General features: G+C 43.6%; 1 protein-coding gene across 1 annotated transcript; it reads right to left on the bottom strand.

Moving 5' to 3' along the window:
• Positions 1-31,436: 31,436 nt before the first annotated feature.
• On the bottom strand, positions 31,437-111,550 carry Aldh1a2 (aldehyde dehydrogenase 1 family member A2). The gene is made up of 14 exons (XM_032909495.1): positions 111,417-111,550; positions 74,463-74,567; positions 74,110-74,250; positions 71,791-71,920; positions 65,689-65,750; positions 63,589-63,717; positions 63,358-63,471; positions 45,459-45,561; positions 43,626-43,810; positions 42,107-42,271; positions 41,841-41,998; positions 41,122-41,196; positions 33,569-33,657; positions 31,437-32,068 (listed from the first exon to the last, which is right to left on the bottom strand). The coding sequence occupies exons 1-13, from the start codon at positions 111,531-111,533 to the stop codon at positions 33,585-33,587; spliced, it is 1,557 nt and encodes a 518-aa protein (XP_032765386.1). The 5' UTR covers positions 111,534-111,550; the 3' UTR covers positions 31,437-32,068; positions 33,569-33,584.
• Positions 111,551-144,179: the final 32,629 nt, after the last annotated feature.

Genomic DNA, 144,179 nt, shown 5'->3' with positions numbered 1-144,179 from the left:
TGTGTGTGTGCATGTGCTTGTGTGTATGTGTGTGTGTGCTTGTGCTTGTGTGTGTGTGTGCATGTATGTGTAAATGGACAAGTTATTTTCATTTTTAATGGAAAGACAAAATAACTAGAATCATCAAAAAATTAAAAAAAAACAATATTGAAATAAAGACTTCCCATAAAGTTACAACAATCAAGAAGATCCGGTCTCAATGAAAGAACAGCTCTATAGACCCAGGGAACTGAACAGAGCTGCCAGAAACAGACCTACACACTCTTGTCCATTGACTTCTATTGAAAGCCTAAGATGATTAAATATTTCAACCAAATGAACATGTATCAGATGTATGGAAAAATAAAACTAAAATTTTCTAAAATGTGCAAAAATTAATTCAAATTTAATAATACAACTGTAACACCTCAAACAAAGCTTTCAGAAAAAAGTAGGAGAAAAACCTTTGACAACTTGACTTTCTTACATAAAACACCAAAAAGCACAACCAAGGTTTAAAAAAATCTGATAAATCAGAAGTGCTAGAATTAAATGCTGCATTTTTTAAATGTACTGCTAGCAGGATGAAAATATACATTAGGAATTGAGGGAAACTATTTGCCAAGCACATAGCTGATACACACAGAAAGAACTGTCAAACTCTCATAACAGAGCCATGAGATCGGCTCAGTAGGAACAAGTGTTGGCTGCCAAGTCCAATGGCCTAAGTTTGATTCCCTGGAGCTACAAGCTGAAAATGAAGAGTTGACTTCCAAATGTTGTGCTCTGGCCTCCAAAAATAAATCAACTTAATAAAAATTTAAGAGCAAACAATAAGAAAATAAACCTAAAAATATTAGAAAGAAGGTTTGAAAAGACACTTGGCCAACGAGGCTTGCTGGGAACAATAATTCATGAAACGGTGCTCAGCGTTGTTGAGCGTTTGAGGGTCCCCATTAAAGAGACCGACAGCAGCAAAGGCCTGCAAAACTGGATTCTGGCAAAGACGCTGAGCCACTGAAATTCTCACACACTCACAGGAGTGCAAACCGGTCTGGCCACCCTGCAGAAGAATCTGGTGATTTCTTAAAATGTTAAACATACATATGCTGCCTGCCAACCTCTTTCCTAAATCTTTACCCATGTGAGATGATAGCTGATGGTCACACAAAAAATGTCTATGGAAGATTTACACAAAACTGGCAAATATTAGAATGGAACGAGTAAGCAGACTGGGCTGTAGTAAGCCCAAATTAAATCATATGTATATATATGCATATATCATATATGCATATTTATGTATGATTCAACATATGACATTATTATAATGCAGATTATAAAAACAGGAAACAGACCACGAGCCAAAGTTGGGCAGGAGTCAACCACAGTAGGCATTAGGAAGAATCTTTGGAGTGCTACAAGTGTTGTATCCAAATTAGGCTGCTAGTTACTAAACAGCATGTGTTTGGTAGGATTTACAGGACTGTGCATCAATGAGGACCGATTTATGTGTGTATGTTATAACTCATTTGTGTGTGTATGCATATATATGTGTGTGCACATGTGTGAAGGCCAGGGATGAACCTGAGGTGTTCTTTTTTGGGAACTGTATACCTTAGGTTTTTGTGAGACTCTGGCTGGTCAAGCCACTGACCTGTGGGGCTGTTTGTCATTACGGCGCAACATATCTTACATGAATAATATTACCACTATCCTGCATTCTTTAGGGGGTTATTTTTCCAAAGATCTGTAGAAGAGTTTTAGATTATAACCTCAGAACATAAGAGAAAGAAAAAGTCGTCGCCATCCTTGAATCCCAGACCTGAAAATAGAGTCTGCATTGAGTCGATGGTTGCTCTTCCCCATAGCTAGAAGCCGGGGAGTGAGTCTTACACACCTATGGAAGAGCGATGGCCCAGTTGCAGGGCTATGCTGACTATGGCTTGACCTCTGTGTCTCTGCCCAGGAGCCATTTTCCTTGGTACTGAGAAGTTACTTTCCTCCCTGGCAGCCTCTCTGCAGGCTGAGCCCCTTGGGCAGCAAGAGCATCCAGAGTCTTCCTGTTTGGGATTCTGTGCCCTGGCTGGCTCCTGCACTTACAAGCTCCATTTTCCTGTTCAGGTTGCAATGTTCTGTGGAAAATGTGAAGCAGAAATTGTTGTGATAAGCCCGGAGCTGAGGGGCCTCTGGGGAACAGCCCTGGTGAGCTGGGTCACCTCATTTCATGAGGGCCAGCCCTGAGGGAGGCTCCATAGGCTTAATTAAAGCCAGCAGGAAGCATGGGAAGAAAAAAAAAAAAGCAGGGAAGCAAAGAACAGCAAAACCAAACCCACCTCCTTCGGCTAGAAAGCAACGTGGGGATCCTACACATTTGAATCCATTCACAGTCCAGTCAGTGTCTGAGCATCACGGACTAGGGAAGCGCAGCACAGTGGCATTGTGGGTAATAGAGGGTGGAACCGGAGGAAGTGAAAGAATGTAGGCCGAAAGGCAAGGAGGCTGACTCAAGGGAATCTCAGCACTCCTTCTGGAAACTGTAGGGTAGAGCTGGCCACACTGTCAGGGAAAGGAGCTGGGACTTCCTAGCCTGCCAGCCTATCCTAATTGGTCATTGAGAGCCTCTGCCTCAAAAATCAAGGCATATAGCTTCTGAGGCATGACACTGAAGGTCGTCTTCTGGCTTCTTGGCACACATACACGCAGATGCGCATGTGTGCACATGTACACCTGCACACATTGTACCTGCCCCGCAAACTGACATGGAAATACACACACAAAAGAGGCCGCACTTGCCTTTTCTCTAAAGGCATTGGTCCACCACGGGACTGGATCCTTCATGGCTCAGTGACCAACTGAAGGTTCCACCTCCCAACATTGCCAGGATGGCAGTCAGATTTCAACATCAAGTTTGGAGAGCATAGTCAGACTAAAGCAAGATTTGCTGAGGCTGGGGAAGACTCATGAGTCTCTACTTCTTCAACCAGGGACGTCTTGTGTTTTCTGCCTTAATTGGGACCTTGGTAAAAATTTAACATTGCCTTTCAAAAATGGTTAAAACAGTGACAGAAAGTTTGAAGATCGGTACTTAGTTTTGTAGATAAGAATGAATCTACAGACGTGAAATGATTTGCCCACATTCGTGCTAAGTTCAGACCATTGTAGGCTCGACACTCACATCTCCTACTTCCAGGCAGTCTCCTTGTTATCCAAAACTTGCTCCTGAGCCAGAATCAGCCGGTATGTTCTCATTCCCGCCTGAGCTCAGGCACCGCTGTCCATTCAGTCCAGATTCTGAGCAGAACCATAAGTTAGGGTAGAGAGGAGTAGAGTTCCGTGTTTCACTAGAGAGGACATGTCCAGGTAGAGGCGGCTCTTCCACATCATATGGTTAGGGACAGACATAAAATGAACCAATATCCTCCATCTCCAACCTTCCCCTCCACTGTGAACCTGTCCTCCCCCAGCCTCTTGAACTGTCTCCCCCAGGTCATCCCCAAGAACCAGCCCTGGCCTCCTATGTCAGATGCCGACTCCCTTCCTCAGTCTATCAACTCAGGACACATCGCCTCAGAGCCAGGTAGGGACCCTTTCCGTTTCTGCACCTGGCTCTTGACAGCTGTGGTTTTCCCTCTCCTGCCCTATCCCAGCACCTGGCCCCAGGCTACCATCTTTATGACTCTCCATGCTCGGGAAGAAAAGGCCAACATCTATTACAGAGTAGAAATGGTGTGGAGGGTTGGAGCACACATCCTCTGCTCGGTTCCTCTGCTCCATAAAACTCCTTATTTCTGCTCTCTCTCGGGTCACCATTGCTGGTGGCAGAGGACTTGGAAGCAGCCGCTCTGGGAAGTCCCAGGTCAACCACAGAGAAGAAAGCAGCACGAAGACGGCTCAATGTTCTGTTCTTTATTGACACATCTGACTCTCACCTCCCAGCCCACATCTATCCTGAAATTCTCCCTCAGCTTTGTGACCCCAGCACATCTACATAGCACCAGAAATAGCTCTGCATGCAGTACTAGATGTTCACTTAATTCATATATATGTATATGTATATATATACACACACTAAATTAGTACACTTTGTTCATTTAACATTCATATTTATACACTTAGTAATACTTGTATTAGCATATGGTTATATATTGCATTATTGTATGATATATAACTTGTTAAAATAATTTCTCTCTCTTTCTCTCTCTCTCTCTCTCTCTCTCTCTCTCTCTCTCTCTCTCTCTCTCTCTCTCTCTGGGACAAGCGCTTTTACCTACTGAGCCACCTGGCCAGCCCCTGAAGTAGTTTTAAAACTCAAATGTATGAGCTCCCAACAAGCTGTGAAAGTACTTAATGGTTATCAATAGGACGCTGCTTGTCATGGCCAAACCAAACAGGCACCTGGGTCTACAGGCGTAACTCAGCTGGGAGGCCGGCAAGCTGCTCTAGTTTTGGAACACACGGGTGTCCCAGCCCTGGGAGGATGAGTCAGAGGAGGCCCCTGCCTTGCACATGGCCTCTTTTATGGGCCTCAATTTATTCACCTGCAGCAGGGCTGAGGAAAGGGAGCTGGAACAATCCTTCTCCACCCCAGGCCTGTGAGAAACAATTAGAGAAACATTGCAAAGTGTTTGCATGAACAAATTCATCTGAAAAACCACTTGAATGGGTCTCTGGGGAAGAACAAACAGACTTTTACAAGTTCACAGTTACTTAAGCTAAGACCAGGTGATGATGTTTTATTTCGGGGGTGGGGGAGTGGGGAAGAAAACACCATGTGCTAGCCTAGCTGCTTATGCTGGGGCTGGGTGAGCATTGTCTGGGGAGGAGGGGTCCCCTGGGCTGGCCCCTGGAGGAGCAGTCACCCTTTCCAGCCACACACTGGCTGCATCTCTCACAGCACCCTAGGTCCTACCACCTCCTTGTCCATATGACAACCAATTCCATAGCCCCCTTTCAGCTTTATGTAGCCTTCATTACTTTTGTCTATGTTTAGAAAATTTTCACAGGGAATATGCCTTGAAGAACTCAGGGTTTCCAGCTGACATAGCACAGGAGGAAGCTAAAAATGTCCTCCTTTGCCTTGAATTTTTCTAACTAGTCCTCAGGAATAAGAGGACTAGCCATCCTAGTCGGCAAATATGACTTTCTCCCTCTCCTCTCGTTCTTCCTCCTTGTTTCCCTCCCCCTTCCTCTCTTTCTCTGTTCTTTTTTCCTCTTGTGCTTTTAAACATGATTTTAATGATTTACTGATTCTTACCTTTGGGGAGCCAGCTTGTGGCTGTTTATAAAGCTGGAAACTATATCTCTTTGGTAGTAAAAGTGGCTTTGTCATCCCAACTTGGAGGGGACAGTCACAGATTATGTGACTGTGTTGCTCTAGATCTGAAAAGGACATAATGTTAGACCTCTGGGAACACACAGACCTTCTGGGTCTCAAGTCCTGCTTGGATAACTTGAGCTGTGAGAGTAGTAAGGAATAATAAGTATAAATTTCCCCTTCAGTAAGTTTGATGCATGATGTGGCTGCTCCCCTCCTCTTCTTCCTCCTCTTCCTCCTCCTCCTCATTTCAGTCATAGGAAAAGTCGGCTGAGGCTATGAAAGACAAGGTAGTACAACTATCTAGCTATTGCTATATTCTTTCGACTCACCACGTGACCTTTGTGGGACTATGTTTGCTCATAAGTAAACACAAGCAGCTTGAACTAGATCATGCGCTTAGCTTTTGTCAGAAGTAGGATCCTTTACTCAAAGTCTTGCACGAGGCCTTCTTGTAGGAGGCAGACAAACTGGGGGTTTCTGGGACTCAAGGGAGTTGGAATACTGCTTGTTCAACTCCAATCCAGGGCCCAGGCTGAGTAGACTCAGAGGCAGAGTCGGACTGATTCAGATCCCCTCCGGTTCTGGTGGGTGAGACTAGCAGGACCATAGACCTTGCTTGGTCCCTCACTGATGCTTCCTCCACCTCGTGCCTTCTCTGCTCCCCATAGGAAGAGCTGAAAATAGGACTGTCTGTTTCAGACATGGCTCCATGTGACAACTGGGCCAGCCCACCCCCTGCCAGCTCACCTCATCCTCAGCTCCCCCAGCCCCACCCGGTTCCCGAGGCCCTGGCAGATGGGAAGACTGCCCGAGACCTGGGAGAAGGCCAGGGGAGCTCAGGGAGCTGGTGACCTCACAGGGGAGGAGATCAGAAGAGGCTGAGCTCATCTGACCCAGGGCTGGACAGCTGTGAGACCCGAGGGAGGCCTGAACTACTCCAGGCAGGAAAGGAGGAGCTCTGGGGCCTTCTCCCAGCTCCAGGTGGTACCTGCTTTCCCTCACAGTCATTTTATGTGGGCAGTTGGAGAGAGAGAGACAGGGTGGTGGAATCTCAGCTTGTTTTCCTTCTTTTAATTGATTTCCTGCTCTGTCCGTTTCTCCCACCTCCTCAGACTTTATAGGAATTCTGGGTTATTCAGCACACCCACCCTCCTTCCTGTCAGACTGGACTTCATTTCTCACATTCCACCGGGGGCCTTGGCTCCTAGAGCCAACTGCCCTGGTTAACCTAGGTGAGATATTAAACTTCGCCCGCCTCAGGGAATCACCCATCATCCGCCCCCGAGGCCTGGATCTCTCCCTGGTGAAACCGCGGTGATAACAGTTCTCATGGTATTTCCAATTAAAAATTCCTGACATTTTTTCCAGCCTCGGCCAGGCACAGAGGAGGGTGACAGTGAACAAATGGTGACAAGGAGAAAGAGAAGGCTGGAGAGAGGAGGGGCCAAGAGAAAGATGGGTGTGGCTAAGCTGCCTAGGTAGCAAGGAGAGGCCTGGGAGAGAAGCAAGACCTGTTTGTGCCAGCTAGGACAACTGAGTCAGCTGGCCCACTTTTGGCATTCCTTAATGAGCTCAGCACGGCTGCATTTTGAGTTATTCTTTCTTAGTGTAGTTTTATAATACTCATATCTGTACCTGAGGTCCCCTGGGAGGAAGGAACTTCATAGACCCAATCCTTTAAGGAAGGGGAATTCTCTTTGTCGGCCCCTCATCTACAGAAAAACATGCCCGGCAAGCTCTGACTCCAAGCCAGGCACTTGACAAATAAGTTTTGTTGAAAGCCATGTATTCACCCGGAAGGCATTCCACGGGAAGAGATGGGAATGAGAAAGAGGAGAAAGGGCAGTTATGTAACATTCCCAAACACAACTGGAGAGAGCACGCCATGAAAAGGAGGAAGTGAGAACCCGCCATCTCACAAGCAAAGGAGCAAGCCAGGAATCCCACAGGCACCCCACTTCCACACAAATCATGTGGCGGAGGGAGTCGCTGCCCTCAGGGACCCGGGCTGTCAGAGGGTCACTTGGGGAAAGAACCACATAAATGGTTTCCTGCAGCGTGGGGGCCAGGAAGCTCTCTGAGTCAGATCCAATCTCCCTCAGATCCTCCTCATCAGGCATCTCAGAGGCCAAAAGAGGACGCATTGCAGTGTGTGCGGGTCATAAACCTCCACCGTGTCTCTACTTCTCTAGGTGATTGTCAACCCGTTAAAGTTGACACTCAGGATTGACCATCACAGAGTCTGGAGCTTGGCTCAGTTCCAACAGTCAAGGGAAGGCACTCAGGCTACAAAAGTCGGGAATGCAGAGGACGTGGGGGCAGAGAGTGGAGGGTGGGCGGTGAAGGGTGGAGTAATCAGACGCCCTTTATGAACGTGAAGGGAGCTGCAATGAGTGCATAGAAAAAGTCTAAGCGCATGAGAATGGACCAGTAGAGGGCGCTGTGGTGGACTAACCAGAAGGTACGCTGCCAGAGGAGACAGCAGCAGGGTCTGGAAAGGATTTAGAAACTGAAGTGAAGGGATTCAGTGAGGGGGTGTAAGGATTCTCTAGATTGTTTTCTTCCACGCTGCTGAGGTAGGGTGGTAGATAACACTAACTAGGCCCTGGTGCGGGAAGCCGATGACAGGTTTTACTAAGCTCTTCTCGTAGTGTCTAGACTAGACCTCCCTGCATCACCTTGAGCTCAACCCTGTTGCATTAACCGTTATCTGTGCAATTTTGTGTTTATTATTTGAATTTCCTGGAAAAGTATTAGTTCCATGAGGGTGGGACAGAGTCTAACTTATTCTCCAGGAATCTGCAAGGCTTGACTTGTTGGCGTCCAACAATTGTTCATTACGTAGATGAGTGACCATCTGCCTTGGCCCTGTCCTGCCCATGGGAAATCTCCATTTGGAACAGCCCCCGGTTTTGTAACCTCCACATATCCCAAACAGGATTCCTTACTAACTTCTCATGCTGGAGTTGAAAGCCACTGGGCTGGGAGTCAAAAGATTGGGGTTGAGGTCCCACTAGTTATGTGTTGTACTAGCAAAAGATTCATTGAGGAGGTTGTAAATATGATCCTGCTGTGTTAAGTAACCTGAAAACCGGGCCTCGAGAACACAGCCAGCCAAACGAGCCACAGTTTGTCGTGTTAGCACACCGGTGATGGCTCAGTTTGCATTATTTATTTCATGTATATTTAAAACATTTTTGTGTGTACAGATGTGCTCACCCATGCAGGAATGTGTGCACATCGATGCCATAGCTGTCATTCCTCAGAGGTACTCACCCAACCTTGTTTGTTTAAGACAGGGTCTTTGATTGGCCTGGGGTACACCATGTATGTTAGGCTGACTGACCAGAGAGCCCCAGGAATCCACCTGTCTCTACCTCCCTGGTGCTGGGATTGCAGGGCTCTGTCACCAAGCCCCGCTTGCTAGGGAGCGAACTCAAGTCTTCAAGCTTACACTTCAGGCATCTTACCAACTGAGCTATGCTCCGGCCCCTCCTTTTCATTTCATTTTATTTTTTTAAATGATATGCGACTAGAGGAATCTCACAATAGACCCAGGATCTCCAAGAAAGGACTAGTTTCCCCCTAAATATCATTCTGCTTTGAACAGAACTTCTCTAGGGAAGCCCTTAGAGGCACTTGGGTCTTAGTGCTCCCTGGGAAAGAGTCAAGAGTCAGAGGCCTTGAGGAGAGCTCAGACTTGTGAGCCTGGGAGCAAAGTGCTAACCTCAGCCCAGAATCTTGTTTCCATTCCAACCAATAGTGTGACCATAGACAAGACACTCAACCTAACCCAGGACAGCTTTCCACATGATCAAGGTTCTCCTCTGGTCTAACTGCTGCCCCCAGGGTGATCTGAGAATAAGGATGTTGCTGCAGACACAGAAGACCAACACTGAGAGAGCCAGAGCTAGGAGCATAAGGCCATTGTCCTATTTAGGGATACTATAGGACACATGTTCAAATCTCCAGATGTCTTTGCTTTTATGACTTAAAGGGCTAAAACTGAATCTGGTCCTGAACATTGCATTGGGGCTCTACTCACCACCAGCTTCTGAAGTAGATTTGCCCAAACTTCTAAGACCATTGTGTTCTGGTAATAAGAACAAGCTGTGTGTGGCCACAGTGTGTGTGTGTGTGTGTGTGTGTGTGTGTGTGTGTGTGTAGATGTGCATGTTCACATTTGTGCAACTACAGGGAGACAACTGTGAACATCAACGGTTTAAGCACGTTTGTTTGCAGACAGCTTGCCGATTAGGCTGGGCTAGCTGTAGGGAGTGCTGGGATTGTACGTCTGTGTTACCATGCATAGCCTACTTTCTCTTTATAAAATAAGGATTCCAGGGATCGAACTCAGGTCCTCATGCCTACAAGGCAAGTACAACCAGGACTTGCCCAGAGTTGTGAGGTAGTGGTGAGTATATTCAGGTAGCCCAGGGTCCAGAGACCAGGCCTATAACCATCACTATAGATTCTCTCTTGCGCTAAAATGTGTTTCCTGCAGCTCAGTTCCACTCCAGCTGGGACACTTCTAGTCTAGAGTTCATGTTGGGTCTCCAAGAAACATTCCATTGCAGAACAGGCAGTGTTCAGAGGACTGCTATGGCCTGGGGAGAGGAAATATTTCGCTTTGTGAATGTAAATGGTGCGTACAGGTTCTGCCAATTGTCCTCCAGGGGCTCCAGGCTGTGCTTGCAGGAAATGCTCAAGTGTCCACTCTGGACAGGATGAGCCCCAGGAGAAGGAACAGGTACCCAGCTTCCACTTGCTGGGTTCAGTCAATAGCCCAGGCAGACCTCAGACCTTGTATTGCCCATAGAGCCCCAGCACCACTTCCAACACAGCAATGGTGAACCCCCTGGCCATGGCATGAGATATCTCAATACTAAACAACCAAGATAAACATCAGGACGCAGGAATTCAATCTGAAAGTGTGCTGACCAACAGTTCACAGCATGTGGATGGCTGTACCAAGCCCCATCTTAAAATCATGGACGTGCTTTCAAATTAGTGCTTTTTAACCCCTCTTGAAATCGCTTGGATTAGAATAAACTTCCATACAAGCCTGGAAGCAATATGCTGCAGCCTCTCCTCTCACATCAATCTTCCAGCTGTTGCTTGCTAGGATTAATTTGCCTCTGAGGGGTTTCAACACCCTCCTCCCTAGTGGATTTTCAGAGCCTGTAATGTCATGTAATCGGGACCATGTTATTTTTGTCTGGATCTCTGGGAGTGATGTAAGAGGGGAAGGAAACTAGCTGACTCCCAGCCATTGGACCAAAGGTTAAATTAGTTTTGGCCTTTCCCCAGCTGGACAGATCACTGGCCAAGCATTTACTGCACACAGCCACAGAATGGGAGTCTTCTCTCTCTCTCTCTCTCTCTCTCTCTCTCTCTCTCTCTCTCTCTCTCTCTCTCTTTAAGATATCCTTCCCAACCCATAGTGCCCCAAGTAATACACCCAGGCTTCCATCCCTTTCCACCCCCACCATCTTCAAAGCACTTGCGGAACGTCCTTGTGCAGGGCAGTCATGCCACAGAGATGTGAATTTATGGGGAAGGACTTCCACCACTCGGTGTGCTTGGAGGACACACTGCCTGGTCCTCAGCCTTGTCAGCAGTGTGGAAATGGTATCACACAGACCTCAGAAACACCCTGGTGCCCCTATCTGTACTCTACTTAACTGCCAAACAGTGAAAGCCCCAACTACTGCCTACCCCAGGAGCTGGTCCACTTGCAAGACACAGAGGACTGTCAACAACGGCAAGCCAATACGTACAGCAAGCCTTTCTGGGAACCTGGAAGAACATCGTCACCTTTCATGGTCACCTTTTGCTTTGAATTCTAAGTAGCGGGAGAACTTAAGCTGTGCCTGTGGAATAACACCTTAGACATGGTGAAATGCCTGGTTTTGTTTTTTATTTTGTTTTTAATTTTGCTCTTTCCTTTTGTTATTAAGCAGCCACTCATTGATTGGCCTTTGGTTTAGTACAGGCTCTTGGGAAAACATCTCTCCAGTCGCAGGGGACATAGTGACATAGTAAAGTGATACGTTGGAACTCAGAGATAGCTGATATTTACCGAGACGTCCTCAAGTTTGTGCAAACTTCCGTGCGTTATTTCCTTTAGCAGGTGCAGGGGAAAGGCTGTTTATTGTCCCATTTTCAGAGCTGGAATTCACTTGAGGGGTATCTGAGGAACAAGCCCAAAGTCTTGAAGGCAGAGTGAGAAAGCTTTGAGAGAGGTAGGGTGGGCCTGCCAGGCTGCTCTGCCCTATTTCCCAGGTGGGGGGTGACAGGCCCAGGTTCCAATTCCTCTGTGGAGTAGGAACAATGACATGCTCCTGTTCTACAGACATGGGTCATAGGGGAACTAAAGGTGTTCACCAGCAGGAGGCACTATGCAAGTGCCGTGTTAGAGACCTCCGAATCCCACCATCCACCGGGACACCATCACCGTCAACTCTCCCACAGATTTTGAGAATTCAGCCCTCAGGCAGGGACTGAAGAGGTCTTGGGTCCCTGCTGTCTACCCTTCTCAGTCATAAACAGTCACAACAAGCCAGGTATGGTGCAAGCTTTGACTCTCAGCACCCAGGAGGCAGAGGCAGAGGCAGAGGCAGAGAGATCTTTCTAACAGGATGGTTGAGCCTCTGTGTTGGAACCGGTCTTGTCTGCAAGGTGGTTCCCTGTTTTCTCTGTTCACTAACTGGGTTCTGCAAGATTTGACTGTCTGCAGCTGCAGGGCCAGCCGCTCCTGCCATGCACAGGTTCCTGACCCTTCCTAAGCTGGGGTCAGGGTGGTGAGTAAAATGGCTTCAAGCAAAACAACACTTTCTGTTTGTGTTATTTAATGGAGGCTTTTGACACAATCAAACACTTTTACTGAACCCTTAAGAACCTTGGAAAAGATTCTGGGTCAGGACAAGGTTTGAACAAGATCTTTGCCAGCAGATGAGTCCCCGGGCGTGGGCCTCCACACCTCCTTTGATCCAAACTTTCCATTGGTTGAGGAGAAAGGATTGGAATGCAGTCCCAGATACCACATGGTTCAGGAGAGCAGGAGTCATTGCTATCCCTTCCATCAAAGAGAAGCGATGTCAACCGGGTAAGCACAGGCATGTTTCCACTATTTATTCTTGGAAACCTACCCCGGTTTTGTGAGTTAACCACAGCTATTTTGGAAGTACACTCTTAGGCATTCAGGCACCCAAGCCAAGCTGTCAATGGTGCCTTCATTATTCCCCTTACTAATCTCCGCTGACTTTGATATACTCCGTTCTTTTCATTTCCCTATCAACCAACATACAGAGTAACCAGGACATAGACACAGACTTAAAGTCACTTCTTCTAGTCTGAATACAGCTGGAGATTAGCTTGTGTGGTTACGAACAACTGTGATAGCCTTGGCCAGTTTCAAATGAGTAAGTTCCACAGAGGGACCATGCTTAGAAACAGTTTTTGGGCTAAGCCAGAGTTCTAGATGAAACCAATTTCCTTTCAGGGAAGTTACTGTCAGGAAACAATTGTCTGCTGGGTGGTTCCAAGTACCTACCTCAGGCGCTTGGGAAGCCGACATTTGGGTCCCCCATCTGAACACTAGTTAGGCCCAGCCCTGCTTAGATTCCGAAATAATATATGAGCTGTGCTCCAGATGGTATGGCCACAGATCCAAAAGTGCCACCCCAGACTCCCAGATAGGTAAACTGCTCTGGTGTGTCTAGAGAGAGCCTGGAGATCTTTACTTTGCAAGTGTTCTGGTAAATCTGAAACGCAGAAGACTTTGGGGCCTACCTGCACCCCATTCCTCACCTTGCACTGACGCAACACCTTCATAGTTGTCTAAGGGACTTAGAGTGTGTGCAGAAATAGCCTGCTGCTGGTGCATGGCCAGGGCTGAATGAAAAGATGTTTGCTATTCGGAGAGCTGGAGCTTGGCATATGCGGGTACTCCGCAGCCTCAGCACATGGAAGCCATTTGTCACAGATTACCCTGGAATCATACAGTTGTGCTTGAGAAGAGGAGTGGCCAACTGGAATCACTCTCAGCAGGGACTGCTCTCACGAATACTGGGGCTTTCCTCAGCGAGTCTCGGGGCCAAACCACGCACTTCAGCTGCCCTGCACTGTCTAGATGGAACGCTCTTTATCTTGAAGTAAACAGAGCAGAGACACCTTCGCCTGTTCTCCAAGTCATAGGTCAGCAGGCTGCTGAAGGGAGAAGTCGCAGGCCAGGCAAGTGCAACCACCTCAGAATGCCAGTGTTGGATGGACAGACTGGTATCAGCAGGTGATCCTGGACAGCGAATTATTTCCTTTAACATGGATGATTGAGTGCTTGGGATTTTCTGTTTTATGATCATATATGTATATATATATATATATATATATATATATATATATTGTGTGTGTGTGTGTGTGTGTGTGTGTGTGTGTGTGTGTGTAAGTTTTTTCTCTGAATCAGGATTTCATGTACTCTAGGTTAGCCTCAAATTCAGTTATGCTGCTGAGGTTGAGTTTGAAGTTGAACTTCTTGTCCTCCTGCATATACTCCCAGATCTTGGCAGTATAGAAATACACCATCATACCTGTTTTCATATGCTTCTGGGGATCAAACCCAGGGCCTGGTGTATACTAGGTGAGCACTCTTATCAACTAAATTACACCTCCAGCCCAAAATATTTTAATTACTTCATCTCCAGAAAGTGGAAAAAGCATTAAAAAAAATCTGAACAGAATATAAGATTCCCAATAGATACAGGAAGTAACTGAAGTTTAGGAAGGAAAGAGAGAGGAGGAGAAGAGGGAGATGGGAAGGGGAGGAGAGGAAGGGTGAGAAAGAAATGGAGGGAGGTGAGGGGGGAAGGGTCTGGCGTTTTACCACCTTAGTCTTCCTTTTTGTCTTCTAGTAGGCTAGGTAAATAGGCACACTTCTATCTCACCTCTGTTCTTTGATTTCTTGTTACAAATGAAAATCTCCAAAGGGTAAAACAGTGAACTGTGGACCAGCAGACACAGCTAAGCCACTGAGAGAAGGGACTTACATAGTGGTGGCAAAGAGCACTCCCAAACCTCACGAAGTCATAGACATTTTACCCTGAAACATTTTAAGACTTAATTTCTATAAGATACAAACCCCAGAATCCTATAGAGATAGACCCTAAAATCATAGGTTCTCCAAGGTGAGGAGGAACCTGTGTTGACTGATGAGATGCCAGAGAGGTGTGTCCTGTGTCCTGCCCATAACCATGCTGGCCCTGACCCCTGGGAGGCTGACTGCACACCTTGAATGTGCCTCCTGCGACCTTCTTCACCTGGGAATGGCTAAACTTGAGGTGAAAACACTCTGAACCAAAGGAGTTGATTGGATCTTACCCATGATTTCTCGGTGCTGACAACAAACAGCAGGACTTTACCTTTCAGGGCCTCTAGTTTCATCCCTGTCTCAAAACTGAACCATTTGAAAAGAGATTCTTCACTGGTTCCAGGTTCAAGGCTGAGGAGGATCCAGGTGACCAGCTCACATTTCCATCCTCCTTGGAGGATGTCAAGGCCTCTGCTCAGTGCTTAGTCACTGTCATGAGCCTGGCTGTGTTCTGCAGCTGAGAACAACTCATAATTTTATTGCTTTGGTCCGAATAGACCTCACATCATTGTCCCCTCCTATGCCTAACTTTGCTTAGTTTTCTGTAACCATCGCAAAGTACCTGGCTTCACAGAGTCTAGTCCATGATTGGACAGATTCAATCCTTGGGAGCCTCTGGTGGGGATGCCAGGAGACACCTCGTAGCCAGAACTCACTTCAGGAACAAGCTTGTTAAATCTTAGTTAGCAGCGCTCAGGACCTGCCACAGCTTCCGGCCATGCGGCAGCAAAAACATTCCACTGACACACTCACAGCTATCTCTAAAAGATGGTCGTCCTGAAGAATAACAAAGAAGCTTGGTGTGATTGTGAGAATCTGACCACCCTACGTCCTCCATGAGGTGGTTGGGAGTCTGAAGCCAGCTGAGCTGAGAACCCAAGCTCCATCCATCACCTTCAAAGCCAGTCCTGCCCGGGGGCTCTCCTGGGGTGGGCTTCACCAAGCCACCGGGTCCCATTTGCATTTCTTTGTTTTCAGTTTGCCCTTTGCACGTCACCACCTGCTAGACCCCAAGGTGGGAGCCCATTAAAATGTTCTCAGGAGAAGGTGCTCCCTGTTCCCACAACTCCCTCCCCAAACCTCAGCCTTCCTCAGAGGTGTTCAAGTCTTCCAAGCCTCTGAATCTGCAGACTAAAGCTCTTCCAGTATTTTCTGTCATTTACAACTGGCTACATAAGTCTCCCTGGACACATGGGTCCCACTCCAAGCCTTGGGGGTTAGAGAGAATGGGATGCCCAGGTCTCTTCACAGGGACTCACTGGGGGACAGAACGATCAACTCACAGATCTAGGTAGATCTGCACATAATGCTGGAGACCCAAGCAGTTGTATTCCCCAAAGGAGGATAGAAGATGTCAGGTCCCCTGAAGCTGGAGTTACGGGTGGTTGTGAACCATCTGATGCAGCTGAGAGGGAACTGAATTCCGGTTCCCTGCAATAGCAGTGGATGCTCTTAACTTCTGAGACATCTCTCCTGTCCCCTAAATTGCAGATTTTATTAACTTAAAATTTGTCGTTAAGGGTTGGTTTTGTTGAGGTTTTTTTCTTTATTTTCTGTGTCTGGGTATTTTGCCTGCATGTCTGTTCATGTACATGCACGCAGTACCTTTGATACCAGAGCCCCTGGAACTAGAGCTACTGATGGTTCCGAGCTGCCACGTGGGTGCTGGGAACTGAACCTAGGTCCTCTGGAAGGGCAGTCAGCTCCCTTAACGCTGATCTCTCTAGCCCCAGTTCAGTAGAAAAAAGAAATCATCTTGAAAACTCTTGGGAAAACGCCTCAAGGTTTTCTCATTTGGGTCTCATTTGGATAAGAGCAGACTTAGCAAGTATCGGGAACTGATGGGACCCTAAGTGGCAGTACTTGACAATCATTAGGTATCAGGTGCTTGGAGCGCTAACCAAGAACAAGAGCAAGGGATCCACCAACCCAGAACTGTTTTTTCTCTCTGCCCCTAAGCAGAACATGTGTGCTGTGCGTGAGGAGTCTGTTGGAGTTGCATGTCCCGGAAGGAGGCTTGGTGGACGGACTGTGAAGAACAAGACACTGAGGCGTTTTGAAGGGAAGTGGGGGTAGAGATTGCTGGGCATTGAGGAACTTGGCTTCCCATGTGAGAGCAGTAACCAAACCAGGATCCGGGCTCTAAAGTTCACCACCCCCGGGACAAGTGTTGAATATGCTGTTAATTTCTTTAACAGTTGATGAGAGCAGGCTAACTGTGGGCCTTCCCAACCCTAGCACGCAATGCTTTCCTGGCCTGCAACAGGAAGGAGGAAGTGATTGTGTGGATTACAGCACTGTAGTCTTCCATATGCCAGACACTGAACTGTTAACATGCTAGGCTCATGTGGTCACACAACTGCCCTTAGTAAATACTATTACTTTCACATAAAAGATGGGGAAACTGAGGCAAAGTGACCTTAGATGGTGTCTTAGTTAGAGTTTCTATTGCCGTGATAAAACACCATGACAAAGAAAGCAAGTTAGGGAAGAGTTTATTTGGCTTACATTTTCAGATCGTAGTCCATCATTAGAGCAAGTCAGGACAGGAACACAGGCAGGGCTGGAGCCTGGAGGCAGGAGCTGATGATGTGGCCATGGACGGGTGCTGCTCACTGCATTGCTTCCCATGGCTTGCTCAGCCAAGTTTCTTACAGAACCTAGGACTACCAGCCTAGGGGTGGTATCACCCACAATGGGCTGGGCCCTCCCCCATTGATCACTAATTGAGAAAATGCCTTACAGCTGGGTCTCATGGAGGCGTTTCCTCAGCGGAGGCCCTTCCTCTCTGATGACTCTAGCTTGTGTGGAGTTGACACACAAAACCGGCCAATACAGATGGCTTGGCTGGGCTCGGAGGAGGTGGTAGAGCAGGTGCATATCTAGGTGGCCCAGCTCCAGGCTCAGAAACTCTAACTTCTCTTCAAGCTGACGCAAGTTATTAGATATACTTGGTATTTTTCATGTAACTTATCCATGTAAGTGAATCTGAGGAAATGTTCTTAAGGTAAAATGAAGCTTTCCCCACAGAGATCGAGCACACTTTGTCCATCTCACTTCCATGACAGGCTGTTGTGTCTGATGAGACATGTTCTAGGCCTTTCTCTGCTCTCTGACAATCGTGGTTTCACACAGTGCGCAGGTGTGTTTGAGCATCTTTCCAGCCTAGTGGGATCCTGCTGTCTACCTGTCCGCTCTGTCTGCCTATGTGCTGGTATAGTCATGCAGCTTTCTCTACTTGACAGTGTCTTAAAACCTTGCCATTCTCTTTTCCTTCCCTACAGAAAGTTAGTAAGTGTAGTCGACTCTGCTGGAGAGCCACCACTCCAGTGTTTATTTAAGGCAGCACCAATGGCACCTCCCCAGTGACATCTGCATGGCTGTCACTCTCCTGCTGATCACCTGTTCACATTACTTGCTCCGTTTTCTGTTGGTGTGGCACTTTGGACTGATTTGGTAGGAGCTCTTGATTCTTAAATTGGTACATTTTTTATGTTATGTATATTTCAAATATTTTATTCTGGTGTGTTGAGTTCATACGTGTCCTTTGTGCATTATCAGCAATCCCCATAGAGTGGGCATACTGCATGTGCTGTTCCCCTCCATTTTCCCTTTAATTTAAAAATATTTATTCATGTGTGGAGGGTACATGTATGTCTGTGAGTGTATGAGGGGTGATGTTGTGCATGGATGTGCCTGTGGAGCCCCCATGCTGACTTCGAGTGTCTCCTCAGTCGCTCTCCGCCATGCATATTGATGCAGTCTCTCCCTTGAGCCCAGAGCCTTCAACTAGCCCAGCTCCACAGCTTGCTGATCCCCTGTGCCCTTCTCCTCCGGAGCCCTGAGATTGCATGCCCGTGTGGAATTAATGTGGGTGCGTGGGGTCTGACCTCGTCGTCGCACTTGAGCAGCAAATGCTTTACCCAGTGAGTCATCTGACCCCCTCCCACCAGTTTTTAAGGTGAGGAATATGCAATGCAGAGTTCCCAAGTCTCACATGAATGCCAAAGCCTGCCTTTGAAGCATGCCTGTCCCGCTGCAGGTCCAGTGCCCCTGGCCAAATGCAAAGATGGTCATTCAGGTCATTTTGTGATAGGAAGTGAGAAGAGACTCAAATCCCACCAGGTTCTTTGTCCCTGAGAAAAAGACTTAGGAAGGATGAGTCAAACCACAAGCCCCTGGATGCAGGAGCTGTCATGTTCACAGTGCAGCATCAGAGCATGGGAAATATGGATGCTGGCAACCCTTGCTGGCCTTGCCTCTGGCAGTCCGGAGTTCTAATTTTCTGGCATTGGTACCTGATTGGTCCAGTGTCTTTGGAGCTGTCTTTCCCTCATTGCCCACCCCCAACTGCCCGTGCCCTTGGCTTCAGGCTGATTGCTGTGTGGATCCTGCCCTGGGTTTCTTCTTCCCATAGCTCTCCTGGGGACTCCAGCAGAGCAGTCGTAAGTCTACTGGCCAGCCTGGGACACTGGAGAAGCTGGTGATCCTCCCCGTCTTATGATTTCAGGGCGAAGAAGGAAGCCTGGCATTGAGCTTACCCTCTGGAGTCGTGCTTCTCCTTGCAAAGTCCATTCAGGATGGAATGGGTTCTCACGGCCCTGCTTTCCTAAGGAAACCTACTCTTGATGGTGGATGGTTGCTCTCCTCTCTGAGTAGACTTGATACAGGTAGAGTTTTCTTCAGTCAGTCATCTCTGTCAAGTTCTCCCTTTTCTTCTGAGAAGCTGCTGAGTCAGAGCGAGTCAGCATAGGGCTCAGGATCTGCGTTGTAGACAGGCCTGTGAATCTTCCACCTGTGTGCCACTGGAGCAAGGGGAAAGGCCTTGTAGACGTCATAGTAAATCAGCGTTCCCACTCGGAGGACCTCTGACCTCCACCCATCCCCTCTAAAATCCCTTTAGAAGCAAAGGAGGCCTTAAATAATTCAAATGTCATCCTCCCCATAAAATTTCTTTCCGAGATGTCATCACTTCTTTTCCCCTTATCAAAATTTATCACTGTCTTCCTCTGCCTCCCCGAGCAGTTCTCCTTATTGCTAATGGAAGATTATGACAGGATGTTGCTGAGATTTGCTTCCTGTGTCACAGCTGAAGAAGGGGCATGCTCCAGGACCAACTCCACTCACTCAGTCCCCACATCCACCACAGGGTTGGGCTCTAGACACAGGCTGTGCTATCTTAGGAACAACCAAGGGGAATGACCAGACTGGAAGCAGGCATGGATTGTGGGGGAAGAAGCAGAGGCTGTCGGATAGAGTAGGGGTTGGAAGGGAGCCTCTGGGGAGTGGTCTGGCAGAGGCTGAGGGTTGGAGCTCTATCCTTTCTGGTAATACCCCGCAGCCAGGAAGAGCTCTGCTTTCTAGCTCCTGCCTTGTTGTTCTAATACCCTCTCCAATCTCATTTGTTGTCAATAAAATGGGCTTACTCATAGCTCTCACCCCGGGGAGTGGTGAGATTTAAGCATAGCGATGTAACATGAAGAACTCTGGTGAACACAGGGGACACATGTGGAGAACAGAAAGCAGCCCTGAGGCTACAGAGCCCAGCCAAGAGCGTGGAGTCAGCGCACAGCTGCGCAGCTGGGACCAGAACCCAGGTGCCTGGGTCTTAGTAGGGGTCCCTCCCACAGCACCGGGCCATTCCCAGGGCCCTCTAGATTTTCAACAATGCAAAGGGATTCTTCCTACACTCACACAGAGAGCCCACACTCAGGCTCAGCTCTGAGCTAAGCCAACTGGATGGGATACCGGAGGCAACCCAGCGATGAAGTCAAAGGATCCAAGTGCTGAAAAGATAATTTATCCAAAAGCCAGCCTCCTGCTTCACTGCTATTTATTAACTAAGAGCGGAGAACGTGGAGACGCAGAGTGCTAGGACCATTAACAGATGATCCGTGAGCTCTTTCCGCTCTAGCCCTGGGAGCTGCAGGCTTTGCCCCCTAGCATCGGGCTGTTTTCTCAGATACACAATCAGTCAGCTTTTGGAAATGGTCTCTGCATCTCAGTTTCCCTTGCCACAGAGGACAGAGGGAGGGCAAGAGGCAGAAGTACAGAGTTCCCATCTTCCCAGGGGCCTGGGGAAGGACACCCTCCACCTAACCAACCTCCTTCCCACACAGTAGCCGGGGCTCTCCAGTCATCTATCCTGATCCTCTCAAACCCCTGTTGTCACACTCTGAGTGCAAGAGCCCCTCTCATCTTGGTTCCAGGCCAGAGGGAACCCGCTTTCCTTTGCAGGAGGAAAGAGGCTTGGGCCTGAACACAACTGTAGGTCTCAGGTCCCTGAGCAGTGCTGGTCTTCAGCAGGACGTCAGCCATTGTACACTGGGTCTCGGGGGCATGCCAGGCAGAGAACTATGCAGAGCAGGCCCTAGGCCTGTCTCAAGTCCAGCTGCAGCACAATTATTTGGGATGTTTGAGACATCAGAGAACATCTCTAGAGAGCTATCAAGAACAAGATCAGGTTAGTCTCAGGAAAGACTGCTAAGATACAATGGACATTGGCGGGAAATGACCAATGTACATATTCATTTTTCTTCCTTTTGAAGGCAGAACCTAATGTTTGTAATTAACTATCAGTAACATTTAAAATAATTCGAATTTAAAATAAGACAAATAAATAGCACCTAGGACCCCACTCCTAGTTCACTTGAGTCACATTCTCCAAAGAGAAATTGAACCAATTCACTGACATGATTCTGCCTCTCGTTCAAGAACCACTGCCCTCTAGGACCGAGCTTCCCTCCCCAGCCAGCACCCCTACATTACAAGTATCAAAGCTAAAATCTGAAGGACGTTGGCTGGGCTAAGGTCAAGAGGTGGGCATTGATTTAAGGCCTCTTTTGGGTAGGGGACAGCAAGGAAAAACGCAGGCCGAAGAGATGGCTTAGTTGGTAAATGCTTGCTATGCAAGGATGAGGTTTGAATTCCAGCATCCATGTAAAAGATGAATGGAAAAGCTGTCTCCAGTGCTACATGGGCTGAGACAGAGGCAGCCCCAAACTCATTGACCAGCTAGTCTCTCTGAGTCAGCGAGCCTCAGATTCAGTGAGAGACCCTGTCTCCAAAGAGAAGGTGGAAAGACATGGCTCAAAGTCACCTGTTAGTGGCTTCTAGCCTACACACACGCTCATGTGCATACAGGAGTATACACGTACCTATGCACACAGACACAACCCCCCATAGAAACGTGTTCAGACAACACATACAAATGCACATGTATGATAATATACAAGTATAAACACACACACATGCACACGCATGTAAAAGTCTGTCACAATGGCCATCCCTTGCATCTCTCCATCTTCTCTTCTTGACTTTTCTTTCTACACAAAAAGGATTTTGTTCCAATTGTTATAGTCTGCAAAAATCCTGCTTCCCCCCCACCCCAGTTAATCTTGTAAGCCAAGTGATCATGTGTTTAAGGGCACACTTCATGGAACTTTCTGGAAGCACCTGCCATTAGCCACCTCTTTGTATTCTTCAGCAGGATACTAGCTCTCTCCAAATGCCAGCCCAGGAGGCAGAGGAGGAGACATAGAGACTCTCAGCCCTGGACATAAAGGTTTGTCTTGTGGGAGTCATTTCTCTTTTTGGCTCATTTCCTATATCTGAAAAATGAAGGCATTAAGACTAAATAATCCCCAATGTCCTCTCTACTTCTTAAAATGCCATTATACAATTACAATTCCTGCCTAAATCAACTTTATGTCTGAAACATGGGTGAGAATTACTGTCCTCTGGGAGGCCAGTTCCTGTTCCTCTGACACGCCTGTGGCTCTGAGAACCTGGAGCATAAGCTGTGCCTTTTCAAATCTGGGTGGGTGGCCAACTTCAGTCTTGATCAGAAAAAAAGAAGAAAAAGAAGAAAAGTGGCAAGAGATGAGAAATGGCCTGTAAGAGCTGCAGAGAACCCAGCGTGGGAAGCTGCCTTCAGCTTGGCTGTGCCTGGCTTAGGTCAGCCAGCATCACAGAGAGAGGCAAGCAAGGTGCATGCTGGAGAATGGGCAGGGGTGGATAGGTTTGTGTGTGTGAGTGTGTGTGTGTGGGGGGGTGTGTGTGTTTGTGTGTCTGTGTGTGTGCTTTGTGTATGTGTATGTGTGGTGTGGTGTGGTGTGTGTGTGTGTGTGTGTGTGCTGTGTGTCTGTGTGTGTGCTTTGTGTGTGTGTGTGTGTGGTGTGTGTGTGTGGTGTGTGTGCGTGTCTGTGTGTGTGCTTGTGTGTGTATGTGGTGTGTGGTGTGTGGTGTGTGTGTGGTGTGTGTGTGTGTGTGTGTCTGTGTCTGTGTCTGTGTGTCTGTGTGTGTGCTTTGTGTATGTGTGGTGTGTGTTTGGGTGGTGTGTGTGTGTGTGTCTGTGTGTGTGTGTTCTGTGTGTGTGTGGTGTGTGTGTGTGTGTGTGTGTGTGGGTGTGTGTGTGTGTGTGTGCTGTGTGTGTGTGTGTGTGTGTATGGGTGTGTATTAGTTTGTGTGTGTTTGTGTCTGTGTGTGTCTTTGTGTGTCTGTGTGAGTGTGTGTGCATATGTGTGTGTGTGTCTGTGTGTGTGCTTTGTGTATGTGTGGTGTGTGGTGTGTGGTGTGTGTGTGTGTGTGTGTGTGTGTGAGTTCTAGTGTTCATTCCCTTGCGGATTCTAATGTCCCAGCTAGCAGGAGGAGGAGGAGGAGGAGGAGGAGGAGGAGGAGGAGGAGGAGGAGGAGGAGGAAGAGGAGCAGGAGGGGGGGGGGGACCTTGATTTAAGGTCTTGCTTTTGCCAAAATACAGATGTTATTGAAACACTTCAAGTCTTATCAGCCACATACCCTGAGTTTGTGCGTGTGCATATGTGGACATATCAAATCTCACCATGGGCATATTTTAAAAAGTGTATTGTAACATATACAAAACATAAAAGTCACCATTTTAATCACTCTGAGTGTATGGTTCTGTGGTATTTAGAGCATTCACCCTGTGGGCTGCCATTGCCACTATCTGTCACACCTACATGAGACTCCACACCCGTGGGGTACTCACCCCAAGCTCCACTCTCCAACCCCCTGATGCTTACCTTTTCTCTTCTCTCCCTCCCTCCCTCCTTCCCTCCCTCCCTCTCTCCCTTCCTTTCCCTACCCCAGTGACTCCAAGAACTTCGTTGAAGCAGAATACTTTAGTATTTGTCCTTTTGTAACTGGCTCATCTATATATACTGTCTTAAAGATTCGTTATTGTTTGAGCTGATCCCAAGATGTTCTAACTTTCCAATGCCAAGGTTGAATAGTATATATAATAGTGTTTATATTAATACATAACAGGTAAATTTTACATTGTCAAGTACAATGCATAGGATAAACAAACATGAACACCAGTCACTTCAGGATGAGGTTGGTGAGGAAAACATTCAGTGCATTTCCATCTTCAGCCAGAAGAAAGTTCTTGGGACTCACTACGGGGGAAGAAGCATAGAAAAGAAATACATAGACCATCATTCCTCACGCTTTGCTTCTCCATCCTTCCACCAATGGATATGGGCGCCTTTTGCCTTTAGCCCTCATGAATGCTGCTGCTACAGGCACAGGTGAACATGCATGTGCTGAAATTTCTGCCGTGCCAGTTTTCACAGGACCGAGAGGACCCTACTTGGTACACTGGGGCCTTGGGGGCAAAGGCCTCAACTTGAGGATCGTGTATAGCTTTTCATGGAGCTGCCCCCCTTGTAAACCCATTAACACCTTGGCCCCTTCCCCAGCAGGCTGATTCCCATCACCCTGTGACGCCCCCTAGTGGACAGCTGAAGCAACAACTACAGGTTCCCCTTTCTTCCCAGGACACCATGGCAGCTCTATAGAAGGCTCTCTTTTTAAGTGTCATGATTTCCGCCCCTCAGCTGAGGACATGGATGGGTGACTCAAACCCATATAAATGAGCACATATCTTGGAGTCTTAATGACCTTCAAGATCAGAAAGAATTCAACTGGAGGGTATGGGAACCTCTCCACTGGAGACAAACTTTAAAGGTTATGGTTACCCAAACATTTCTAAACAATGTGTTGAATAGACAAGATTAAAGCTGTGGCTTAATTTCCTGAAAAGAATTCCTGACAAGCTTGTTTAGTGCAAACTTTTCCAAAGCTGGATATCTCTGAGGGCTTAGAGGGAAGAGAAAGATAAGTGTTTCCAACATGTATGTGGCTTTGGCACTAATTTCTTTGTTATCTTTGAGAAGGAAAAGATGCCAGACCAGAATTCCTGGGTCACGACCCAAGCTAAGCCCTCAAGATTCAGTGGGTGCCCGGATGAGTTTATTTATCCTAAGTTTTTAAAGGTTATCAATGAGTCTTATGGGCAAGCCTTTTATTTGGTTTGCAAGAATATCGGTTTTATGTGGGAATGAAACCAAACAAGCGACAGAGGAACTGTTCTAGGCTCTCAGGAGTTTGCGATCTGTGGTCCTTCAGACTTAACTATGGGACTTTGGCCCCTGCTGGGGAGACGCTCCTGTCTTCAAAGACACCTGGTCTTTCCTAACTGGGCCCAACTGGGCTTTGGGGAGGATTCTTAAAGGTTTATTGGTGTGTGTGTGTGTGTGTGAGGAGGGGGATGTGTGTGCATGTGAGTGTGCTTGTGTGTATGTGTTTGTGTGTGTGCTCATGTGCCGCCAACGTCTACCTGTGAAGGCCTGAAGGTGTCGGACGCCCTGGAGCTAGAGATACAGTTGTGTGTGTGTGTGTGTGTGTGTGTGTGTGTGTGTGTGTGTGTGTCTGTCTGTCTGTCTGTATGTATGTATGTATGTATGTATGTATGTGTCTGTGTCTGTGTGCATGTGTGTCTGTCTGTGTCTGTGTCTGTGTGTGTATCTGTGTCTGTCTGTCTGTATGTATGTATGTATGTGTGTCTGTCTGTCTGTGTGTATGTATGTGTCTGTGTCTGTGTGTATGTGTGTCTGTCTGTCTATCTGTGTCTGTGTCTGTGTGTATGTCTGTGTCTGTCTGTCTGTATGTATGTGTTTGTGCACATGCATGTGTGTGTGCCCATGTGCCATCATGCATGAGCTTCTCAACCAGCTGCTGGGAATTGAACTCTGATCCTCGGGAAGAGCAGCACATGTTCCTCACTGCGGAGCCACCTCTCTAGCCCAGAAGAGTATTTTTCAAATTTCTCCTCTGGAATATAATTTCCTTCCTAAGGACTTTCACGATTTCTGCCTTCCAGAGATTCTCAACCTTCCTAATTCTGCAACCACTTAATACAGTTCCTCATTGTACTTGGTGACCCCAACCATAAAATTATTTTGTCACAACGCTGTAACTGTAATTTTGCTACTATTATGAATTGTAAATAATAGTAATGTGACCACCACAGGCTTTCCACACAAGGAAATGTGAAGTCAGCCACTTCCTCAGAACCAGGGATGGAGACTTTTCATTGGCTGTGTTCTTTGTTACAGCTTTTAAATCGGGGCCAAGCATTGCAGGACAATAGTGTCTAGATTCACAGGCTGAGAACCACTGATCTAGGCAAAAAGTTACCTCATTTCTTACATTTATGAGACAGCAACGACAATAATAACCTCAATCCAGCCAACACTTAGTACAGTGTGTCAAAGCCCCCCGAGGTCAACCACTAACCTTTGGCCCCTTCTTGCTATCTGCCCTTTCAAACAGAAGGAAGGTAGAGCAGCCGGCTGACACTAACTATCTGGGCATCAGTGATAGCTTCCCCAGGAGGGAAGCTGCTAGATGGACACACACACACACACACACACACACACACACACACACACACACACACACGGGATTTTTAAATAGCAATTAACCTTATAGCTCCAGAGCATTTGCTGTGTCACTGAGTACAAACCCACAGAGGTGTCCTCTTGTCTGGCTGTCTACACAAGAAAATGTGAAATGAGCCACTTTCTCAGAACTACAGCTATAGGGATGGAGGCCTCACTGGTGTGTTTGAGCTTTTCAACTGGGACCAAGCATCCCATGATATGCGTGATCTCAAACCGTCACAGAACAAGTGAAGAGGGTGCATCATTTCATCATCCCACTCCAGAGGCAAGGAAATGGAGCATTTGAACAGCTGGGCATTCACGGGCACTTGACTAGATGCTGGCAGAAGGCCTTTTGAAACATTTTTTTGCGAACATCGCTCTTCTCTATGGAATAAGAGTGTGTCAAATCTCAACAACAACAGCAAAACAAAGGTAAGTGACACGTGGCAGCCTTGTTTATCCACCTCCTTCAAGGTTCTCCTTATTTTGACTGACAAGCTGCCTTGGGCAGGCAGAGGTAGCTCAGGGCTAGGAGTGGATAGATAGCGCTTGCAGTCCGAGTACTGGTGGGCACTGTACTTCCCTCAGGACTACCTGGGAGCCCAGATTAATTCTATTCACCCAGCATCTGGGATCTGTTCGCTTCACACAGATCCTCTATTGTTCCTGCATGGCCAATGGAGACTGGGGTTTCTGTTGCTCTACAAACAACTCCTCCCTCTGTTTGGCTTTTCCAAGCTCTGGTTAGCTAAGAAGCATGGGCTCTGGCTTCTTATTATGTATCCACCTCTGAGGAGTAACAAGAGTTGTCACCATAAGAAACCAACATGAAGGAACTGGAGTAAATTGAGCATCAGTCCATACATTGGACATATCTGTCTGGGATGACAGAAGGCCCCAGAACTCCTTTAGCTGCAGATGTAGCAGATCTCTCTGGTCCACCCAGGAGTGCTGGGGTCAGTCTGGCCTTTATGCTCCTCAGAACATTGACTATGAGCCCACAATTACTTCTCTAAACAGAGAGGGAGAGAGTGCTGAAAAGAAATCAGGGGAGATGACTCGGTCCCTAAAGTGTTTGCCTTGCAAGTATGAGGACCCAAGTTGGATCCCGGATCTACATAAAAATCTGTGAGACACATGGATCCACTGGCCAGGCAGCCTAATGGTGGTTCCAGGCCAATAAGAGACCCTGTCTTTAAAAAAAAGGTGGGAAACCTCTAAAGAGTGATGCCTACAGTTGTCCTCTGGCCTCTACATGTACACACACAGGCACATGGGCACCTGCACACACATGAACACATGCACACACCAGAGAAGAAATAGGAAGAGAGGCTCCCATCTAGTTTTCTTCAGCTATCACTTAGAAGCTGTTTTTCCATGGGCTTCCACCTCCTCCCCTGTGGGTTTTCATGATCATTCCCTCTACCTGCTCCACAGAGGAACAAGAGGAAGAAGCAGCTTCAGTTGGCCTAAGACGTGCAGGACATACAGCTCTAAACAGGTACTGAAAGTACAATCTGCCAGTCCATAGGATGTCAGACTTCATGGTGACTCTACAGGCTGTGAGAATGACATGAACACCCTGGCTCTCCAAGATATTTTTCTCAGGGGAAAGTCTGGATGAGAGAAGCTTGTCAGGAGGCCAAACCTCCTCTGAGTGCTTCGCCCAGTGAGAGGACAAATGAAATGGATGCATTGTTCAGACATACTGTAGGGTTGTTGCAGGACCAGGAGGCTCTGACAGAGTTGTCTGAATCACTCTGACTGGCCTGTGACCAGTGCTCACCAGTGTACAGGCTGGAGGGGGAGCAGGGAGAAAAATTCCCCTGAAGTAGCACAAGGCCCTTTCCTCCTGACAACCTCTCAGATGCTCTGCTTCTGGGCCATATTGAGAGGAAGGTCAGCTTGTCTGACAACCTTTGATGTGAAACTGCTTGGATAAGGTTTCCTTTGGCCATCTAGCTATGTGGCAAGGGTCTAGCCAGGCCACTGCTTCAGGATGTAAACATACTACAGGCTTAGGCCTTTGGGACCCCTTGTGTCTCAAACTCAGTCCTGACTTGCCTTCCTTTTTTCAAGAAGTTGGTGTTATCAAGTGGGCTGTAGCTGTTTAATTTCTTTAGGTGGTGGTGGTGGTGGTGGTGGTGTGTGTGTGTGTGTGTGTGTGTGTGTTTGAACTTTTCAGTCTGCATAACGCTACTTGTGTATAGGTTTTCAGGCCATTGGTTTTGGGTAACCAATTAACGTGCTCTTTCCCGGGAATGTCTATTCTCCCACTCTCAGTGATCTTCAGTTGCTTGTAGTTCTTTGTGTAATGCTGATGAGGCCTCTTGGGCTCCTCCCAACCATGTTATCATGTCTATTGGTGTCATCTTTCTTTAGTTCTTTTTTTCCATGTGGAGAGGTTTATTGAGAGAAGAAAGAAGAGGGGAGTAAAGGCCGGCCATGAGCATGGGGATGGATGGAGGGGAGGAGGGAATGGGGGAAGAAGGTGAAAAGGGAAAGAGGGGAGGAGAAAGAGAGCAAAGAGCAGAGCAAAGAGCTTGTTCAGTTCTCTTAGGAAGACAACTGGTGAGAAGACGCTGTAAGTGTAGCTTCAGATATGCCTAGGAGACACAATCTTACAACAAACCCTTTCCTCTGGTTCTTACAAACTTTCCAACCCCTATTCTGTAATAAACCCTGAGCCTCAGGTGCAAGAGTTGAGTTATAGATGTTGTCAGTTGGGACTGGACTCCACAATTCTATATTCTGATTGGCTGTGGTTTTCTGTGAGTCTTTGTCTATTGCAAAGTTCCTTGATAAAGGATAAGGACAACACTTAGCTGTGGTGTAAGGACAAATACGTAGAATGGGGTTAGAGATTGTGCTGGTTTTGAAGACTGGTGATTGTAGGTTCTCCTCCAACTTCACTAGCCCGGGGTAGCTGGTTAGATTCCCAGTACCTGGCATGGTTTTCCTCTTGTTGAGAAGATCTTAAGTCAAATTAGAGATGTTAGTTACACCAGATGTCTTACTCTCTTTTCAGCATGGCCTCCTTGGTCTGTGTTTAGAGATGCATTTGTGGTCATTCAGTGTTTGGAGAAGACCAACTCCAGCACTCTCGGGTGGACAGTTCTCCAGGCCCTACCACACCTGCAGTCAAAGGCAAGATTTCTGGGGCCCTAGAAAGACGCCTTCTATGATTCTAGACAGATGTGTCTAACTGATGCTTAATTTACTCCAGTTCCTTCTTGTTGGACACTTAGAGCAGTGTCTTCTGGTTTCCACACATGGCCCATGCCACTACACCAGAGAGCTTAGGGCCTCATGCTTATGAGGCAAATGCTTCACTGATCCATCTTTCTAGTTCCTTTTTATCTGTCTTCTAACTCCCTATGACACAACGCTGTCCCATCCACTCCACCACAATGTCATCCAGCTACTGCCATGGGCAAAGTTGCCAAGTTGGGATGGAGCAAAGTTAGAAAAGCTGTACCACCTTGGGAAGAGGCTCATGAGATGGTGAAGTCACTGTTGGCTAAGTTACTTTATGTCATAAGATCTGCAAGGCAACAGGTACAACTAGCTTCCCTTATGCCCACCGCCTTTGTCAGTGTCTGACATGGTGAGCATCTGAGGGAAGACTCACAGAGAGGGGCGAGAAGGCTTTCTTCAGATTCTGCTTTCCTGACCACAGCCTCTGGCTATTTCACTGAGTGCTTCTTCCCTGGCCCTTGTTTCATTTTGTGTATACCTGGTGTCAGTCCTTTCAAGTTTAGGTTATAGGAAGTCACCCAAGCGATACCTGCTTGTAAGTTCTATCTGGTTATCTCTGGATCAACAACAATGTCCACAGCCTCTAAGTCAAGATCTCATCCCACAACTTTGATCTGTTTTAGTTTCTGGGACAGTATCCATCTCTTTTGACTTGACTCTGAATCAGCAATTAACGTTTTGCTTTAGATTCACTCAAGCGCTGCGAGCTTCTTTACTTCCCTTCCCCTCTGTCCCCGTGGCCCACACTAGTCTTGTGTCAGACTGTCTCTTTCTCTGACCTCTGCCTCTGTCAGTCTATGGGAAACCCACATCCAGAGCCTCTGGTTGGGCCTGTTGCCATCATGCTGGACCTACCTGGTCAACCATTTGTTAGTCTTGCCAAGTTTGGTCTCACCTCTGTCTCTGTAGGTTTTTTGCTTCCATCAAGACTACTCTCTTATACTAACCTCATTCATTCAGTAACACACACACACACACACACACACACACACACACACACACACACAGCAATGGTGTTCTAAAGGACTCATTACCCTAGGCCCTTTTCCTGCTTCATCTACTCAATAAGAGGCGATTTATAGGAGCCGTGCCTTACATCTGATTCTGGCCCAAGGGGCCCCATTTTGGAAATCCCATTTGTTCCCGTGGAGGACTGTAATAAACCCTAAACTACAGCAAGCATCTCTGCTCACAGTCAGGTTTGCTTTGGGCAGATTCATTGGTTCACCTTTTGTCTCTGCTAACCAGAACCTAGGCAGAGATTCCAGGAGTTGGTAGTGAGGGCTGTGTAGCTCCTAAATGTGGGACCCATTCTCCAAAAGCTCCACTCTAAGACTGATTACAGCTCAGCGGGCAAAAATGCTTGTCGCATAAGTCTGATTACCTCACTTTGATCCCACAGACCCATGGTGGAAGGAAAAACCAATTCTAGCAAGTGGTCCTCAGGCCCCCACCCACAATCTGGCATGGGCATTCCCACCCACATCAAACATGCACACACACACACACACCAAATGAAATAAAAATTTTAAGCCTTCTAGAAGTAAAAGCTGGACTCTGAGAGCAGAGAGTGTCAGTAAGCTCTAGCCAACAGTGCAGTCCCACAGACAGCTGCAGACATTGGCTCCCCAGCCTTTGGGTATATTTCCCCTCTGCTGAGTGAGTGAAGCTACTGGGAATTGCCAGCAGCAGGAACCCTGATGGTGAGCTCAGGGCTTGTGAGTTCCTGTAACAGAGTCCTTTGAGGTTTCTTCCTGAAATCTGAAGTTCCACATATGCCTGAATTTTATGTGCTACAGGAAACTGTAAACACAGGAGTTTTAAGCAGTGTCAAAGCACAAGTTTGTTTGTTCAACCTTAATGTATTCTATAAAATACCCTCTCGGCCTTCTGCTCAGTCACGTAAGAACACACCCCCACCAAAATTCCCAGCTAGGAAGTAAAGACAAAAACGGGCTCAGTGGGACAGACTCACAAACACAAACAGTCCCGAGGTGTACACAATATAAATGCTTTATTGCTAGCACGAGGTTTCTTTTGAAGTAAATTAAAAGTCATAAATCTTCCTTTTCACATTCTATACTGTGGGTTGAAGGGAGCTAGCTGGTTAATCGTGTGTTCACATGGGTGCGCTGTAGGAAGAGCAGGGCGCCTGCTGGAAGGACTCAAAGCCCATGTCAGGGCTGTCTGCTGAGCGCGTTGTCCTCATTTGTCAGTAACAGTATGGAGGGCTTGCTTGAAAACATCGTGGACAGGCAGGTTATAAATAGAAAACTGAAAACTGGTTTGGTTAGAAAGCAAAAAACCATTAAATAGAGAAGGCGATAGATACATGACCATATTCTACACCTAGGTTATGTTTGGCATTATTAAATAAATGGTAGTCACCCAGGTTAGAGACTGGCTTCAGTTTGGCAGCTCAGGAGAGGGGAAGGAAGCCAGTGCTGCTCGCACCAAATGGGGTTCACTGGAAGGCAGAGGTGGGGTGGGGTGGAGGGAAGGAGAGTCAGGCTTGCTTCACAGCTCCCCTTCTGCAGGCTGAAGCTCACTTGTTGTGAGGCGGGCCACAGGGCATGACAGAGGAGGCCTGGTGATAGGTGGCGGTCTTGGCACACTGGTGCTCTGCAAATAGAGAAGGGAGTCATTGGGCTGGCTCACATTTTCAAATGCATTGACAGCAGATTTCAGGTTGGTGATCTAGACACAGTGGGCCAGGATAGCCATAGCACAGAAACAGCAGGTGCTGGAGCAGTGAGGTGTACAAGGATGTAGGAGAGGCAGCAATAACTCAAGTCTCGTCAGCTAGCCTTGGAAACACTCAGTTTGCAAGGTCCTGGCATCACCAGCTTCCTGAGCCTACCTGGGCTGCTTTAGTTGGTCCTAGGATGAACTTTGGGAAATATCTCGCTCATCAATGAAAACAAGGGCTGTGGCCTCTCTCTCTCTCTCTCTCTCACACACACACACACACACACACACACACACACACACACACACACACACACACACCTGGTAGGGGTTGGGAAGGGAAGGGAAGAGAGAGGGAGGGAGGGAGAAAGAGAGACTAACTCTGACTCTCTCTCTCTAAACCATGCAGTAAGTTCAGGGGCTGTAACCTACATGTGCTAACCTGTGACCTGCATCACAGTCTACACCAGCACCTCTCAACCTTCCTAGTGCTGCGACCCTTTAATACAATTCCTCATACAGATTTGTGAGTATAGTTGTAGTGACCCCTAACCATCAAAGTATTTTTGTTACTAGCTCATAGCTAATTTTGCTACTCTTATGAATCTCAATGTAAATATTTGTGTTCTCCAATGATCTTGGGCAACCCCTATGAAAGGGTATTTGATACCTCCCCCACTAATTGTGGGTCATGACCACACACACACACACACACACACACACACACACACACACACACACACACACACACACACACACACCAAACTGCTCAGAAGCTGCAAACTACACAAGATAACCTCTGACCTCCTCATTCACATCTTCTTTCTGCTGTGTTATTTATGGAAGTCAGAAAAGGACTATACTACATCCCCACCACTTAGAACATCTGCAGTGTACCAGCTCCTGGCATTTTCAGTCTGCCCTGGCTCTAACTAAAACCATTTCATGTTTTGCTTTGAAGAAATGGATAACATGAAATGGTAATTTGGCTGCAAAACCTTGGAAAATTGTTCCCGGCCCAAACATCTGCCCTAAATGAGCTCAACTGAAGTCTCCCTGGAAGAGGGAGGAGTGAGGAGTGGGCAGGAACTGGAAGGAGGAAAATGAAGACAGTGCCAAGACAACCTTTCCTCTAGGAAAGCTCTCTGTGACAAAGGCATCAGTTACTGCAGCTCCCTCACTCCATCCCATGCTCTGCAGAACACCACTGGCTGTGCCGAGTGCTCCCCTGTCTCTGCTATGCTCCCAGTATTTGGTATCATGAGTGTGACTCCTTGCAGAGTATCTCTAAACCCTGCCATGCTGGCTTGGGTCAAAGGTGCTGTAATCTGCCTGCTATGTCATCAAGTCAGTATTTAGGGAAGGGATGGGCTCAACCCTGTACTCCTCAGAGCTGGGCTCTACAGAGAAGCAGGGAGTCAGTGGTATCTTCACCTTCGGCCTGGGCCTCTTAGGAGTTCTTCTGGGGGATCTTCACCGTCACGGTCTTTACTTCTGAGTACTCCCGTAAGCCAAACTCACCCCTGAAACAAATAATGAGCAGATTCAGATATTAACGTCCCAGAGGATGGTGCCTGGGCTGTGATGGCACCCTTGAGAGGGTGAAGCTGTTGGCTATGAGCAGAAGGTCATGGGGCTCTATGTACAAACTCCAAGTTGAACAGCAAAGCCCTCCTCAGAGCAGAGAGCCACCCTCTCATGGGCAAATGCCCTTCCTTAAAGGCCCCCCGTTTTCAGAGCACATTGTAGAAAGGAAGAGATTCCTTGGTACCCTGGGAATCAGGCCTGGGCTTAGCCAAGGCAGGATGGCTCACAGCTGAGCACCATGTCAGCGAAAAGCCAGACCCAAGGTCTGCCAACACCTAGGCCCCATTTCCATCCTCTGGGAGTGCTGGTCCTCCAGGACTGTGCACCACTCTGTAGAAACCTGCTCCAGTCTCTGCAGACTTCTGATGGCTGCAGCCTGCCTAGAGAGATGGTTTTCATCTCTCAGAGGAGAGTCTTAGAGTCCTTACCAGTTTGTAAAATTCCACTTTCTCACTCCTTCTACTTCCTAAACAGGGACGAACAGGATAGCCAAAGGCCCTACTGTGTGAAAAGAGAAACTACCTGCACCATCTTCAATATGATCCTGACAGCTACTACCATGGCCTCAGAAAACTGGTAGGAAGATTTAAGAAATAATTGAGGTGACCATTAGGGACCCTTAGAGTCTCCTCAGTTACTTCCCTTCTGGAATTGTGGCTGGTAGCAGGTCAAGGGTTGTCAGGAAGCATTTACTGAGAAATCATTGCTGGGCTCCTGGTAAGCAAAGCCAAGTAAGTTTTTGCTCAAGCTCCTTGCATGTGAGTGCATCAGAGGAAGGTTCTGTCATAGTGGTCACTTCCGCTATGGCACTTCTGTCCCTATGGAGCTGAGCCCACTTATCTGGCTTTCTGACCTCCCTAAAACTGTGGGCTGGCCATACTACCTAGCACATTGAGGACACAGGGTGAGGGGAGGTGACCAGGGTGGAGGAAGACTTTTGCTGTATAGCTCCTTTGCTAGTTCTACCTTGTTGCCACACTGTCTCTATTGGAAGGTTAACCACTTAGGATTGTGTCTGTATGTGAAAGGCTAGTGAGAAAGCTGTCTTCTGCACCAGTGAGTCACAGAAGACACAGTTCCTACAGCTGGATTGTACAAGTAATACCAAGAGCAATGGCCCGTCCTTTTCTTTTGGAGTTCCATGACCCTACACACAGCTCCAACAGCATTGCCAGTAGCTCCTCTGGGTACCACACCCAAGTTGACAAGGACCTCCTGGGATACATCAGTCAACAAAGCAAACTCTGCAAGCATACCATCACTGTCTGGGCCACTCAAGATGGGCCTCGTTATGCCATACCCTCACCAACTCTATCCAAGCCCTGGGTGTCTATTACCAGCTTCCACTGGATTTCTCTGGATTTTTCCTGCCCTAAGGCAATTCGGAATGTGTCTCCTCATCAGGACATTTTGTACTTCCTGATGGCAGTGAGGTTACTCACTGCCTTCTATTTCCTTATGCATGCACTTGGGCAGACCCTGAAGCACTCTTTCCTGGAGACTACGGTCTCCAGTCTGTGAGAAGTACGGGGGTGGTCTATCAATCAGAAACATGTCACTATGGCTGCATTTACTGTGCCAGGCTCCCACCGTGTTTGTACAAGTGTACTAGTAAGGGTAGCCTTACTAGTTGGAGGGTCCTTGCCCAGGCTCTGGAGGGGATATCGACACACAGAGTGCTTAGAGGCAAAGGAGGTATCTTAAACCTACAGTCAAGGGGTGGCCATGTGCCTAGGATATCAAGGAGGGCTGGTGAGAGGCCACAATGGAACAGACACAGAGTCCTGGAGTCAGTGGACAGGGGAATGATGGCTCTTCTAATAGCTGGCTGAAGGGCCCCATTTGGCTCTCCCTCTCCTCTTGGTGCCCAGTCACCTCCCTTGTGGCACTTCCTGAGCCCCAGAATACATATACAGTTATCACCCAAGGAGCATGACTACACTGTGGGGTTTCGACCCTCCCACACCAAAGTTTCTGTTTCTGTAAGTCTGGCAAGGGATGAGGTCATTCTGCCCACTCTTTGACTGTTCAAGGGACTCTAAAATATTTGAAGTTTAGATTCTTCAGTAATTTCATCACATTAATCTAGGGTCTTTCTCTCAAATCTTTCCACTACAGTTAAGTCTGAGCACTTCTAGATGCATAGTTAACAAGAAGAACCTCACTGCTTGGGAGCCAGGTCCTTTCTTGAAGCACCTCCAGCCATGTGCCCACCATTGTCCCTGTACACTGCCACAAGGCACAGAGACCCCGAGAAGCAGACTAGGTTAATCACTGAGATGAAGAAATGGGCACACCCTGAGTAAAGGAGAAAATGTTCGATTTTAGTGGCACCCAGTAAACCATCTCAGAAACCCTGGGATCTCTGTTCAGTGTGCGTTCCCTTCCCTTGTGCTTCTATTGGGCTTAGTGCAACAATTTTCTGAGTGAGGTCCTGCCCCAGCTGCCCCAGCATCAGTCCAGAAGCTCGGTAGAACATGAAGATCCTGGGCTCTAGCCCAGGTCTACTCAAGTCTCTGAGAGTGGGTCCTAAGATGAGCATATTTCACAATCTCAACCCCTTAGGCCACAGCCGCCTTCTGATCACATGCATGCTATTTGTGCATGTGTGTGGGTGCGTGTGCATGCATGTGCGTGTGTGTGTGACTTGAGCAGCTTGGCTGCTCAGCATGTCAACCCCACTCTCACTCCTGCAGCCCTAATCCCTGTTGTCTAAATGTTAGTGACACGTGCACAGCTCTCTCCATCCCTTCAGTTCAGTGTGACTTCGGAGCTTTTATTTCCCCGTCTTTCACACAGAGACTGGAATGAGGCAGGAGCAGACAGACAGACAGTGAACAGATGGGAGCTTTTAGGTCAGCAGCACCGATGAGCCCCCCTTTAGCCTCTGACCCAGGCACAAAGGGGAGGGCACATCAGATAACCAGTAGCCGGCAGCCCTCTTGCAGCTCTAAAAGAAACTGAGGCTTGGTAGTCGGTCTTCTTGGAGCTTGTTTCTGGAAGGGTCCTTTCTCTGCATCCTGTGGGTGTGGACATGGAAACTCTGGGATGTGAGGCACAGAAGCTGTCCCCAAGGGAAGGTTAAGTGGATTTTCTGGAGCCTATCACACTAGATGGAAGGTGGAACAGGATCTCTTATTTAAAGTGTTTCCAGCACTCATTGAAACAGAGAAGACATGGGAACGAGTGGAGACAGAAACTAGGTTATTCACATTGCAGCATCTTAAATGGCAGTCAGGAGGGGCTTGTGTAGTTGGCAACAGTCAAACACTTCTGAATACTCAGTGGTCAAAAATTAATTCAAAATCAAATACATAATGTATGTATCTGAGGTGTCAGGCTTGGCTTGCCCCTGTCACATCTGTGGCTTCATGCATGCCTGCTCGGTCTGAGCACATAACACAGTGCAGTGCACGCCTCGTGTTCTCTACCAACCCCACCGTCTCCGCTCAGGCTCACACAGCTGTGATGAGGCTGGACCTGCGCTATGAACCACATGGTTATTGGACACAAGGTTCCTTATAGAAACATAATTTTATCATAGAAAATAAAGGCTTTTAGTATTTCCTCTCCCCTTCCTCAGCCTGTAAGTAGCAAGGGACAGTACAGTGTTGGATCCTATTGTTAGAGTGGTTGGTTTTAAAAATTGCTATTGGAGTTTGGTAAACATTTGTCAAATGAATTTTGACTTTGGATTGGGATAGAATTTCCAGCACTTTCTGAGGTGACCATAAATATGCTCCTGTCACTTGGCAGCCCATATTCACGTGGAGCAGTGTTCTCAACTCTGAAAAGTGTTGAAGATGCTCTTTGTCCTCAAGCATCAAGTAACCAGCAAACTTAGTTCTTTATATAAAAATAAACAAGCATGCGATCTCATTAACATGAAGTTTCATTAACTTTTAACAAATAGTATAATTATATATATTCCAAATAATTATTTTATAAGAAATTTCTTTATGATTGGTTAACGGGAAATATTTGGGTTGCATACCTATTTAGCATACCTACATACTCAGGGTTTCAAATTTTCTGAGGCAAAAAAGGTCACACATGGAAAACCCCTCTATTTTGGAGGTAACATGTTCCTTGACTTGGATGAAATGCAATCTGTCTCATCAAAGAGTACCATCCATCTTATTTCATAACTGTAGGGGGGCGGCCATGTCACCAGCATGTCTCGAAGTAGGGAGAAGCTGCTCTTCAGGTTCCTTGGCCATTGTTGTATATGGTTTGACAGAGCCAAACTGTGCCCCAAAACAACCTTCCAGCAAGGGAACACTTCTTCTGGGAAGAGAGCAGACTCCCATATCATCAAAAGTCTGAATCCCATCAGAGCCTGCTTCTCATGAGGGACGGGGTAGCATGGGACTGGACTCCATTACCCACAGGACAGTTATTACAAGTTTACTTTATACTGGTGATTCACTGTGTTAATGATCTGTAGCAAAACACTGAATGAGAACTGTGTTCCCAGGACCAGTGACTGCCCCAACACTTCAGAGAGATTGGGGAGGACAGCCACAGAGGCAGGAAATGAGAGAGCAAGTGGAATGCAGTCTCAAGAATGGGGGCAGAGAGTTAAGGCCATATGTGAGTCAAGAAGAGGTCCTGTGTGCTTTAGGCAGTGGACAGAGCACAAGGTCCTGTGAGAACAGGACTCCATCCAGGTTACAGTTCTGGCTGGAAGACGAGTGTGGAGAGCAAGCAAGGCCCAGGTGCATGGGGGAGTAGAAGGGCGGTGCCGCTGACTGGGAGGGAGGAAAATCGCTCTGTTTCGGAGGTAACAGGTTCCTTAAGGAACTTAAGAGAGCCACCCTCCTAGCAGCCCCTCTCTGATCACCAGTGGCAAATTCTCTCTCTGAAGGCTTTCTAGGCACTGCTACTACATGTTTATCTATTTAATCCTAACATATCCACAAAGCAGCACTTGTAGGCGGGTGCCATAACTACGTTCATATTTTATATGCAGAGAAGGACATCAAGGCTTAGGAAGACTGAAAGTTGCAGACAGGAAGCAGAAGTGCCAAGATTTGCATCTAAGCAACGTGACTATAAACTACTCTTAGCCCCAGAGCTGCACTACCCAGACAGTTCAATGCTAAGAGGCTAGAACATGCCAGCTGCAGTATGTGAAGCCTGTGGATCCCCTCTTCACGTTTAAGGGGTCCCTGCACACCCCACAGACAGCATCCCTACCTTTACCAGAGAACTTCTGCTCACGCTCCCTCTCTACTACCTTGCTTTGCCTTCCAAGCTCAAAAGAATATTCTCCATCTGCCCCGCTTCTCCCCTCCTTAGAAGGCCAACCCAAAGCCCAGTGCAAGACCATGGTGAACACTGCCCAGGCCTTCACAGCAATCTCCCTCATTTCTGAGCCTCTTCTTCACTTCAGCATCTTTCCTGGGGCCCTTCTGATCCCTGCAACGCTGTGCACGTCATTTATCCAAGGGCAGCCTGAGCACCCCAATGTGCTGCAGTCCCTGCACACACCAAGTCCAGTGCTCTGCTGTGTGTTCACTACTGGTTGGAAGATTGCGAACCAACCCTTTGCTTTTAGGAAGTCATTCAGTAGTGGCAGAGGAAGGGGTATGGATAATGTTCCTTCTTGTGAGCCCCAGGATTTAGAAAATAGAGCCACTCCTTTCAAACAGAGCTGGACTTTTAAATGAGGGTGTCAGATGAGGGAGTCCCTGGCCACTACTCATTCAGTGAATGCCATTCAAAATCCAGTCAATCTACATTGAAGTCTGGAATGAGTCTCTTGTCTAGTTTACTTCTCCTATGACCCAGTTTTTACAGGTCATCAGCACCTCAGGACAACTGTGTTAGTTTTGAAGCCTGTCCTTAACCCCTCAGCCCCCATGGCTGATGGTGGTAAGACATTATTTCTCTGAGACCACTGAGGCTTAGACTTGAGTGTCAGAGCTGCCATGCACCAGCTGTGAGCTGGGTAGGTTTTGAGCACTCTCCTGAGCTCCTTAGCTGGGCCGTCCGCACGGTAAGGGAAGAGCATCTCTATCACTGAGAAAGTCAAGCGGGATAATTCGAGGAGAGAAGTTAGCTCAAGCCAGACAGGCAGCAGCTACCTAGCCGAGGGCAGCTGCTGAGGTCCAGCTGTCTGTGTTACCCCAAAATGTGTATGTTGGAACCTACTGCATGAAGTGATCGTATTAACAAGTGGGCCAGGCCATTGGGAACTGATTAAGTCATGAGGGCTCCACCCTAACGAATGGGATCAGAGCCCTGCTAGGAGGGGCTCCAGCATACTTCCTTTCCTCTGAACTCCAAGAGGACAAAGTAAGTGCCATCTGTGAGGAATGAGCCCTTCCCAGACACCAAATCGACCAGCACCTTGACCTTGGACGTAGTTCCCAGAACCATGAACACTAAGTTCCTAATGTTTACACTGTCAGAAGAAGGCTGTGTTATAGTGACTGAAGTGACATCCACTACTGTTAATACAAAACTCTCCTATTCATCCTCTCCACTGAGCCCTGCCTAGACAACTATATGCTAGGCATCTTAGCCTTTAAAACTGATGTCTCCTCAGTTCCCAAGAAATTCCCTGGACGGCCTTGATATGTGTTCAATTTATATCTTCAGCAAATCCCCTCCCCAGACCCATGTCCTAATCCCCCATCCCAACTCTAAGATCCATAGGGGCTGAGCGGTGGTACACGAATGACCTGGATGGGCACAAAAGGAATGGCACCAGGCGTCAGCCCCCTGTAGGTGCAGGGGTCATGGGAGTCCTAGAGCTGTGGAGCCCTAGCGATCTTGCCCTGGTAGATGAATGTGGACAAGCCATCTAGGCGTTACATAAAGCCTCCTGCTTTAGAGCGTCAACCCAAGGTTTCTGAAGCTGTACAGACAGTGAAATGTTTCTGCGGCAGGATCTGGGCCCTGGCGGGGCAGCCGCTGAGTGACAGCCCTGAAAACCGCAATAGTGGGTGCTCCTAGGGTAGGGGTCTTTTCTGCCCTCCCCAGACAACAGAGAGCTTTTCCTCTCTGCTTACAGGATGCAGCTGAATAATGGATCTATTTCCTGTCCACTGTGAGTGTGGGGGAGCTGCACCTTGCTCACTTCAGTATCAAGTGACACTCAGCTCATTGGAGTTTATGCTCAGTAAAATGTTAGACTAAACTAGGCATGGTAGCTCACATCTGTAATCACAGCACTCAGGAGGCAGAGGCAGGAGGATTACTTAAGTTTGAGGTCTGCTGATTCTACAAAGTTCCAGGTATTTCTAAGCAGCAGAATGAGACCCTGTATCAACAGTATAAACAAAGCTTATGGACGGAGGCACAGAGGTGAAGCGAACTGTTTCGTCGGCACTCCCCCACCCCCAGTGCTGATTCAACCCATCTCTGTAGACAGCAGGATCTCCCACACTTACATTTCTCTCCCATTTCCAGACATCTTGAACCCCCCGAAGGGGCTCTGAGCATTTAAGGCGTTGTAACAATTGATCCTAAAATAAGAAAATAGCACTGTTAATATGACTCTCACCTCATAGAGATAATCCAACTGCTGTATTTCTTTGAGAAACTTCTTTTTCAAAGTGAAAAGTTCATAATATTTGATTTTTCTGGCCTCGTTAACGAGAGTTTTCTCAGGTTGACAACTGGCTGTCATCTATTTTCCCCATCGTTGCAGAGGACCCTTATCTGTTCCCTGGCCCCCTGAGAATTGAAACCCCTGCCACAGTTTTGTGTTGTTTGTCCCTCAAGGGCTCAGGTGTCACCAGCTTCATCAGCTTGGTCCTCAGGGTAGTGACTGGAGAAAGGTGGAATTGGTAAAGGTGGAGCCTGGTGGGGGTTCCTTAGTCCCTAGGGGAGCTATTCTGAGAAGCAAGGGATTTAGGTAGTTCCTGCAAGAGCAAGCTGCTCTAAGAGCAGGCCTCACCCCTGAATCTTGCTCTCTGGTGTCTGTCTGGCCACGTGACCTCTTCTTCCACCCCCATCTCCCATGAGGTAACATGGCCAAGAAAGGACCTGCAAGGGTCTAACTATGCTCACTGGACTAACTGCCCCCTCTCTGAAAGTTAGCATTTAGTGTCAGTACTGACGTGTGTGCTAACACAGGCCTCCTACATTACCAGTGGATATGTCTTACCAAACTGTCCCAGCTTGCATTGCAGAGGACACCATGAGAGCCTTGTTGATGTCATTAGTGAAGACAGCCGCTACAAGCCCGAAGTCTGAGTTATTGGCTCTTTCTATAACTTCATCCATAGTCTTAAACCTCAAAATTTCCTGGACAGGACCAAAGATCTGCAACAAATGGTGTGTGTGAGGATGAAAAACATTAAAACTTTATTACTGCCCGAATGCTCTCAAACCCCGGCAAAGGTGTGGCTACCCTAAGAACGCCCGTGATACCTCCTCCTTGGCGATCCGCATGTCATCTGTAACATTGGAGAACACGGTAGGCTCAATGAAGAAGCCCTTCCTTCCCAGTCCTTTGCCTCCACACTCGAGCTTGGCGCCCTCGGCCACACCGCTCTGGATGAGCTCCAGGATTTTGTTGTATTGCTTCTTATCAATCTACAGGGGAAATCACTTGATGACTCTCAGAAAGTCTCCCATAAAAATGGAAATATTCACATTCTCATGAACCCCTTCATGTGATTTTCTTCCTCAAATGTCACCATATCCAGTTGAATCATATCAAACTGATAATTGATACTACCTACTGAATTTTGAACATTAAACAAGTGGGAATGTTACATAGTTGCTCTTTACAGAGTCCAAAGAACTCTAATGACTGCCTAACCTGAAATACCAGGTCAAGACCTAAAATTTATTCAAATGCTAGAGACCTGGCTTAATGATTATTCAGTGTCTATAAAGAATACTTGTACTTCTTTATATATTCTTATAAAGGTACTTGTGTCCAGATGACTAAGAAGCAGGCCATGTACTAACACTAAAAAGACAAAGACAAGGGATTGCACGCAGCCTCTCTCAGTAGCACCGCCTCAAGACACTGTTGGGTTTATCCTTAGAGCAAGTCCTGCTTTGCCTTTAGAGAAGTGAATTAAACTTCCTAAGGGCATGATTCCTGGTTGGAAACAGAAGCCAACACTAAAGTTGTCACTCAGTCATTATGGTGAATGACATAACTATAGTCACCCAGGCTTTCTTAGCTAGAACTAATCAATCTTCTCACCAGACATCCCCAAACTGAGAAGTGGTTTGCTTTGCTAGAAAACTCATGCTTAGAGACCCAGATGAGAGCCAGTTCAGACAAACTCCTGCAAATTCTGACCTTGACTAGATTAAAACCACAGGTTTGGGAACCTATCCTGATGGTTATAGATAGCCCATTGTGCTCAGATGTGCTTCTCAGAAAGTACATTTGTGATGTCTCCGTAGCACTATGGGTGCAACACAGTCCGAGAAAGAAGAAAGTCGGCCAACTTTCCATTCCACAGAAGGGTAGCAGAGAGAACTGTGGGCAGTTGGTAAAGAGGAAAAATGTCTGAGAAGGAGATGTCCACCTTCCTGACCACAGCATCTGAGAAGCGGCTAGGAGGCCAGGGGTGGGGCTATACTCAGAGATCTTTCTGCTAAACCACCCAAGTTTAAAATACATCTTATGTAATTCTGATTCCATAGTTCTTGGAATAATGTAAAGAGAGGCAATGCCCCAGTGCCGGCATTTTCTTTTTTTTTTTTTTGGTTCTTTTTTTCGGAGCTGGGGACCGAACCCAGGGCCTTGCGCTTCCTAGGCAAGCGCTCTACCACTGAGCTAAATCCCCAACCCCGGCATTTTCAACTATGAAGATAAGGTATAGAAATGAGAAGGTGGCTGAAAATGGAACAGGTTGTTTCACTGGGTCCTATTAGCACACAATGTGTTAGCCAGCCCAGGTTAGAGTATACGAGGGTTTCTTACCTGAGGACCCTGCTCAGTAGTGGGATCAAAGGGGCTCCCCACAATGCGCCTCTTGGCTCTTTCCACACTTCTTTTCACAAATTCCTCATAGATGGACTCCTCCACAAAGATTCGAGACCCTGCGGTGCAGCACTGGCCTTGGTTGAAGAACACACCCTGGTGAGCCTGCTCCACAGCGTAGTCCACTACAAGAGGAAGCATCCGTGTCCTTAACATAGCCCTGCCTGTGGAATGTCTAGGGAGTCACCTTCCTCACCACTCCAAAGGCCCAGATGTGATGCCCTGCTCATCCTCGCCTATGCCAGTGAGTAGCTCGGCTCTGAGAACATAATTTAGCTGTGTTTGAACTGGACAATACTTGCTATGTGAACTTGATCAACCTCACATCATTGAGCCCCATTCTTGTTTTTGCAAACAGAAGGACCAGCCCTCATCACTCATAACAGGAAATTTAAATTTCATTATACAAAAGACCCAGGATGATAATGGAACCCTCCGGGTGACCAAGAAATGCAGTAGAGATGAACAGAAGCCACCAGAATTGACCGTTAACATGAGTGAATGTCAGAGCTTACCACACCTTTCCAGTCCTAAGGAAATCAGAAATCAAAGTTTTAATGTAGCCTTTAAGCTTAGGATAATAATTGGAAAAGTAAACATATATTCTATATATTTGGCCAGTGGGCTGCCCACTTAGGACTCCTGGCCAGCTGGATCTTGTATATTTATTTATAATTTTGGCGATTAAACTATAACAGCAGTGATTCTTTGCAGATACCACATCTCTCTATATGGAATTATTCAACAGCAGTGTGATAATTCTTTCCCCCTCCTTTCTCATATCTTACAGTTGAGGATAATATTGATCAATCCGTGTGCTGGTTGCTAGATAACTGAGTGAATCACTAGTGTGACAGCAGTCGGCCTCCTCCTCAAAAAGAGGTGCAAGATCTCAGACTTTTTCAAGATTTACTTTCTATTATTTTTAGTTCTGTGTGGTGTCTCCGTCTGCATGCGGGTGAACTGAATCCTGAGCTTCAGAAAGCTGGGCGTCACCTGCTCCACCCAGTGCGCTCAGGTCCACGGCACAGGCTGCCTCTGCAGTCCCAGGATCTCCCATTTGACAAGGAAGCTAAAGGTGAACTCAGCAAACCCCAAGCTGGAGCAGGGCTCAACCAGTCCACTTTCTCTCTCCTAACTTCTCCTGGTTAGAACTGAGAAGGGATGATGCCTGAAACGTGTGAGGAAGACAAGGGGCGAGTGAAGCGGGGTTGGGAACTTCATTCTGGAGAGGTTTTCAAGATAGGTCAGGAGGTCCCTTCTGGGAGTGTTTCCTAGGTTACCAATCTATGTTTGTTAGGCTACCAAATCTGTCAGGTTTGTCCCCCCGAAAGTTCTAGGTGCAAGGGAAAGGAGATAGCATGAATAAGCAGAGAAGCTGGCATTGGTCTGGCAAAATGTAGCCAGTGCTCTGGAAGCAGCATTTAGTTTTGATGACTGACCAGCCACTAGACCCAGTTGAGAAGTTCAAGATTTCTAGAATCTAGGCAGGGCCTTTTTAAGGTGCCAGAGACTTAGAACGTTGCTCTTTCCGATATATATTAATGACCAAACCTTCATCTTTTCTACCCATTCTACAGCATCAGAGAGTCAAAATGACCCTAAACTGTTCAGTCAAACTTTCTCCTATATTAAATGATTTTCTCCTCGGAGTACTGGGATGTCCTTAACTTCAAAAGTAGTACTCTAGATATTCTGTCAAGAGTGGACATATAGAAGAGGAAGGTAAAGGGTAGCATTCTGGGATAGGTGAGAGATCTGTGGGCCACTTACAGTCAGCATCTGCAAAAATAATATTAGGGCTTTTCCCTCCAAGTTCCAGAGTTACTCTCTTCAAATTACTTCTTCCAGCTGCTTCTTGAATAAGCTTTCCAACCTGAAAGGAAGGAAATGCACCGTGGGTTGACACATCGTGTATTGTTGCGGTCAGTAGTCAGAGCCAGCTCCAGGAACAATAGGGCATGGTAGTTAATTGATGATAAAGGCAAAATAATCCCAAGGGACAACTTTTGTGGTCAGCTTGGGAGATCGAAACAGAGGCAGGTGAGTACAGTTGAAGGCCCATGCTGAAGGGCGAGGGAAGAATGTTTTCCTTTCATCACGGAAGACATGGGCTGGAAGAATGTGTTAGAGACAAATAGTAAGCAACACACGACTAAAGGTTTCACCATCACATTATGGCTTATTCTTCCAGACTCTAGCTTCTGGGGGTAAAAGGCCAACTGACCCCACCTGGAAGCCACCATGTCAAAACAAAACGCTGTTCATCTATCTCCAAAATCAGCCTTGCTCTGCTTTGGGCTAGTGTTAAAGTATTCTAGATGCTTGGGAGTCTCTCTCCCTGGTGTGAGACTGTAGATACTTATTCATCTGGAATTCCAGTGACCAAGAAGCCATTAGAAAAATGAAACGCTTGACACTAAGTAGATATCAGTCGTGATGAAATTGAATGAGCCATGGAGATGCTCTGATCAAGAAAGAACAGGCTACCTCAGGGGGCGAGGATGCGTTCAGAAGACTGCGGCTGCCAAATCCCTCAGGGCCTGCCGAAGCGGGGATGACACTCTCTGGGATGGCCTACACCCACTCACTGATGGCAGCACAAGACCTCTCTGCAGTGCCACATACGCCCCACCATGCCCACTGTGGGCGGCTCAGCTGTCGAGTTTGTGCTGTGACTCATCTTCCCTCTGGCAGAGGTTCCTGATGGATCCCTGTGCAAAAACTACACCTCAGTGATGGCCTCAGAGGGTCCACCTGCAAATGGGGTGTTACACTGGAGAACACAGGTCACCCTGTGGACACGTTGAACTGTCATGTAGCCTATACAAACACTTTGGCCCTGTGCTGAGGAAATGTCACTTGTATGGAATTCTGCTGATAAATAAAACTTTTAGAAATCTCTTAGAGAAATAATCCATTTATGTTCATGCTTGGTGTTTTAGCTGCTTTACTGAGACTGCAGCAGGATCATCAATTCATAGGCAGTGGAGAGGTGGAGTTAAGAGAAGAGGCTTCCAGCTAGACTACCCAGAGTTTTCATTGTCTTCATACTCAACTTTCTGAGCTCTGGTTCCCTCCTTGGTAAAGAAGGATTAAAGATACTATGTGCATTAGATTTTAGATATGCTGAGATACAGTGACGTAACACAGATGCTCTTAGAACCCACACTGTAAGGGCCTGTACATCCTAACTACATACAGGGCTGAGGAACAAGGAAGGCCGGTCTTTCCGAGTTTAATGCAGACATAGCCAGGTGGCTATAAGAGTAGGATCCACCAGACTTTCCAGTGCAGGTTTCCCCAGATCTTCCCAACTGTGGTAATTACCTCAGGAAAAGCCCCAGTTGCCAATACTGAGTACTAGTTGGGCTGAATGCCTTTGTGTTTTACTGTGACTGCTTCACTATCATGTTTCCTCTTCAGAAAACAACCTCTTTTGTCCCTAGATGTGTTGTCCATGTCGAGAGTAACTCTACAGTTCATAAACATCAGAAGAACAATTTGTTTTTTTCAGAGAAGGGATATCTCTGAAATACATACAATCTGCTTCTTGTTTTGTACAAAAATATTATTCAAAAGGTGTAGAAAATGCTAAAATCGGGTCCTGAATATTAATGGACTGACTTTGGTTCACCCCTTTGCTGTCCTTCTAGCTGAGATCTCTCCTGTCTCTACATAAACTAGGAAGATGGGCTCAGTAAACGGCAGGCTTTCAGTCAAGCAAGCATGTTCTCACTCTCCTCTGAGAAGAAAACACACAGACACAAAGGCAGTCTCTGGTCCTTTGGTGGGATGGACAACAGTGTGAGGTAGAAATTATGACTAGATCCTGAGACACCAGGAACAGGCAGAAACCTATCTATGGGAAGTTCATGAACTAGCCACTCTCAGACTCCATGTCAGCCCTTCGGAGGAGTCCCTGAAGCCTTGGCCATCTGTGACTGCTTACTTACTCTTGTGACAAATTTTAATGTGCTTGAGTCTCATGCTCTTTGTAATCGATGTGGGCACATTCCAAAGTCTTAGGAGATAAATAACTGGATTGCTACAGAAGGCAGTTACTGAAATTCGTGAACATGCCATTTATGATACGAGTCTAGGGCAGACACTTAAATGTCCTAACTCATTTACGCTGCCCACAACCCCCACACCGGCAGGATGTATTATCTCATTCTAGAGAACAACAGCTTTAAGAATCAGAAACTAATGAACGTTAATTATCAGGTTCCCTAGCGGTCAGTAACAGGCTTGCTGTAAGGCTCAGGCCTGAGGCTCCACCCAATCCTCTCTATTTTGTCCTTTTTTGCCTCCTTTTCTATGTCACCAAGGATGAAATGTATGTAGATTCTCCTCTATGCTATGTGGACAGTCCCACCCCATGGAACAAAAGGGAGCTCACTCAGTGGGTCTGATATGGTGGATGCTGGCCCGGGAAATATTGTGCATGTGAGGTAATCTTTACTTCTACAGAGACTCGGAGGAGATCAAGAAGGAGTAGGCTGCTGTTGAAAGGCTGTGACCAAGGAGGAATTAATTCCAGGGTGAATGGACTGCACCAGCGCCTGAGTTCACTGCTGCTCAGCCTGAGGTGGCCGACGGATCTGAGGGTGTGCAGGTGCCCTCTGTGCCCATCCAGCAGTTGTCCACGGAAGACTGGAGTGCACAGCCAGCCACTGAGGACTGTCAGCAGCTCCCACAGTGCAGGCTACTGAGTGGGTTGGAGGTACCACTGAGTGATCTTGAGCTCCGCTACAGACACCTGAGCAAAGGGGGAAACGGTGAAAGGAAAACAAAGTTCCTAAAAGCCAAAAAAACAAAAGGAAAGAATGCAGTGTGTGTCACAAACCATCAAATCTTATCACTACACTACAAACTGATGGAGAGGGAAAACAACAGCTCCTACATTTAAGAAAGAAGGTGCATCAAAGAGAAGCCATGGATTTTACACTGAGCAAGATGTTGAATAAATAAATGCCCCGGGCAGGTAAAGAAATTACCAGCTCAGCTGGCACTGCTTTTCTCTGCCCCACGCCCTGACATTCATCAGGGATGAGTGGATCATCAGACAGTTTTGTGAGGTGTCAGGCTTTGCCACTAGGTTTACTGTCCAGTGATTATTTTCATGGCTACAGTAACTATACAGCCCATGTGCATCAGAGAATATTTTTTCTTGTGCCAGCCTTTCCTTAGAAACCAAGATTATTTATGATAAGCACTGTGGGGCAAATATGAGATGAATAATACCTTCCCTCTTGGTCTGTAGACAAAACTCCAGTCGTAGCTCGGCCTCCAAGAGACTCAGATTGGTAGCAATGGGAGGAGCACTTCCCTCTGGAGTGGTCTCAGAACAGCAATTCTAAAAATCCACCTGCTCCCAGACCTCCAGGATTCAGCAGTCTCAGTTCTACTCTCTGCAGGTGCAAGGCTGGCTTAGTCCCTTGCCAACAAGGAACTTGCAGCTAGAAAGACTCATGTAAACCTAGAAGGTGTCCAACAAGTGTGGCTGGCTCTGCAGTGCACTTTCAAAATCTGGGTCTAATTTAAAAGTAGACCCAAATAGGTTCTAATTTAATACTAGATCCAAATGGAGTAAAGCACAGAGGTACTTTAACATTAACAGAGTTCTTCACTAAAACCAACCCAGTCGGGCTACTCTGATCCTCACCTATGAAACAGGACAAGGATGTAAAAGTCTTCTTTAATTACAGGGTCAGGCATCATAGGCCTATCCATGGTATTTAGTTTAAAGATCAAATTCTCTTCGACAAATAATACTGCCAACTCATGAATCTTCCCTGGATTGGAGAGTAACCCCAAACAGAAGTGTCCCTTATTGCCATCACCACAAAGGAGAAACGGAATCAATGTGACCCCAAAGCAGGGAAAAGTGATGTGATTAAAGTCAGACTGCAGGGAGAACCTGGGCTAATCTGTCTGCAAGCCAAGCAAGCCAAGCTAAAGCATTACACACACAATTCCTTGCTATGTATGAAAGAAGGCATCAGACCAAACCTATGGGATTAGAAAGTCTAAGAAAGAGTGTCTGAAAACATGAGACAAACATCCCTGAGGTTGACTACCCCTTCTTAGGTGGCAGAGTTCGGGTGTAGTTTTCCATTCTATACCCTCTCCTACATGTCCAGTGGGACGTGCATGTTGGATAAAGGAGACTTAAGGGTCAAGATAATGGGCAAACTGTATGGAAGCCATGCCCATTTGAATAAAATAGACAATGTGTAGATGAAAAGAGAAAACTCGTAGTTTGGGAAGTGAAGTCTTGTATATGGCATGAATAGAGATCATAAGAACCTGGTTTCAAAAGGTTTCACGGCACACTCTTACCACCCCCATTCCACTCTGCAATGACATGCCTGGCTAAGTAGAGTCGGTATGGAGGTCGGTGGAGCAGTTTGTGTCCTAAGGATCAGATCAGAAGTCCTAGGCTTACCAGCCATGTCAGCCCACACCTTCAAAGCCAGCACTCAGGAAGCAGAGGCACATGGATCTTTGAGTTTTAAACCAATCTGGTCTACATAGCTAGTTCTGGACCACCTAGAGTTACAAGGTGAGACTGCCTTGAAAGAAAAGAAACAAAAAGGAAAGAAAAGAAAAGAGAAGAGAAGAGAAGAGAAGAGAAGAGAAGAGAAGAGAAGGAAGAGAAGAGGAGGAAGAGAAGAGGAGGAGGGGAGGAGAGGAGAGGAGAGGAGAGGAGAGGAGAGGAGAGGGGAGGGGAGGGGAGGGGAGGAGGAGGGAGAGGGGAGGGGAGGGGAGGGGAGGGGAGGAGAGGAGAGGAGAGGAGAGGAGTGGAGAGGGGAGGGGAGGGGAGGGGAGGGAGGGAGGGGGGGAGGAGAGGAGAGGAGAGGAGAATTCTGGGCAGTATAAAGCGGCCCTGCCCCTAACAGACTGCAGTTTGTTCAGTTTGAGCTCCTTCACTTTCCCTGGTTTCAGCTTCTTCGGTTGAAGAATGAAGGCTCAGCCCAAGCAGCAAATTCATCCCTTAGCACTCTGGTTAACTGGAGTTAAAAGGACAGATGGGACTCCTGGGGCCTGCACTCACTCCTTGCCATAAGGGGCAGAAGTAGCTTTTCCCAAGAGCACCACAGCTGCTCGGAGCAGTAGAAAAGCAGGTCTGTTTTGAGTTTCCCCACACAGTCCTCTTTATGAGAGAGTAAGCATAGTGTCCCTGTCACATTGTTTCCTAAGGCCACACTCCCTGCAGAGACTCAGCCCTATCTCAGTACCCCAAGCAGGCACGGGTGGTGAGTGGGGGTTCCCACACACATGTGAAACTGGGCTAATTCTCAGCAGGATTGCTGGCACAGACCAACTCTGCCTCCCACCCTTGTTTGAATAGAACTCCAAGTTTGATATAAGGAGTGGAGAGCCACAGCACCCAAGAACCTTTTTGACACAAACGCGGCAGCAAAGGGAAGTAATTTGGCTCTCAACAAAGAAAATAATTTGTTATCCAGAACAACAACAACAAAAGAACACAAAAGGCTTTTTCAAGGCCATTTTTATACAAGGTGTTTTCTCTTGACAATTTCTGAAGTTGAATAAAAATTTTCATAAATTATTTACCTTAATAAAACTAGGTCCCTTCTCAGAGGTGAGGTGCCTTTTAAGAAACGGGGAACAGACCTGTACAAAAGCTCTCAGCCCACCTTCTGAAGATGCCAACTTTCTCTAGTATATGTCCATTTCTTAAACCGAACCCCAAGTATCCCACCCTGCTTCTCCCCCTTCCTTCTAAGTTCTCAGAGCTGCACTTCCTGGTTCCAGAGGAGGCAGATATAGGAATGGCAAAAAATACACAGAGTGGGCATTTTTGTCCCTCTGAAATACAAAACAAACTATATTAATCTATTCAATTTTCACCAGAAGGAAACAGAAAAGACCAAGGCAACTTCCCCATGGTAACAGCAATTTCAAAGCACTGTCTGTGAACGGCAGATATGGAAATCAATACAACCATGACTATGTTTCTGGCCTTTGTTCCCACGATCCTCACCACTACCCATCTACCACCAGAGCCCCCACAAAACCACACACTCTTCCTGGAACATCCTCTGGGTCTTTGAACAAACTGCTTCATTTGCCTGGCAAGGCCCTCCTCTCTTGGCTTACTTGGTAAACTCCTTGCAGATCTCCCTCTGGGCACCTCCTCTGAGTAGTGAGCTTTCTCTCCCCTACTCTTCCCGCAGAGCGTGGCTCCTTCTCCTCCCATCCTCCTGTGCTTTGCCCATAACTCTCACTCCATACTTGCTTACCAGCTGTGTGCCTTCCTCACCAGACTAAACTTGTCTGACCAGGGGTTCTGTTTGATTTGTGTGTGCATGTGCAAATGTATGTGCATGTGTGTGTGTGTGTGTGTGTGTGTGTGTGTGTGTGTGTGTGTGCCTGTGTCTGAGTGTGTGCATGTGTGTGAGAGTGTATGTGCACAGTTTTCAGTCATATTTGTGAGCCAGTAAGTCTAGCTTCTTATGAAGACTCTGGAAGTGAGAGCAACAGAGCTGAGAGACTGGGAAGTCCATCCCTACCTGAGCTTGCAGCCAACATGGACTTGGGCACTCCTCTTTCTGATCTTAGAGCCTCACCTCTCATGCAAGGGATGGCTGCACAGCTGAAAGACTGACTGTACCTAGGAAGCTCAGCCACTCACAGCCTTTTCTGTGTCCATGCTCTACCTCGAAAGTGTACATAGCTCAGGCTTGAGGGCACACAGCTGTGGTTATTTTTCAAAAGATCCCAGAGTATCCAAACATTCTGCTACTACTCAGAACCACGGGACCAGGCTGGGGACATAGCTCAGTGGCAGTAACACTTGTGAAGCCCCAGGCTCAACTCCCAGAATTGCAAAAGAACTTGGAAGAGGGGTGTCAAAAACCAACCAAGTCAAAGCCCATCTTAAAGGACAGCTCTGGTCTGTCACCATGGCTCCACCACTGTTGACTGACTGGGTGCCTTTTATATGCTGTTTGGCTTCCCACACATTATTTTAATCTTCACAGCAATTATGAGAGGCAAGAGCTATCGCTCCATTTTATAGTTGGAAGAAAACAGGACTTACAGAGGTTTAGAAGTAATTACTGGTTGGTACTTACGAAGCAACAGAGCATGGACTGGACCTAGAATGCCCACAAGGAGCTTAGAGCTTTTGCTACTGTGCCTCTGTGGTGAGTCCTCTTCCCCAGATGTGCGGGGGTTAGGGCCCCTCTCCTATGTGAGTCTGGCAGTCATGCCCAGGAGCTTATGACCAACAGTCCAAGTCACCTGGCTGTCCACTTTGCCATCCTTCTGTCACAGAAAACGTTTATTCAAATAAATATGAAAACCCCAAGGCCTGATTTCTTATTTTACTTTAATAGGAAGAAGCTTGATTTATTCCAATCAGAAAGATGCATATCCCACCAACTCGCTGAGCCCAAAGGACAGGCTTCTTAGGCCCTCACTCCGCAGCCTCGGCCTGGAGAGAGCCTACAGCAGAATCCTTGCTTTACAAGTGAGAGAGGAAACCAGAGCACCGCAGCCAGGAGAGGCAGAGCCACGCTTCCTTCCCTTCACATTCATGATTTAGGAATTTTTAAAAAGAAAAGCTAAAAATTTTAAAACCCATACATTTGAACATTTTGTCATATCAAACTGGTATTTTTTTTTTCATTAAAAATCCTTTGATTCACTACAGGATTCTTCACAGCCTTAGGAAAAGACCTCTCTGCTGTTTAAATAAAAAATAAAAAAAACCCTAGAACTGCCCCAAACCACAAACTACCCAAAGGGCTGAGGGAGCAGGAAGAGCACTGACCTGGCTCACCACCCCAGCAGCAGGAATGGGCCAGCCTCATAGGACAGGATGGTCACCCCACTTGGGGAATGAAAGGAGAGCCCCACTGCGTGAATTAGCATCAGTGGTAACACAGCTGCTAGCTACAAACATTGGCTTGGCACAGATCAGTCTGGACTCTCCTGTAGTTTGCTTTGATGGTCTCCCTACTATCTTGTTGACTAATGATGAAATCATGGTTTGTTAATCCAACTGAATGAAAAAAAAATACATTATATCAAGCGAAATGCAAGCTGTCTTTCCGTACTTTGTTGAGGATGTTTATTGACTCTGTGTTTATAAGAAGCCTTTCATATTCACTTATTAAATATTTACATGTATTGCTTATGTATTTAGCTGCAATAAAGAGAAGCCGATCCTATCTTTAATCTGAGTACTGTTTGCTTTCTAAAGGCTGTTGCTGAAGTAAGATGGAAGGCAGCCACTTCAACTAAGCTTCTTGCTTCAGACTATTGAAGATGTTTTGTAATGTGTCAATAGGTTCCTTCTTCCTGGAGCAATCCTAACAGAAGCTGTAATCAAATTTACTTTTAAGTTGACATGTTTGATCTGTAAGATTCTGTGATTTCCAAGTAACCAAAAGTTGTAAAAGAATAGTGGGTGAATAAATCCCAGGCAGAGGAGGAGAGGATGATAGGATCATGTGGTCCACTTGCCCTGCCTGTGAGCATCCTCCGCTTGCCCTGCCTGTGAGCATCCTCCGCTTGCTCTGCCTGTGAGCATCCTCCGCTTGCTCTGCCTGTGAGCATCCTCCGCTTGCTCACTATTACTGTGAATAGTCACAACTTGATTTTCATGTTCCACATAAGGTCCTTTGACATTTGCCACTGATGTCATTCCAGAGAGAAAAACACAAAGATACTTCAAAAGGCACAGAATTGGTTCCCCTCTGAATCAATATAAGCCTCCCTTGAGAAAACCAAATATATACTCCACTGGAAAAAGCTGTCTGGAACAATACACACTAGAGTATACACGTTCTTACCAGCCAAGCATGTTACAGGTCTCCTTCTACTGATTCTCTTTCCCAAACTCTCCAGGCTTCCTCCCTATCTTAGTCAGTGTTCTATGGCTGTGAAGAAACACTATGACCAAGGCAACTCTTATGAAGGAATTCAATTGGGGCTGCCTTACAGTTTCAGAGGCTTAGTCCATTATCATCAAGGCAGTGAGGGAGCATAGCAGGACACTGGAGCAGCAGAAAGAGAGAGAGACTGAGCCTGGCATGGGCTGTCTCCAGTGACACCTCCTTCAACAAGACTGCACCCCCAATCTTTCTAATCCTTTAAAATAATCCCACTCCTTAATGACTGAGCATCCAAATATATGTGCTTATGGGCGCCATCTTAGCCAAATCACCACACTCCCCCTCTATCTCTCTTTTCCATAGACTGTCTCCACCTTTAAAGAGTGAGCACTTAGTTGTTGGTGTATTTTCTCCTGTTTTTAATATAGCTGTTGCCATCAAAACCATGTGGTATTGATGAATGAAACAGATAGATAAAACAGAACAGTCTAGAAAGAACCAGACAAATGTGGACACTCATGCTTGAGAAAGACATAGGGTAATCCAGTGGAGGGGTCTTCTCAAGGAGTGGTGACAACTCCAGCCATTCATATTAATAAGAGAGAATTCCCATCTTTACTCACAGCAAACACAAGAATTAACTCACAGTACATATACTTAGATGTAAAACAAAACCAAAAATCCCCACAGGGAGAAACCAGAGGCAATCTCTGAGCTCTTTAAAGCAGGCAAAGGTCTCAGCAATAATGTCCAAAGCTTGATCTATAAAATTAAATATTGCTGGACTGGATCTCATCAAACCTAAGAACAACTTTCTTCTCTAAGCTATTGTTAAGATGATTAAGAGCACAGACTGGAGTTAAGATCTGCAAAGTAGGTCTCACCCCCTCTTACCCCCTCCTTCCCCTCTTGCTCTTTGCTCTTCTCTGTTCCTGCCCCCATCCCCACTCCACGTGCCCATGGGACCCTTCCACGTGGGGGAAAAAAAGATCTACAAAGTATTAAGACTTATACCCAGAATATAGAAAGAACATTCAGATTTCTACAATAAGAAAATAATGCTTCCCTTCCCAAAGAGCAAAAATTAAAAGAAACCCCACCAGACAATACATTGTAGCAAATATATAAAAGAAAAAATCTTAATACTAGAGAATTAGTTCTAAACAAAACCCCACTGATATTAACATCATCTAGCTATCTGAAGGGATTAAATTAAAAAGACTAACCATATCAAACACTGGGGGAGTTGGAAGCATTTCCTTTGCAGATAGAAATATAAAATGGTATGAAAACTTCAACCTGCCATAGCCCTACCCCTTCATGCACATGCATACATGCACATGTGCACATGCGCGTACACACACACACACACACACACACACACACACACACACAGAGTGTGGGAGAAAGCAGAGAAGGTTTATTTTATACATGGATTGTTCACAGAGGTTTTTTGTTTGTACTAAATACAATCTGGAAACAACTCAAATGTCCAACAACAGCTGACAAGATAATCAAGTTATGATCCATACATAAAATAAAATACTATTTAGTAGTAAGAATTAGTAGATAATACAGCACCACAAGTGAATATCAAATTAATTATTCTGAGTGAAAATAGCTGGGGCTGGAGAGATGGCTCAATGGTCAAGAGCACTGACTGCTCTTCCAGAGGTCCTGAGTTCAATTCCCAGCAACCACATGATAGCTCATGACCATCTGTAAGGGGATCCAATGCCCTCTTCTGGTATCTGAAGACAGCTACAGTGTACTTATATACACAAAATAAATAAATCCTTTTTTAAAAAGAAAGAAAAAAGAAAATAGCTATTGATACATTTATATAAACTTATAGAAAATGAAAATAATTTAGTCAAAATCATTAAGTACCCAAAAGTGTAGGTGCTGGGATGAGGGGACAATGGAGATTGGAGAAGACTTCTGAATGTGGTGCCTGTGTGCTGTGTAATTGAGCTTGTACTCCCAGGGGATGGCTATACACGCCTGCCTTACTATGCAGTACGCTGTAAATACATGAGGTCTACTATATCTACAGCATGCCTCAATAAATCTACTAGTAATAATCTATTAAGCAAATAAATAGTTATGGTATAGGCTAACTGCTCCGCATAGCTCCTTTTTGTCCTTTGTGGACTACTAACATGAAAATTACATTGACCTATGTGCCTGGCTAGGGTATGGAGTGATAGATTTATAGTTTAATAGATGTATTAGAGATAAGTTAATTAAAATTTAATATAATCAGAGCCTGATGGGGAAAGAATAATGAAGAGAAGTTAAGTGAAAAACAAAAATAAAACAAAGAATATTTCAATGCCCCAAAACCCAATAATTCTGGCACACAGGATGGGAACACACAAGGCTTTCACTGCAAATAAGTCATAGCACAGGAGCTCAGCCACTCTCACTGTGCAGCACTGGGTAATGTGGGAAGAGTCTGTCAGAATGGCCAGCAGTGAAACTGCATCTAACGACAATGTGGGTGGTCTTCTAGTAAATACAAATGTCTTGTTTCAGCACGGATTAACACACTCAGCATCATGGAGTCCTAAATGGATGTGGAGTGTGACCCAACTGATCCAATCCAAGTAGACCACTGATTCTTGACCATGGATTAAGAATTCTTAGAAAAGTTTATTAGGATGAGGATTCTTAGACTCACTGCCAAGGCCAACTTAATCCAGAAGCTCTGGGGTGACGTCCAGCAACCTGAATCTGAGTAGTTCCCACCAGCACCCAGGCGAGGTGTCCTGAGCAACTGCTGAAAGCAACCATATCTACATTACATGCTTCCCCGAAGTAACAGAATGTCATTTTGGCAAACCCTGGTTGGAAGCGTGGCCCCTACTCTAAATCACAGCGAGGAATCCTAAGTGAGTTGTTGAATGGATACCAATCTCTTCCTGGGCTACATTCTAAGTGGTCCACTAATTTACAGGATTTTAAAGGAATTTATGCAAGCTAGCACTGGGTCAATCTTCCAAAACATGAAACAGAAGAGAAGCACACATATGCTACTTGCTAGAAGCCAAAAATATCTGTAAACTATTTATGAAAGCCACAAAACAAACAAAAGGAGAGGGAAGCTGCCAGAGGAGAGTGGGAATTAGCCTCCGACAGACATTCTTTGCAAATGGGGGTTTCAAACTCAACTAGTGTTTACTGAAATCTTTCAGTGTGCCAAGCAGTAAGGGTGGACCTTTCAAATGTGTTGTCCCAACCCACAAATAAGCCTTTACAGAGTCCCTACAGCCTGCCAAACATAAAACTGAAGGACGGGAAGGAGGCCAAGATCAGAGTAAGAAAGCTGGGTCCTAACCCTTATCTGGGAGAATCCACTGGCCCTTCTTTTATACCATACTTTCCCTAAGATTAGATTGTCCTATAAATGTCACTCAGAGATAAATAGGGAGCTGGGTGTGGTGGTGCACACCTTTAACTCAGCACTCAGGAGACAGAAGCAAGCAGGCAGATCTCTGTGAGTTTCAGGCTAGTCGGGCCTACACGGTCAAGATCCAGGACAACCAGGGCCATACAGTAAGACCCTGACTCAATCCCCCACCTCCCTTAAGACACCCAAACAAACAAAGTAGCAACCAGCTGCCTGTGGTGGCACATACCCCTAATCCCAGGACTAAAGAGATGGAGCTCTACCAGCCTCTAACTAGAGTGAGTTCTAGACCAGCTAAGGTTACACAGTGAGATCACCATCTCAAACAAATAACAACGAAACCCAGAAAACAAGGATGGCTCATCTGCACTGACACTTTGCTGAGAACCAGACCCCATGCCAAACACTTCAGTCCAGTTTCTTTTACCCTCTCAGTTCACAAAGTAGATAAAAATCATCCCTCATCTATAGAAGGAAATCTGAGGACTGCAAAGATTGCACGGTACTGAGTCCTGTAACCAAGTGCATACAACAATAATAGGCATCTAAAGCAAGCTGAGATTTCACATACAAATCTGGCATATGTGATCTTAATTGCTCTTCTTAATGGGATTTGAATCCTATGTTTGAATTTCTGAAAAGCTACAACTCTATCCACTGCTTTCTAGAGAAAGGCACAGGGTAGCATAATACCAGTGCTCTCCCAAGCTGCACTGTACTTCATTTTCTAAGGAAAAGATCAAGGGATACGAACTCAAGCTGAACTAAGATAACTTCCTAAGTGAATGTAAGATTCTAGAAGTTTTTGCTTAGTATGAGGCTAATTCAACTGACCATTAACTATTGTCCCTGCATAGCTTTATAGATGGAAATTGATTCAGTCTAATATGGCTGAGGACCATGACCAGGAGTCTAGCAAGATGATTTAGGGAAAGAGTTATAAAGGAAACCTCACCATTATCTACTCTCACATATTTTGTACTCCTTAAAGATTAAATATCCCAGCAAGAGCTCAGAGGTTCCATGTACATCAGTCTCTGGGGGCATGAGACCCAGTGCAGGCAGGCTAGACCTTCAAGTGAGGATGACATGAGGAAATCAAACATGTACTGACTGACAGGTGCCATCTGGTGTGGCAAGTTTTTAAGTTGCCGTTTGGCCCCATCTTTCCACATTATCTGGAAAAGACTTTATTTGACAGGGAAATCTATGTATTGGCATGTAGTCTGCAGCTTTGGAATTTTAAATATCTGCTGGAAAGATGAACAAAACCTCCACCTTATCGCTAGGGAGCATCAAAAGCTGACTCCCCGTCCTACAGAGAAGTAAGAACTGAGCTTTCGGAAGGCACTGCTCTCGGCTGTGGGATTAGGTTTGAGATATAGTTAATAATGGCAGGCAACACACTCGCAGCGGTCTCCAGAGCTGAGTCCTTTCCTCCCTGCTTCTTTCACAATTTGGTTCCATAACCTGAATTTTCACATTAAAAGGAAAGTATACCCAAATCCTTCCCGAGTTGGCAGTAGCCACCACAGAGTTTAGAGGTAGAATTATCTTTTTCCTTGAATGTTTTTTACTGTTGGAGATGGTTCATTCAGTTCTCAGGATCCACACAGTGGCTCAGACCATCTATAACTTAGTTCCAGGGGACCCTCTTTTGACATCTATGGGCACTGCATGTATGTGTACATGCATACATGCAATCAAATACTTATACATATAAAATAAAGCAATATGATTCTTTTTAAATCATCTCAAAAATAAGGAAGGAGGAATGCTCTTAATTTAAAAATGCATTTTTCTTTTTAAACGAAGTAGTTCTTTATTCAAGTTTAAATGTCTTGAACAGTGAAATTTCTCTAGATGCAAAAGATACATGGCAACTTCCTGAGGAGAATTTTGGTTTGATCCCATTAGAACACATCTTTAAAACCAGGCAACTTTAAAGGAAACTTTTTGTGTGAGCTTGCACAGCACACTGTATGTGCTACTTAGAGGCTACCCCGTGGGCTATCCTGACCCAGGCTTCACTGCTGCTTCCCCAAAGCATAGCAGCAGATGGTAGCGCGGTGCTCGGGAAAGGTTGGTGGGACCGACCTGGGGTGACTAGGGGTCAAACGTTAAAGTAACCTGTACCAGATCAAACAACAGAGGTAAAAGATGCAATCCAAATTTGAAATTTAGAAAAAAAATAATTAGAACAATGGTGAGAGCCTTTCAGAATTAAATACTTTTAAACGACTCTTGCAATGGAACAGTTTCCTCTAAAAATCCTGCATTATCTAAAAACTATGTTCTTCGAGAGCTGGGCCTAGTGGTCCCATTTGTATTCCTTGAATTTTCTAGGCTAAGGCTGTAGGGCTGTCATAAGTTTGAGGTCAGCGTGGCCTGCAGAGTAATACTGCTTCAAAAAATACCCCCCTCTCAGAGGAGAAGGGGAGGAGGGAGATGGAGGAAGGATTGTGGGAGAGCTTACTGGGAAGGGGCAGTAAACAGGATGTAAAGTGAATACGTAAAAAAAAAAATTAAAAGAAAAAAGTAGTTGGAGCTCTCAGAAAAAAATAAAACAAACAATAAAATCCTCTTTGAGAGTATCTGCTATTCTGGATTTCAGTGAACCCTGGCTGCTGAAGGCACATGTGAAAATACAGTCAGAAAGCAGAGCTGTACTGTCTGGCACTGGAGCTCTGGGTATAGCTTACAGCTTCGTAACTTACTAGCATGTAGCAGGATAAGTTACTTAGCCTTCTCAGCTGTGCTAAGCTTATCCCTGCACCTTCTTTGGCACTGAGGCACAGGGTAGGATGACAAGCACTTGGCTAGCATTAAGAAGTATTTGCTCAATCAGTGCTGACTATTAATATACAAGGTCTAAAGCCTCCATCAGAATCATTCACTTTCTACAGCCTTGTTGAGATTCATTTCATACCCTATAAGATGTTCCTTTTGATGTATGTGGTTCAGGCAGTTTAGTTTATTAACAGAGCTGTGCAACTCCCACAATGATTACAGCTATCTAAATTCAACAAAACCACAAGAAATTTCATATTCATCCACAGTCACTCATCTGAGCCCTTAGCAATCACGAATCTGCTTTGAGTGTATACATTTGCCTCTTCTAGACACTTCTCAATTAAGTATGATCATAAAATATACAGCTTGTCATCACCACATTCCAGAGTCAACCCATATTATGTTGTGTTTCATCCGCCTTTTAATTATTGAATAATATACCACTTGTGGATACATTACATTTTATCTATCCATCATTTGATAGACATTCGGGACATCTTCAAGAAATAACAATTCTATAAACAGCTGTGTATAGGTTTCTGTGCTGGGCAGATTTTGTCAAGTTCTTTTTTATGTCTACTAAGGTGATCATGTAACTTTTACTTTTTATTTAACTAATATGGAGTGTTGAATTGTTTTCTACATTAAACCAACCTTGCCTTCCTGGGTTAACTTCTACTTGGTTGTGGTATATAATCCTTTGTAGACACTGGCTCATTCTGTTTGGAAGTATCTTACTCAGGATTCTTGCCAACCTTCCTCACATGAGATAAAGATGGAGGTTTCTTGTGACTCCCTTAAAGCCTGCCTAGATGTTAGCCTCCGTTTTTAGTTCAGAGTCCCTCCCAGTGGCTTGCTCTGTGGGTATTACTTTCCAGTCTGATTGTAATTGGATGCAGGTGCTCCTTAGCGTCTTTAGCAAAGGCTTTTAAAGCAGCAGACTCTGTGCACCCAGAAGAATACGGCGTCCTTTCACATTCACATTTTGGGTTGCATGTTCCATACATTTCAAAATTATGATAACAAGTAAAAGTCAAATAAAAGTTTGGAAACAGAGAGTGTAAATTAGCATGCAAGTCTATTTAGCTTATACAAAGCCAGAAGAAACCATTTAACTGAATATCATTAATTTTGCATCACCTGACTTAAAGAAATTTCTAGATCTCTCTGGCAGATATACTGGCCACAAGTCACACATATCTATAGAAGACCTGAAACACAGCTAATGACACTGAGTTGTGCTATGAATGTAAATCGTTCACTAGATCTCATAGGCTTCGCCGGCAAAGAGAATGTAAATTATGGAGTTAGTAATTGTATAGAGACGGCTGAAATGATGTTTTTAAAATATTGTATTAAACATGTTATAAACCTATTTCATGTGTTTCCTTTTCATTTTCTACTCTGACAGACATAGCTCTCATTTTTTCTCGTAGCTTGACTACTACAGCCCTGTGGATCTCCCACACCCAGTGCTGCTGTCCTCCATGGGGTTCCAGCAAGGACACCTGCGGTTCTGGGACAGCGCTAGCTCACAGGGAGAGTGAGAACAACACTTCTAGTTCCATTATCTGACCCCACCCTCACTGGACGCAGGCGCTCTATCGCTTCTAGTCTCTAACGACAGCTTGAAACATTGTCGTCATCCGAACCTGAATGGAAGACGCACATGATGATCAGGATGAACTAAACCACAGCGCGTATTTCCTTGCTGCTTTTGGTTTGACTTACTAGATAAAAACAGTCTTTATATTTTTCACTATTTGAAAAAAATATGGTATTTGGTGATGTAGAAAAATGACATAGAATCCAAATTTCAGCATCTATGTAAAAAGTTTTACTTGTATACAGCCTGACTCATAAATTCACATGTGATGCATACGTGGTACCAGTTAGGCGTAGTAGAGTATGAAATGGAGATTGCATTGGCTTGCGAAGTCTCCAACACTGAAGTGTCTGGCCTTTCACAGAAACCCCTGCTGACATTCCTACATGTAGAGAAACCTCTACAGCATTCCTACGGCTTGCATCATAGGACCCGGAGAGATGTAAGGGGAAAGTTGTCTGTTTCCTCCCTTATAGACTAGAGAGATCTTGCTTCTGTCCTGTATCTTGATGAAAAGAAAGCGTCCCAGCCTGTGGGGTAGTTTTTACACAGACAGAATCACAAAGAGTCAGTGTGCACCTCTGCTTTCACACTCATTGGTGATCTAGAAATGAGACTGATGTTGCCCCTTGAGGGGCCTGGGTGCTCTCTGTGGGTGTGACTCTATAGGCACTATTTGCAGCATTTATGTATGTATGTATGTATTACATTACGCATGTGTGCACATATGTGTGTGTTCCAGAGGACAACCCCAAGTGTCTGTCACTCTCAGGAGCAGTCACCTTGTTTCGGTTTGTTGAGGCAGACCCTCTTCACTGTCCTCAAACTTGCCAAGTAGCCAAGGCTGGACAAGCAACCTCAGAGACCTGCCATCTCCACCTCCCCAGAGCGGAGACTGCAAACGCACACACTACCCTTGCATTTCCATTCAACCCCTTTACTCACTCATGGGACTGCCCCTCAGCCCATGGTCTCTCCGGTACTTACCTCAGTAGAGCCTGTGAATGCAATCTTGTCTATGCCAATGTGAGACGCTATTGCTGCCCCTGCTGTTGGCCCAAACCCTGGCAGAATGTTGACGACCCCGGGTGGAAAGCCAGCCTAGGAAACACAAATGGGAAAAAGGTGTATGTGTATCGCCCTTCAGGCTGGCTGTGCTCTGCTTCACAGGTTCCACATAAGGGAGGGGAAGAACCCCTGGAGTCAGTTTATTCCTACCTCCTTGATGAGGGCTCCCATATACAGTGCACTGAGTGGTGTCTGCTCTGCAGGCTTGATGACCACAGTGTTACCACAGCACAGTGCAGGGGCGATTTTCCAGGTGAACATCAGCAGGGGGAAATTCCACTGGAAGGGAAAAGCAAGGTTAATAGAGAGGGAAAATGTTTCTCCATTGCTTATTTTTGTCTTCTCAGATTTTGAAAGAAAGAAACTGTGACTTCTCAGATTTTCAAAACTGTTCTGAACATAGATCGTCTCCGCCACCAAGTGTGGACCGTGGGTTTTTGATGACATCACCATGAAGAGAGCAGCAGTGGCTTTCCAAGTCTCCTTCCTCGCTGTTCCGTGTATCCTCACACTCCAAATGCCCACCTAGGAAAGCTCGAGCTGAGGAGCAGCAGTGAGCGACGTTTCTTTGTTTAGCTTTACTTTTTATTTTGTTTTCATATTTCTTAAACTGGGCTTTGTTCCAAAGTCTCAATATGTGAATGTTTCCCCTTGAATTTTGGATTTTTACTTCAAGATTTTCACATTGATTTGAAAAATGTTTTATGTATATTATCTAGAAATGGAAACCCTAGCTATCAATTGTTTTTTAAGACTTCAATGTGGCCTTTTTGAATGCACTGTCATAAAAATACAACTATACATATATTTTATAAAATGTACCTACCAATGAATAAAAAAATTTCACCAGCAAAATAGCATGAAAACCAAACTAAAGTATCTTTATGAGAATATGAAAAGGGGAACTAACATGGTTTAAGCTGATTTTGATACAATATTAAGCCTGTATTGTCATAAGCATGAGACTTCTTACTGTCAAGTGTCTAATAATTACATCAATGAAGGAAACAGCACTCCAGGTCCCTGCTTCAGCCCCTGATCACAATGTGTTTCTGCCTGAAGCCTCTCAGCTGCCATCCTTGAAGGATTCTCACTGCTCTGGCAAGCTGCAAAAATATACAAGTGTCTTGCCTTCACCAAACACCCAATTTCTTTTCCCCTTAGTTGTTTATAAACTTAGGAGTCCTTGGTGATGTTTTAATTCCATCTACAGTGCGTAAATCTTGGAGGCAGTAATTGAGGGAGCTGGCTGACAGGAGCTCTTGTCTTGTGAGGGAAGCTGAGGCTCTGAGGACCTGGGAGAGCAAGAGGGGCAGCTTTGATGCTTGCAGAGAAGGTAGCAGACACAGAGGGGTTTCCCTGAAGAGAGTAGAGAGAGAACTCAACCAAAACTTTCTTTTTCCTTTCTTCATTCTCTAGTGAAGGCCACAAATAAACCAGGGTTTATTGATCATTTGAACAAATATTAATAAGCCCCTAAGAATCTTTGGCTTCCAAATTCAAAGATTATTCTTGAATCATTCCTCTATGTGATGAAAGAAAAAAACTTCGTGTCTTATCTATACTGCCTTTAGTGTCAGCACAGCCCCCCACCCCCTGAAATCCCAGCCAGAACTGTGAGATAGTACTGTTGAAGCCTGGGTGATGCTTTGTGCTGTGCCAAGGGTGTGCACGGGAGAGAGTGAAGGACAGTGTTCAATGTTCCAATCCAAACACTAGTCATTACATCTATTTTTCTTTACAAGATAGACAACAGCCCAGAAAGGTTTCGATTTGGACTATGATGTTAACTGTGCTGCTGTGCCTTTTAAAGCACCTTTCTCTAGACTCCTGTGAAAAGAGACAGTGAGAAAGAAGGGCTAAAGAAATCGTATAAAACAATACGCCTAGAAAGGTGCTGAGTTGCCGATCTGAAACAGACACAGCAAATACAACCCCATGTTAATTCCCCAGAAGCAGATAGGTATTCATAGCCAAGGCTGGGTTGTTCATACACTGTCCTTGGCTTTGCTTATTTTTATCAGGAGAATCCCATGACTTGAGAACTCCATTCACGGTAATAGGCCCGAAACTCGATTCACCTGTTCAAATAAGCATTTGCAGAGAGGCTGTTAGAGATATGTCAACAACATGAGCTCAGGTTTTCTTCCCAGTAACGAAAAACACACATACTAAGGACCATGTTTTCAGTGTCTTTAAGAGAACTGAGTCAAATGAAAATAAATACGAAGCGTGAGGAGATGCGCTCACCGGGATAATCTGTCCACACACTCCGATGGGCTCGTGTCTCGTGAAGGTAAAATAGTCTCCATCTGAAAGAGATAAGCACGGTCACTCCAGAGAGGGTCGGGGGAGTCAGAGGAAGGCTGACATGGCAGCCGACACCAGAAATGACACCGAGGAACATCCTTCTCTCCAAGTACTACAGCACCAGTCCTCAGGAGTGAGTGTGTGTGAGTGTGTGTGTGAGTGTGTGTGTGTGTGTGTGTGTGTGTGTGTGTGTGTACGCATGCACACAGGCAGCTACAGATAAACCTACCACATGACCAGAACAGATGAGAGGACATCTACATCTAAAGGAAGGACAAATTTATGATACACAAAGGCTGATTTAAATATTCAGGTACCCCAAGTTTTTAAACAGCTTTTCTGGGTAGTTTTCAAAATTAAAACCCATTAAACGAAATGCAATTGAACACACTTCAAATGCTGGGCAGCTGGAAAATATGAGGAAGAAAAGGAAAATATATTCCCTCACTCAATGCACTGTCCCAGGCATGACCTGGGTCTTGGGGACACAGGCAGGTACCCCTTGGGGCTTGAAGGAAAAGCTCCTGAGACACTGGGCAGCCTTGCTTCTCTTATGGAAATAGTAGGCAGCCAGGAAGCCCAAAGCAAATTCTTTAGAAAGATGCTGTTGCTTTTATCTGGGTACTTTTTAAAGCTAATGGAACCAAGTCTTTGTTTCCCGATTTGTTGCTGGTTACTTCACTAGCGGATTGTCTGTCAAAAGCAGCAGCACCTCCCCCAAGGAAAGGGAAGCTACAGTCCAGACTGGGGCAGGAGAGCTGTTGGAACTGGGGATGGAGGTGAGGACAGGAGGCTCTGGGTGAGACAGAGACAGATGACAAAGGAGGCTGTTTATCTTCATCTCTCAGCACATCTTAACCGCTAACATTTCTCACCCAGGCTTGTTTAAGCTAAGTTCAAAATTACATTTTTAAATAAAGTTCTCTTTCTGCTCCTCTTTCTCCTCCAGGCCCGTCCTATCCTCTGATCCCCAATCCTTCTTCCCCAAATTAGCTATCTCCTACCTTCATTTCTCTGAGAACTTTCACTCCTCCTCACAAGGGTACTCACGCTGCTGTCTTCCCCTCCCCCCTTTCTCAGCCCAGCTAACTGCAAGTCTCCCTGGGCTCAGTCACAGAGTACAGTAAGGACAGCACTTTATGTATGTTAGTATCTGTACTGGGACTTCTTGATTAAAGTGTATGTGTCTTCAATGTTTTGATAAATATTTGAAAATCATCCTTTATCAAAGCTATAAAAAGTCCTAACAACAATGCTGTTTTCTACTCTTTAACCAGCTTTCTGAATATCTAAATTTTAGCCAATCTGAAATCTAGAATATGGCAACTTGTTCTGTGTTTAATTTTGAATTGTGTTTAATGATATTTAAGGATGAACGTACTAACCATTTTCAATTTTTTCCTTCAAATTTAAATCCTTTGCCCCTTTTCTCTCAGATCCTTCATTGTTTTAGTTATTTGAGGAACACTGTGAAAATCAAGGAAGTTCATTCTCTGTCATGCTTTTGCAGACCTTTCCCTCAATCTTCACCTAGTCCCTTGGTGTTGTTTAAGAGAGTCTAGCCTAAGGGGAGGAAAGAGGAGGTAGGCAGGCTTGGGCAGGTGGACGAGCAAGCCAATATGCAGAAAGCATCCACAGGATGACATTAGTCCAAGTGGTACTTTAAAGGCCAACCTACAGCAACTCAGTGTGGAGCCAACTCGGGAATCTTCTAAGTGGATCCCATCAGCTGTGCCAGTACAAGTCATCAGTACAAGCCCATCGGTTTATCGTTCTCTGGAAAGGGCTTTCATGAGCAGCACAATGCTGGTCAATACTCAAGTAAAGTCCAGTGGCAAGGAAAGCTCCCTACTAAACTATGATTTAGCTGAGGTGATGCACTCCAGTGACTAAATATGAAGTAGTGAACCTGTGAGGGAAAGGGATGAACACTGAGATGGGGGACAGATGAGCTGCAAGAACAGGGTAGTTGACGTAAGAATACAATGTGAGAAAATGGGTGGTTCACAGTAAGTTCACCAGTCACCTATGGAAGCACAGCACAGTGCCTCGTAGGTTTCTCCATCTGCATCTTATATCTACAAGATTGTAAATGTATCACGTAGTGTTGAAAGCCACTGAAAAATGAAAGGAAAGAAAAATGTAGACAACAGCTTTAGAAGCTGATCCCACGGGGAGTAAACTTGACTTGATAGTTGTGTCCCAAGATGAACTGAGTTATGAGGAATAAAATGTACTTGATAATCTGTTCACAGATTTGATATACACTGAGCTAAAGGTTGGCACAGAAAGGGTACCAGTTCCTGCAGTCCTTGTGGCTGGTCTCACTAAATCCTAAATAAACATGGGGATCTTGTCTCTTGAACTTTTCCCAAGAGAACACGGACTGAAAAGAATAAGAAAGGGCCCTGGGCCCTGTGGACTCAGAGGGTGTTCCTGCATGTCCAAGGGATAACCCCAATTAAGTAGCTGTGGTTCCTGGAAAACACGAGACATGTACCTTCTACTGGGCCCTTGGGAAGAATTGATGGCACTGGGGGTCCTTCACAGCTATCAGGACCCTGCTCCAAGTCCTCAGGGCTTCTAGATCAGGGTTACCATGGACCAATCATTTGGGAGATGCCTTCCTAATCTTTCCCAAAGTCACTTGCCTGATCAAGTCAGCTCACTCCTTACCAATGTAAGAGTTAGCTACTTGCTGGTCTCATTTCAAGGAAAATGACCAAGTGACAAGTTTCACAAGTTAGTAACACTTTTCTTCCCCTAGTCTTTAAACCTGAAAGTTAAAATAAAACAAATCTCCTCCCTCACTACTGCCTGGAACCTGTTTTGTAGGCTCTATGTGCTGTCTGGATGCTACAAGGTACTTCTCACACTTCAATGCTCTAAGAATCCAGTGATCTTGCCATATACATTCTGAACCCTCTGGCCATAAAGAATGTGAAAACCTTACAATTAGATATTCACTGTGCTATAAGCTTAGCTGAACATTACATTAATCTCTGCGGAGTATGCACTCCCAACAGGTACATTAGGGCACGCTTTTGTCCTAGAGCAGACAGTACAGAACAAGACTTTTTGTGAAAGATCAAGCCACTTCCCTAAGCTTTTTTGTTAGGGATTTGATTAAATTACACAAGTGATGAAGGGAGGAAGGGAGGAAGGGAAGGAGGAGGAAGGGATGGAAAGAAAGAGGACGGAGAGACAGAGAGAGATCCATATTTAGTTAATCAAAAGTTTAGTTTTGAGTAATTCCTTTAAGAAAGATATTACTTTTAAAGATGGGGATTAAACTTTTTTTAAAACTTAATGTAAGTTTTATTCTCATATTCTGGCACATCCTGGAATAAACTAAAGTCTAATGATATAATTGCGATTATAGTCAACAAATCTTAATGTATCAGAAATTGAGATATGTGACATGAACCCCAAGCTCCCAAGATAACGACAGCATTCCAACAGCTGTAGCGAGTCTTACACAGCCAGTAACAATAAAAACGGGTTCCTTTAGTAACATAAGAATCTGTAGCAAAAATCAGTGAAATCAGTGAATAATGAACGCCATCTTGCTCTCTCTAATGTTCACATAGAATTACTCTGTGTTTGAGGGCATAGCTCAGTGGTAGAGCATTTGACTGCAGTAGAATTACTCTGGAGGAGATAGCAACCCTTTAAATAATCCAAGTAGTAAACATTGAACATAAAATTGGAGAACTACTCTATTCTATACGCTAGTAGATTCCAGTGTGTGTAGACACCGTGCAGCGCTGTTTGAGCATCTTGCAACAGTGACAAATTCTGTGGCTGCTTACTCAAGGAATGAAACTTTACATTAGCATAAATTAGCACTGATACTATTCCTTCCAGGAGTCTACTGGTAGATTCTAAAAAGTGATATTATATGTTCCCCGGTCTTCCATGAATAGGTCTCAGTTCTATCTCTGTTTCATTACACAGTCGTGAAAAGACTTAAGTTTTCTCCTCTCCACTTGGTTCCTGTGTCTGTAAAATGAGGCTGGCTTTATGGATCCCTCAGGACCTCTGCAGCATCTCTGCAGTGTCTCCAAAAGGTTCCTGGTGAGGAGCCGACTTCATGGCTTCCTGTCACCATCAAGTCATACCCTACTAACTACCTGGGCTCTCCTCAAGTGGGTGCAACAAACAGTCCTCGCTCTCACTGTGATTAAACAGGACTGGAGTTCACCCTCCATTCACTATTGACAGCACCTGACCGAGCTGGCGAAAGGCAAAAGCCTAGGGTTTGATCATTATCTGCCTTTTTAGCTCATTCTTCAGTTTAAGAGGTAAAACTGACATAAAAACTGAAACTGATAAATAACTATATATGATTTGGGTAGTTTTTTTTTTTTTTTTTTTTTTTTTTTCCCGGAGCTGGGACTGAACCCAGGGCCTTGCGCTTGCTAGGCAAGCGCTCTACCGCTGAGCTAAATCCCCAACCCGATTTGGGTAGTTTTTAATCTTTGCTATATATGTTGCCATATCCTTAAAGCCACTTTATTACAAAATTCAGCTTAAAGTATGGACCACATTCTCCCACTTACTGTAAAATCAATAAAATCATCACTCACTCAGAGGAAACCAGGAAGCACCACACCTCTTCTTTACCCTTAGCAAACTACGTAAGTTTTGATCTGTCCTCCATCGCAGGGAAGCTATGGGCAGGAGAGGTACAGAGGACTCTGATTTGAGTTACAGAGATTGAAAGGGGGGACTAATACTGCTCAGGGCTACTATAGCAGAAGAGATAATAAACAGGCAAAAGGAAAGTGTCCAATAAATCCAGGTAATGATTATCATTAACCATCATAAGTAGGAGTTGCCAAAGGAGGGTCAAAGCATGGGATTTATGGTCAGAGAGGATGGAAATAATGGATGGTGTTGTAAAGAGAATAGCACCAGGCCCTTGCCGACCCAGTGATAATGCATTCTGCAATGGTGGCTGACGGTAGGTCTTGAATGAGGTGGAATACAGTGTGGGGACGAAACCACCAGGTCAGAGGAAAACAGCATCTTGTTGAAGGTTCAAAATGATCACCACTCTCCTTCCCCCAAAGCCTTCTAGCAAAAGGCTATCCTTCAAGAAGATAAATAAGGTAGACACTTTTTCTCTGTACCTGATTGACCATCTATGGTCAAAGTGCACAAAACACCGTGCCGTAATTTTTAACACACATTTTGGGTCTTAGACCAGACATTTACTACCAAGTGACTTTGTTGAGGCACTAAGTTTTACTATCTCATTAGGCATACACTCTTTAATTCCAGTTTGTCTTACACTGGACTCTTTCTTACTCAGGGTCTTCGGATTCTAAATATGAAAGAACACTTAACATGTTCAATTGCTATGCAAATAAACATTCGTTATTTCTTGTGTTCTATTGTCAAACAAACACTGGGGATGTTTTGCAGAGAAATGCAGGTAACACATAAAGACCACATGACCTTCCTAAATTCTGGACTTCACTCTGGAGAAGAAATCAACAATGAAATCAAATTGATAATTGAATTATGGTGTTGCAAAAGACAAATGTGAATATCTAAGAATAAGCATCTACGTAATTAGGATCTCTTTGACGAGATCTCCCTCAGAAGCTTCCTGGCTTAGTCTCAGACCCCTCACCAGGAGGTGGGTCTGCATATTGCCTTCCGTCAATCTCTTTCCTATAAAGTTTCTTTTATCTAGTGGTTAGATACTCCTGAATCCCCTTCTGCCCTCAAACACTTCCAGCTGAGGGTTTAACCTATTTATTAGCAGCAAATCCTTGCATACCTGCTCCCTAGCTGACTGATAAACTGATTTAAATGTCCCTTCATACTTATATGCAGACTATCTATACACACAAAAAAGGAACATTGTCAGGGTTAGTGACATAATCTGTTTGGCCTTATGCTCAATTCAAGCTGACACAAGTGTCTCATATCGGCAATGTACACGGCTTCTCCTGGTGTTCGATGAAGTACTACTAACAGAGCCCCACACTTCCCTTTTTTTTTTTTTTAACACACTCGCGTTTCACATACCTACAGGAATGGTCATTCCGTGAATTTTATCAGCCCAGCCTGCATAATACCTCAGGGTTTTGATGACTCCCTGCAAATCGATGTAAAAAGCTTGCAGGAATGGCTTACCGCCATTTAGTGATTCCATAGTCTGTAGGAAAAGAAATAGAATAGTTAAGACCTCAGAACTTTGTAGTGACACACTAGTTTCTTTAGAAGAAGAAACAAGGAGCAGAGGGAACCCGGCTGGGGTGTGAGTGGTGATGCACACTTGTTCAACTCTACTTTCTGAAACAGGAAAGTGTCCAGTCCTAAGAGGCTTGCTTTAGTTACTAGTAAAAGACCACATGGACACACATGTGCTATTCTTGTGCCTGTGCATTTTCCTTAACTACTGTCCTTCGTATAAACACAATGCTTCTTTAACTGATGATAAAGAAATCCTCTTCTTGTCAAACCTCCTTCTGTTATATTAATGGTCAGAGTAGAATGGAGATCTTCCTGAGAGTGCACTGGTAATTCGAATCCACAAAGAGAAGCAGGGACATCAGTTTTGTATGCATTCAACATGGATATAAAATGTTCTACACAGCTGCCAAGACCCCTGCTGAGAAGTGAAATATTCACGGTGCAGAGCAAGCTTATTTATTACCACCAAATAAACAAGATCTCCTGTGGGGAAACCCAGACTTTAACAATTTAAAGACTGGTTTTTGTAAACATTTATGTTAACAACCATTATCTATTAAGAGTAAAGTATCTGGTCCATTTATAAAAATAGCAATAATAAACAGCTTTACATTATAAACATTATTTTAATGACATGTTCCTAAATTGATTAAGTCTGTTACAAAAACAATGACCACTGAAACAATGAAGTAAGACTGTTTTCATTTGAAAAATACTAGGCTGTTAGATGTTTAACAAATGAAATAAACAAAAATGGATATTTATAATTTACTGTCTCTCTCTAGAAGAACATTTTATAACACATACTGGTATAAAATTATTAATTACTGACAAAGCTACAGTTGAAATGTTTTCCATCCACTGGAGTTGAAGGACACTATTCATTGTCGATGACAGCGCGGCTCGCCAGCTTACTGCACAAAATGGAGCTCGTTTTTAAATGCTGCTTGTCACTCCAGCGGCTCACTTTTATAAAAGAAGGTTCAGTAAGGTCCAAGTCCTTCTAGAAACATTTATAGATTCACAAATTGGATAATAATTTCCCTACATAGTTAGCTAGCAAAGAGCCAAGGTTTACAAAGCATAGAGAAGAAGCAGAGTCTATAACCAATCGAGGAGCGTCCAAGAATGGATCCGTGGCACACACTGTCTACATTCTGTTTTTTAAAAAAGATTTATTTATTTATTTATTATATATAAGTACACTGTAGCTGTCTTCAGTGTAAATACACACAGAAGAGGGCACTGGATCCCATTACAGATGGTTGTGAGCCACCATGTGGTTGCTGGGATTTGAACTCAGGACCTCTGGAAGAGCAGTCAGTGCTCTTAACCACTGAGCCATCTCTCCAGCACCCCCTATTTACATTCTTAAGTGGTCCTAATCTCCAGAAAGTCTTCATTTTCAAAGAAACTAGGTATTTAGAAAACATTTCTTTTATTAATTAAAGTGTGCATGTATGTGCACACATGTACACTCACACATATATGTGAGCACATAAATATAAACACAGATGCCCATAGAGGCCAAAGGTCTGATTCCCTGGATCTGGATTTTCAGGCAGTTATGAACTGCCCTATGTGGGTGCTGGGAACTTAATTCAGGTCCTCTGAAAGAGGTGTACTCTTAACTGCTAAGCCAACACTCCAGTCCTCAATGCAACTTTTACTTTAAAAACAACAGCAGCAAAAGCAACAAAGTCCATCAGATAAGAAGTTCCTATGTGTGCAGGGTAGTGAAAAGAAATGGCAATCTCCATCATACTTCTAAAACCGGGCAGAGCAAACGAAGTAGAAGGTATGAGGGTACACATCCTTCTTTTCCTATTTGATCTGCAAAAGAGCCACTTGGCATTGTCTTTTACAAACAGTCTGGAAGTCCTGTTTCTTGATGCTTTTGTTTTGCTTGTCAAGTGGATGTGTTTTGCTTTGCTTGTGGGAGGTGTGAGAAAATGAGAAAGGAAGATCCTTAGTAGTGATGCAATGCTACGGCCTTTTTTCTCCCACAAAGAACTTCCCCAAAGGTCTCTCATATTTCATATATATACTATACCCTCCCCTAGCTCCCCTACATGACAACACTTCACAGAATACTTTGCAGCTGAGTGGTCATTTTGGAGTAAAAACATACCAGCTTTCTTATTTACTTACTGCAAGAGTTGCCCTGTCCCGTTCCACCAAGTCTGCAAGCTTGTCCAGCAGACGTCCTCTTTCAGAAGCGTCCATCCTTCTCCACACAGAACCAAGAGAGAAGGCCAGGCGGGCCGCCTGCACTGCCTTGTCTATATCCACCTGTTAAAGAGGAAGAGGCACAACTGAAGAGAAACATCACACACACACACACACACACACACACACACACACACACACAGACACGCACACACCCCTCTTACATGCTGTCATCAAAGAGACGATGCTTTAAACCTAAGTTGGCACACGGAACACATATTCATTGTGCTGTTATTGGTGGTTATTCCACAAGGGATCTTCTAAGCAATACACACCTTGTCTGCTTCTTGAACTTCACACACTTGCTCTCCTGTGGCTGGATTACAGACAGGGAACACTCTCCCACTCTCTGAGTTCTGCCATTCATTGTTAATAAAGATCTATAGGACACAACAAAATAGGATGTGAGATTTGGGAGATCAGAAGACAAGACAAGCGATATGGAGGTACCATGGTAACACCACTTCTCTTCCCTTACAGGTACAGACAGATTCTGAAGTGTTGAAAGGCATTCATCAAGTCCGCCTCTCTCCTAAAGCAGGAGGAGTGTATTCTCATGACAGCTGTTTCATCCAAAGACAAAGTAGTAGGAATCTTAACTTAGGTGAACATGTCAACCAATTAAGGGTACCCTTCCATCAATAAAAACAGAAAGGCAAAGCGTCTTGTGCACAATTCCACATTAATGCTAACACTATTGGTAGTCCAATTTCTGACCATTATCTACAGATAATAAAACCCTGGGTCAAAGTGATGGTCATTAGGACTTTCATACCAGTTTTTCTGTTGGAAGCATGAGGGAATCTTCACAGAACTCAAACGGTGCTAGAATAAGTATATCCATTATTATAGACAGCTCTTGAATTAAAATTGACTGTACCTAGTCTAACTAGTGAGTCAAACAAGTTACAAGGCACATGTGTTAGCAAAACCAGAGGGCTTCTAGAATTTTCAAATGGTCTAAGAGTTTATTAGAGGCATGCTTTTCTTACAGTTGAGAAGGGATTTAAAGAACTCTCCCCAGTGTTACCACTCCTTAGTGTTTGAAATAACACCATCGTCTTTTGGATTTAAGCTTATTTTTATGTTTTCTTATGGGGTGTATTTCTAAGGGTTGCATGAATTTTATTATTTCTTAGAGGTTTTCTAAAGAACAAATAGAAAATTATTTTTTATTCTTTTTTTACATTTATTTATTTGTCTTCCAGTGTGTATGTATACATAGGTGCCCACTGTGGCACACACAAAACAGTTCAGAGACGTAATATTGGCCATATTTTTTAACCTTTTATTGAACAGAGTCAAGAATTCAGAATTAAGTTTCTCTGTCCTGGGACAAAGGGCAATAAACAGAGAAAGAAGCTGCCTGATCCTCAGATCAGCAGGTGGAGGCAGAGGCACATTTGAGATGCTCTGGTGAGGGCACAGGGGCTATCTAGTAAAATCTTTGGTTAAGAGGCTGTAAGATAAATTTTCTCAAACTCTAAAGAAAGCATTAGCCTGTGGTAGTGTAGCTCATTGACAGAATGTTTGCTTCATGTACACGATCCAAGATGTGATCTCCAAAACAGAAAAACAAAAGAAGACAAAGCAAAAAAGCTTGCTAGCAAACAGCCATACCCCCCATAAAACAGAGAAAGAGAAAAACATTACTCAGTAAGAATGTAATCATTTAATACTGTATAAGCAGGCTACCAAGGCACCAAGTCATCTTGTTTTAATAGAAATACATATAATACTTTTATCTTTATGATACCTATGAGTAAACTTTACTTAATACAACTTGTATAAAACCAAAACTGAAAGACTTTTAAACTATAATATTAAATAAATAAATAAATAAATAAATAAATAAATAAATAAATAAATAAATAATGTTTTAAAAGTGGCCATCGGGGCCAAAGAGATGGCTCAGTGGTTAAGAGCACTGACTGCCCTTCCAGCAGTCCTGAGTTCAAATCCCAGAAATCACATGGTGGCTCTCAACCATCTGTAATGGGATCTGATGCCCTCTTCTGGTGTGTCTGAAGACAGCTACAGTGTGCTCATATATAATAAATAAATAAATCTTTAAAAAAAGAAAAAGTGGCCATTGGTGCTGAAGAGATGATTCAGTGGATAAGAACACCGACTGCTCTTCCAGATCTCCTCTAGAAAATGATGAACCTTGAAACTTTTTGGGAAGACTGCACTGAGAGAAGGCAGGGGCAGGAAGAACCAGAAGCATGGACCTAGTGCAATCCAGCAGAACTGTGTTTAAAAATCTGGGATCTGTATTTGAGATGAAAAAGATGTTCCAGGTTGCGGTGGCGGCTGCTGTGCGGGTGACAGTGTTCACCCGCCAAGCTTGCCACAGTTAATGCTTCGACCCCGGGTCAGTACAGAGTGGCAGTGTCACTTGCCACACCTCGGTTCTTACCGTGCTCTCATCAGTCCATTATCATCACTCTACAGTTGACAAAACTCACTGAAAACGTAAAGTCTTGCTAAAAATATCAGCAAGGGTTTATTTGAGTTAGAAGGGACATGTGTATTCTTCTTGGCATACAGTGTTGATGTCATGAAGGGGTTCCCAGTGGTCAATAATGGGATCTGAGTCCTAGAACTCCAGTGCTCTCGAATTCACGCTTGGTGTCTGCACCCCTCCCACGTGGCTCGTGCTACAGCTGCTCCTTCCTCCAGCTCAGCAATTCTTACATCACTTGGACCTAAGCTGCTAGTTTCAGGGTTTCTATTTTTATTTCTAAAGCTTCTTTTTTGTTACTCAAAATGACTAATGATAGTAACAGATTATTACCCATGGAATGACAATGGCATCTGATATTTAGTGATATAGTTTAATGACTAAACAAGGGACAGTAAAAGTCTTCAAAGTCCAGAGAGCAGATATGAAAGAACGGGATTGGACGCTCAGCATCCATCAAACACTGCAGAGATCTCCACTGACGGAAAAAAAACCAGAAGGAAAACTTCTAATGAGAACATGGAGATTCCTGTGTTCATGCCTCAAGGATCTTCTTTCCATACTTATTCCTTGCAAAGAGAAAACTACTACCTTGCAAACACCATTTCAGTCCTGAGATCAGACTTGACAGAAGTGATGAAACAAATTAGGATCAGTCTGTGACGTCCGAGAGGTGTGAGGTGTCCTCTGCAGCGCTTCTCCCCAGTGACAATGTGGGTTTAGTCAGGACAAAACTCTGGTTAATCTAAATTCACAACACCCAAAAGAATAGCTCCCCATGCTTTTCTACAGAGTCAAGGTCACAAAGAAGGGGAGGAACAAAAAGTCACAAAAAGGACTGCATCGTGTCACCATGGACCAGCTCCTGGACCAGAGGGAGAACACTAGAGGAGATAGTGAGAGAATTGATAAACTATGATTAAAGCTTTAAAGTTAGAGAATAATAGGCCAAGATCAAATTTCTGATTTTTAATATTATACTGTGATTATGTGAGAACATCTGGAGAATCTGGGTGAAGATTTAACACTAGTTTTCAACTTATTGTTGATTGGAATTACTTAAGAATCAAGATGTTGAGAGTTATGAGTCTTCTTTTAGTGCCTTTTTTACTATAAAATGTCAAGCAAACATTATGAATGAAGAAATAAATGTCTCAACACCTTCCTTTTTTCCAAAGCATCCTTTAAAGTTCAGTGTGTGGAAAATAAAACAACTCAAAGAGTAACGTAAAATATAGACCTCTGTTGCCAAAAATGCTTAATTTAATGTTTTTCATGTTATTTCCACTCAAAGGCTTGCTAGCAAGATACTAGGAAATTCTGTTTTACAGTGTTATGGGTTTCAGGGTAAGTGTAAGGAAAAATGTGGATTTTCCCCTCTGGAGTGCTTCAAAATAGAAAAAATATCTGACTCCTAGCCTGACTATGGCTTTATTTCTTTACAAACGACGAGCATTCACTTTTAACATAATTCTGTGGTGAGTGAAGGCGAAAGAAACAGACGGCCCATAAAGGAAGGAACCTGGCCTTTTCAGATTCCTAAGAGGATGGGACAAATTAGCTTATGAACGTTAACTTTATGTTCATAGTTGTGAAAAGTCCCACTGATGTTTTACGGGTTGTTGTTAGTATTAAAAGACATACTGGATATGATGGGGCCTTCATCAATGTTACCAGAATGGAATGTCTGTCGGGAGGGGACATGAATCACTGTCTAACATCTTTACAGATAAGAGTGGAAACATAATACCTCTGCTCTGCAACAAGACGACATCTCAAACACGTGAAACTCAAACACGTGAAACTCAAACACATGAAACTCAAACACGTGAAAAACCATTTGGGCCGGACATTTTTATTATGTTCTGTTGCACTTTATACAAAAGGGTCTGTGTAACAAAAGCACAAGTTAAGCCATATCATCTGTAACACAGTATGAACATACCTTGCAAGCATTAGCCTATTAGCATTGCTGAACCCTCCTGAGTGCTCCTTGGTAATCCTACCTCCAGCTCAACCCGTTCTGCTACTAGAGTTAACAACTAGCTGGTCTTTCCCTTCATTTCTGTTTACGGATCTTCTTTGCTTTTCTTGCCCCGGATACTAACTATTAGAGCCAGCTCTCTTGTGACTCTTGTCTCAGTCCTGTGGAACAGGATGCTGATGGCTACAGTCAATTGTACTTGTCCGTCCTATGATAACTGAGTAATCTGCTTCAACCTTGCACCTTGATGTGAACTTGTCAATGTAGGCCTTAGCTCCATCATCTTTATCTCTATAAATAATAAGTTATTTACTGATTTTTCTTCTTGTACCACACTGTCTCATTACTAGACCTTTTAGTTAGTCTTAAGTTGGATAACGCTAGCCTTCCAACTTTGTCCTCTTTGAATGGTTAACCATCCTGGGTCTTTTGCCTTTCCATATTCATCTTAGAATATATTTGCTGATGGCTTCAAAGTAATTTACTAGAGCCTTTGTGATTTTATTTAATCTACTGATCAAGGTAAAAAGAGCTGACTTCTAACATACCAAGTCTTCCTATCCGTGGGATATCTCTCCACTCTTTTGAATTATTTTAGCTAAACTATGGCTTATAAAGAATATTCTTCTAAAGACACTGAAGCCATCTCTCTCATCTGCCTAGTCCCTCAATGGTACCGTGTACTTTAAAATTTAAATCCCAGTGCTTGTTTCTTGTATAAAGGTTGCTCTTGCAACCTTGTTGCAGTCTCTCACTAGTCTTAAGGAGCTTCCTATTGTGGAGTGAGGGGTAGTGTCCTAGAGACTTTACAACATCAGTTCATCTGTAAAAAAAAGGCCATTTCATTTCTTCCTTCTCAGACCATATACTTCTATTCCTTTCCTAAGCTTACTGACTAACTAGGAATTCATTACACTATTAAAGACGAGTGACAGTAGGGGACACCTTGTCTTCTTCCAGTGTTAAGAATAAAAGTATCTAGTTTCTCACCATTAAATATACTGATTGTTCTACATTTTATATAAATGTTTTTTATTAAGTTGAGGAAATTCTCGTTCTGTTCCTAGTTTGGTGAAAGGCATTTTGTCTTGACTGGGCATTAAGATTTTGTCAAACATTTTCCCCTGGAGCAACATGATAATACAGTTTTTTCCTTTATCAGTTCATTGGTTAGGAAACACACTGGCGTCTGCTCTTACATGTTGTTGGACTAAAATTTGCTAACATTTTTGTTGAATATTTGGCAGTCATGTTCATGAGAGTCTACTTTGTAGTTTTCTTTTCTTATAAAGTCATTATATAGTTTTGGTATTTGGATAATGATAGCCCCATAAAAAAATTAATGTCCCCCCCATTCTGCCTTCTAGAATAGAATGTGAAGAATTTATGTTTGATACAAAACATCTGGATTTGATCCTTTTAAGTTTATTAATTACCAGCTCGATCTCTTGGATACACTTAGGTTATTTAAATTTATTTTTCCTTGTTTAAGTTTTGGTTGAATGCATCTTTAAGAGAATTTGTTTATTTCACTTAAGTTATCAAATTTGTGGGTCCACAGTTGTTCATAATTTTTTTATTTCTTTTAATTTTTAATTTAATAATTTTAAATGTATCCTTTTCATTCCTAAAATAGTAATTTGAATTTTCTCACTTTGGCTAGCTAGGCCAGCAGTTTGGTACTTACTGATTTTTTTTTTTAATTTAGCTCATTTCTGCTATTGTTTTTTTTTAATTATTTTCTTTTGTTTAGTCTAGACTAGTCTAGTTCTTCATTCTCTGGTTTCCTAAAACAGAAGCTTAATTTTCTTTTAATATATACATCCAATATTATTTTGATACTTTATTTGTATCTAGTTCAAAATATTTTCACTTTCTCTTGAGTTCTTTCCCCCAGTGGCACTGGTATGGTTTAGAATTATGCTGTTCCGCCTCCAAGCACTGCAAGGAGGTGGGACTGTACGGCTGTCCTTCCGTTCTAGTTCATCCCTCTGTGGTCTGAAAGCGTATTTGTCTTATTGCCACTGTTTGGAATTTGTTAAATGGTGTCTGCAGCCCTGGATGTGCCTTACTGGCTGCTCTCTGAGCATCCTGCTGTGCTCAACAGGTTTATCTTACTGTTCTTAGACCAGCGCCTGGATTTGCCGCGAGAGAGAACCTAGCTCTCGTGGTTTCCTTTAGCTCTCTGCTCCTTTTCAGGGCATTGTTCCTTTTCATTATTAAAAGTAACAGCTGTAGGATGTCTGTTTTTAGTATTTCTCATTCGTAGTGTAACATTTCATGTTATAACAGATGATTATGTATTAACATATATAATAAGGCAGAGACTGGGAAAAATCATCTTTAGAAATGTCATCATTATTTACGTAAATTCCTAAGAAATCTACAAAAACAGGATTATAAATTTCTAGCACAACCTTAGCATGTAAGATTGATATATGATTGACATACTATCAAAGATCCCTGGAAACTGAGATTTAAATATATATAATTGTAATGTGCATATGTACACATTTGTACATATTTGTCCAAGATCTAGGTACACTGGGCGACTGGGAAGAATCTTAAAGGACATACTTTCCTCCGTTGATTAAAGCAAAGTCTTGTGTCACTATTCCAGCAGCAACTATTAACCTCTAGAAACATGGAAATGCACAAGTGCTTGCTTAAAGAAAAGTCCAAAACAAAGAGCTATGAATTGTGCTTGAAATGCAACTCATGAGATTAAGAGATCTGCACAACTCTTTCTAACATCCTCCCTGTCAAATAAACTGACAAGACCTAAATAGCATAACTTGGAACTAAGGTGGAGAGGGGGGATTAAGCTAAAGTTTTATTTTGTAGAAAAAGAAAACCCTATACAATGTTTACTAAAGGAAGACTGGACTTGTTTGTAAGTGCTACTGAAAACACAGAGAAGACGTATTCTCTGCAGTTCTGGGACTTATAATAATATTTCACAGATGAGACTGCTTTCGGGAGAGTTAAGTGAAGTGAGGGATTGTGTGATTTAGTGCCAAGATGGACAGCAGAGATAAGCAGTGCAAATGTTCTCTACAGAGGAGGGAGGTATTGGGCGATGGTGTGGCTGAAATGTTAGAAGAATACTACAGGAAACAAGAAATAATGAGGAAGGGTGGCCTGGGATAGGGCAGGGAAGGTAGAAGACAGAAACTCTATCCCTAATAAAACGATTCCGCTGTCCTGGCAGGCCCTCTTTGACTACAGCCCTGTTCTAGGAACCAGCTGACATCCTTCCAGGCTTAAGTGTGGCAGAGAAGAAAGGCACATTTAGCTTTTCCTCCCATTACCAAGTCTCTGGCCCTACAGAAAGCTCACAGGATTGAGCTTCCTCTCGCTCTTCAACACCAGCCCCTACCACAGTATCCTCCTCAGGGTAGGGGGTGAACGTTCAGGGATGCAAGGCTCAGGAATCATGGAAATCTACACACACAATAGCAAGTAAATCCAAAACCACATGAGAAGCAGCCAGTCATAGAAAATAGGAAGCCATGCCAAAAGAGAAACAAATTTCAGGGTTATCAATTAATCCCACATTTATAAAGAACAAAGATAAAATGGGGTGAAAATATCATGGGAGAGAAAAGAAGTTTCCAATAATACATAAAGTCACTAAAATCATGCTAGAAAAAAAAATTTTTAGAATTATTTATTTTATGTATATGAGTACACTCTAGTTGTCTTCAGACACACCAGAAGAGGGCATCGGATCCCATTACAGATGGCTGTGAGCCACCATGTGGATGCTGGGAACTGAACTCAGGATCTCTGAAAGAAGAGTTAGTGCTCTTAATCACTAAGCCATCTCTCCAGCCCCGAAAAAAATATTTATAATATAGTTTTGTTAAAAGAGAAGAGGCCCCAAAATAGCCTCATAGATTTAATATTGTAACTAAATGACTAGAGAAGAAATTTGTGAGTTAAAGGCAAGGAAACAGGGAGATGGGGAACACAGCAGGGCAATAAATGACTAGGGAAGATGTTCAAGAACGAGAGGTGAGGGAACAGACAGAAAGAGGGAATACAATGGCAAAGAGATTTCACCTCCGAGGAGAACTCAGAGTGTAAGCGCTGACATTCTGAATTATTCCGCGCAATAACTAGCTTTGTTTTTCTTTTCTCAACATGAAAACCTATCTGTTTGTTTTTTTGTTTTGTTTTGTTTTGTTTTGTTTTTTAAAGCAAGCCCAGTCAGCAAACAGAGAGCCTGGAACATGAAAACAAGCAAACAAAAGCTGTCAGGCGTACATAATGATTATGCTATGAGAACTTAATTTGCTGTAGGCTTGAGTCCAGCTCTTGGCTTCAGCAGTCTTTGGATTTTGTTAATACCCTCCACAGTGAGGGAGGGACTGCAGGAGTGTGCTCATGCTGGAGGAGTGCCATACTGATAGCTGCAAGTCTGTGTCCTTGGTCCCAAAGAGTCTGAGAAGCCATGTAAAGAAATGGAAAAATAAAGACCAGCAGCCAGACCCCAGAGATCAGAAGTCTTGGGCTGTATGTAGGCAGTGTACCCAAAAGATGTGGGGGTCAATGGGACTCAGAAAATTTTTCTTTCTCCTTTATAATGCGTAATAAATCTCTATCATGAATACAATGCCATCCTGTCCGCGCTCCCTTGTTTGTTAACCCCAGAATGTTCCTATGTGGCCTCTCCCCTCGTTTTTCTTTTCAAAAAATCTAAACACAGTTGAACTCAAGAGGCTGTGCCTCTTGGTCCTGGGCTTCTCTGGTCTCTTGTTATTAGCACCGCCTCTCTCCCCCTTCTCTGTGCTTCTTATCGCTTTCACCAATATTTGTTGAGTGTCTACTCTCTTCTAGACACCATGCTTTCCAGAGTCTCCTAGATTTGTTTTCCTTCTTCTCTAGGCCAAGGGCCTTGTGTCCCTCAGTCTAAACACATCTGTCTGACCTTGGCATGTGATCTCATCAGTAAGAGGGCCACAGAGGGTCCTGACTCACCACTCCAGGAGACAAAGACCAGGGCTTCCACATCCACATCAAATCATATGCAAATATTGTTAAGAGGAAAGAAATGACTCTGGAGACCAAATCACTTGTAGAAAACAGACTTGGCTAAAATAAAACCAATCATGTGCACTCCATTGTCCCATAATCCCTAACCGTGCTACTGGCATCTGTTATACTAAAAATAGTTAAGAAACAGTCAAGGGGTGGCTTTGATAGAAGCTGGTTGGGTGACAGCATCTGGGACTCTGTTGGAGCAACATGGCATCGAAGCCAAGCACACACACCAGTGTCAGTTGTGACATAGTTCCAAACTGGAAGAAACTAGACCGGCCACCCCTCTGTGTGGCAGGAGAAGGCACTGGGAACTGCTACCGGTCCTGGATAATGTTCATTTCTTCCTGTTCCACTTTCTATAAACAAGGTAATGCCTATACAAGCTCATTACTGTAAACTGAGCACATTTAAATTGGTAGTAAAACCAGAGTATTTACTCTAGTGCGTGTATAAAGTGCCTCGTCTAAGGTTTTGGAAATGTTTCAAGTTCTGAAACCAAGCAGCTGGCAGCTCTACAAGGCAAGCCTTACACTGAAATCCCTCCCTCTGCAAAGTCTTCTGGTGTCCCGTGTCAGGTAGTACCATCCAGCAGACATTCATCTCCTCCCGCCCCGTGGACTCTTTCACCATAAATTTGCATTCACGGGGCACTTATAACGCTTGCAGCACTCCAGGCTCCGATGGCTGCTGATTAAATGTATGTATCCTGTGCATTCAATCTGACTTTCATTACGGTCACTTCGTAAAACCGCCATGGGCTGGACAAGCGACGAGACATAGCAAGGACCTGGAATCCCTGCAAAGTCTCAGATGAGAATTTCTCTCTCTCTCTCTCTTCCCCCTCTTTATTAATAGTGACCATTTTGTGGCCTAGCTCTAAATCAGCCAGCATATTTGACAGCAAATGTCCCTATCTATGGATTATATATAACCCGTCCTAAACACCAGATGAAAAAGGGATAACCCCAAGAAAAGAAGGGCTTGCTTCCATGTAAATCATGTTACAAATTGGACAACACCCAGAGAGTTCATTGTTCGCCCTCGATTGTGAAGGCCATTCCCATTTACTATTCCCCTGGAATGGATGTTAATTAAGGCCGACTTAGACCATAAATCACCCTGAGAGTTTTACAATGTAATTCAGCATTAAGCATATGTATTTAAATAAAAAGTAACTGATTAACCACTAGTGCTTTTCCAGAAGTTGCTGAGGCCATTTCTTTATAATAGAGGCATGCCACTTTTCATTTTTGTGGAGAGAAAATGAAAGAAGTATTATCTTCTTTAAAAGGTAACAGTTAGGATACTTAAGGGATTCATGACACTGTTCATTATGAGAAAGAGAGGAACTGAAAAGACCAAGGGAAAAGGAGAGAACAAAGGTCAGGGAGGCAGTTGGTACCTATTTCTTATCTCCCTCTTCATTACTCCTTTTGGTCCAAGCACTTACTACGCATCTACTCTATGTAAGCACCATGCTAGGCACTGGTGGGTAAGACTAGCCCTACTCTTAACACCAAGTGCGTAGTGCCATGGATGGGGAGACCAGCCAAGCTGCTCCTGGAGGAATGCAATGTTTAGCAGCACTTAGAATTATTCTTTGAGTATCTCCTACGCACCTAGGCACACTCTTACAAAACAATATACCTGTGTGCGTGTGTTCATGTCTGCCAGTGTGTGTGCATACACAAGTGTCCGTGCAAATGTGAAAGCCAGAGGAGTCTTTCCTCGGGCATCTTCCACTTTGTCTGCAGTCAGGGTCTTTTACTATCCTAGAGCTCATTAAGAAGGGTAGGCTGGTTGGCCAGCAAGTCCCAGGGAGCCAGCAGTTTCTGCATTTACGGGGCTGGGATTACAGATCCCCACCATCATGCTTAATTTTTTTTTTAAAATGGGTTCTGGGGATCAAACTCACAACATTGTGCTTGCAAATCAAGCACTTTATTGGCTGAACTATTTCCCCAACTCCAATCAAAATGATAGGTTTTATATTCAAATTGCATATAATAATATCACAGGCATAATTTGTGTGCTTCCCTGAAACCCAGCCATAGCAACCACATCTGCCTGTCTCCATTCTTCTGAAGAAAGGGTTTGGGCTTCATCTTTGAGCACACAGCTGAAGAGGCAGGACTACTAAAGCACAAGTTCTTAAAGAACTACGCTGAGAGTCTAGATACATGGTTCGGACAACACGGTGAAGAGTGAAACAGCCTGCAGAAGGAAAGTAATAATAATCTAGGAAGACACTTGGTTTTTTTTTTTTTAATTTTTTTTTTTCGGAGCTGGGGACTGAACCCAGGGCCTTGCGCTTGCTAGGCAAGTGCTCTACCACTAAGCTAAATCCCCAACCGACACTTGGTTTTGATGTGAAGCACATGGATAGTAGAACTCCAGAAAAACAATCCTGAGTAGCTGGTACCATCAGTTACCCAAAACATACCGAGAACCCTCACTACCTCACTTGATTTATATAACAAATCTGTGATGTACGCACTGTTTTACTTTCTCATAGAATAAACTATGCTTTGTGTTACAAGCCCAAATTCATGCCACGGGTAATTTACATAGCAAAAACCTGAAAGTTAGTCTGTTGACAGAGCTCTCTCCATTCTACTCGGCATTCCTAGGCTTCCTCCTTTTGTTTGCCAAGCTGACACTAAAAAGACCTGTGTTCTGTCCAGCCAAGGCAGGAGAAAAATAATATGACTGTAAAGTCAAATATAAAACATGGCTATCAAGGGAATACTGGAATCCCACGTTTGCACACATCGGCTACACAGGCGCGGTTCTAGATACTTCATGCTCAGGCGTGCCAATGAAGTGAGTGCTTTCTGTTCTACAGATGAGGATGCTGGGGTTCAGGAATATAAAGAGTCTTCCAGCAGCCACGGACAGAAAGGATCTGGAGTCCAACACCTCAGCAACCAGGTACCTTCTGCTCAGCATGAGTGTGGACTGGAAACAGGGCAGTAACCAGTCAGCCTCCTCCATGTTGAATAACCTGCGAGTAGCATTTGTACTGTCTTAAGCAAGTAACCTCTGTGTTTCTTCCTATTTGATCTGGTCCAGACAATCCTTCACCTATGCCTAAGCCAGAACAATGATGCAGAAGAACATCATTTCATGCTGAACTCCCAACATTGTATTTTCCATCAAGTATGTGTCCATACCTAAATACGGTGGGAGTTGGTGCCTCTGGAGAGAACCAACAGCCTTGCATAAACCAATGGAGATAGTGCCATAAACCCTGCAGATTTAAGCTCCTCTCTAAATGTACTCACCTGCCACTACAAACAACGGAAAGCAGGTGGCTTACAGACAGCGCTCAGTTCTCACAGCTCTGAGAGCTGGATCGAGACACCAGCAGGTTCAGTATCTAGTGAGGACCCACTCTGGTTCACAGAGGACACTTTCCCCTTTGCACTCACTGGCAGAATAGATGGGCTAGCTGTCTTAGGTCTCTTTGGTAAGGACAGAGCCCATTCCTGGGGAACTGTCTAATCACTCTTTAAAGATTTCACCTTCAATACTCTTGCCTAGCTAATCACTTGGGTTGCAACATAAAAAATTGGGGAGAGATATAGATATTCAGACTATCTATCACTCTCAGCCCTCCCAAATTCCACATTAAAACTAAAGCAATTCTTTAGGAAGATGTAAACTTTTATGAGCCAGGATATTTTAATATGCTGCTCCCTTTCTTTACTTGTTAAAATATTAAAGTAACGTCACTCTTTCAAAACACAGTTCAAATACAACCTCTTGGAAAAGACTTCCCAAGATCCTCCACCATCTGCTATCTATCTATCGTGTTAGCCTGCAATACTTTTATAGATGTCCCTGCTTTGCTGTTTGCTCCTTAAGAACAACCACACCACTATGCCATCTTTATTTTTATAGCTATCTGGAAATGGAACTTGGCCTTAGCAGGTGCTCAATAAAAGTTGCTGTGTGTCGATACTACCAAAGAAGCAAGTGCTTCTTTAAGAACTAGAATATGCCCTTCAAATCGAGGTTCTTGGACTCCTAGAGTCATTTTTCTCACCTTTGAGACAAGCTGTCCCTCAGTCAACACTGAATATCACTCCCTTTGCCTATTTTCCCCCCTTACCTTGTCTGGATTCCAAGGTTATTCTACACTATTAGGATATTTGTCTGTGTGTGTTTCTTTAGACAGTTTTTAACCAGAATATGATTTTAGTGTCCTAAAACAATGCCAATATCTTGTTATGGCCCTTAGGGACAAAGGTGCTTCACAGGCTCCCTTGTAATACACTGACCACTAGCCAACGCTTAGTGTAGCCAGTCTACAGTTCAATCTCAACAGACTGCTGGAAACAAACAGTCTTAACAACAAGCTCAAGCGCTTATATATAAGGAGGTGTTACTTTATGTGAGGATTTGCTTTGATGGCACTGGGAGTGTGTGTTGGGAGGAGAAGCAGAAGGAACAGGGAGAAAGACTACTGTGTTCTAATCCTAGCTTCATGCTAAATACATGGCAAGTAACTCTGTTTCACTAGCTTTCACTGTCTTCCTGTGGGTCTCAGCCTTGGAAACCAAAGAAAGGCTCATGTATGGCCTCTGTGACACAAACTCTTCCCACCCCTTGACAGACACGTTCTGGATGAGTTTCTGGGTATGGTTTGAAAGTGTACTTTAGGAATCTCCTATGGACTAACTGAGAAATGGTGCTGTGATCAAATCCATTGTCATTCCCACCAGCCTTGCCATTCTCATTTGTTTATATCTGAGGTCCAAAGGAGCGGGAACAACAGCCGGCACCTGGTAAGATGCTTATCAGAAGTTGTGATAAAGCACAATGTTCTATACCCTCAGTGTGCTTGAACGTTTCACAGCCATTTAGACAACAGCTGCTGAATTCACCTTCTGCATTCACAAGTTGCTTGTACCATTTGCCCATTACAGCTAGGCTTTAATATGTAACGATGACTACAAAAGACATCACAAAGAATAATAAAATTTAGGCAGAAGAGTCGGAAAACACCAGCCGGCTGGGCTTGTGCCCCGTACTTCTCCCAAGAGAACAGGCGTTGGTCCCCACTGTGTAACCATCTGCATGCTACTGTTTCGACAGCCTAGCCTACTAACGCTTTATTTTAATATTTCCTCATGAGTATCTTTGTCTGGCCTGAATATGAATAGAATCTGGGTTTGGCTACAATGACACAGTCACAGAGCTAGAAGAAGCCTTAAGACACAACTTACACAATATATGTAAGTTCATAAAATCCAATCCCTTGTCGATGACTGTGTGTCCCCCGAGAGTGGCACAATTGAAGCCACCATGCTCTGACTCCCATGCCAGTGTTTTTCCTACATTTAATTTTTGCTGATATTGACTTGAAAAGCCAGCTGGATGGACAATAAGGTACATGAGCTAGCCCTCCCTGCTTCTTTCATGGGGTTTGTTAGAAACCTTAATAGAATATCTTAAAAATTATTCAGCAGAAGAAATTTCACTTGCATCTAAGTCCCCTTTTCTTCTAGCACAACCAGCACAGAGAGACAGTTACTCCACGTTTCATTGTTTAAAGGCACAACATGTTGAGGAAACCCTGGCTTACATTACGACACGTGGTGCTAGGCTATCTCCATCAGTGGTGTCCCTAGGTGTAGGAGAACTTTTGCCAGGGAACAGATAGCAACCAGACTATGATGAACCTCTGATAGCACTCTTTTTCTGCAATTCCTAAACAATAGTTGTGCGCTCTTAAAACCATGAACATCTACATAGCAGCTACAAGGGGAGACTTCAAAAGCAATTTTGTCCTAATGACTTGGCCCAGAAGGGCTAGCCTGGGACAAGTAGAAAGAAAGGGGGAATGGCCAATGACTGCTTTTAGGAACTGACTACATCTGAGTGAGTAGGTGCCTTTTCATACTCTCTTCCTCTGTAGAATCTAGGTATCCAAGCCGAGCAAGAGAAAGTCATCAATTGCCAAAGTGTTTATGAACCAGTCACAGCTGTTTGGCAACAGTTTCCCTTCCTGGCTAAGAGCATGAAAATAAAAATTCACACTGGTACTTTATTAGAGGCACTACATGGAGAGCATCTGAAAAACTCTGTACTGAAGTATAATTCCCTTCTGTAAATATTTTACAACATCCTAGATGATCAGCACCTGGGAAGGAAATGTCATATAAAATACTTTCCTCTCTCAGAAATACCATCTTCCCAGAGGTATGCTTTCAGGAAGCCTAACCAGGACAATGCACCATGGCGAATGCTTTCTGCCAGAGTGGTCCTTCCCAAATCATAAAGGAATAGACAGCTCATTGTCTCCAGGAGAGATGTTCAGATGTGTAAGTGGAGAATATGGCTGTACTACTGAGCTAACGCACATCAGTTCAAGGCAATCGGGTTGGCCTATACAGTTTTATTTTCTAAGAGACCACTGGGAGTTAGAGACTAGGGAGATGTGTCGTACAGTAAAATGATTGTTGCACAAGCTTGGAGACCTGCGTTGGGATCCCTAGTACTCGTGTAAAAGTCAGATGTACAGTGTGTGTCTGTAAGCTCAATAAGGAAGTAGGTAGGGAAGAGACAGGTAGATCCTTGGAGCTCACTGGTCAGTCAGTGCAGCCAATCTATGAGCTCCAGGGTCAGAGAGTTGTATCTATGTATGGAAAACAAAGTAAAGTAGGAAAGCCATCAAGGTCTGAAGTCACTAACCTTGAAAGTATTTTTTCATCTTTCTTATAGAGTCCCTTAGGAAAGTACCAGAGTTAAAGGCCTCCATATAACTATCAGTCTCCTGTGCCCACAAACATTGAGCAAGTTGGCAAGTTACCTCTTTAAGCTTTTTCCTCTTCCATAGGAAGAGGAAGGAAGATCTACCTACCTTACAAGGCTGGTGTGCCATTAGTGAGGTAGAGTATGTATGTGCCTACAGCTTAAAATGAAAGGTCCCCCTCTCCCTATATTCCTTCATGAAAGGTCTCTGAGTTTTATTTGCTTTCTCCTATATCCTAAGATAGCAAGCATGAGAAAATACCCAAAAGATTAAAAAAAAAAGTTCCTAAGGGAAGGTGGTCAGAATAAGGCATTTAGATTAGCTAACACCAGGACAGATTATCCTAACGGTTACACTAAGCTGTTTTTTAATCTCATCAATTACTGAGAAGAAGACTCAATGGTGCACGTTAGCCATGCAAGCTGCATCATTTAACCACTTCTGAAGCAGTTCTGGAGGGGGAATCAGGCTTTACCCCCTTTTCAGCTTGCAGAACAGTTGCCATGACTACAGTATAGACAGGGGTGGTCATGAATAATATTCTAACCGGAAAATCTGAACTCTGAGGAATTTTCTAAACAGTTGGTATGGATAGGACTTAGATGAAAACCATTTCCTATTGTCAATCAATCCTTTGACTCAGCTGCCAGGTTTAATTTCAATAGTAGAACGTTTTGTTATTTTTATGGTCAATGCTTTAAATTATGTGTCTTGAACACTGCAGTATGCAGTGCCTTGGGAAGTTAAATAATACTTCGTTTGCCACTGAATTGCACTTGGATCATCACTGGAGAGTACCAGTTAGTGGATCAGTAGTAGATCCATCAGTTTGTATACAGAGGCTCAACAGTTTGAAGACTGGCTGTGCGCAGTCACCTGCACGTGCAGGTCTACCCGCTGTCTCGATGGACACACTTGATTGCAGTTCTATGAACGAGAGCCAAGCACTGGTGGCCAACGCAGTACAGTGCTCAGTAAAGCTAATAATTTGAGGCATTACAAAGGCAACAAAAGTCTTTTTAACTTAGGAAAAGTATCTCAGCTTATTTTACTGATAGCTAAGAGTCTAAAAATACAAAGTAAAAAGACAGAGCTGGTTTAGATCATTAATAGTGAAGATCAAACCCCCTCTTCAAATATCAACCTCCATGATTGGAACAGAAGTGAGGACTTCCTTTCTTGATTCATGCCAAAACATTTGGCTAAGAAGTGTTAAAACTCTATCTATCTATCTGTCTGTCTGTCTGTCTGTCTGTCTGTTTATCTATCTCTGTTTCTGCCTGTCCCTCTGTCTCTGTCTCTGTCTCTGTCTCTCTCTCTCTCTGTCTCTCTCTCTCTCTCTCTCTCTCTCTCTCTCTCTCTCTCTCTCTCTCTCTCTCATCTTATGGAAAAAACCCACCTAGGTGACTGATGGCATTTTCCACTTTAAATTCTGCCTTGGTATTGTGCAGGCATAGCCTTTGTCCAATAAATGTGATCTTTTATTGGCAAAGGCATGGTTTTTAACAAACTTACTTTGCCATGACTTAATTCATCAATTCTAATTAAAAATCAACTAAAAAAATCTAAATAATGGACCCAACAGTGTGTGACCTAAATGTCACTTATGCTGTGTACTGGACCAAAAGGCAGAAAAGAGAACAGGCTTCCCAGAAAGCGAGCAACTGCACTCTTAAAAGGATTTGGATGCAAATTAAAACTCAAGTGAAACGGCTGGAGTCAATCGTTTTTCTGAGATGATTGTAAGTTAGTATTTTAAATCAAGCATTGAATGCCCAATATATGATACCAACATGCAGTATTGACATTAGCTGTAACAACACAGGGAGGAAGAAGCAGGATACTGGCAGTGAGACCGCAAAGAGACACCCAGCTTCTGAGCTGGCCATCTACGGTCTGTCTCTCTGTCTCTCTGTCTCTCTGTCTCCCTCCATCCCCCACCCCCCAAAAGTGAAAAGACACTGAGAAAGCAGAGAAACAGAAGGAGACTCTGATTGGTCATCAGTTGAATTCTCCAGAGGACAGTTCATTTGGCCAGCCTGAGGGGGGACAACACTATCTCCAGATTAGCTGGGGAAGAGTTAGAGATGCCTAGCCTCTTCAGTGCTGCTGAAACAGCTCCGTGCTTCCTCAAGTCACTCACAATAAAAAGTGCAGAAACCCTGTGTCCCAGGTCAGCACAGACCTTGTGTTCCCTTGGAGCATAAGTCCAGGCACTGAAAGGGACATTTCATACCAGTCGTGACATCCTGGCTCTCCCACGTTCTTTCAGACATAGGCCACGTCTTAGTCTTATACTTGATTTTGTCCCCTAGAAGCCTTCCTAGTTTTGTTTTGTTTTTTTTTTATCAAATCTCAATCTCCCACCTGCCCCTGCCCAGTCTGTCTCTGTCTCTCCCTGCTCTCTGCACACACACACACACACACACACACACACACACACACACACACACACAGCGGCATACATGCACATGTACCCACACTCCCTTTATACCTCACATAGATCCTCAATGGGTTAAATTCCTACATGCGTTACAATTACTTAAAGAGCATAACTTAGGTATGCCCTGTGAGCATTCTAGGGCTCAGTTTTCTCATACACAACATAAGAGGAAAACACTCTGCCAAGGGGTAATACTGATTGAATAAGGTACTGGATTACAGAAAATCCTGGGCCAGTGAGCACTGAGATGTTTTATGGATTTTGATGCAAGATGTAAACAACCAATTCAAGGGGCTGAAGAGACGGCTCAGCAATTAAGAGCACTTGTTTCTCTTGCAGGAGATCTGAGTTCTGTTTCTAGCACCCACGTGGTGGTTAAGTCTTTACTCGGTAACTTCAGTTCCAGAGGATCCGACCCCATCTTCTGCCTTCTGAAGGTTCCAGGCATGCACATGGTATACATACATGAGTGTAGGCAAACAAATCCATGCACATAAAAATAAATCTTTCTTTAAAAGGCAACTTGTGAGTGTTCTAATCACCTGTGTGTTTGATCATTTATCCATTGCCAAACCATCACAGAGAGAAGTGGAAAGACAGAAGCGGCCATCCCACATATGATCTAGGCTCCCTGATGCCCTTCTTAGTGCTGCATGAAAGCAGGGTTTAAAAAAAAAAAAAAAAAGCAAAAAACCCAAAGTGCTTCAAACAGTCGCGGCCAGGAAAGGGCCTGATCAGTGGCCTGGGAAATGGGCTGTGAGAAGAAAAGCTAGGGAGAGGCTAGTGAACACTGGCAGTAAGCCCAACGGAACATGATTTCTTTTTGTCTTTTGCTTGGAAACAAATGTTCTTTGCCTATCTTCCCTGGGTTTAATTAGTCTTCTGTCTTTCTCAGGATTGACCGTTCATTTGCAAATAGAGGACATCAGAAAGGTTGGTGGGTGTGGGTGTTGGAGTGGAAAGAGGTTGGAGTGTTTATTTTCAAAGCCGCAGGGGTCCCCATTTGAAAAGCACCCAGCTTATCTCAATGTTTTTGTTTGTATGATTTTGAATTGGAAGGTTGGAGCAATTCATTTAGGAGATTAAGCTGTCTTTACAATGGATTTGGTTGGCCTATGTATTCAATAGTATTGCAAGGGTTAAGAGGACTCTTTCCAGGGCGCTCAGTGGTCCCAGTACAACAATTAGAAAGGATTCTTTGAATCCTCCTTCCTTTTCATGCCAATTAATTTTACATAAACGGTTGTCTATTTGTTGCTCACAATAAGACTCATAAGCCTCTGTCCAATAGCTTTGGGTAGCAAGTTACAAGGTACAGGGTGGCCAATAACATAGGGATTTATTAAGAAGGGAAAATGAGTGAAACTTCAGTTTATGTATGTTCCAAATCCCTGAGAAATCCTGGGGTACACTTACACTAGAGAGTTTCTTAATAACCCAATTCAAATTTAACTAGATATATCTTATCTGCCAAACTTAATCAGATGTTCTTGGGTCATGGCATGTGTTTCAAGGATGCTGAGTGAAAAATAAGCAGGATCACCTCACTGTTGCACTTAAACCTTACTCTTGGCGGAGCTCGAGAGTTTCTTCAGATAGAATAACCCTGGTGTGTGAATAAAGTGACATCTTGGAAATGACATGAGTTTTCAGTCTCAGGATAAACCTAATTCCAGGCACGGAAGTCCAGTCCACCTACAGAAGCGTTTCTCATCATAGAGAAACTTAAAGGCCAAAAAGGCAACTGGCACCTTTGGCTGAATAAAAAATTAATTTACAGGTTTACAAGTGAGTAGTCCTTGTTATTTGTGGTGCAAAGTGAACACCCTATGCTAAAAGGGCTGGATAGTCTAAGGCCGAGAAAGTCTTCTGAACCAATAATTGAAAGTCACCTCGTTTCCTCATGACAAGAAATAAAAAGCAATTGTTTTCTTATACTGTTGGTACAGTTAAAGAGAGGAATCAGTGAATTTCTGACTGAAAATAAAATAATTTCCAACATAATTATGTCTATTTTATATGACTCTCTCTCTCTCTCTCTCTCTCTCTCTCTCTCTCTCTCTCTCTCTCTCTCTCTCTCTTGCTTACTCTTTCTGGCTCTTACCTCAGGAATTAGATTGTAGATTATTTACAATGATTCATTGCGAACATCTTTGACGTAAAAGGATAATGAGCTAATAAATGCCAGGCATTGCAGTTTATGGACTCTACTTGTTACCTTGAGCGTCCATCTAATGTTTAGAAAGACTTTTAAATTTTTGAGATCTCAAAGCTCATTAATTCACTCATTTGTTCCTTTTTTTCCCCATCCTCCTTCCCTCTTTTTTAAATAGGTACCTTCCAAGGAGAAGGAAGAAGAGAAGGGAAGAAGGGAAGGAGGAAGAGAGGGAGGGAAAACTATCAAATGCTTATTCAGTCAAGAAATCTCTACTTAGAATAAAAATGTTAAGAACAATTTATCAGTAGTACTTGATTGTGAAATAAACCCCTTGTTGGCAATAAGTCCGTCTAAGAAATACCATGTGACATGGAATTCGTCTTCAAGAAAAACTACTTACGACTACATGATGGTCGTGTATGAGGCGCTGCTGGGATGTCAGCTTCACTCCCAGTGGCCCCATCTGGCCTGAGCACTCTCTCTGGCATGATAAATCACTGACAGGGTCCTTACCTTCCTGCGTTTGATCTCAGCTCAGCAAGATGTGGTTTTGATGTGAAGAACTCCAGAACTCTTAGGTCAGAGACAAATCGCAGTGGCACTGACCTGCCAAGTGCTAAGTCTCTATTAGACTGTGTGAAAAGCTGTGAGCCGCTGACACGTTTTCTCACCTCAGAGTTTCTGGGCCCTCTGTGGTTTTCTTGAACTTAGCTTGGCAGAAAAGCTGCTGCAACAGCTTAAAGAAGTGACTGCGAACCTCCCCTCTCTCTGAAGGAGTTATCACTGCAGCCCCCGCTCTAATTTCTAGGGCTGTAAATCGAGCAAATGTGACCCATGTGATCTCTGTTGGGTGTGTTTTTATACAGAGATCTCTTTTTTTATGTAGCAAAATATTGTCTTTTGATATGCTTAAAAACCTAAAACAAAACACAAGAATCCGAACTCATTCCTACTCAATGAACTTTTACTGCACTGCAAACCACTCATGTATAGGAGGGGAATCATTAACAGAGGTTTTTGTGGACCACTCTTTGGTAATTACCACTATATCTTTGGGAAAGTATTCTTAACAAAAGCATCCCAAAATTGGTCCCAGAAAGACAATTAAGTGTGAACAAGTTCGGTATTGTCCTTCCTGTCCTCATAACCCCGGGTTCTGGGGCTTGGTGAGTGGAGAATTTCAAAGCATCAAGATAGGGAAAACAGCTCTTCTGGTTCTTTATATAAGTAGATAAATAAATATGCATCTTATTTTGTCCTGTTATTAGTAATAAAAAATGATGTGTTTGAAATTGTCATTCAATACCACAAAGTGTCACCCTGTTTCTGGGACCTAATGTACTGGGGCACTCAAACCGCAATCAAATGATTTTGCTTTCATTAGCTGAAGAAATGTATGTTATATGGGGAGCCACTAAACGCTCCCACATTAGAGGCAGATCATGGTCCTCAAATGTCCAGTGCTCTGCCTGTGTCCTCCTGTATGTGTACCCTCAGTGAGGGCCTGCGCAAGTCAGTGGGAGTAGAGGAGGTTCCCACCCTGAGATGTGTATGTTTTCTTGAAAAGAAACACATACGAGACAGTTGTTTCAAAATGATATCCTGGCACTCACTTCCTAGTTGACATTTCACCAATTAGTGACTCCACAAGTGAGTGAGGCAATTTTATTTTCTAGAGTGTGCTCATGAATTCATTCATTCATTGTGTACCAAATGTTTGGGGTACACAATGTATCAAAGCAACCGCGACCTGAAAGAAGAAGAAACCTGGTGGGCAGGGGGGATCTTGGGAGGAATTTGGGTAGGGAAAGAATGTTTTGTATAGAAAAAATTTTGATAAAAAAATAATTTCAAAAGCAAAAAAATTCAAATGCAGGAAGAAAGTTAGTGTAAACATTAAGCAATAATTACACTCTTCGGTGTAACATCAGTATCCGCCTCATTTTACAGTAGTAAGACAGATGCTGGAAATAGATCTCAAGCACTGTCTTTAGAAGGCTTCCTGTAAGAGACTTGGTTTGCTTTAGTTGACTGAAATGATGAGGGTCCAAGTAAGCAAAAGGCCTGCCCATGGTTACAGACATACTGCATCCCAAATTTTTCTCTTTAGACCTCACAATCAGAAATACAAATCACTCCCACACTACCCCTCTGGAAAACTGAGTCAGTGACTTTGCAAGTGCTCAGTAAGGGCGAAACATTTATTTCTCTTGCCCATATTTGTGTACAGACATCTACAGTAAATTCTAAGCAACGATCTCCCTCATTAAAGCAGCTCATCAAAGGTCCCCAAATCTGTTCGGTGCACCTCTTTTCTAAGCCTTCTCTTTATCTCTGCTGGAATTCCTGGTAATGACACCCAAATGTGGGCGAACCTCATTAGTCTCCCTGCTGTTTACAAGACAGGATTTATGCTCAGTGTGTCGAACACAATGCACACATCACTAAATGGCAAAAACTACCACCCAGGCGCTAATCTGAGAAGATGTGCACTCAGTACAAATACCTACCAGTGTATAGGGACACGGAAGAGCAATTACTGCCAACACATGTAGGTCTTTAAGAGTACACCAATAAATGCCCATTTGCAAAGGTTAATTTAATGCAACCCAGGCTGTTATCTGGTATGCCATCAATTCAATCCATTAAGTAATTACTAAATTCTCAAGAGGGCTCATAGAAGTCAAATGTGGCTATTCCATGTTCACTGCTTCTGGTTTCCCTAAGGACTATTTAGGGCAACAGCTGGAAGAGAGAACCTCAAAGCTTGCCCATCTCAACCAGCTACTTATAAAAACAGGAGTCTAACTTGGGCTGCCCGTTATCAAAGGTCTGTCCCAAGAAAAACACTTCTGAGACACAGAAGAGAAACCCATGTGAGTAAGAATGGAGGATGAAGAGTGAGGCTTTGAGGATGTGAAGAGGAAAAAGCTCCTCTCTGAAAATGAAGAAAGGAATGTAAAGGCTCTAAGATCCCACCAAAGGAGACAACTCACGTCAGCATTTCTTTGCATAGGAGTTTTGAGTCATTTCCAATGAAAAGCAGTCATGCACCCAGTCAGCTCCTCTGTCTGTCACTGGCCCTACTTGGAAAGCTTTGGATACTGCTGGGCTGTGCTGTTCTGTGTTCCTGCTCAGGCCCACGGAACCTACAGGTGTTAAGCTCTCATAGGCAGCCAAAGTAAACATCTCCATTCAACTCTTTCTGAAAAGTAACTCGGGAAAGTAACAATAATATTATACAAAATAATCAGCTGGGGGAGGGGGAGCTTTCAAATAGGAATGAATCATGGAGCACACCCTCCTTTGCCAAGGGAATCACCATAACCATGACAAAGAGGAGCACCTTTTAAATGAAAAAGAAGCAAGCAAACAGGTGTTGTTCAGGGCAGTGTGTGAGTCCTCAGCCTGTGAGAAACCTCCAACACCCTCTGTCTTTACAGTCACCTGCAGAATCACACCTACGCAGGTGGTTCATACCCAGGATGTCAGATTGTCTCCTTCACTCCCTTGGCCTTTTCTCTTTAACCATTCAAATTGTTGCTACTAATGACCACAGAAAACACTAATCAACTGGAAATTTGGGGTTTGTAGTCAAAGAACTGGGTTTGGAATGCATTGTTAAAGGTCAGTAGAGCTGATGGTCCGGATTGGATTTTTTTTCTTAGAGTTCCTGTGCACTTCTTGCTGTTACCAACAGTAAAGAAAAGGACAGCATGCTGGCATTGTCACCTACTATGGTTGAGGAGCCAGGAAAAGGCATTTAATTTAAATATGCTCAGTATTTTCACTTATAAAAGGAGATATTACTCTAATATTCATATCAGGATTACCATAGAATTAAATAGACTCATATGTGAAGCAGTTCCATTTGGCAGCTACTTATAATAAATTCTCCAGTAGTCATTCATTCAGCAAACATTTCCAAAGCATCTACACAGCTATACATAGAGCTCATCCTTTTGATAAACCTTGATAAATAAGAATTTGCAACTTAGTAATAGACTTATATAGACAAGTATAATCTCAAACACAAAGTCCTACATTTCAAAGAAATACAAGTAAGTAATATGGTCACACAGGCAATAGAAGTTCATTGTGGAAAAGTGTATCAGGTAGCCAACTTTGCTCGGTGATACGGGAGACTACACCCAGAGTGACTGGACTCCATGTCTCAGAGGATCTCTGACAGCAGTCTTTGTAACTCTAGGCACACACAACTGCATGAACCACACTGCCTGCAGATCCAAACACAAGGTTAAATGTGTAGGGCACAAGCTTTGACTTTTAAACATAAGTTAAAGTGTTAAAGTGGGATGGACTACGGTGTTATTTTCAATCCTGAAGGAATAATTCAACTTCTCTACACATGCAAGATGAAACACACACTTACTTGGGTTTTTTTGTTTTGTTTTTGAGATTTTACTTACTTTTATTTTCTGCATACAAGTGTTTGCCTGAGTATATGTCTGTGTACCACATGAATGAGTGTCTAAAGAGGCTGGAAGAGAGTGTCAGATACCCTGGAACTTCAGTTACCAATTGTTGTGAGCTACCGTGTGGGTGCTGGGAATTGAATTCTTGTCTTCTGGAAGAGCAGCACACACACATACTCACAGAAGAGAGAAAGCAAGAGACAGAAAGAGGGAGAATAACAGTTGCTGACATTACATAAATGTCAGCTTAATAATGCTTAATGTATATGCACTTACAGTCATAGGTAACGTAAGAATGTTATAAGAATAATTAGATATGGCATGAGTGAATTGTAATAAACATTATCTCAATGTTTTAAAGTAAATTCATTTAGAAGTATCCTTAATTTAGGGAAACTAATATTATTAAAATTATCCATCAATTTCTTAGCATCTCCCAAAACAGAGAAGACCAGGCTTGGAGACCATACAATCTAGACATCCTAATTTTATTATAGGACTACACTGAACAAAATTCAAAGACAATGCAAAACAATATACCCATTAATATAACTGACTTTCTCTAAGCCGCATCATTTGCCCTATCCATTTATGTGCTCTCCACATTTATGTGCCCTTGAACATAAACAATCCCAATCCCAATCCCAAGGAGATCATGACATAAATACAAAAACAAAACTCCCAATAATAAAAATAAAACTTTCAGAACAATGTGAGAACACCTGAAGCACTTCAAATTACAATGTGTTTCTTAGGAAACAAAATGTCTTCATTTGCATTTAAAACTTTATGAAAATGAGACAAAAAGTATGGCAAAGAATATAATCAAGAAGAAAATGTTTGCACATTAGATATCTGACAAAGGACTACAATTCTGAAAATGAAAAAGATTACTCTAAGTCAACACTAACACATATACACAGAAAAATAAGGGAAAAATAACTGGTTTATCTAGGAGCCAAACCAAATGGCAAATGAATGTATGAGATGCTTAGTGTCACAAGAAATCAAGAAAGTGTCAGCAGTGGGGTTGGGGATTTAGCTCAGTGGTAGAGCGCTTGCCTAGCAAGCTCAAGACCCTGGGTTCGGTCCCCAGCTCTGAAAAAAAGAAAAGAAAAAAAAACATAATCTTTTTGGGGCTGGAGAGATGGCTCAGTGGTTAAGAGCACTGACTGCTCTTTCCGAGGTCCTGAGTTCAAATCCCAGCAACCACATGGTGGCTCACAACCATCTGTAATGATATCCGATGTCCTCATCTGGTGTGTCTGAAGAAGGCAACAGTGTACTCACATACACAGAATAAATAAATCTTAAAAAAAAAAAAGATTGCTTTAGGTTGGGGATTTAGCTCAGTGGTAGAGCGCTTGCCTAGGAAGCGCAAGGCCCTGGGTTAGGTCCCCAGCTCGAAAAAAAGAACAAAAAAAAAAAAAAAAAAAAAAGTGTCAGCAGTAAATGTCATCCTTATTAGACTGTCAAGTCTGCAAATATCAGAACTCAAGTACGGCTGAGGATATTGAGCAGTGGGGACACTAGAGGACTCATAGAAAAGATGGAAACTTACAGAATCACAATAGACAGAAGCCTGGCATTTCCATTTGAACCTTCAGAGCACAGTCACGAGCCAGCAGATCTCTTGTACGTGGAGTTCTTTATGAGTTATACAAGGAGACATACTGAAGGCTGCTTACCACAGTATCATTCTCATGCCAGATATCAAAACTATTTTCTATGTCAGTAGTTGAATAAATTAAAATTAGGAGAGAGACATAGTATGAGATAATATACAATTATGACAATGAATAAGTTGTGGGTTCGCCCGGCAGCACAGGTGAACCTTGGAAATATGATGCCAAGCAAAGCAAAATCTATCAGAAGACATATGTAACATGCAACACCTACACAGAACATCTCAGCATGCAGAACAACAACACGGTGTTTATGGATTCACCTGTGCGCATGGATAAGATAAAGACGAATACCTCTGAGGAAGAAACAGGGAACGGGAGGAGTTTGCAGGAGGGTCTCAGTGCAACTCTTGAAGACGTGGTAATTACAGATGGTCTCCAATTCATGAGGGCTTCACTTGAGATTTTCAAATTTATGCTTAAAAGCAATCAATATCCATCCAGTAAAAACTACATTTAAATGCTGCTCTTTTCCCCAGCAGGGGGAGTGAAAAAGACCCCCCTCGGGTGACTCTGGGAGGGAGCCACAGCTCTAGAAGCTCTGTGCTGGAATGCACGAGCTTCCTCTGCAGCACGCTGTTGCTAAGCTGTGATGTCAGGTAGCGTAGGTGTGTTTCATGACTCTTTTACTAGAGGCAGCTTCAACCTGAGATTGGAAAATCATCCGTGATATGAACTATTATTATATTCATACACACACACACACACACGCACGCACACAGACGCACACACACACACACACACACACACACACGTAGGTTACCATCCATACCTTTTTATATATATGTATTCCTCTTGTAAATAATCTAACAATACAGTGACCTGTTCGACCAGCCTGAAAAGTCTCCTTACTTCTGACTCCTCCAGCACTTGATACACTCTTATTCTGTGATCACTCATGAGAGTCACTTATGTACGCATCCTCACTCTGTGGCTGCGTGGGATTTCTCCTCAGGTTCTTCCCAGTGATGACCATATCTATGTATCATCTTGTGTCAGACAGTAACTACCAAAGTTTTGTACAAAAGAGGCCTTAATAAATGCTAAACTGATAAATGAATGAGCAAATTCCTGTAGCAAAAGGATAGCTCCAGTTCCAGTGAAAAACTGACCCTAGGCAATACAACTAGATAGCTTTCTCTGGAGCTAGAAAGGTGGCTCAACACTTAAGAGCACGTGACAGCCTGGATTCAATTCCCATCACCCACATGATGACCACGACCATTCATAACCCTAATTCTAGAGAATTCTACCACTTTCTTCTGACCTTCTTGAGCACCAGACACAGACACAAGACACAGACAAACACTCAAGCAACACACACATAAAGAATATAAAATTAAAACATGGAAAGCCTCTCTACCAAGTTACACTGGTATCGTGAACGTCAGACTTAAAATACAGTTTCATGTTTGCTAGGGAATGAAACCAAAGTTTCATATTGACTCCTAATCTCCTCCCAACAAAGGATTTGCTGAGGAAGTGCAAATTTTACTCCTATGGAAAGACCTCCAGTTGTTCCCATAAATTCACACAGGCATTTCCCAATTTCCTTCTCCTAGCCAGTGTCTTGTTATTGTACCTTCTTCCCCTAAATTTTTACATCATCATACCCAGTCCTTAGATTTGCTATAGGCCCTGGTGGCTGAAAAAAGAGAAAATGGGTTATTTTTGTCTATTAGTGAGTTTGTTAAATTTTCAATATCTTGTCAGACTTAATTCCTGGAGCAGTTCTATTTACACGAAAGGATTTGTGACCGACAGCATTTTGTCTTCAAGCAAAACGCTTGAAGTATCAAACTTAAAATAGGCAGGGTTAGGCTAGACAAAAGAAAATTATGGTTAAATATATAAATATAATCTCTTAATTATTCTGAAGTGTTTTCTAAACTTTAGTAATGAATATTAGAAGGAATTTTCATATTCATATTCCCCTAAATTCTTACAAATAAGAGACAGATGTCTATAGTTGCATCAGGACAGCAAACTGTGTCTTTCAGGAGATCTAGGGATAAAGAAACTTCTACTTTGGTTCTCCAGAAGTCAAATGTGGGTAAGGAGGCTGAGCAGATACATGCTCCAGGCATCAATGCCCAACTGCTGTAGCAGGAAGGCTTCTTTCTAGAATAAAAATAAGAATGTTTACCCCAGGACATCCTAATTTTTAACCACATTGAGAGGAGGGCAATTAACTCCCATGTGAGTCCTGGGGAAGCACTGAGCCCTGCAAAAGTCAGGGTGCTGCAGCCATTCAATGGTCATTCCCACAGGAACTTCCAGAGCCTGAGACACGTGACAGAGACTTAAGTGAATACACTAGTGAAAGTTAAGATTCTAGGCATTTTGGTGGCAGAGAGCTCACCTATTAGGAAAAAGTTAATAATTTAAAAAGGAAACAATTGAAATACAATTCAATATTAAAACAATACAAACAAGTAATAAATACCAGAGAGAAGAAATTCCCAATTTGGAACATTTGAACGGTTACATGGAGTAGGGTTTTAAGAATGTCTGAAAGGCAGCTAAAAATTAGTCAAAGTGGCATAGTGACAACTTGCTCTGTTGACATTCGATTTGTGCTTGAGAGGAAATGAAGGGTCTCAAATGACCTGTCATCATAAATAAAGACATTAAGAAGAGGCCAGAAAAGCTGTCAATTAGTCACTAGAGATATTTCACTTTCTGGAAGGTTACTGTCCCCTGTTCCCAAATTGAGGCCTTATCTTGGGTAGTCAAAGCCAGCGAAAGTTTTTTCAGTTTCAGATTACATAAATCAAAGACACCATTCCATTGCCAAAAGATAACTACCTTCTGAGTTCTGGCTACATCTTTGTTCAAACTATTTTAAAAGTATTCAGAACTTGGCATTTCAATCCAGCCAACTGAATATATTAATGTTAAATCTGACTCAAGAGTCAGATAAAGAATTTGTTATTAAAACACTTGCTGGAAAATGGATTTAGTGACTTTTTGATAAATATAATAACCTGCTGAAGAAATGCTGAGGGAGTACAGAATACACTGTAAACATATAAGAACTCAATTCTGACCTTTCTTAAAATTGGTCACTTTCAATTTGGAACTACAAATATAATAATTATGATCTAAATGAAATCATTATGCCTGCAAAACAAAAATTAACACTAGCTGATTGTCTATATAAATACTTTCTTGTTTAGCACTCATGAGAGCCCTGAGAAGCAGGTACTACTATTCCAATTTTGATCAGTGTAGAAACTGAAACTCAATAAAGAGACTCCTTGAGAGAAGCCCATACATACTCTTGACTACTTCCTTTCTAAGACATGACACCATGTGTTTAATATATGTTAACTGTTCACATAGTCAAGAAATACATGCTTGACCAGGATTAGATCAAATACCTATTTTAGCTCAAACCATTTCTTTTTTCCATGGCAAGGGCTTGTAAATGTTTCTCAAAATGTGGGCCATATGGTCTCTGTTACAAGGACTCAACTCTGATATTGCAATCCAAATGAAACCATAGACAATACACAGGGTTGTGTTACAATGAAACTATATTTAGACAACCAGGTTGGCTTTGCAGTCTGTCAACCACAGTAAACTGTTAGTAAAATGACACAAACAAACAACAGCGAAAGATACAAAGTCACACATTGGTATTTGCATCTCATTGTTTCACTGAGGAGGACCAGCAATTGGGACTTGAGATGCTAAGGCTTGGTCATGGTTGGATCACTGAGATTCACTAATGGAAAAGAGAAAACCAAGACATGACTGGCTTTTTCTTTAAAAAGCCAGTCTACAAAAACACCATAAGCTTATGCTCTAAGATCAAGAATCGACAAATGGGATCTCATAAAACTGCAAAGCTTCTGTAAGGCAAAGGACACTGTGGTTTAGGACAAAACGGCAACCAACAGATTGGGAAAAGATCTTTACCAATCCTACAACAGATAGAGGGCTTATATCCAAAATATACAAAGAACTGAAGAAGTTAGACAGCAGGGAGGTAAATAACCCTATTAAAAAATGGGGTTCAGAGCTAAACAGAGAATTCACAGCTGAGGAATGCCGAATGGCTGAGAAACACCTAAAGAAATGTTCAACATCGTTAGTCATAAGGGAAATGCAAATCAAAACAACCCTGAGATTTCACCTCACACCAGTGAGAATGGCTAAGATCAAAAACTCAGGTGACAGCAAATGCTGGCGAGGATGTGGAGAAAGGGGAACACTCCTCCATTGTTGGTGGGGTTGCAGACTGCTGCAACCATTCTGGAAATCAGTCTGGAGGTTCCTCAGAAAATTGGACATTGAACTGCCTGAGGATCCAGCTATACCTCTCCTGGGCATATACCCAAAAGATGCCCCAACATATAAAAAAGACACGTGCTCCACTATGTTCATCATGTAGCCTTATTTATAATAGCCAGAAGCTGGAAAGAACCCAGATGCCCTTCAACAGAGGAATGGATACAGAAAATGTGGTACATCTACACAATGGAATATTACTCAGCTATCAAAAACAATGACTTTGTGAAATTCAGTAGGCAAATGGTTGGAACTGGAAACTATCATCCTGAGTGAGCTAACCCAATCACAGAAAGACATACATGGTATGTACTCATTGATAAGTGGCTATTAGCCCAAATGCTTGAATTACCCTAGATGCCTAGAACAAATGAAACTCAAGACGGATGATCAAAATGTGAATGCAGATCGCTCATGAGAGACACAGCCAGAATACAGCAAATACAGAGGCGTATGCCAGCAGGAAACCACTGAACTGAGAACAGGACCCCTTGTTGAAGGAATCAGAGAAAGAACTGGAAGAGCTTGAAGGAGCTCGAGACCCCATATGTACAGCAATGCCAACCAACCAGAGTTTCCAGGACTAAGCCACTACCCAAAGACTATACATGGACTGACCCTGGACTCTGACCTCGTAGGGTTGCAATGAATATCCTAGTAAGAGCACCAGTGGAAGGGGAAGCCCTGGGTCCTGCTAAGACTGAACCCCAGTGAACTAGACTGTTGGGGAGAGGGCAGCAATGGGGGAGGGGTGGGAGGGGAACACCCATAAGGAAGGGAGGGGGGGGGATGTTTGCCCGAAACCGGAAAGGGAATAACATTCAAATGTATATAAGAAATACTCAAGTTAATAAAAAAAAAAAAAAAAAAAAAAAGCCAGTCTAGTTGGCTAGACTGAAGTCAGACCTCACAGAGCAGGTTTCTAAGTCTTCACTGAAATAGAAAAACTGTTGTTCACCATTCTATAACTGTTGTTCACCATGTCTCGGTAATGATGGTCCCCTGTGATAACCCAGTCTCTGAAGTAGAAAACCAGGGCCTCAGATGACTTATCTAAGCCAAGTTCCATAATGACATTATTTAGCTATTCTTTGTTAAAAAGGGATGCATATTCCTTGTTTAAAAGGCTGTATATTTATTTTTAAAAGGTATTTTACTGCTTGTGTGGGGGGAGTAGAGGATGTGGAGGTCATAGGTCAATCTGAGATATCCTCCTTGACTACTCTTCACCTTATTTTTGAAGACAAAGCCTCTCACTGAACCTGGAGCTCACCAATTCAGTCAGACTAGTAGGTCAGCAGGCCCCAGGGAATTTCCTGTCCATATTGCCAGCAATGAGACTATGGCCATGGGCTGTCTCACCCAGCTTTTTACATGTGTGGTGAGGAGAGGATATCAGGCCCTCATTCTTGAAGGCCAAGTACTTTACCAACTGAGCCATCTTCCCAGACTCTGAAAGGGAGGGAGGGAGGGAGGGAGGGAGAGATAAAAGTCCTCTATATACTGGCAGCTAGATGGATAATTTATTAGCACAACGACCATGAGTAGGATTTGGAATGAGGGTTTAGAATGAGATCCATAAGGGCAAGATCCAAAAGAACGATGAGGTGATGACCAAGAATAACAACGAAAATAACAAATAGTAATTAAAGTCAACGAATCAAAAATTATAAAGGTGGTGCTGGAAATATGGCTCAAGTGGCTGAAAGCACTTGCTGTTCTCGCAGAGGACCTGGGTTTGGTTCCTAGCACTCACATCAAGTGGCTCGCAGCCTCCAGCTTTAGAGGATATGACACCCAGCCTTCCCTGGGCTCCTCAGACACTCGTACACATGTAGTATACACACACATACTCGGGGATACCGAAATACACCTAAAATTAAATGTATTTTGAGGAAAATCATAGAGGTGACTCTTCTAAGTGGAGTAGATCAGTGTCCCATTCTCCTGTTTCCATTAGAAGTAGCACAAAAAGCGAAGATCTAGGCTTTCTACATTTAAAAAGAGGTGTCAGAAATAAGAAAAGTAAGAGTATGGCAGGAATGCTCTGTCTCTTTTCAAAATTCGAGGCCAAGTTCTCCCTTATCAATTATTTCTGTTTTTATTCTCTTTCTAAGGATTTTACAGAACTAAAAATGTTTGCATGTGTGAAAATGCTAAGTAAAGCAATTGGCTCTATGAAAATGCAGGCGATGTTGAAATATTCTCATTATGTTGATCAACTGATCTACTGATATGTTGAAAAGAAAATTTTGGCATTCAACCTTCCTAATAAGACTTTAAGTTCCTAGAAGGCAGCTGTTCCATAATCCAATTTACACTGTTGTTAAGAACAGGGCTCCTCAAAAAACCCTTTGAACTGAGTTGAAATTGACCCGGGCAAACAGAGTGCACTTATTAAAAGGTTATTAAATGAATGATAAAAGAATAAACAATAGGTACCCAGATGTACATTTGTCCTGATTTTTCCCAGTGAGCTGCCTTTTGTGTTTTTTCTTGTAGGTGTAACATACAGTGCCCAACAAATGCCCTCTTCGTGGACCCTAATACCTCTCCATAGTATCAAAGGCTGGAGAGCAGCCTCATGCTGTCAGCTACGGGCATTTTTTCAGTTGCTCACTCCAAGAATGAACCAGTAGAGCCAGAAGGAAAGATGGAGCCAACAGAGAAAGCAGAAAGGCAGAAAAATAAACTTTTTAAAGACCTGGAAATCTGTGAAAGGGAGAGAGAAAGAAGGAGGGAAGGGAGATCCTGAGAGGAAGAGAGACCCCACCCCTCCCAGAAGTCAGGGGCAGCTCTTAGGAGATTGCTAAGCCTTAGTTTTACAATGTGTGCGCTCCCAGAACATGGCCGGCGATGCAAAAGCCAGGCAGACCAAACAGAAATAACTCAGAAAAACTGAGAAACGCACAGCGAAACACAATCAGATCAGCTATTGAGCAGTCCTCAAAGAACACAAAGGAGCACACATTCTCTCAGCTCCACACGGGTGCCCTCCACGCTTGTCTTACACCAGTGCTCTTCTTCCTTGACTGTACATCTTGAAACAAACAAAACCCCCATTTCCTAGCAAGAATCATTTAAGAAACTTGTTGTCTAGGTTCCTATATTAGGAGAAGAAGAAAACAGACATATTCCAAGGCACTACTGTCATTTATCCTTAGTCTAAAATGGACATTAGAACTTGGAGCAAGCCACAGGCTTGTTTTATTTTTAATGGAATGCAATTACTTAAAAGCCAATACAAAGCCACACTTAAGCTCTTTCAGAATGCTTCTAGATTGAACTTTGCTTTCACAGCATTTTTTTTTACAGAACCTTTGACAGAAATTGGCATTAACATAATATTGGCTATTTTCCCCATTCCTTCATTTTAAAAGTGCAAAGTCCTTTGGAAGAAGATGTAAAATGACGAAAGTGGCTAATAAATGCACGATCACAAATGCAAAATATTCTAAGAACATACTTTTTAAACTTTCATAATCTGACCAGTTATGTTGATCACTAATCAGTTTATATTCTTGTCAGATCACATAGAAAAGCCATATTATAGTATCATTCAATAAGAACATGCTTAACGATACAGAATTAACGATAAGTTTATTTGCCATATAGTAACTTTATTTGATACAAATGTTTTGTTTCCTCTTTTTCAACAGATCCCAAGGCATACTACCTTTAATTTTTTTCCTAACAAATGTGATAGCACTAAAGGACTGCCTATCTACCTAGTCCATTTTTCTGTTTGAAATTGTTAATACATTCCCCCTTGTTTTTGATCATGAATGAATTTTTAAAAGACCTCCCAACTCTTTCTTTTGAAGAGGGAGGTGGAGGGAAAAAAAAAGACCTTAGGCTACCAAAAGAGCAGTCACTGATCTTTCCGTTAAATAAACTGAACTAGAGCTGGTTCTTCATGATTCATGTCTTAGAAAGTGTAGAAGTCTCACTGAAGAACTGGGCACAGAAGCTGCTCCAGTGTTCACAGATACCTGACTTTACAAGTTTTTGTGAAAGAGCTCGCCTGTAGATGAGCATTACTCCACCATTTACGAGGGTTGTTTGTCAAGACAAAAAATAAGGCGCCTCCTCCCCACAAATTAAAGAATCAAGTTACAATCCATTATTTCATTTCTGATTGTTTTTCTTGGTAATAAGTGGGAAAGTGGATACTGGATAAAAGTCTTCACGGAGCTAAAAAGACTCGACATTAAAGGCTCCAATTAGCTATAAATCAGTTGTCTTTCCTACTGGGGTAGAACAAGAGAGAGAAGAGAGGGGGTGGCTAGAGAAAAGCAGAATTGGAGGAGCTTCCAAATGAAATTCTGAAAAAAGATATCTACTGCAGACTTTCAGGGGCTGTTAGGATAATCTGATCAAACGTGTAAAACAAACCCTCCGGAATCACGTGTGGATCTTGCCTCTTAAGATCTCTAAAGCGCATCTGAAGAGGTTAGGGACCCTCATAAAACAAAACTTTTATGTGCATGCTTTCCTGGCTTGTTCCTAAACCCGGAGATGTGCCACACACTGGCACTATTGTTATGCAAACAATGCCTAAAGGGCTATAACCATTAACGACCTCTCATTAAAATGGCTTTCAAAAATTTGTCACACCATCTAAAAGCTAACAGGTACATTAACTCCACCTAAATCCACATTCAAAAAGACGAATCCTACCGATCCTTATTCTGAAACTCAATGCAACAAAAATTAAGAAACGACGTTTTTGCATTTCTCTTTCGACGTTAACAGTTGTCAGATGCGAGCAACTTAACTTCTCTACATTTCGCGTATCGTCTAATGCCCGCGGTGGAACACTTATCAGCTGTATCTTGTGCGTGCGCTGCATTTAACTGGCAAAAGTTTGCGGTGGGAATGAAAATCAAACAAGAGTATTCTAAAATAAACTCTCAGGAAGTGTGGCTTTAAAGGCTACACTCGCCTTTTGCTATTACATTCAATCCCCTTGTGTATGTATTTCACAAATTTCCCTCGTGGATATTTTTTTCCCCTGAGAACGGTGGTGGTGGAGGATCAATTTACATGGGGCAGCGGGCGTGTATTGCTTTTTAATGCAGTTTAACGACAATAATTCGTGCTTGACAAACTAAGATGTCAGAATTCGTTAGGAAAAAATCATTAGGCTTATCAGTGCAAAAGTGAGCTCCCTAATTTGTGTGAATTCGGTTGTTTTCCCTTTTTCTAAAATGTCCATTGCCTACAAAATCCGGAGGAAATCCTGACTTAGACCTATTGCGTCTCCGCCAGGTCTCCGCGAAGTCTGTGGGACTCGGGTCCTGACAACCCTTCAGCGACTGGGCTCTGAGGGAAGCTAACCCCGCGCGGTCGCACAGCTCTGGGTCCGAAGGACCGCTGGGCGACACTGGACCGCAACGCCAACCTGGCGGGGAACCCTGGTCTGCTCTGAGACCGAGGGACCGGGAGAACTGCACCCCGGTATGCGCTGAGGAAGCCCAGAGGAACACCCCCCGCCAGCCGGAGCCAGGACTGCTCTGAGGGGACCTGGGGGACCCCAGAGCAAAACTCCATTTGCTCTGATAAAACTGGGGAATCTCAGAACCGGACCCCGGTCTGCTCTGAGATCTAAGGGACCCCAGAATTAAGCCTCGTTCTGCTCTAGGGACATCTAGGGGACCTCAGGACTGGACCCTAGCCGGCTCTAAGGAGTCGTAGGGATCCCCAGAACCAGACCCAGGTCTGCTCTGAGAAATCCCACCTCCCCAGGCAGTCCCCAAGGTCCGCCGGCGGCGGCGGACCCCGCACTGCCTTCTGGTTGGGACCGGTTCCCCAGACTCTCCCCAAGCCAGGGAGGAACTTCAGAAGCCCGCATCGCGGTCCCCGCGGAGGCGCGGGGATGACAGGCGACCTCCGGGACCCGGTCACCGAAGAGATCTAGAGGACGCTTCTAGGCAGCGTCCGCAGGACGGCTTTACCTTGGTGTACTTGATCTCGAGGTTGGGCGTGGGTGACGGCAGGAGCTGCAGCGAGGCCATGAGCGCGGCGGGGTCGGCCTTCACCTCGCCGGGCATGGCGATCTCGCTGGAAGTCATGGGCGGCCGCGGGTGGGTGTGCGCGGGGCGCTGCGCGGCCGGGGCGCGCTCGCTGTATATAGGCAGGTGTCAAGCGGGGGGCGCTTCTTATTGGACGTGCGGCCCACAGGCGCGGGGGGCCGGCCCATGAGGACATTTGCATACGGCCGCGCGCGGCGCCCGCACGGTCAAGTCCGCGGCCCACGCTCCCGCGGGCGCCCCCGTGGGCCTCGACGGCTGGAGCGCGGCCTCGGCCGGACCGCGCTGGCTGATGGCCGCCCCGCGAGCCTTAGCGCTGGCCGACCCGGAGGAGAGGCGCCCGAGCTCCGGCCCCGCCGAGCTTTGCGCCCTTCCGCTCGCTCTCCTCCAATCCCCGGGGTCCGGAGCAGCCCGAGAGAGCCTTCGCCCAGGCTTTCACGTGGCGCGAAGGGCGCGTGGCCGCTGGTGGGGTAATAGATGCTCCCCACACTCCGGAGGAGAACCTTCTGGAACCGCCGACGCCGCGCTGGCCCCCGCCAGCCTTCTCAGCCCAACTGCTGCCCTCTGCCGGCCCCGCGGCCTAGCTGTGCCTGAGGCCGTGGGCTTCTCTGCCCTGGGTTAGGTAGTTAGTTCCAGTCCTTGATGTTCTCCTCCCCGCCCTTTCTTTTCCTGATCCCAACCACACCATAAACACTCGGGATTGTCTGTTGCTCTTCAGGGCATCCTGTCAGACCTCCGGGTTGAGCTTCCATCTCCATTCCCTTCTCGTCCTACAAGCAGCCTTACAGTTAAGTAAAGATGGGCGCTGATCAGGAACCTAAGACAGTTCCCTCCACTTAGCGTGGGAGCGTCACTGGACTAATGTCAGGGCCCCATGTAGACGGCTCCTTATAAGGCTTTCCGCCTCGATCCCTGTGAAAGCCTCACGGTTTTACCCACAGATTCCACCCGTTTTTCTGTGGAAGACTGAACTCCCAAGCAACTGCTTCATTCTTACCTTCATTTTCAGAACTCCTTGACTCAGAATCATTTCTTTGCATGTTGTTTACGACAAAATGCTTACTATAGATGTGGCCATTAATTAAAATTTCCTAACGATTGGTGCTTAAATTCTATGCAGACAGAATGCTGTTGTCTTAATTGAGTTTGTGAGACAGTTTCAGGCTCTGAGAATTCAGAGTATCTGCCTAAAGTGATCCGAGTGGGCTGCATCGTAGAGCAACAATAGAGCTTAATTTGAGCAGCTGAGAGATTTCCATTCACAGGGAACATTTATGGCCGAAGAGTATGTCATAATAACCGAATATACTCCCAAGAATCGCTCTTATTTAATCAGTAGAAGACCAGATACTGAGAATAAGAACTTGGTGGGGAGGTAGCTGTGTCGGTAGAGTGCTTGCCTAGAATGCTGGATTCAGTTGCCAGCACCACACAGAACTGGGGTAGTGATGCATGCCTATAATTCCAGCACCCCACCGGGGAGGTGGAGACAAAAGGGTTAGAAGTTCATCCTCCCTTATAGGATCCTCACAAATGCGCGCGTGTGCATTTGTGTGTTTGCCGTGGGGCGGGGGATGATCTCAGGATTTGGCCAAGGAAGAGCAAAAGCCCCAGAAAATAGTTTTTGTTGCTGTTCTTCGACTTGTTATTGTAGTTTTTGTTTGGAGTGTTTTATTTTTGTTGTTCGTTTGTTTTGTTCAGAGGTATTTTCCCCATCTTCCAAGCAGGGCACAATGCTGGAGGTCACTTTAAAACTAGATGAATCTGGCCTTGCTCCCGGGTAAGCTCAGAACCTTTCCTATAGATCTATAGGATCACTGACTGTAGGAGGGTCAGCTCTCAGAAGTGGAGCAAGGACCTTGGTGCTCCACCTAAAGCCGAGGCTGAGTAACTAGGGAAGCTGACCTTTGCCCTGCTTGTAGCTAGAGAAGTGAAACTTCACTGGTAGAGGTAGAAAAACTGCAGCAGAGTCTGCAAAGGCACCTGAACCCCTAGAGCTGTGCAAGAATGTTCCAGGGAGCATCGGATGCAACCGGGGGAGCAGCACACAGGCGGGTAAGGCAGTTAACTCCAGCTTGTGGGAGCCTCAGTGCTTCTGGGGATCTTAATGATGGAAGTACTGAAAAACCATTAGAAGTCTTTGAGGAAGAACGCAAACGGGGAAATTTGTGTTGTGTCGGAGGGCTGGAAATGGTCTGGAAGGATTGGCTAAAAGCATAAGCCGAAAGTTTGCCCTTTTGACCCCTCTCTTACTTGCTAACTGCAATTTGAAAGACCAGTCAGTATGCATGGATCATTGTCAACATTTGGTGCAGGTAAATTGAGTTCTATCTTGGGAGTTAAGGGTGTGTATTTTGACTTAGCATCTCTGGACATCTCCTAGGTCATGCTCAATGACAGCTGGTTTGGATGGTTCCCTCGTGGCCCCTTTCCCTTAACACTTTGCAATTAGACAGTGAAGTGATAGCACAGGACCTGAGTCTTCTATTTCCCATCTGCCTTTCTCGGTCCCTAAAACAACACTAGGCACTGTAAAGCATTCCTATTGGCTGTTCCAAGACGAAAGTATTGTAGCTGTCCACTCCCACAGTGGACAGACCTTCTGACCTTCTCCAAGTAGAGAGCACTTTTTTTTTTTTTGAAGCTGTAAGCTTCCTTACTTGTCCCATCGTTTGCTATGCATGTTTACGTTCAAGCATTTGTAAGATGCTTTCCTCCATAGGAAAACCGTCTGCATCTTAAACTCCAGATTATATCCTCCTTTGGACCAACAGCTTCGCTTCAAGATGGGAACAAAATGTAGCAGGGAACAGAGTGTTGCAGCCATAATACTTCTTCAGTCTGCTTGTTGTAGACTCCCAGCACTTACGTTCCTCTGTGCTGAAGACCCTCTCCATGTCTCTCCTCGATGTTTTCTTTCGTTTGTCCTTTTTCTTTATTATCTTGTTTTGTCACTGTCTCATTTCCTCCGTAGAACGTATAATTTTGGAAATGATCTTCCTATTTCTAAGTTTTGGTCTTTGCCCCTGATTTAGTTACAACGTCTTTTTCCCACCCTTACAACGTTCCTCCTCCCCACCCCACCCCAACCTGTAATTATTTATTGTTTTGAATACATCTCATTTGAAACCCCCTGCATCAGGTAACCTAAGCTACAGAATGCTCTGTTTCCTTGTGAAAACAATTTATTAGGCCCAGTGGAGCCAATATCCTGGAGTTGTAGAGGAGAAAAATAAATTCTTGCCTCATATTTCCTCACCTGAAACATAGAACACAATGCTGTAATTTCAAGGCCTGGGTTTTATGTGAAGGTTGTCTTTAAGGGATACAACCCTAACAATTTGGGCTGCATATTTTAAGAGTATGCAAGTATTTATTAAGAAATGCGCTTTCTAAATCAACAAATGAACCTGAATGGGACATAAAGATTTCTCTCCAGGAAGGTACCTTTGTTTCAGTGAACACTCAGCTGGGATGTCAAACCTCTATGTTCTGGAAGCGTCTCAGCGTCAGATGGCCTGCTTAATGGCTTCCCCTTTCCATCACTAACCACGCTGACAGCCTACCTTTTCTAACTGATATGCTGGCATTGTAATTTATCTTCCAAAAAATAAATCACATGTTATAGCCTTTCTATCATCCCGGATAATCGAATCAGTTCCTTAAATGTCTTTAAGTCTAATGATTTGAAAGAGGCACATTGTTTGAAATATTAAAAAAAAAAATCAGGGCCCTTATGTTGTATGCAGAATGATCTCAGAGCTCATTTCAAGTCTAAGTGTCTCCTAATGGTCTCATCCATCTCCAATGGGATGTGCCTGGCCACTTTATTTAAAATGTTTCCTGAAAATTCTGACAGACAAGCTTAACACAGAGTATATTTAGAGGGGAATACATTTTATTCATTAACAAAAGCTTTTATAAAGAGCGTTACCTATTTTTACCCAGAAATGTTTAATGAAGTATTTTGGACCTATTATGAAAAATCTATAAAAACAAATGCATCTATTTAACATCAATATTAACTTTTTTATTGGCCATCTAAACACCCATTTAATTAGCTCTTCCTCCTAATGCCCAGAAGAGGCTGAGATTGGACCATTTATTAGCTATAAAAATTCTCTAGATATTAACTCCCTCGTTTCTTAATGTGGCCCGGTCACCATATTCCACTGAAAGGAATATCTGCGGCTGCAGGATGTGGGTTACTGACTGGATATGATTTCAAATCTCTGCTTCAATACAGAGCACAATACTTTGCTTTTGAAAAGGATCCTCCATGTTTGGGTGACTCCGGGAGATGATTTGAAAAGTGGGAACTAGGTTTGTGGTTTTTGTAATAGCCATTTCTACTTCATATGCACGCCACAGTGAGCGATCCAGCTCTGCCTTGGAGCTTTGCGTTTTATCAGTAACCACACTTTAAATGAGGAACGGAATGGAGATCCCAGCTGGCAGGCTTTTCTGCCAGGCCTGAGGAAAAAGGCATCAGCGCCCTCTGCAGCTGATGGTGTGTATGTGCACGTGAATAAGAGTTTAACTTCATTGTGTTTTGTCTGATGCTAAGACTAAAATTTAACTTAAGTTAATGTGCAGGAAAACATCTTGGAGATTCAGAAAAGTTTTAGGCTAAAGATAGCTTAGAAGAAAGACTGTCATTGAAATATCTCTAAAAGCTCAAATTTGCCATAGAAAATACGGCATAGAAAATGCACTTAGAACCTGTTCACATAGACTTTAGAGCTAGAGGTGTGCGAGTCACAGATTAGACACAGCTATTACTACTATGTCAGGATAGGAGATGTTTACATTTATATTGTGTTGGGAGAGAATTGTGGGTGCACAGTCCATGACGTGCATATGAAGGACAGAAAGCAACTTTCGAAAGTTGGTTTGGTTCTCTCCTTCCACCATGGGGATCTCCAAGACCAAACTCAGGTGGTCAGGCTTGGCACCAGATACCTTTTACGTGCAAAGCCACCATAACAGCCCAGGTCTGGAGATATTATAGATGTTTTTCAACCATTTAAGTGCTTGGCATGTAATTCAGATCCTCCCACCTCCCGCCATTTCCTGTTCCTGAGTTTATATTTTTCTTTTGACTTTTAAAATCCCTCACCTCAATACCCTCACCTCAAGAATTCTGGCTGTTGTTGCTTTCTGTAGAGCTCTTTTGTTCCTCTGCACACACTTCCCCCCAATGACGGCTTTTTGTAGACATTCAAGTCCAAGGATCTTTGGGGGAACAAGGTGTTCTCATGTGAACATCAGTAATGTTTGGGATAAAAACCCGGATTCATAGCCACTAGAAAACAGAACTAAATGAACAATCCTGTTGTCCTCCATTGCATCCTGGGAGGGCCACTGAAAACAGAAGGAGGGATACTAGATGTCTTTGTAGCAGTGGAGGAAAGTTAACTACTTCTCAACTATAAATGTGTGGAAGGCACAGGGCCAGAACAAGAGGCATTCAATGACAGGACGTGAGCATCCATTTTGGACAACCAGAAGCAAACAACAAGGAGCCTTGCTTCCTGCATGCATATTTCCCCTTCAGGGGGACTGTGACTAACTGGCTGCTGCTGCTAAACCTGGAAATACTAGTTTATAAAGAACACACACACACACACACACACACCCCTATGTGACATGTCCCTATCCTAGAATTTGTAGCGAGTTTGAATGACAGTAAGTAATGTGCAAAGCCATTGGATAGCCTCAGGAGAAATGCAGAATGGTAGTCAAAGACAATATCAGGAAAGGCAAAAGTCCCTCAATTATTCCCGTGGGGCCTTCCACGGGTCTCTTTGTACTTTTGATTGCTATGGGAACAGATACAAATCCCAAAAGATAAACACAGGGTTTTCCAACAGAAAACTCCTGTGACTTTTTCCATGTATATGCGTGCTCATGTATATGTCCTTGAGAACAGAGGACAACCTTGGGTGTTAAACCTTGAGAAGCTGTCTACTTTAACCTCTTTTAACAGAGAGACTCACTCATTAAGAACCCACTGACCCGGCTGGCTGGCTGGCCAGTGAGTGAGCTCTCTTCACTTGTCTGCCTGCTGTGTGTGGATACCAAGCAGGCACCACCACAGCCAGCTTGTCACATGGCTTCTGGGGACTGAGCCACAGCACTGTGTCCACTGAACCTTCTCCTTAACCCCATCTTGTGACATTTTGTACTGCAAAGGTAACACAGATGTGATCCAGTGCACTAGCAATGGGATTCCCAAAAGCAAATGCTGGGACTCGACACCACTTTCAGCTTTCCACATCCAGATGGCGTGACCTTAAGTGTGTGACCCTTCGCTGCAAGAAGAAAGAGAGGAAACAGAGAAGAAAGTAGTACATTTTCCCCACAGCAGAAAAGCAGTCATTACTTGTAATATTGGCAGTTTTCTTATTTATATATTTGGCCATCTTACTGCTGCGTATATGAGTGTGGGGACAGACATTCATGGAACAACAGTCCAATGACTTTTAACCTTAATTCCAATTATTTAGAGAGTTAGAAAAAGAAAAAAAGGTGTGAATGTCTGACTCCACTCCAGAGACTTCGGCTACTCTCTGTCTGGTCGGTTTTGACTGTCACAGTCCAGTCACCTAAGAACGAAGTTCAATTGCAGTATTGCCCAAATCAGACTGCCCTGTAGGTATTGTTAATTGATGTAGGAGGGCCCAGGGCACTATAGGCAGAAGATCCCGCACTGAATACAAGCTGAGCTAACCCTGAACCTGAGAGTGAGCTGGTGAGCGGTGTTCTTCCATGGCTTCTCCTTGAGTTCCTGCCCGGCTTCCTTCAGTGGTAAGGCTGTGAGCTTGGTCCAAGCATTTTACTACATTTTCAAAAGAGTCACAGAGTATTGATTGATGTTCAGATGGGGCCTGGGCGTTGTATTCACCGGGTTCGGATGCCGGCTCATTTCCTACTGCTCTGGCTTTGCTATTTTAAATTTAGTATGTGAAAAACAGATCGAGCCTCAAATGGACTGACCTTTCCACTAATGTGTTTCACCTAAATTAACAGAGACGGTTAACTAATTTATGTTGGAATTGTGCACTTTCCAGTTCACATTTATCAACTCTTAAATGCTTGGTTTGGTGTTGCAATTTAAATTTTTTATTATTACCCTTTAAATCTGAAGAAATGTCGTCCGTCTAATTAGTCAAACTTACATATTCAATTAATAGATTCATTATAGGCTAATGAATATGGAGGCAGCATGGGGGCAGCATCTGCTTGCCACGTGAAACTCAAAGTTTCCATTTACAAAAAAGGAAGCAATCTATTATGTAGTTTAAACACGTGAACTTTCCATTTGAGAGTCTCTACTCAGAGATAGCTCCCTTTTTGGAAGAATATGATAATCAAGACTGAAAGAGAAACATCTGAAAACATATTTTTAACTCCCCCCCCAATATACAGGTCTATGTACATTGTCATTGTAAACAATCACTTTTTCAAAGTGCAAATTTTTTAAATAATACATGCTTAGGAAAATATACATAAGGGCACAATTATTATTACAAATTAAGCATTGTAAATACTTTATTTTATTTTATGTGTGCATGTACCCCTGATGTATATGTGGGTACACCTCCTGCTGAAGGAGCCTGTGGAGGTGAGAGGGGGCTGTCATATCTGGAACTGGAGTCCCAGGCTGCTGTGAGCTACCATGTTGGTGCTGGGAAGTGAACCCTGTTCTCCGGAAGAGAAGAAAGTGCTCTTACACCCAAACCATCGCCACAGCCTCTAAATTAGACACCTTTAACTGTGGGATGTACTGGGTTCATTCCAAACTCATGTGACTTTTGCAGCTTGAAGTAAGTGTATTGACTTTCTTTAGAAAACTGGATGCTCCTAAATTCCGTTGTATTGGAGTGCAGATCATTCAGAGAACATAAAAGAACTTGCACACATGTTCAGTTGCCGGACTTCTGTCTGTTATTTCTCTGGCTCTGAAGAGGTCATCACTTGCTGTAGCTAAGGAAAAACTCACCAATTTCAAGAAACGAGTGTGAGGTCTCGAATTCACTTGAAAAACTAAGAGTGCCAAGACTGCCAGGTGGGAAAAGCCAATGACAAAAATCTGTGGTACTGTTACATCCATGTCAAACCAAGACTGACATTGTTAGGATTCTATTGCTGTGAAGAGACAACACGACCAAGACACCTCTTACATGGAAAAACATTCCATTGCGGCTGGCTGACAGTTGACCGGTTCAGCCCACTATCACCGTGAAGGGAAGCATGGCAGCCTACAGACAGAAAGAGGAGCTGAGAGTTCTACATCCTGATCCATAGGCAGCATAGGGGGAGCATGTGTCACACTAGGTGTAGCTTGAACATAGAAGACCTCGAAGCCCACCCCCACAGTGACACACTTCCTCCAAGACCACACCTACTCTAACAAGACTACAATTAATAGTGCTGATCTCTATGGCCAAGCACTGCGGCACAGGAGTCTATGGGGGCATTCCTAGTCACACCACCGCAGATGTCTATAATGAATCAGAGGGAATGTTTCAGGGACTGAGGAGATAATTTGGTAAAAAGACAGGGTGTGGTGGCCTGCATCTGTAATCCCAGTGCTGGGGAAGTAGAGCAGACATCCCTGGAATTTCCTAAGTAGCCAGACTAGCCCACTAGGTAAGCTCTAGGTTCATGTTAACCTCTAGCCTTCACACACATGTACACACAAACAAACGAACACACACACAGAAGCACAAAATATTTCATAACAGCTGCATTGTACTCCACCGAGGGACAAAATTCAATTTATAGTCCTTACATTTATGAAGATATTTGTATTATTAAAACACCATGTTTCTTTTTGAAATATATTTATTTTTAAAATTAAAATATAATTAATTTCCCCCTTCCCTTTTCTCCTTTTCTTTCTTTTTCTTTTTTTTTTTTTTTTTCGAAACTGGGGACCGAACCCAGGGCCTTGCGCTTGCTAGGCAAGTGCTCTACCACTGAGCTAAATCCCCAACCCCTTCCCTTTTCTCCTACCACCCCTTCCATGTAACTCCATACCTCCCTCTAAATCATGTCCTCTTTTCCTCTGCTGTTGTTAAATATATCTATTAGCACATAGAGCTACAACTTGCTGAGTCCACTTAGTGTTGCTTTTACATATATGACTCCAGGGTTGACCACTTGGCATTTGTTAACCAATTAGGGGCTCATCCCCAGGGACAACTAGTTCTTCCTCTATCAGCTGTCCTTAGTAGAAATCTCTAAGAGACATGATCAATCAGAGCAGACTTCCTGGTTCCCTGACACTTACACCCTTTCCACCCCTTCTTCCAAAGTGTTGCCCAAGCGGTAGTCTAGGAGTTGTTTTGTAAATGTATCTACTGGGTCTGGGCACAGACACTCAATTGTTCTCTTCATTATGACCCACTTTGATTTCCTTTAATGGTCTTTGTCTGCTGCAAAGAGACCACTCCTTGATGAAGGCTAAGAGCTACACTGGGCTATAAATATCACATTCCTTAAGTGCGAAGTCACAGTATCCTTGCTATAGCATCAAGTATGTGTTTACAAAGTATGTAAAAGTGAATTGGTACAGCATACACATGTTTACAAAAGGCCTCCCAAATACTGAGCACTATTGGCTAAACCCATGTGAGTGGGTAAAATGGCTAAATGGACAGAAGAGCTTGCTGTGCAAGCATGGTGACCTGAGCTTGGGTTCCAGAATCCAAGTAAGGGCTTAACGAGAGGACCAACTTTATATAGTTGTCCTCTGACTCCCGTCAATGTTCAGAGGCACATACATGCATGCGCAAACACATGATAATAAAAAATTTTAAAAAGAACATTTCTTCAAGTGCATTTTTCTAACTATAAAGAAAACGAACTCTTTATCCATGTGGCCATGTGGCATCTGTTAAAACTGTGAAATAAGTACCCTCGGGCTACAGAAGTTGTGCTATGAGCTGGGTCATTTAATCCCATCGATGGAAAGGCAGAGACAAGCAGATCTCTGAGTTTGGGGTCTGATCTGCATAGCAAGTTCCAGGCCAGCCAGAGATACACAGTGAGACCCTGTCTCAAAACAAAAAGCTGTGGCATGAGCAAGATTTGATCATTACATCTTCACATCCTCAAAGAGTAAGCAAGCACAGCTCTATTAGGAACCCCAGGGTCCAGAAGGAGCCATGGCCTCGTGTTAGGAGTGCTGTGTTCAAACCTTGAGAAGCACCTTAAGGTGACATTGTGCTCTGAATGGTGTGAAAGAGAAAAATGCTATCTGCCCAAGAATTAGAAAGATGGCATTGGAACTGGACCTAAGTGATAAGTGAGTGGGGGTGGTAGAAAGACTAGGGAAATTTTTTAAAAGGTTTCATTACCATAAAACATACCCATAGAGGAAAGCCTTCTCATTTGTCTGAATGAGAAGCCAAATGTTGTTAGCAGAAGGGGAGGCAAGAACAAATAGGCTCTGTCTCTCACATACCCAGGAATCTGCTTATGCAATCCTATTACTACATGGGGTAGCCAGAGGATACACAATCCCAGGAAAGTGTTCTGTGTGTCATTGCCAGCCAGCCTTACAGGTAGCAAGGCAAATGCAGAAAAAAAGACATGGAACCAAAGGGTCTTTGGGGGAGGAATTCCTGGGGCCATAGGAAAAGGGGAAAAAAGGGGGGGCAGAGTGATGAGAAGAAATGGTCTGTGAGAGACTCTTACATCTTTCTTTTCTCTCAGCATAATGTGGGGTTCCAGGTCAAAACAAGATATTTGAAACAGCATGATTAGCAACAGCCAAAAGGCAAAAATCACATGACTGATGACTGATGGATAAGCCAATGTGTGAATCCACGAAATGGACTCAGCCATGACTGCAAGCCACTATGCAGATGAACTTTGAAGTCAACCTAAAACAGCAGTTCTCAACCTGTGGGTCACAACCCCTCTGAGGGTTGAACGACCCTTTCACATGGGTGATATATCGGATATCCCACATCGCAGATATTTACAGTACACTTCATAGCAATAGCAAAATTACAATTTTTGAGGTAGCAACAAAATAGTTTTATGACTGGGGATCATCACCACATGGGGATCTCAGTATCGAAGGGCCTTGGCATTAGAAAGCTTGAAAACCTTAGGCCAGTTTCAAGATCTAAAACAAAGAAAACAGTCACCATGTATTATTTGGTTCCATTTATCTGAGATGTCTAAATTAGCCAAGTGTATGAAGTCAGAAAAGAGATTAGGCTAAAAGCAGATGTGACAACTGAGGGACAGCAGCTAGGGAAAATGCCTGCCCCCCAGATGAACCATATGATGTGTGGCCTGATTTCAAATGGGTATCTATAAAAATGGGATGAACTTATTACAGGAAGAGTGAGGGTGGATACCAAGAAACAGCTATAGGATCTGATGTTTTGAAGGTTGCTGGTAACCTTTAAAAGGGGATTTTTCTAAAGTGTGGAGAGAACCAAGTGAGTGGGCAAGGAGGAAGTGGATGGGGTTTGCCTTTGAAGAAGTTTGGCTGTGAAGAGTGAGGTCAAGGGGACATGGCTTCTCCAACTGCCCTCCTGACCCAGTCTCATTTACAGCTCTTTCTTCTGAAGGTAAGTATTCCTTTGAGCTACCATCCAACTCTCTGAGCTTTCCTTCAACCTGATCTCGTCCCATTTGTCATGTTCTGTTCTAAATTACAACAGGAGAAGACATGAAACACACACAAAGTGTGGATATCCTGGAAAACAACCAGTAAAACTGTCATGATCTTACCAGGACAGAAGAAAATCTCCAACTACACGTTCCCACTCAAAGGATGGGTGCAACCTGTATGTAAAAGAGGCTCGGGTTCAGGTTGAACTGAAGAAGGTACAGCCTGAGGGAGCATCAGCTGACCACTTACTCTCCAATAGTTGAGGAAAATATCCTCGCAAATTTCTCTGAAACTGGAGTTGTTTTTAAAATTATTGATGTGAAAGAGAAACAAAATGACCTTACAATGGTAATCTTTCCTCCCAACAAGCTGCGCTGACGTCTTGTCTGAGGGAACCTAATTTTAGCCTGGGTCTCAGAGAATAGCCACTCATGAGTTAACAGCTATAACTCCACAACTTAGGAAAATAAATCGTCAAGGAAATAGCCAGCAGGAGAAAATTCCACAGTAGAATCATAGACTTCAGGTACTAGACATACCAGAGAATACAAGATATAAGGCTAAGATGTCTTTTTATAAAAATGATTTATTTATTTTTATTTCATGTGAATTGGTGTTTTGCCTACATGTATGTCTCCGTGGGAGTGCTGGATCCCCTAGAACTGGAGTTATAGACAGTTGTGAGCTGCCATGTGGGTTCTGGGAATTGATCCTGGGTCCTCTGGAAGAGCAGCCAGTGTTCTTAAGCGCTAAGTCATTTCTCTAGCACCCAATTTAAGATAGTGTTTAAAAGTACACACACACACACACACACACACAGAGAGAGAGAGAGAGAGAGAGAGAGAGAGAGAGAGAGAGAGAGAATCAAAAAGCCTTCTTTGTAAGGATTGCCTGATAAGGACTCATGTCCAAGAGTATAAAGAACAAATAAATTGGGCTGGAGAGATGGTTCAGTGGTTAAGAGCACTGACTGCTCTTCCAGAGGTCCTGAGTTCAAATCCCAGCAACCACATGGTGGCTCACAACTATCTGTAATGGGATCCCATGTCCCCTTCTAATGTGTCTGAAGATAGCAACAGTGTACTCATACACATGAAATAAATATAATAAATCTTAAAAAAACAAATTATAAAAAACAGACTGGCAAATTTCAATTAAATATTGAAAAATCATTTCATATATAAAAATGGGAAATCTAAGTAATGAATGAATAAACATATAAAATAAAAATAAACTTTATTTGGAGTCAGGGAAATGCCAACTAAGTGCTTAGAGACAACTATGTACTCAAAAAATGGTTAAAATGAGAAAAGATGATTTTGCAAAGTGTTGGTAACCATGGAGACCGATGGAAACCCTGAAACACTACTAATGGGGCTATTGATTAGCGTGAGCCTTCGGAAAATAGTTTGTCCTAATTTAAGTAGAATTAAATAAATACATATGGCATCATTGAACATCTTGTATGTAGGAACACACACCAGAGCTTGCATATGTGCACCCAAATCTACCATGCGTAGGGGAGTAGTGGAGCCACAATGTATGTGCCATTCTTCTCAGGGAGAGGTAGAGCTACTGTCTTCATTGAGCATCTACCTTGGCTCTGCTGATTCAAAAAAGCACAGAAATGATGCCGTGCAAGTGATGGACCAAACCACCCAGTTCTAAAACCTTCTGCACTTGCTCCTTTGGAGACCCCAAGCCTCCATGTAAGAGGTCCAGTCCACTTTTTGTTTTTTGCTAAAACATAGCCTGAGAGGACTATAGATAAAAGCTGCCAATGGTTGGAGAGGAAGGAGCCAGCAAGATGGCTTAGTGGGTAAAATTGCTTACTGTTACGACTGATGACCAAGTTTGATCCCTAGGACCCACATGATAGAGGCAGGGAACTGATTTCTGCAAGTTATCCCCTGACCTCCACACATGCACTCGCATCACCCCAAACACAAACAAATAAGTAGACAATTTAATATAAGTAAATAATTTAAATAATGATGATAGAGTTCAAGACACACACACACACACACACACACACACACACACACACACACACACACACACACACACCTGCCCCTGCAACAGGCAGGAGAGCTGGCCCTGAAACTTGTCCTCTTTGTGGTGGCATGGGCAAGAGTGACGCCCTCTCACTTTCACCTCTCTTCACCTGCAGCAGGTGGTAGAGGTGGTTCCAGGGTCACAAGAGTGGGAGAGATGTCCCTGTCCCTCATCAGCTGCAGCACTTGGGAAAGTGGGTCATGCACCTCCCCTGGTCACCACAGTGAGCAGAAGGTGGATGCGAAGACATGGAAAGATGAGTGGGATTGGGGTGTACAGTGTGAAATTCGAGAAGAATCAATAAAAAGTCAAATTGTATGAGAGAGAGAGAGAGAGAGAGAGAGAGAGAGAGAGAGAGAGAGAGAAACACTGTAGACTGTCCAAAGATCACCTTTCATAGGGATTTTAAAAATTATTTACAAACTAAACCCAAATAAAATAGAAGAAATCTGAAACTCATCTGAATAGAAAATAAGCATATATTGGGAAAATTAACAAAACTAAAAGTTGACTCTTTTAATTAGAATCAGCAAACTATTGTTAAACTTAAGAAAAAGAGAAGAAAATCTGATATTGGGAAGGAAAAGAGCTATGTCCCAGGGCTGGAGAGACAGTTCAGCCATTAAGGGCACTTATTACTCTTGAAGAGGACCCGGGTTTTGCAAAGGGGACAGATTTGGTTCCCAGAACCCACATGGAGGCTCACAACCACCTTTAACGTTAGTTCCAGAAGACAGTCCCCTGCCAGCCTCCTCAGACATGGCACCCACGGAAGCACTGCAGATGCTTCACAGACAGACAAGCAGGTGAAACACCCAGAAACAAAACAAAAATAAAATCTGTTTTACAAAGTTACGTGCCTTCGGCTGCTGCAGGTTTAAAGAAGAGAGGATATCATAGACAATCGTATTGCAATACATTTGAGAACTAAGGCAAAGCAATAACTACATAGAAAACATAACTGACTCAAGAAATTTTCTTTACTATTAAAGAAATAAGATCAATTTGTTGTCAAAAACAAAACTCCCCACCTGTGACCAAATATTCAAGGCAGATACTCTTTCTGGAAAAGAGATAACTCATGCTCCAAGCTCTTCCTAATATTGATACCAAAACCACACTACAAAAGAGCAAAGTTATAGGTCAGTCTTGCTAGTGAATAAATACAGTTTTGAAAAAAAATGCAATATTGTAAGGATCATTATTAAGATGAGCTTTTCCAGGAAAGCAAGACTCGGTAAAATTAGGAAATCAGATCATGAGAGACACAACCTGAGCAGATCAAAGTAAAAAGATCATGACCGTCTCAGGAAGTACACAAGAAGTACTTAATAAATGTCAGCACCCATTCATCATAAGAAAAAAAAAGCAAATACCTAAGAAAAGGGAAGTCCCTTAATCACAAATGGTTGTCTTTCTCTTCGAAAGTACACAGAGTAGTCATGACATTTAAGGTAGACCGATGCTTTATATGGTCCAGAGAATGACCATACTTTTGGTTTGAGATGAGTAAGTTTACTAATATATAGTAAATCAAAAGTAAAAGAATAAATAGCAAACATAAGGAAGTAGTGAGACAGACAGAGAGATAACAGCAAAATAACATCAAATTGGATTCCCAAAACAACCAGCAGAAACTAACTGAGATGCCCTGCTAAGGTAGCCAGGGTGTCTGGCAAAGAAAGTCAGTCACCCAGTGTGACTTCCAAGACAAAGAACAGATAACATCACTAAATCAAGCAAGGGTTTGGAAATATCCAGTAGAAACTGACTGGGGAACTTGAGGCAATGGGTTGATGTTCTTGATGGACAGGGCCCTTACCACTCCCATGGCTGAATGGCCAACTTACTCCTTTTTCAACTCTAGTCCCCTTTATGTCATGGGGTAAACAATAGTTCCCTCTGTTGCAAATGCTTTGCCTTCCAGAGGCTTCCAAGGACAGGATGTTTCTACTCTTGGGATTCTTTGTTATTCTTTCCCTCTCTATTACTGAGTTAGGGGAGCCAGCACATCTCTAGACAATGGGTCTTAAAGGACACTTGAGATGAACATGCTGGAAATATGGGGAGAAGGATCAACCCTACAACCACAGACAGCTTCTCAGTGAGTTCCAACAGCACATGACGTACCAAAATGGTGTATATCACAATCTAAATACTAAATTATATATATATATATATATTCAAGCAATGCATATATATGTAGTTTTATATAGAGAGGCATAGATGGATGCATAGATAGATGGATAGATATAAATATAGATACAGATATATTTGTTCAGATATACATGCATAACTTGAGAGCAATAATAGATATTATGAAACAGCCAAGCGTGGAGGCTCACACTTGTAATTCTAGTACTCAGGAGGTAGGAGCAGGAGGATCACAAATTTGAGGCCAATACTTATCAAGAATTTGCCTCAGAAAAAGTAATTTTAAAAGTTGTGTGTGCAGCCACACAGTGATGCATGATTTTAATCTCGGTGCTCAGGGGTCAGAGGCAGATGGATCTCAGTGAGCTCCTGGATAGCCAGTGCTGCATCCTGAAACCCTATCTAAAATAAATAAATAAATCTTAAATACATATGATAATTTATATAAAATGCATAAGCAATTATATAAGCATGTTTAGGTAATTTATGACACAAAGTGATGTCATATACACATACCTAATAATACACTGATAGATGCAAATCTCAACGGGTTTCTCTTGCTGTGCTTGATTGGTTCTTTCGCTGACTAGAACTGTCCTCTTGTCTCGTTTTATTTTATTGGTGCTTCGTTTATCATTTCAGCGTGAAGACTCAACTTTCCACTTATGGAATTTTTAAAATTTTTACCTCTGAATTTTCCTTTTGGTTTCATGTCGGGATTTCTACCATCCAGAGAGCAATCAGACTTATTTTCAACTGTCCTTTTTCCCCCTACTAATTGCTTGTGTGTGTGTGTGTGTGTGTGTGTGTGTGTGTGTGTGCACTCACATGTTTTTAAACTCACCATGACTTTTATCCATGCAACCAGTTAGAGTTCTGTTTGTTTCTTGCCATGTCTAACTTACTTCTAAGGGCTGCAATGACCTTGTTCTGCTCTCCATTTGTGAATTTTTTAATTAATTTATTATTTGATATGTGCGTTCGTGTGCCTGTGTGAATTTGTGTGTCCCACTTATGTGCAAGAGTCCTCAGAAGAGAGCATCAGATTGCCTGGAAATGGAGATACGGGCGGCTGTGAGCTACTTACGTGTGTGTTGGACACTGAACTCTGGTCTTCCGGAAGAGCAATAAGCACTTTTAACCACTGAGCCATCTCTCCAGCCTCTGTTCTTTAATTCTTGAACATCTTATTTGAACCCCTACCATTTTCAAAAGTCATTTCTTCTCTGAATGCTTGTTTAATTGAACTTATAATTTCACCAAGTTTTTAATTTTTTCTTTTATTTATTTCTTGACAGTTATGTACATGGACTTGCTGATCACACCTGCTCCCCATTTACTAAGTTCTAATTGAAGTACTCAAGAGTCAGCTTCTCGGACTGACTGTACATTCTTCTGAAAAGATTTAGCCTTAGATCCTTGGCCGCTGGGGTATAGAAATGATCTCGCTGTAGACTTCTTTTCTTTTTTTGATGTTTCTTCACCCTTGCCACCTCAGTGCAAGAAATTGCATTAACCCACTTTATGTTTTGCAAAACAGTCCACTTGGGGGCGGGAGAGAGCTTGGCTGAGGTCGAAGGCAGCTTTGCAGAGGCCAGCTTGCTCTCACCCCAGAAATTCATTTCATTCTGTTGCAGACAGAATTGTAGTTCCTAAAGATACCCCTATCTCATCTCCTAACTTGTAAGTATTTTACCTTGCATGGCAAAAGGGCTCTTAGAAGTCCGTGAGGGGAAGGGTCAGAGGTGGGGGGGGGGTGGCAGTGATAACAGCTGATCTCGGAGCCCGGTGCTTTGAAGATGGAGGGAGGGACCAAGAGTCAGAGAAGACAAGTGGCTTCCAGCAGCTGCACAAGGCAAAGGGATTCAGTGTTGCTTGGGTCCACCAGAGGGAGTAAGGCTCTGTAGAAACCTTGATTTTAGCTTGGGAAGATACATTTTGGACCATTTTACCCAGAACTGTAAGAAAACAAATTATGCTGTTTTCAAACCACCGAGTGTGTGAGAGCAACAAGAAGTGCACGCACACCACTGCTGCTCTGTCCCCTACACACCGAATAGCTCTGACGAGGATGTTTACGCAGGGCTCTGTGAAGGGAGCTACTGAGCAGCAGGGCAGGGCTGGGCGCCGTTCTGGAATGCACAAGGCTCAAATCGTCAGTGTTTTCTTCCTTACCATTAAAAAAAAAGGTTTTTAAAGTTAAAGCACACAAGGTTATGCTTTTTTTTCCTGACTTGTTACTATTGAATATTTTACTCTTCCATCTACGTTTTTTTATTCATGTCATAATTACCCAGAATTCCATATTGTCCGTTTTTTCCCCTTGAATTCGTATTTTTCTTTTGTTCTTTTCTCTTTTTGAAACCATGAATTAAGAATTATCCAAAAATTAATTTTTAAAAAAAAAGTCTACATTTTTTTCTACTTTTACATGTGTGTGCTATGCGTGTGTTATATACGTGTGTGGGGATAAGTAGGTATAACATGGGTGCTTATGTGTGTGGAGGCCCAGATTTCATGTTGGCAATAATCCTCACTCTACCATCTTATGCAATGAAGTAGGGGTTTTCAATCAAATTCAGAGCTCACCGATATGGACATATGGTATGAACCCCCTTCTCTGCCTTTTGAGGGTGATACATAGGTGGGCTCACACACCCACTTGACATTTACATAGGTTCTGGGGAATATGATTCATACCCTGATCTTCAAACCTCATGACAAGTACTTTATTAATTTATCTCCTAAGACTCCCCAAGTAAATCAGTGTTCACTCTAATTACATAATTCTTGTTCTTTTTTTTTTTTTTTTCTTTTTCTTTTCTTTTCTTTTTTTCGGAGCTGGGGACCGAACCCAGGGCCTTGCCAGGGCCTTGCTCTTGCTAGGCAAGCACTCTACCACTGAGCTAAATCCCCAACCCCATTCTTGTTCTTTTTAAATTAGTAAAATATATTCATAGGACTCCTGTTTTTTTAACATTACTTTTGCTTGAGAGGCCTACATTTCCTCACACTTTTTAAAATTTTCAATACAAAGATTTATTTTTATTGTTTTTAATAATGCCTGTGAGTGGTGTGTGTGTGTGTGTGTGTGTGTGTGTGTGTGTGTGTGTGTGTGTGTGGTGTGTGTGTGGTGTGTGTGGTGTGTGTGTGTGTGTGTGTGTGTGTGTGTGTGTGTGTGTGTGTGTGTGTGTGTGTGTGTGTGTGTGTGTGTGGTGTGTGTGTGTGTGTGTGTGTGTGGGTTGTGTGTGTGTGTGTGTGTGTGTGTGTGTGTGTGTGTGTGTGTGTGTGTGTATGTGTGTGTGTAGTTACGTGCAAGCCTGGTCCAGCTGTCCACACTAGGTTCAGTTTACTGCACTGCTTTGATTCTGTAACCCTGCTCTACATGGAGACATGAACCAATTCAACCAGAAGTGGGTATCTGGGAGGGGATCAGCTGTCAGAGGCATTGGGCACAGGATAATTCTGAACATCAAATCTTGGACAGTGTGGAGAATGGGGTTGGAGTAAGACAAGACTAGAAGAAAGCTAGATCCATCAGAGGCTCAATTGTCCAAGTAGGAAAGTGGGAAAGCCTGGGTTTAATCCTTCACCACAGAGCTAGAGAGAATAGGACAGAGTCTAGACAAATAAAGGAGACACTTGCCACACTCCACATGCATTATAAAAATAACTCTTTTTATTGAAAAATTTTAAAGTGTAAGAAAAAGTAATGTTAAAAAAAGCAAGAGTCCTATGAACATATTTTACTAATTTAAAAAGATCAAGGGGTTGGGAATTTAGCTCAGTGGTAGAGCGCTTGCCTAGCAAGCGCAAGGCCCTGGGTTTAGTCCCCAGCTTCCAAAAAAAAAAAAAAAAATCAAGAATTGTGTAATGAGAGTAAATACTGACTTACTTGGGGAGTCTGAGGAAATGGATTAATGGTTAAAGTACTTATTACTAGGAAGTTGATACTGTGTATGCTGGAGAGATGAGTGATATTAACAATGTTTCTGTTGAGGCCCCTAGTGACAGCACTTATGGGTATGGGTGCACTGGAGGAAGATAAGGCTCTAAGAAGCTGAACTCAGTCTGGGACAAGGAGGTTGAGGCATCCTTAGGACATTTGTGTAAGGATGCGACCACAGTATTAGAGAAGTAAAAAGTAGGGGATAGAAATGATACCGATAAAAAATTTAGTGGGTATTCTTTTAGTGGGGTTGGCTCTCTGTGTTGCCTTGGCTGACCTAGAATTCAGATCTGTCTGTCTCTGCCTCTCAAATGTTGAGATTAAAGACAGATATCTCCCATCATGCCAACCCAACTCAAGAATTAGAATAAGAAGCAATCTCAGAGTACAGGAAGTAGTGATGACTCAGCAAAGTTAGCCCTTTTTCCCCCCTGCCACAGAGAAGTGGGTAAGAAAGGGGTTATGGGAAGGGCTCCCTGTCAATCACAAGCTCTACTGGAGATTCTGAAGAAGAATTTGTGAGGACTTGCCTGAGCACGTTGACCAAAGCCATCCCCCATACAGGGAAAGAAGATTTCCAACTCCACCTAAACAGCAGCACCCTCTTCCCTGTAAATAAGCATTCTTCCCTCTTTAAATATTCCTACATTGAGTTTGGAAAGATGGCTCAATGGTTGTGAGCACTGGCTGCTCTTCCAGAGCCCAGGTTTGATTTTCAGCACCCAGAAGAGGCTCTAGTTCCAGGGGTCTTGATGTCCTCTCTTGTCTCTGCAAACATTGCATATATGTGATGCACATACACACATGCAGACAAACATCCATCCATATAGAAAAGAAATTAATCTTTGTAGAATGATTGTATCTAGAGTAAGCACTAGAATGAAGTGGTTGCCTTTCACTGTATATAGTGTAGACATCAGAATGAGTACTTGTTTTCTACAAGTATTTTGACTTTGAAGTAATCATTGTAGAAAACTATGATTGTTTTCTGTTACCTGAAGAGCTGTTTTTCTAAAGGAACCTTACAGCCTTTGCATGACATTGGTCACAAGATGGTCCAGGTACAACCTGGAATGTCTGGCATTATTGGGTACTGCAAATAGTGGGCAATAAGGACTAAAGCTCCAGGGATGTTTTTCCTTCACAAAACACATAGATTAGATTACGGTCTTTGGTATGAAGAATTTGCTCCCCCACCCCACTTTTATGTAACAATCAGTAAATATGCTTTTGGCATGGCGGTTGGAGATTCAGTCCTCAGAGGCTGGATGTTGCTGCTCTCATCAAGGCCTAAATTCATCCTTGATTAACCCTCTTTCTTTGATCAGCCCACAAGACTCAACACTGACAAATACAAAGGTTTTCCATATTGCTCCTCTTTTTAATCTCCTATAAATGAAAATATCTCTTTTGTTTTAAAGTGACTGAAATAAAAATAGATTTTAATCAAGTAAAAGAATTATTCTCCTCTACACATTTTTCTTCCGTGACACAATAGAACACATTCTAGAACAGCTGTTCTTGGATGGCAGACAAAATACAGGACTGAAGGCCACAGTGCCTTTAAAAGGCCCAGAATTGGTTTCTGGGTAAAGATGTAAGAGAGAATGATCCATTCAGGTACTCCATCAAGCACTGGGAGCTATTCTAAGAAACACTGTCCTTGGAATGTTCATTCCTCTTCTACCAAAGGAGGAATAGAAATAATGCATAATTACACTCTGATTCAAGGTGACTCATGTCTTCTTTAAGGAAACCCTGTAGATGATAAATGATGGGGATGCCCGTTTTCAGTATTACTGGACGGTCTCCATCTGCCAGCTTCCGATCAAGGACATAGAGACTTCTATTTATTTGTGAAGTCTGGGCCTTATAGTTAGCATGTATAACTTAATAACCCATTTACTCTAATCTGAGTCTGCCACATGGCCTGTTACCTCTTCTTCAGCCCCGGCACCTGTTCCTTCCTCTGTGTTTGGCTGGTGAATCTCCCACACCTGATTCTTTCCCAGAATCCCTATCTATGCCAAGACGTCCCACTTTTCTTCTCCTGCCCTGCTCTATATCTTTAGCTCTTTATTGAATCAATCTGAAGATGATGGAGAAGAATGTTTACAAAACACCAAGACAAATGTTCATAAAAATAGCAATAGCAGGATCAAGCCTGTATTCAACTCTCTGTGAGCACACATAAGTCAATATTTGAATAATACAAAGACAATCTTTACACGGTGCACATGAAGATTATCCCATCACTTCAATACTAAGGAGGGGACTCCAGCAATAGAGAGGAGTGAGGTGAGATAAGAGGTTATTCTTGACCTGGCAGCAGGGTGAAGGATGTAGAGTTAGGAAGTGCAGTGAACTAGTAGTGACTTGGGAGCCCAAGCCAGGAGAGAATAGAGATGAGATCAGAGAGATAAACTGAAATTTTGTTGGCTGAAAACCTTCAAGGCTGGGTGCAGATAATGCACTGAACTGATAAGCAGGAGGAAGTCCTCATAAATTTAGCAGGAGATTGGCTAGGTAAGAGTGCTGACTAAGAATTGCCTGGATTGTTGGAGAAGACTGTTAAGACAGAGGCTCTTCACAAATTTGGGGCACGAATTGTCATGGTAAATTGAACAATGTCCCCTCAAAGATCTCAGCTTCTAATTTATAGAGTCCATAAATGCTAAATAATAATAATAACAATAATAAAAAATAGAGGGGGAGTTGCAAATATGGTTAAGTGAAGGAAGCTGGGGTTGGGAGAGTGTCCTGGATTACCTGAGAGAGGCCAGAGAGATCTCAAGGGTTCCCAGGATAGAGTACTGAGTCATGAGAGTTATGACGACAGAAGGCTCAAGTCCTGCAGGAAATAGGACCTAAGTCAATGAATGTAGCTGGCCGGTGGGAGGCTGAAAAGGTAAGGAACTGGAATAACTCAAGGGTGTGTGGCCTTCTAAAGAACATGGTTTCAGAACTGTAGTGGCAATTTTGGCTTCCTTAAAAAAACACAGAAATATCATTAGAATGTGTGTTTGTTTTAATACCAGGTGTGGGATATGGGGATGCTTCAGATTGTCTGTCCACAGCAGCTGATAATGGTTTACCTCATGCTCCAGCAGAGGCATGATTTTGCCAGCTGCAGATAATTTCTGCAAGTGTGTGACATTTGGAATTCTGGGGGTTTCAGAGGGTATATTAATGGTAGGGCGCAGAGAAGTGTGGTGGGTTGTTGGTCGTAGTTTGCTAATAGTTATGTACATTGAAGAAACAAGAAATTAGATATCCTGATGGCCATGGTCAAACTTTCCCCCAAAGAACTCAATGCCCTTTATCAGGAAATAGTCTAATGATAATGATACCCCCTTTCCGATCCCTGACTTTATTCCTTTTCTATTCTTTTTTCTCTCTTATCAGGTGTTATGGGGTTGAAAGGGTAGAAAAGGGGTAGAAAAGAAAAAAAGAACCCCAGCAAATAGCAAAAACACTAGTAACAATTAGTGCCTAGATGTGGGGCTAAGTAGAGTGGGAAATTTGATTTCAAATGCCACATAGAAAATGTCAGGGGATGAAGGAATGGATTTTTTTTTTCCAGACCTAGCAAAGCATTTATTGCTGCTGCTACTGCTGGGATATCCCTCACTTTGCTGCCAGAAGGGATTTTTCTGTTTTGTTTTTTTTCTTGTTCTTCTTCCTATATTCTGTTTCAAAGAAAAGCTGAAGAATTGACTGTGAAACTGGAAATGTTGTGGGTAGTAGTGGAAGCACTGGGCAGGTGAGGAGAACTGGGAAAGAGAGAACAGAAAGGCTCCGTCCCTATGACAGGATAAGAGAACAGAAGTTTCTTGAAGGAAGAGAGTAAGAAACTTTGCTGGAGAGCAGTCAGATCAGAGAAAGTTGAGAAAGCAGGAGGACAATCTGATGAAACAGATTAATCTCAAACTAACCACAATGCCAGAGTGGGATGAGAGGTGGCCCAGAGTAATAAGATCACTACCAACAACTTTCCCAGGAGTTGTACAGCCTGCTAAAGGCATGGAACTGAGTTATGAAGGATGGCATCCTACAGAAATGATAGATCTAAGGCATTTTAAAGAGGCCATCATCTCATACGGAATGCACTTGCCTTATGTGAAACAAATTCTAAATAACTGGGCTACTCAAAATAATTATTTCTCAAGACTGGAAGGGATTGATAACAGTCCACAATTGCAATGGTTAACATGATGGAGAGAAGAAGCCACAGATAGAGGACAGTGAAACAGAGTAAGGGGAATGAATACAGTACAAGGTCAGTTGCTGGGTAAAAGGCATTAGTACTCTGATATATGAGAACAGATTCAATTTGATAACACTACTTTAGAGCAATGTTGCTCAGCAGCTTTTACAGCTTGGGACAGAGCTGAGGAGTCCAGAAAAAAAATCCACCTTGTTTATGAAGATTATACAAAACTCTGGAGAAGCATTCACTGACTTTTTTTTTTTTAACAAAGATTAGTCTCGGCAGGGAACAGAGGCATATCAGAACCTGACACAAGATGGGTGTCGCTAGAGACAGTGGCATATGAAAATTTGAATATCAAATGTAAAAAAGTTATTAGACCATTAAAGGCACAGGCAGTACTTATGTATGAGTGGATAGGGGATATGGCCAATATTGGTTCTAGCTTGTACCGCAAATATCATAGGTCAAGCTATAGCAAGAGGTCTCCAATATCAAATTTTCTATTACTTCAGTTTTGGGAAATATGGCAATTGCAGAAAAACCGTAACCAAGTCACTAAAGGTCTCAGATCTCAAAATGTGTTGTTGCTATAATTGTGGGGAATATGGACATTTGCCACAAAATTGCAAATACAGCATCTTTTTCTAACTCAGAAATAAGACCTAGACTTCCAGGAGTGTGAAGGTGGTACAGCAAGGGTTGCCACTGGACCAATGAATGTAGGTCCAAGAGAGACAACAGAGGCAATTTCTTACCCTCAGGAAACAGCCTTGGAGGCCTTGTCTGAGGCCCCAGAGCAAAAAATATGAGCTGATTACCTCTTGTCAGCCAGGAAATAACAAGCAGCAGAAAAACCTCAATGAAATATTGGAGATATAACGCTTGCTACTGCAGACAGTGCTGCTCTAGACTTGACCATCAATAAATGCCCTACTCTATTCACAGAAATCCAATGTTGTGAAAGAACCGGAGTTTATGGTCCTGTGCTCACAGGGACAGTAGACATTGTCTTGGGAAGGGGTGGATTGGCTTCCCAAAGATTCAGTGTGTATCCCGAAGTTATAGATTTAGATTTCAAAGGAGTAATTAAAATTATGGCCTGTGTAAGAAGAGAGATGCAATTTAATGCAGGTGATGGGGTTGCTCAGCTGCTACTGTTTCCCTACATCAAAGCCAAAGCCACACCAGTAGACAGAGCAGGACAGGTCTCCTAAAAACATGGCCACCGATCCAAACAGTGCTTACTTTCACTGAAAAGGTCTCTGTTTATAGCTTCCTGCTACATCCGGCATGATTAATGGCTTAAACAGAAGGGAGGGGGAGTGTAGTGACAATTTTAGGATCTTGGTTTTCTTAAAAACATAAAAATATTGTAAGAATGGCCTTTTGTTTAATCATCTCAGGTATGGAGTATGGGGCTGCTTGAGATTGTCCGCAGCAGCTGACTACGATTCGCCTTGTGCTCTATCTGGGACATGGTTTTGCCAGCTGCAGATAGTGTCTGTGAGTGTGTGACATTTGGAAATCTGAGGAGTTTTCAGATGGTATAGAAATGCTAGGACCCTGAGAGGTGCGGTGGGTCATTGTTTGGTTGTCGGTTGTTGTTGGTCATGGTTTGTTAAGTAGTCATGTGCAAAGAAGAAACAACAAGAAGAAATTAGATACCGTGATGGCAAAGATCGAACTTGCCCCAAGGAACTCAAGCCTCTAATCAGCAGGACGTTGTCTTATGATAATGTTGCCCCCTTTCTGACCCCTGACTTTATTCAGGGATTTCTTTGCTTTCTTCTATATCTTTTCTTCTCTCTTATCCAGTGTTAGTTGAAAGGTCAGAAAAGGGGTGAAGAGTGGAAGAAAGAAGAACCCACCAAGTCGGCAAAGAACCAGGATACTTGAAGATACTGGTGAAAATAATTAGTTTAGAAGAAATTGCATTGTATAAATGCATAATGTCTTAGAAATAATAGTTGAAGTTTGGCAGTCATCTGATTAGCAGTCATCTATGGGCCTTCTAGAGGATATTTGGATCCCATGTTTAAAATGCCTTGGAACTGATAGGTTATTTTTAATGTATACTTAATGCTCATTACAAATAAGTCTAGACTGTATTGATACAGAAGGGGAAATGGTGTGAATCTGAGTTATTATGGCAGATATATAGCATTTATCATATATGTGATATATATGCATATATTAATATGCAACATGAGAACAAAGTTCTCAGTATTAACTCCAAATTTTAAACCCAGGAGAACAAGAGAACAGAATTGTCAGCAAGAAATGGATAAGATGAGGGAGGGCTGGGAGAAGGCTCAGTCAGAAAAGAGAAGCACAAGGACCTGAGTTCAGATCCCCAGAATGCACACACAAAAAGAAAAAGCTGAACGTGGTGGAGTGTGCTTATGACCCAAACACTAGGAAGGCAGAGACAGATAGATTACTGGAGTTCACTGGCCAGCTAGCTTAGCTACTTGACAAGGTCTGTGATAGTAAGAAACCCTGTCTATAAAGAAATACATAAATACATAAACAAATAAGTAAATAGATAAGTAAATAAGTGGAAGATGATGGACAGCTTATTGGGAACAATGCTTGAAGGACAACACTGCCTTCCACATGTGAATATGTACTTTTACACAAATGCACACCTCCATATATGTGCACTCACACTCACAAGGAACACACACACACACACAACACAAATGGAGAAGACAGAAAGACAGACAGGCAAGCTTTCAGGGAGGAGATGGGTTAGAATCCCTGCTATGGCATATGGTTTGGCAGTTGCTATGTGAGATCGGAATCAAATTCTAGCACCTTCCAGCCCTCAAGATCTTAAAGGCAGGGTGAAGGTGCGGTTGAATATGAAGAAACGCAGAGACCAGATGTGAGACTCAAAGAGAAACTTGAGAGTAACCAAAGAAGCCAAAGGACCAGCTTCACAGAATACTTAAAGATACTGATGAAAAACTATTAGTTTTAATGAAAATTGAATTGTATACGTGCATAATATCTTAGAAATAATAGTAGAAGTTTTATAAGTCCTCTGGCAGTCATCTATGAGTGTGGCCAAAATGTCAGGAACTATTTTGCTAGCAAGGAAGAAAGTGGAGCCAAGGGGCCTGAGGTTGCATTTCAACAGATCCATCAGAAGAGGGTGTAGCAAGCACTCTAAAGGAGAGTGTGGATTCAGGACCTGAAAAATCTTGGCACAGAGCAGGACTCCTCCAGTGCTCTTCATTCCAGGCAAGCACCAGGAAGCCCCTTTCCAAGTCTTTAAATATAGAGACAAGGCTGGAAACAGGGCTCAGCTGTTAAAAACCCAGAGGACATGAATTTGAATGTAGATCTTTTTATGATAACATGGCAAGGCATGTCTCTGGTTTTTAGGAGCTGTGTACATAATACACTTAGTACTTTAGGAGGGGGGTCTCTTCAATATCTCCTTTCATGGCATGATTTACCTGACTATGATATAAAGGAACACAGAATGATATTTATGAAATTATTTCTGTGGTGCCTCGTCACACTGAGTGGTGTCTGCATGGGGCTAAGGTAAAACAAGCTTATCCTATCTAATCTCACCTGCCCTTCATTGTGTATCAAGAGGGCGTTATTCTGAAACTATAAGCACTCGTTGTGTGTTGAAACATCTGAGGTCACAATGTTGTCATTCATGATAACACAGGGAGCTGCTTGGAATCTAGAAAAAGTATTGACGGAAATGAACACAATCGTGTGGTAGGTACTGAGTATCTTATGAATGGCGAATGTACTATGCAGAGCAGACCCATAAGGTTTGCATTATGATGATCTCTTTTGTGCAATGGGGAAACCGAGGGGCAAAGCTGGCATTCCCTATTGAAAGTTTCATAACCGCCAAGCGCTAGAAGAGAAATAGAAAACCATGATCTCTAACTCTGGGGTCTTTAAAATCAATCCTGAGCTCTAATCTCTCTCAAAAGAAAGGAAAAGATCTCCACTGCTTGCCCTGAGTGCCAAGTCATGACCAGGGAACTGGTCCCTTTCTTTGGTAGCTCCCCCAAATTAATGCAAGTACCTCACTTGAGCCAAGCTCTGGATCCCCTCCAAGGCAAAGTGATGAGGGGGAGGATGTTGAACTTACAAAGGGTTACAAAGGAGTTACAAAGGTTTTCTGGGTTACATATGGAAAGGCATAATAACTGCCAAGATTTATCTGGAAGACAGTCAAGTATGAGGAACAAGACTGTCTAAAGCAATGGTTCTCAATCTGTGGGTCACAACCCCTTTGGGGGGTGGTGTTGAGTGACCTTTTAACAGAGGTCGAATATCAGATATCCTACATATCAGCTGCTTACATTATGATCCATAACAGTAGCAAAATTACAGTTGTGAAGTAGCAATTAAATAACTTTATGGTTGGGGATCATCACAACATGAGGAACTGTATTAAGGGTCACAGCACTAGGAAAAGTGTTAACCACTGCTCCAACGTAAGAGAAGATTCATAGGGTCAAAACCTGGTTTAGGAAAGAAGAAGATAAAATAGAATCCCAAGATGGAAGGCATCAACTTTGGGAAGATGTATCTTCCAGGAAGGAGAACCACAGGTGTGGAATATGAAGTAACTCCGTGGAGGGAGTAGCCTTTAGGTATAGGAGAAGTTTCGTTACAAGGTTTTGAGGAGTTGATAAAGGGAACCAGTTCCTTGTTCCAGTCCATGTTTTCTAAGATTCTAAAATTCCACATGTGTAGAATTTCCTGCCACAGAGGCATGTACAAGTGCCAACAGGAGTAAAACAGCCACCTTTCACACTGTAAACTGGCAAGCTGGCATCTTGGTTATAAGCCAGAGTGAATGTGGAATGTGAGTCATCTTCCAGGACCTTTGTTTCTCTTCTCCCCTTTTCCCCTCCCTCCCTCCCTCGCTCTCCTGCTCTTTCACTTTTTCCTCTTCTCTTTTCTTCTCTCTCCCCTCCACTCCCCTTCTCTTGCTTTCCCATCCATTCCGTTCTCTTCCCCTCCTTCCTTTCTTACTTTTACTTTGAGTCAGGGTCTCACTATGGTCCCCAAGCTGTCTTGGCACTTACTCTGTAGACCAGGTTAACCTTGAACTTTCAACCTTCCTGTCCCAGACTTTTGAGAGTCAGGATTAATGAAGTGCCATCTTGCCAAGCAAGAAGACAACATATTGAGTCTCAATCAATTCCATGCGATTAAAAATCTACTTTCAGAGAAGAGTCATATTTGGTATGGAGTATTTCTATTTATTCTTTTATGTAAGTTTAATTTTGTTTGATGTAAATCAAAATTTCATACAATCATCAATGTATTTTGATAACATCCAACCTTTCCTATCCTTCTCCAAACCCTCCCTTACAAATGCCCTCTCAACTTCACCTCTAGACCTCCTCCTTCTTTACCCATGGTGTCCAATTAGTGCTGCTTGTATGTGAGGGCCGTCTATGAGAGCTTGGGCAACCTAACACTGGCCACACTCTTCCTTCCCCAGCAGCCATCAACTGCCAATAGCTGGGTTGGAGCCCTGTGAGCCCCCGTTCCAGCTCATGCTGGAATGTTACTGCCTCTACCGCGTGGGAGTAAATATGGCTGCTCTGAGTTAATGGGTGTGGTAGCTGCGCATGTGCAGAAGCCCGCGTTTCACTCAATACACCTCTCCATCCTTTGCTTCTGACATTCTTTCTGCCTTCTGGAACTCTTTCCTGACGTTTTGCTCAGCTTGTTGTGTATGGGATTCTATTGGTCCTACTTAGGACTGAGAGCTGTTTGTAACTTATTCTACAAGAGAGTTTTCTCAGACTTTCTTTACTATCTTTATATCGGCCTAAACTTACAGGATTTGTATATATAGACTTATTTCATTCACTCATAACTTAATGATATGGTATTCTGTACTATTCTATGAATTTCCTAATTTCCTTCACCTTCAAGTCTCCCCCAAGTTTTACTATAGGTGGACTCTAACTTTGATGTAAAATGCCCGCCTCTATTTTTCTCTAGTACAATACAAATCCGAAGCAAACCTCACAGGTCTTCTTTCAACTAGACTTTGGCCCTGACCTGCCTACTGTACTTGAATGTAATCGATGGACAGCACATGCTAACATGAAGAGATAGATCAAGGATTTGTATTCTGATCCTGACCTTGCCACAAGATGATGATGGAGAGCCAGAGGGCCCTTTGGGCCTTATTATGGCAAAGCAATTAGGTTACTTATACACACAACCACCTTTCCCACCAACCCCCAACTCTGTGATCTTATTAGTTTATCTTCAAAAAAGTAGGACTGTTACTAAGTTAATTTCCTTTGACAACAACTTGCTAATGAGGTGATTGGTACTCGCCAACCAGCTAGTCCCTGACTCTGCTTCCATTCACCCTGAGTTACTTGATAAGATAGAAATTCTGCACATTCATCAGATGTGTCAAGGCCACATTCAGGAAGATGCTAATGGAGTGGTAGGAGAAAAATAATGTGTCATCTTCCTTGGCTTCTTAACTGGAAAGAGAGTGTCTTGGCCTCCAGGGCTGCTTTCCTTAATCTTCTTGTGCCTGGGACCCAGTGCTAAGTTCACAGTCACTCAAAAAAACATTAGGAAGTCCAGTGTGGTGGCACACATCTGTAATCTTAGCATTAGGGAAGCTGAGGCAGGAGGATTTTTTAATTGAGGCAAGGCTGGGCTATGTAATCAAACTCTCCATTACAATGTTTATCATATGTTTGCTGAACTGGACAAAATCAATAGAGAAAGCAAAAATAACAAATCATGCTATATGAATAATGTAGGCAATATGTCTAGTCAACCCGTTTGGAGATAGAGGGTCAAACAACTTCCAAGGTATTTTTTTGCAGTTTTCCATGTACAGAATAGAAAGCATACCTACAGTCGTAGGCAGAATACTCATGCAAGGATATTTTGTCACCATTTTGAAGCAAATCAATTATAGTGTTTTCCTTGCTGTCTTTCAAAAACACGTCAAATGTCAATAGTCAAAAGGCTTTGATATCGTGGAACAAACATGCACTGGAGAACCTTGCTTCATTTAGTCAACACTCTTTCCCTTAAACAAATTTTCACTGGGCAAATAGTCATCATCTTTGGACCCAAAAGATCAATAATTGAAGCTTGGGGAGGACGTGAGAGGCCTGGATCTGAGGATGTCCCATCCGTGTGCACAGCAGCTCTGACTGTATTCCACCCAGATGCCTCAGTCAGAATGATTTGACTTTAAATAGCTTCTTTACTGCTTATATGATCATTAATCGGTGACCTTTCTCCTCACCAATACAGCTGGGAAATCAGCTAAGTGGGGGATTTGATTAATTATTTAGAAATAAATCTATTTCGGGTCAACAGATAAAACCTCCCGCAGCTAAAATCCTCAAGCCCGAGACCCAAGTTCAATCCCCAGGAACCACGTGATAGAAGGGAAAAAAAAAAAAAACTGACACTGAACGTTGACCTCTGACCTTCACATGAGTATCACGGCACATGCTCACACACTCACGTACACATGCACACTAAATAAATAAAATGTTTGAAGAAGAGATGAAAGAAAAAACTATCAGGACAGACAGAACTGGAGTCTCCAGATTCTGTGGACTAAATGGGAAGGTAAACAGGGGTGCTTCATACAGCATCTGTTCATCAGAGATACGGCGTTTAAAGGCACACTTTGGCTGTCTCTCTCAGGGACAAGGGCTTTGCTGTCAGTGGTGTGCTAATGTTTAAAAGCCTGTATTCTGGGATGGTGTAAGTGGTTCTTGGGTAAACCAAGGCTACATCATATTGTCCTACAGTTAAGATGGTCCCATAGAGGGCTGGAGAGATGGCTCAGTGGTTAAGAGCACTGACTGCTCTTCCAGAGGTCCTGAGTTCAAATCCCAGCAACCACATGGTGGCTCACAACCATCTGCAATGAGATCTGATGCCTTCTCCTGGTGTGTCTGAGTGTACTTATAAATCAATAAATAAACCTTAAAAAAATATGGGAACATTGCAGCATCTGTTATAAGCCAGATACACTCCAAAATCTTAGCCATAGAGTTGGGTTGGAAAACTCTCCCCAAGTCTGATTTGGGTCCCAGCTATTGTGAAAATATCTCATGGCCGTTGTGGTGGTAAAGTTCATGAGCTCACACAGAACAGGTCTGCTCTCTAGGCCATACCAAGAAATATATAGAAACGATACTGTTATTTTGGAAGAAACTCTGTACTTGGGCACATAGGGGGCAATAAGGGGCTGGACCTAAGGGCCACATGAGTAATACAACTTAAAATCCACTGTGGGTAATGCACTGGTGAAGCCAGGACTCACAGATAGGTTTGGGAGACTGGAGAGGTGGATGGCCTGGTGGCAAAAGGCACTGCTGCCCTTGTAGCGATCCCACGCTCAGGTCTCAGCCCCAACCCTCACAACCCTCTGTAACTCCAGCTCCAGGTCACTGGATCCTCTGTTTTGTCCTCCATGGGCACCACACTCACATACACACATCCCAGCACTCAGGGAGACATGATTAAAGATAAAATTATATTTTTAAAAAGGTAGGAAATGGCTTTATTTCTCAAAGGGGGAAGTGACTAGGGTTTGGACAGGAAGACCAGCAGGAGGATAAGGTTCTAGATGAAAAGATATAGCGCAGGCGGGGCTTGTGGGCAGAAGTGAGCAAG

The sequence above is a fragment of the Rattus rattus genome, chromosome 8 (assembly GCF_011064425.1).
Source record: "Rattus rattus isolate New Zealand chromosome 8, Rrattus_CSIRO_v1, whole genome shotgun sequence".
In the NCBI taxonomy this organism is placed as follows: domain Eukaryota; kingdom Metazoa; phylum Chordata; class Mammalia; order Rodentia; family Muridae; genus Rattus; species Rattus rattus.
The sequence above is the reverse complement of the archived record's forward strand: the minus strand, read 5'-3'. Positions and strand labels throughout refer to the sequence as shown.

What these genes read in the sequence shown, in the direction of transcription:
- Aldh1a2 (XM_032909495.1), bottom strand. Translation starts at nt 111,533, where the DNA reads ATGACTTCCAGCGAGATCGCCATGCCCGGCGAGGTGAAGGCCGACCCC. An exon ending in TATTTTTGCAGATGCTGACT is followed by an intron (nt 43,811 to 45,458) that starts GTAAGTGGCCCA and finishes TTCCTCTTGTAG; the next exon opens with TGGACTACGCTGTGGAGCAG. An exon ending in ATGCAAGCTGGGACAGTTTG is followed by an intron (nt 41,197 to 41,840) that starts GTAAGACATATC and finishes TTCTTATTTTAG; the next exon opens with GATCAATTGTTACAACGCCT.